This window comes from Ziziphus jujuba, chromosome 12 (genome assembly GCF_031755915.1).
Source record: "Ziziphus jujuba cultivar Dongzao chromosome 12, ASM3175591v1".
NCBI lineage: Eukaryota > Viridiplantae > Streptophyta > Magnoliopsida > Rosales > Rhamnaceae > Ziziphus > Ziziphus jujuba.
Genome location: NC_083390.1, coordinates 6037746 through 6154308, shown reverse-complemented (window position 1 = coordinate 6154308; position 116563 = coordinate 6037746). Strand labels below are relative to the sequence as shown.

The 116563-nt window shown below is 32.8% G+C and overlaps 11 protein-coding genes and 1 pseudogene across 15 annotated transcripts; 9 read left to right on the top strand and 3 right to left on the bottom strand.

Annotated features, from left to right (window-relative positions):
• Nucleotides 1–9854: 9854 nt before the first annotated feature.
• On the top strand, nucleotides 9855–12952 carry LOC107428717 (probable nucleoredoxin 1). Its single transcript, XM_016039298.4, has 4 exons — nucleotides 9855–10173; nucleotides 10896–11366; nucleotides 11490–11969; nucleotides 12065–12952. Exons 1-4 carry the CDS (start codon nucleotides 10090–10092, stop codon nucleotides 12686–12688), a joined length of 1659 nt encoding a protein of 552 aa, XP_015894784.3. The 5' UTR covers nucleotides 9855–10089; the 3' UTR covers nucleotides 12689–12952.
• Nucleotides 12953–24145: 11193 nt separating this feature from the next.
• On the top strand, nucleotides 24146–27116 carry LOC125418346 (probable nucleoredoxin 1). Its single transcript, XM_048466887.2, is given in 5 exon segments — nucleotides 24146–24401; nucleotides 25111–25581; nucleotides 25704–26183; nucleotides 26279–26535; nucleotides 26537–27116. Coding segments are annotated over 5 exon segments (1650 nt in total). The 5' UTR covers nucleotides 24146–24317; the 3' UTR covers nucleotides 26895–27116.
• A 6641-nt stretch (nucleotides 27117–33757) lies between these two features.
• Nucleotides 33758–36192, bottom strand: LOC112493124 (uncharacterized). Of its 4 annotated transcripts, none has more exons than XM_048466921.2 (3): nucleotides 35352–36191; nucleotides 34388–34820; nucleotides 33852–34220 (listed from the first exon to the last, which is right to left on the bottom strand). In XM_048466921.2, exons 1-2 carry the CDS (start codon nucleotides 35541–35543, stop codon nucleotides 34404–34406), a joined length of 609 nt encoding a protein of 202 aa, XP_048322878.2. In that variant the 5' UTR covers nucleotides 35544–36191; the 3' UTR covers nucleotides 33852–34220; nucleotides 34388–34403. The 4 variants fall into 4 exon arrangements, with proteins under 4 accessions (XP_060669715.1, XP_048322878.2, XP_048322879.2 ...); XM_048466922.2 differs by having other exon boundaries at nucleotides 33852–34211; XM_060813732.1 differs by lacking the exon at nucleotides 34388–34820 and having other exon boundaries at nucleotides 33758–34220; nucleotides 35352–36192.
• Nucleotides 36193–50474: 14282 nt separating this feature from the next.
• LOC132799154 (probable nucleoredoxin 1) lies at nucleotides 50475–58704 on the top strand. Its single transcript, XM_060813076.1, has 5 exons — nucleotides 50475–50614; nucleotides 55784–55964; nucleotides 56664–57143; nucleotides 57263–57736; nucleotides 57820–58704. Exons 2-5 carry the CDS (start codon nucleotides 55881–55883, stop codon nucleotides 58441–58443), a joined length of 1662 nt encoding a protein of 553 aa, XP_060669059.1. The 5' UTR covers nucleotides 50475–50614; nucleotides 55784–55880; the 3' UTR covers nucleotides 58444–58704.
• Nucleotides 54439–55865, top strand: LOC132800128 (secreted RxLR effector protein 161-like). Its single transcript, XM_060813126.1, has 2 exons — nucleotides 54439–55012; nucleotides 55780–55865. The coding sequence occupies exons 1-2, from the start codon at nucleotides 54439–54441 to the stop codon at nucleotides 55863–55865; spliced, it is 660 nt and encodes a 219-aa protein (XP_060669109.1).
• Nucleotides 58705–60218: 1514 nt separating the features above from the next.
• Nucleotides 60219–61904, top strand: LOC132800127 (probable nucleoredoxin 1; annotated as a pseudogene).
• A 9822-nt stretch (nucleotides 61905–71726) lies between these two features.
• LOC125420309 (probable nucleoredoxin 1) lies at nucleotides 71727–74754 on the top strand. The gene is made up of 4 exons (XM_048466549.2): nucleotides 71727–72022; nucleotides 72712–73191; nucleotides 73311–73790; nucleotides 73873–74754. Exons 1-4 carry the CDS (start codon nucleotides 71939–71941, stop codon nucleotides 74464–74466), a joined length of 1638 nt encoding a protein of 545 aa, XP_048322506.2. The 5' UTR covers nucleotides 71727–71938; the 3' UTR covers nucleotides 74467–74754.
• Nucleotides 74755–79965: 5211 nt separating this feature from the next.
• Nucleotides 79966–83018, top strand: LOC125418274 (probable nucleoredoxin 1). The gene is made up of 4 exons (XM_048466545.2): nucleotides 79966–80227; nucleotides 80944–81423; nucleotides 81548–82027; nucleotides 82134–83018. Exons 1-4 carry the CDS (start codon nucleotides 80135–80137, stop codon nucleotides 82782–82784), a joined length of 1704 nt encoding a protein of 567 aa, XP_048322502.2. The 5' UTR covers nucleotides 79966–80134; the 3' UTR covers nucleotides 82785–83018.
• A 4427-nt stretch (nucleotides 83019–87445) lies between these two features.
• Nucleotides 87446–90569, top strand: LOC125420002 (uncharacterized). The gene is made up of 6 exons (XM_016039265.4): nucleotides 87446–87688; nucleotides 88381–88520; nucleotides 88606–88767; nucleotides 88918–89040; nucleotides 89267–89410; nucleotides 89925–90569. The coding sequence occupies exons 2-6, from the start codon at nucleotides 88386–88388 to the stop codon at nucleotides 90369–90371; spliced, it is 1011 nt and encodes a 336-aa protein (XP_015894751.3). The 5' UTR covers nucleotides 87446–87688; nucleotides 88381–88385; the 3' UTR covers nucleotides 90372–90569.
• Nucleotides 90570–90789: 220 nt separating this feature from the next.
• On the bottom strand, nucleotides 90790–95630 carry LOC125420001 (pantothenate kinase 1). 2 transcript variants are annotated; one of them, XM_048466529.2, is made up of 10 exons: nucleotides 95155–95628; nucleotides 94598–94807; nucleotides 94043–94089; nucleotides 93549–93665; nucleotides 92793–92912; nucleotides 92607–92701; nucleotides 92391–92484; nucleotides 92073–92204; nucleotides 91563–91675; nucleotides 90790–91332 (listed from the first exon to the last, which is right to left on the bottom strand). In XM_048466529.2, the coding sequence occupies exons 1-10, from the start codon at nucleotides 95240–95242 to the stop codon at nucleotides 91107–91109; spliced, it is 1242 nt and encodes a 413-aa protein (XP_048322486.2). In that variant the 5' UTR covers nucleotides 95243–95628; the 3' UTR covers nucleotides 90790–91106. The 2 variants fall into 2 exon arrangements, with proteins under 2 accessions (XP_048322486.2, XP_048322488.2); XM_048466531.2 differs by lacking the exon at nucleotides 94598–94807 and having other exon boundaries at nucleotides 95155–95630.
• A 3326-nt stretch (nucleotides 95631–98956) lies between these two features.
• On the top strand, nucleotides 98957–105668 carry LOC125420329 (type 2 DNA topoisomerase 6 subunit B-like). Its single transcript, XM_060813684.1, has 13 exons — nucleotides 98957–99097; nucleotides 99215–99326; nucleotides 99431–99517; nucleotides 99640–99666; nucleotides 99952–100060; nucleotides 100147–100222; nucleotides 100403–100423; nucleotides 100561–100757; nucleotides 101593–101737; nucleotides 102617–102820; nucleotides 102930–103058; nucleotides 103892–104617; nucleotides 104946–105668. Exons 1-12 carry the CDS (start codon nucleotides 99062–99064, stop codon nucleotides 104198–104200), a joined length of 1452 nt encoding a protein of 483 aa, XP_060669667.1. The 5' UTR covers nucleotides 98957–99061; the 3' UTR covers nucleotides 104201–104617; nucleotides 104946–105668.
• Nucleotides 105445–108064, bottom strand: LOC107428635 (galactinol synthase 1). Its single transcript, XM_016039205.4, has 4 exons — nucleotides 107569–108064; nucleotides 106962–107282; nucleotides 106103–106237; nucleotides 105445–105972 (listed from the first exon to the last, which is right to left on the bottom strand). Exons 1-4 carry the CDS (start codon nucleotides 107899–107901, stop codon nucleotides 105754–105756), a joined length of 1008 nt encoding a protein of 335 aa, XP_015894691.1. The 5' UTR covers nucleotides 107902–108064; the 3' UTR covers nucleotides 105445–105753.
• Nucleotides 108065–116563: the final 8499 nt, after the last annotated feature.

Genomic DNA, 116563 nt, shown 5'->3' with positions numbered 1-116563 from the left:
AAGTAGAATGAAATTGTTATTAATAGATTTTTGAAGCTGACAAGGAAAGAAAAGACTCTCGAGTGTTGCACATGTGCATCACGTGCTAGTCTTCTCTAGTGTTGCACATGAGCTTTTATACTCACTCGTCACTTCGAATATAGATGCTATAGGTGTGAAGACACTGGATATACTTGATATCTCTACTGTAAAGAGGTGTAATTTTGATCTCCACCCAAAGAGTGCGCTCTGAAGAAGGATCAAGAAACATACAAATCCAAATTCAAAAGACTACGGCAAAAGAGCATTTGCAGGAACATGTGGAAGAAATAGCAGGGTGACTTGAGAAAGTGAAGCATGAGTCCCACATCGAAGATGATGAGCTTATAAACAAACTTGTTAGTAATTGTTTGTAAAGATAATGAGAGACTCAAATAATGAATGATGGATTCCCAAAGGTACTTGAACTTAATCAGCCAAAGGTGGTGGCTAATATAGGCATATCAATTTAAAGAAAAGATTAATATTCTTCATTTACTTCATATTTAGATAAATATTTTAGCATATATGGGAACCATAATTCAAGTAGAGAAGACGCTGGAAGTAAAATTTATATTGTGGAAAAAACATAAAAGAGAAACGCAACTAGCAAAGGTACCATTGTTCTTGGACAACATGAAAAATTTGATATTTATGGATATTATAATTACTTTTATATGATTTTTACCATTGTTCTCAAATTTTTTTTTTTTAACGACTATAGTTTTTATATTTATCAATTTTTTAATTTCTTATAGTACCACATTTTTATGGTTCGACCAACTAATATAAAATAAAATAAGTTAGTTTTATAGAATATTATAACATAAGAAATCTGCTACTGCTCTTCAGCAATCTAGCCACGTCATTGCCTTTCAACGACCAACAAGAACCTTTCTTTTTTCTGATTGCCAAAAAAAATGCAAGAAACGAAGGATAACAAGTGCAAGATACGAAGTAATTGGCTTTCACAAGCTCTAAAGTCTAAACCATCAAAAAGCTCTTGAAAGGAGAGACAGAGAACTGTGGTTGCTGCTGAATATAACATTAATTGCTCTGTAAACGAGAGAGACTTTCTTATTGGCAACAATATTGGTGATCATGTAAGTTTCCAACCTTTAACTGCTTAACCATCTTTCAGGGCTCTACTTCTCTCTTCTAATAGACTTTCTTTTTTCTAAGCTATACGAGGTTCAGACATGGAAAAGGTTCCCTCTTTAGAACAAAAATTTTGATCATTTTGCTTGAAACTTCTCTTAGTTTATTTTCTCGGGATATTATGGGTTTTGGGTTTGATTGAGCAGTTTGTGAAGTTATGTTTTTTTTGCCGTTTCTTTTGTCACAAAGTTACACTAGGGATTGGGGCTTTAGAAAATGGTCGATTTTTGTTCAAGGGAATCAGAAAAAAGCAACAGTAGGAAAATCTTTTAGTGCTAATTGGTGTAAATAGCAGTTGGATTGGCTGATTGATGGGATTTGGTAATATATATTTTTGAGGAACTGATTATTGATATAGTTAAGTAGAGAAGAGAATTTTCTTGTGATTATCCTTCTTTTTATAATTTGCTTTACTAATTTCAAAGGGGGAGCTTTCAAGCAATATTTGAATATAGGCTTTAGTGCAGGAATTAGGATCACGAACACAAAAGGAAGCCCTTATCTTTAGGAAAAAAGAAAACAGCATTTAGATTTCACTAGACATGATTGAATTGAGAAATAGATCCTTGTAGATATTCACAAGTTATAGATACCTTGGAAGGGAAGAATTTTATGTGGAGTCTGTGGACCATGTGGTCAATTTGTCTCTACTTTAATGGATATTGTGTACAATGAAGTTTTAGTGGAAATTGTGTAAAATGAAGTTGCCACAAAAGGTGATTTTGAGGTTATCTTTGTCTCAACCGATGATGATGATGATGAGGAATCACTTAAAGGGTATTTTGCCAACATGCCATGGCTTGTAGCCTTCTGATTCAGAGACATGAAATCACTTGAATGAATTTTTCAAGGCCTATGGAATACCACACCTATTGATCATGTTGTGATCCTTTGATCATGAAAAACACACAAAACCAACACAAAAAACAAATAGAGACAAAAGCATGAAAATTGAAGAGAAAAATATGTATTATTTACTATAAAATTTATACAAAAACTTCTCTAAAACTCTCTCTCAAAACCAGTGTTGTCTCTAAAGTGTGTTACGATATAAGAATGAAAAATTAAGCATCTATTTATAATGCTCTCTAGAGTTAAAACCCTAGTGTTGAAACCCTAATGGGCGGGCTTTAGGAGAAAATGCTGGACCTCCACAATTCTCCCCTTTTAGCCATATTTCAAAACTTAATGGTCACCCACCAACTAAATCAGCTATATCTCTACACAGCTTCAACTTCTTTGGCATAACAACCTTTGTAAACATATCTGCTGGATTCTCTTTTGTATGAATCTTTACCAATCTGAACAATTTATGTTCAATCACATCGCATATCCAATGATAACGGATATCAATATACTTTGTCCGGGAATGATACATTGAATTCTTGCTCAAATCCATAGTACTCTGGCTGTCACAATGTATCTTATAATCATTTTACTTGATGCCCAATTCATGGAGTAAACGCTTTAACCACATCATCTCCTTACTAGCTTCCACTATAGCAATGTACTCTACTTCTATCTTGGATAAAGCTACACACTTTTGCAATCTTAACTGCTATGACACAGCTCCTCCAGAAAAATTGTAAATATAACCTAAAGTAGATTTCTTACTATCAAGATCTCCGACCATATCTACATCTGTATAGCCATGTAGAACTGGATCACCTCCCATGTAACATAAGCATACTTTGGATGTACCCTTAAGATACCTGAGAATCCACTTAACTACTTCCCAGTGTTCCTTCCTAAGATTTGAAATAAATCTGCTCACGGTACCAACTGCATGAGCCATATTCAGTCTGGTACACACCATTGCTTACATCAGACTTCCCACCGCTGAAGAATAAGGCTCTGAAGTCATCTCCTCTATCTCAACTTTGGATAAGGGGCACGATCTCTTGCTCAACTTGAAATGGTTTGCTAATGGAATGCTAACTGGTTTGGCCTTCTCCATGCCAAATCTCTTTATCACTCGTTTGACATACTTCTCATGAGATAGCGATAACGTGTGATTCTTCCTATCTCGAGCTATTTGCATTCCTAAAATTTATTGAGCTGGTTCCAAGTCCTACATATCAAATGACTTGGAAAGTTCTTTATTCAGCTGACTAATTTTCATTGTATCTTGTCCAACGATCAATATGTCATCGACATACAGGAAAAGTGCAATGAATTTTTCATCTGGAAATCTCTTAATATAAACACATCGGTCTGTGTCCATCTTCTTGTATCCTTGATTCACCATAAAAGAGTCAAATTTCTTGTACCACTGCCTAGGTACTTGCTTAAGGCCATACAAGCTCTTCCTTACCTTGTAAATGAGATCTCCTTCCCTGAACCTCGAAAGCTTCTAGCTGCTCCATATAAATCTCCTCATATAGATCACCATGAAGGAATGTTGTTTTCACATCCATCTGCTCAAGCTATAGGTCTAAACAGGCTACGAAACCAAGAATAACTCGTATCGAAGTCATCTTCAACACTGGTGAGAAAATCTAACAAAATCAGTTCATTTCTTCTAAAGGAAACCTTTGACGACCAATCAGGCTTTATGCTTCACCACACATCCATTGCCATCTTTCTTGAGCTTGAATACCCATTTGTTCTTTAGTGCCTTCTTTCCTTTTGGAAGCTCAACCAACTCATAGGTATGGTTCTTTTACAAAGATTTCATCTCATCTTGCATTGTATGCAGCCACTTTTCTCTGTCTTAATGGTAATTAGCTTCCTGGAAACTCTCTGGCTCCCCCTCTTTAGTAAGCAGAATATATTAAGATTCTGGATATCTCTTTGATGGAATACGGCTTCGTTCAGATCTTCAAAGAGGTGTACCATCATTTAACTGCTGTGATGGTCCTGCAGCTTGAGCATCTCCCTACTTAACTTCATCTTCTCTCTCCTATTCTGCTTCTGGTAATTCTTTATGCACCTCGTCATCATCCATAGCGAATTGAGCTGATGTTGGATCAGGAACAAAATCATGGGCACTAGTACTAGAAGACTTCATTGGCTTCTCAATGTCTTCTATAGTTTGGTTTTCTTGGGATACTACATCCCTACTTCTGATAACCTTCTTTGCTTTTGGATCCCATAATCTATATCCAAATTCTTTATCTCCATATCCTATAAAGATGCATGGAATAGTTCTTGCATCAAGCTTCTGACTAAGCTCCTTGAATACATATGCAAAGGCTAAACATCCAAATACTCTTAAATGAGAGTATGAAGGATTCTTACCAAACCACACTTTCTCCAGAATTTCAAAATTTAATAGTACTGATGGCGATCTGTTAATTAAATAGCAGGTGGCATGAACAGCTTCCCATCAGAATGATTTTTGTCAGCTTAGCCATACTGATCATACTTCTGACCTTCTCCATAATTGTTCGATTCATTCTCTCGGCTACACCATTATGTTATGGGATACAAGGGATCATCTTCTCATGTCGAATGCCCTATCCTCTACAGTAGGCATCAAACGCTTGGGAAGTATACTCACCTCCATTGCTTGAGCGAAGACACTTCAGCTTTTTTCCTGTCTCATGCTCTACCATGGCATGGAACTCTTTGAAGTGATCTAAAACTTTATCCTTTGTCTTTAAGAAATAAACCCACAACTTTTGAGAAGTATCATCTATAAAAGGTCAGGAAATATTTGTTGCCACCTAGAGATTCCTCTTCCAAAGAATCACAAACGTCAGCGTGTATCAAACTAAGCAACTCTGATCTTCTCGTTGAAGAGGATTTAAATGAGACTCTGTGTTACTTATCATACAAACAATGATTACAAAGATCTAGCACAGCATTCTTGAAAATAGTGATAAGTTTCATTTTTGTCAAGGTAGACAATCATTTCTCACTCATGTGACCAAGTCTCTGGTGCCACAAATTTTGAGATACCTCTCCTTCTGTAATGTTGAGGCTATCTGCACAAATCTTCACATGAGTCTTGTAAAGTATTCCACAAATATATCCTCGAACGACAACCATAGCATCTTTTGTGATTTTTCATATGCCGTTGTAAAAATGGTTGCCAAAGCCTTATTTGTCAAAGGTTATTTCTAAGAGCAGATTGAGCCGAAGCTCTGGAACATGTCGACCATCCTTCAAAATAATTATGTGTCCAATGTTAGTCTTTATCTGAACATCTCCAGATCCAACAATCTTGGCAAAACTATTATTTCCCATCTTCACTGTGTCAAAGTCTTTTGCTTTGTATGTTTTGAAAAACTCTATATGAGGAGTAACATGGTAGGATGCTGCAGTATCTACTACCCATTCGACTTCTTGGCTTGAAGTGTGAAGAGATGATTTTTCATGTGTGGAATAATATACCGCTTCTCCTTTAACAGTGACTAAAGTTTCACCATCTTTCTTCGGTTGATTGCTTTTCTGCCCTTGCTCTCGCAATATCTTCCTGCAGTACTTCTTTAAGTGTCATTCTCGTCCACAATAATGACACTTATATGTTGGTCTCCTTCCATCTGTGGATCTGCTTCTACTCTAGCTCCTGCCTCTCCCCCTGGAATGACTACATTCTTACTGTCTTTCCTGTTTTTCTGTAACAAAGGCATGTGTTTGATCATTGCCAATGTTCTTTCGCCTGGCCTTCTCATCATTAAATATGGCATCCATCACCATAGCCATGGTAAATTTGCCATTAGAGGTCGAATTGCTGAGAGAGACTGCTAGTGTCTCCCGACTGTCTGGAAGAAAGCTAAGAAGTAAAAGTGCATGCTCCTCATCCCCTAATTGTAACTCCAACGCAGAAAATTGGTTTACTAAGTTCTAAAACACACTGATGTGCTCGGTTACAGAAGTTCCATTCTTCAACTTCAAATTCACCAAACGCCTCATCAATAAGGCTTTATTCTGAGTAGTCTTGACTTGGTACATGTCCTCCAACTTCTGCCAGAGGGTGTGTGCGTCTATCTCCTGCACAACATGATGGAAGACATTGTGGTCGATTCATTATCGGATTTGACCAATCGTTTTCCTGTTCATCTTCTTCCATTCTACTTCTTTGATGGGATCAGGATTCCTTCCTTCAGCATCCAAAGGGTCAAACAAGTCCTTTGCAATTTAGAAGATCTTCCATTCGAGGTTTCCAAAGTGCATAGTTGGTGGCAGTAAGCTTGATCATAGCTCCCGCATATGACTCATCCGTTGACATCTTCTCCTGCAAAAATTGGAGTTGAATTTGGCAAAATATAGTCCACCAATGCTTCCAAAATGGTCAAAAATGTTAGATTTGACTCTTCTCATGTCAAAATCTAAATCTCCAAAATTTAGTACCAAAGTGCAATTTCCAAAAGTTTCGGATCAAACTGTAAATATCAAAACTTCTGGAAAACCCTACAAATACCAAAAATACAAGGGTATTTTGCAATTTTAGAAAAGTCTTGGACCGATGCTGATGTGGTAGATGATGTGGCACCACATGGCACAAGCTGATAGATGATGTGTCGGAACACGTGTCACGGCTCGGCTCAGCTCGGTTGAAGACTCGGCTCGCTGCTTGATACTGTGAAGCATGGCATGTGAAAACCTGCAAAGTTTGACTGGCACGTGGGGCGCATATCCATTGACTGATGCATGGAAAAACCTGCAGAAAACTTTAACTAGCGCGTGGAGGCACGTGCGGTGGCGGATGGAGGTCCAGACGAGATCTACCTCTTAGTATGCTCAAATCTTTTGTTTGATCTTTTGGACAGCAAACCCTATATCTGGATTTTGTCTCTGATACCATTAGTTGTGATACTTTGATCATGAAAAACACATAAAAGCAACACAAAAAGCAAAGAGGGACAAAAAACATGAAAATTGAGAAGAAAAAGATGTATTATTTACTATGAAATTTATACACAAAAACTTCTCTAAAACCTCTCTTAAAAGCAATGTTGCCTCTAAAGTGTGTTATGATACAAGAATGAAAAATTAAGCATCTATTTATAATGCTCTCTAGGTTGAATCCCTAGTGTTTGAGACCCTAATGGGCCAAGCTTTAAGAGAAAAGGCTGGATCCCCATAGATTATTGGTGAAAATGGGAAGTTTTGAGTGACAATGTATATGACATTATTAAGTATTATGGAGTTGAAGGATAGCCTTTTACCACAGAAAGGATAAAAGAATTACAAGACCGAGAAGAAGCAGCCAATAAAGAAAAGTCCTTGAGATCAATCTTGATCTCAGATTCAAGTGACTTTGTAATCTCACCTGATGGAAACAATGTATATTAAATGCAACATTCTGTAATTAGAGAGTTTAATGTAGTTAAATCTCAAAAATTTCTTCAACTTATAAGAGCAAAAAAAATAAAAAATAAAAAATAAAAAGCTTGACAGCTTGACATCCTTCTAATGTGCATAAATAGGTACCGTATCTGATCTTTGTGGGAAAGAATATTCTGGTTTACTTCTCAACTCCTCGGTGTTCCCCCCCATGCTGTGCCTTCCTGCGTAAGCTTATAAAAACATGTCAATGCCAAAAAACGAAGCATTCGAAGAGATCTTCATGTCAAGTGATCGTGATTAATCCTCCTTCGATAAATTCTTTTCAAAGATGCCTTGGTTAGCCCTTCCTTTTGTTGATAAGAGGAAGAAAATCCTTCAAAAGAAATTCAAAATCAACTATACCCCTGCAGCTTATTGGACAGTTAACAGGTAAGCTGTGGATATCATAACCTAACGGAAAATACACAAAAGAACTAATGAGGTACCATTATTGAAATTTTAATGATTAAAATGAGAAAATAAAATAGTTTAGGACTAACATAAAAATCACTTTTATAGTTTAGGGACCAACAACATTGGTAAAAATCCTAAAAAAAAAATATATACTTATAAATAGACTTAAGTCGTCAATTTGACCGAGCTTGAATAAAATCTATCTCCCCCTTTATTTAAAATATAATATAATCCCAATAAAATAAAATAAAATAAAATAAAACTTAAAAATACATAGCTAATGCACAGAGTGGGAGATTTGAAAAGTTACTGAATCGATTAATTGCCAAAGGCACTTGAATTAAAAGTGTAAATTGTTCCCCAAAAAACAAAAAAACACAATTGGCAAAGTTGCTTCCTCTGATTTTTCGTTTTGCAAAACATTAAAGCTGCAATACTTACTGATATTATAGTTTACTTTTATATGACTTTTTACTATTGTTCTGAAGATTTTCAAGGTTTTCTTTTTTATGTTTTATGTTTATGATTATTCTTTAATTTTTTTCATTTTTTTTATTTTTAATTTCTCATATCACTACATTTCTTTTACTATTTCTCCTAATCATTTTCAGTAATTCTAACACAAGACAAGTTTATTTTCAGAGAATAACTGAAATATATATTTTGAGTACAATATTATTATTATTATTATTATTTTTTGGTAATAGAGTACAAAATCATATTAATTATACATTCAGATATTATATTTAAAGCTAAATATATATACAGATAATATTCAAACATATTTAGTAATTTTATCTTAAAGAAAATGTGTATATCTCTTTCAAGCAGTAAAACGCTTTTTCACTTTAACGGAAGAGTTGTCTTTTCCTTTTTCTTTTTTTTCTTTTTTTATCGAAGGAATTTAAATAAAAATATAGTTTCTGAAAAAGAAAATTAAGAGCAAAGTTAGTACTTTATCATGGTGGAAACTTGTTTGGCGATTAGAAGTACCAAATAAGGTTAAAATGTTACTGTGGCGGGCCTGTCATGATGCAATTCCTTGTTTGCATTCCTTAGCCTCAAGACATGTTATTGACAATAGTAAGTCTAAGTGTTTGATCTGTAACACTATCGATGAGACTTCTTAACATGCGCTATGGGGTTGCCCGAATGTGATAAAAGTTTGGAAACAATTTGATTTCTATCCATGTTTAAAACGTGGGATGTATGATTCTTTTGCTACTTTGTGCTCCTCTGTTTTCTCTCTTTTATCTGCTTACCATCGTGAATATTTTGCGTGGACTGTGTGGTGTTTATGGCATAATAGAAATGCATTTATGCATGGACATTTTGTCAAATCAAATGCTCTGCTTTTGGGTACAGTAGCACGTCTGCATGTTGAATATAAGGAGGCAATTGGGCGTTCAGCAGTAAGAACAGAACAAATGGCTACGCACCAGTGGTTACCACCGCGGGGGGATAATTTGAAAATTAATGTTGATGATTCTGTGAAATCGTGTACTCAGAGAATTGGAGTTGGTGTTGTTGTTAGGAATAATGCTGGGGAACCGATGGGGGCTCTAGCTAAACCTTTTGAGGGTTCATGGTCGGTTCTTTATGCGGAGCTGATTGCAGTCCGTGGCGCAATCTTTTTCTGTTTGGAAGCAGGGCTTTAGCTGTGGAGAGATTGTGAGCGGCTGCCTTGGTGCTGTCCGTTTAGTAAATGACGGTGGTATTGGACACCAGCTGGGTCCTTTTTGTTTTTTGGTAGACAATATAAGGACTCTGCTCTCATAATAAGTCCTTGTTTTGTTCCTTTAACTGTAGGGAACAAATATTGTGGCTCATTCTATTGCTAATTATGCTACTGGTCTGTATAACTGAGACTTGGCTTGAGTTTAGCCCACAGTGGCTTCACAGTGCTCTTCAAGCTGACCATTGTACTCCATGTTATTAATTTATAAAGATGTTTTTTTTTAAAAAAAAAAAAAAAAAAAAAAAAGAAAATGAAAATTAAGAAAACTGCTCTTGAGCAATCATGCCACGTTTTTCCCTTTCTTTCTGGCCAGTAAAAAAAGAGTAAAGCTTCTTTTTCTTGTTCCCTAACAAAATGCAAGATATGCAAAAGTGTTATGGAGGACCCAAAGTCTTCGTCCGTTGGCTTTCACAAGCTTTTTACCATTGAAAAGCTCCGGAAACGTAGAGAAAAGAATTTTGGTTGCTGAAGATTACATTGCTCAGATGACCGAGACTACCACCCCCGACTATCTCTCTCTCCTCTCTTCTACAGAGAGAGACTTTCTCGTTCGCAACAACGGTGATCAGGTAAAAGTTTTCAACTTTATTCCTTTTTTATTATTTTTTATTATTATCTAGTTCCTTCAATTTTTTTCTGTTTATTTTGTAGGGAAAGTATGGGTTATGGGTTTGATTGAGTTGTATGAGAAAAGTGATGCTTTTTTCTCGTTTCTGTGGTTGTGAAAATGAAGTGCTTAAAAAATTGGGCTTTAATTTGGTTGCCTGATATTTAGAAGATTTTGAAAAGGAAAAAAGAGGCTGAGGTTTATTGAAAGGAAAACGAAATCAAAATAACACTTGAGGTTGTACAGGCTGATTGATGGGATTTGCATTATGTTTTTGAGGAATAGACTATTCATATAGTTCAATAGAAACGAGAAATGTCCTGGTATAATACTTCTTTCTATGTTCTTGTAATTTGCTTCAATGATTTCAATGGTGGAGATTTTAATCAAGATGTGAATTTAAACTTAGCAAACTGATAAATGATATGTTGGATAAATTAATTGGGACATGAAAATGCACTAAGTAATCGTGAACTCTGCTATTCATGACAAGGCATCTGCAGTTTTTTCTTAATCATAACTGATTATGATAGCAATGGCCATTGCATGAACTAGGATCACGAATACAGAAATTCCTTTTTTTTTTTTTTTTTTTTTTTTTGGGAAATAAAAATGACATTGTAGGTTTCTGTCTACATGATTGAGAACTGAGAAATGAATACTTGTTAAATTCTTAATTTACAGGTTAAGGTAGACAGCTTGAGGGGGAAGAAGTTTGGGTTGTATTTCTCAGCATCATGGTGTCGACGATGTCATCGTTTCAACCCATACTTAGTGGAGGTGTACAATGAAGTTGCCTCAAAAGGTGATTTTGAGGTTGTCTTTGTCTCAGCCGATAAAGATGAGGAGCCATTTAACGGGTATTTCTCCAAAATGCCATGGCTTGCAGTCCCGTTTTCTGATTCAGAGACACGTTACCAGTTAGATGTATTGTTCAAGGTCAGTGAAATACCATACCTTGTGATCATTGGTGAAAATGGAAAAATCTTGGGTGACCATGGAGTCGAAACTATTCAGAAGTATGGAGTTGAAGGATATCCTTTTACGGCAGAAAGAAGAAGAGAACTAGATGAAGCGGCAAAAGAGGAACAGTCCCTGAGATCAATCTTGGTCTCACCTTTCCGTGACTTCGTAATCTCACCTGATGGAAATATGGTCATTTTTCTGTTGCATTGTGTTATTTGAGAGTTTTGTGTAGTTACATCTCAAATTTTTTGAACTTATATGTTGGACTGAAAAATATATTAACCTGATGAGTATTCTTCTTAATGTGCATAGGTGCCTGTCTCTGAACTTGAAGGGAAAACAGTTGGTCTGTATTTCTCAGCTTCTTCACACCAGTCATGCGTTGAATTTACGCCAAAACTAGTGGAGGTTTATGAGAAACTCAAAGCTAAGGGAGAAAGCTTTGAGATTGTATTGATTCCACTTGACAATGTTGAAGAATCATTTGAGCAAGATTTTAAAAATATGCCTTGGTTTTCATTTCCATTCGAGGACAATAGCTGGGGAAATGTTTTCCCTTTTTCTGAGTCGTTAGACCTTCCCACTTTGGTTGTTATTGGCCCAGATGGCAAAATTCTCCATGCAAAAGTTGCTAATGCCATTGAAGAGCATGGAGTTCTGGCATATCCATTCACCCCAGAGAAGTTCAAAGAGCTCCTTGAGATTGAGAAGGCAAAAGAGGAAGCTCAAACCCTTGAGTCATTATTGGTTCTTGGAGATCTGAATTTTGTCATTGGAAAAGATGGGGCCAAGGTAAAATGAAAAATAAAATAAGCAACTCTTCAATCAATACCTCTCTTGCTTGAGTCTTGTTTTCGTTAACCAAATTGTATATTGTCTGTGGATAGGTACCGGTATCTGAACTTGTTGGAAAGAACATCATACTTCATCACTCAACTCATGGGTGTCGCTCATGTCGTGGATTCCTGCCTAAGCTTATTAAAACATACCACGACATAAAGGCAAAAGACCATTCATTTGAAGTGATATTCATCTCAAGTGATCGTAATCAGGCTTCCTTCGATGAATTCTTTTCAAGCATGCCTTGGTTAGCTCTTCCTTTCAGAGAGGAGAGGAAGAAAAACCTGGTGAAAAAATTCAAAAACCAAGGCACTCATCCAGCCATAGCCATTGGCCTCTCTGGCCGGACAGTGAGCAAGAAATTACGGCAGTTCATAGCCTACTTTGGGCCTGATGCCTATCCATTCACAGAAGAGAAGTTTAAGCATTTGGATGAACAGTTGGAGGAAATGGCAAAGCAGTGGCCCGAGAAAGTCAAGCATAACTTGCATGCTGAACATGAGCTTTTGCTCACTCGCCGCGATTCATACAACTGTGATGGGTGTAGGGAGACGGGATATGCTTGGTCCTACTTGTGTAAGAATTGTGACTTTGATCTCCATCCGAATTGTGCCTTGAAGAACGATGAAGAAACAGACAGTGATCCAACAGACAAGCGTGAATTCGTATGATAATGATGTTTGCCGTAGAGTTTAAGAAACTTGTGAATTATACAATATATCTGCGTGCCTTTATGAGCATGGTTTTCTAGTTATATCTCAAGTGCTTGTAGTTATGTTTTCTACGTGAGTGGATGCTCGTAAGCACAATGTACTGGAGTTGCTGTGATATAAAATATTGTGCTACTGCTATGCAGTTGAGGTTGAAAGAAGAAGAAAATCGACTTCTTGTATCTTGTATAATTTTATACTTTTATAGCTATTATCTCTTACATATCTTACACTTAAAACAAGCCAATATAAACCATATAATAAAAATAAAAATTCACCAAAGAGAAATTGGTTTATTTTGCAACATTTTACTATTTTATCAAATTTTCTTCTTGCTTTATCTTCCCATGTTTTATTCATTTTTAGGCAATTTGAAACCAAAGCTATGTTCTTAGTGAATTTAGAAGTAAAAGAAAGATTTTTTTCAATTTGGTTAGGGATGTAATTATAATGAAAAATCTCACATTAAACATAAGGCCTGAATGTATTACCTTTTTTTTAAAAAATTTTTTTTTTTTTAATGCCGTGGACAATGAAATCAAAGCCCATAATCTTTGACTGAATATCTGATTTTGACCCATATTGTATTCATTGAAAGGGTACGATGCCCAAAGAGAAAGGGATGTAGTAAGCTAAGAGAACGAGAGGTCTACTATGTGTGTTGTGTCAGTTGACCCAGTTGGTATGCGGTTCACATCCACATTTATAAATCATGAGAGTTTAGGATATCGAAGTAGAATGAAATTGTTATTAATAGATTTTTTAAGCTGAAAAGGAAAGAAAAGACTCTCGAGTGTCGCACATGTGCATCACGTGCTAGTCTTCTCAAGTGTTGCACATGAGCTTATACTCACTCGTCACTTCGAATATAGATGCTATAGGTGTGAAGACACTGGATATACTTGATCTTTCTACTGTAAAGAGGTGTGATTTTGATCTCCACCCAAAGAGGAAGCTCTGAAGAAGGATCAAGAAACAAACATCCAAATTCCAAAGACTAAGGCAAAGGAGCATTTGGATGAACATGTGGAAGCAATAGCAAAAGGGTGACTTGAGAAAGTAAAGCATAAGTCCCACACCGAACATAATGAGTTTATAAACAAACTTGGTAGTAATTGTTTGTAACGATAATGAGAGACTCAAATAATGAATGGTGGACTCCCAAAGGTACTTGAACTCAATCAGCCAAAGGTGCTGGCTAATGTAGGCATATCAACTTAAAGAAAAGGGATAATATTCTTCATTTACTTTTTCCATATTTAGATAAATATTTTAGCATATATGGGAACCATAATTCAAGTAGATAAGACGCTGGAAGTAAAATTTGTATTGTTAAAAAAAAACATAAAAGAAAAACACAACTGGCAAAGGTACCAATGTTCTTGGACAGCATGAAAGATTTGATATTTATAGATATTATAATTACTTTTATATGACTTTTACCATTGTTCTCAAGTAGATAATTACTATAGTTTTTTTATTCATCAGTTTTTTAATTTCTTATATTACCACATTCTTATGGTTCGACCAACTAATATAAAATAAAATAAGTTAGTTTATAGAATATTATATCGTAAGAAATCTGCTGCTGCTCTTCAGCAATCTAGCCACGTCATTGCCTTTCAACGACCAAAAACGAACCTTTCTTTTTTCTGATTGCCAAAAAAAATGCAAGAAACGAAGGACAACAAGTGCAAGATACGAAGTAATTGGCTTTCACAAGCTCTAAAGTCTAAACCATCGAAAAGCTTTTGAAAGGAGAGACAGAGAACTGTGGTTGCTGCTGAATATAACATTAATTGCTGTTCAACGGAGAGAGACTTTCTTATTGGCAACAATATTGTTGATCATGTAAGTTTTCAACCTTTAACTGCTTAACCATCTTTCAGTGCTCTACTTCTCTCTTCTAATAGACCTTCTTTTTTCTAAGCTCAACGAGGTTCAGACATGGAAAAGGTTCCCTCTTTGGAGCAAAAATTTTGATCATTTTGATTGAAACTTCTCTTAGTTTATTTTCTCGGGATATTATGGATTTTGGGTTTGATTGAGTAGTTTGTGAAGTTATGTTTTTTTCGCCGTTTCTTTTGTCACCAAGTGACACTAAGAATTGGGGCTTTAGAAAAAGGTTGACTTTTGTTCAAGGGAATCAGAAAAAAGCAACAGTAGGAAAATCTTTTTGTGCTGATTGGTGTAAATAGGAGTTGGATTGGCTGAATGATGGGATTTGGCAATTGATATAGTTCAGTAGAGGAGAGAATTTTCCTGTGATTATCCTTCTTTTTATAATTTGATATTCATAATTTGCTTTACTAATTTCAAAGGGGGAACTTTCAAGCAATATTTGTATAGAGGTTTAGTGCAGGAATTAGGATCTCGAACACAGAAGGAAGCCCTTATGTTTAGGAAAGAAGGAAATGTTGAATTAAATTAATATTTGTGGACTTGGCATAATCAATTACTCACTTACAGGGCCTATTTATGCCATTAATGGAACTGACTTATTTTATTATTTTGTAGTAGGGCCCTTGGTCACACACTCTCTATAAGACTCCAGTTGGCCCATTGGACTGGAGGACCAACTTTCTTTATAAGTCCATTGATTTATCCATATTTTTCCTAGTATAATTATATTATCAAATTATTATTATTTTATGTGTGTCAAAATTAATGGATAAGTGTGACTTGCAGAGACTATAAAAGGTCTAGGGCAAGCAAACAAACATATGCTATACGGTATTTTGATATTAGGGTTTTCAGAAAGCTGAGAGTGGTTTGAGAGTAGTGTGTCCATAGGCACTACTTTACGTTGTTTCTATTTTGCAGGATTAAAGATCTAATTTATCAATGGCTGCGTTTGGAGGTTAATAATTTATGATTTATGGAATTTATTATGTATATTTAGATCCATAAAATTTCTAACAATTGGTATCAGAGCATGGTTAATATACATAATAAATTATTTTGAAATTTATTGTTATATTGATATGCGGCTTGTTTGGAGATCCAAATTTTAAGGATGGAATTTTATTGATTAATTTCTCTTCTTTGTGCAATAACGGGTTTATATTGAGTTTGTGCAAATTATGTGAATTTTTTGTTTTTAGTTTGAATTAAGACCTGGTATGGTGAAAAATTCTTCTTTATTGTGTTTTATATTGTTTATTATTTCTAATTGGATCTGAAAATCTTAAATTCCAAAAAAAAAAAAAAATTGTGATGCGAAACTGATGGTAATCGGGTTTTGAATCAAATTTGTGCAAAGTATATAAACCTTGTTTTTTCAGTTCGAATTTTGACCTGGGTTCTTTGTGGAATTTCTTTTTGGATCGAATGGAATATTTTTGAGTTAATTTGGGTTATTAAAAAAAAAAAAAAAACGAGGAGTTCGACGGCCGAATTTCATGATGACTGGGTGTTAAAATTTCTGGGTATTTAGGCCAAATTGATCCATGAATAATATTCTCCACATTGAAAGGAATCTATAGACACCAGAATTGAAGAAAACGGTGGGCATTTTGTGGTTTTCAGGCCGGGTTGGGGAAGCGGGTCGTGCGACCAGTTAACCAGGAGGTGCGACCCGGCTCAGTGAAGAAGACGCTGACATCAGCGTCCCTCTTGCTGACGTCAGCAACCTAAATTACAAAAAAAAAAAAAAAAACTTATTTATTTTTATTCTATTTTATTTTCTTTTATATTTTATTTTTATTATTATTGATTTATTTGTTGTTTATTTATTAATTAATTTAATGATTCAATTGTTCAATTTATTTATTTATTGTTTATTTATTTGTTTAATTATCACATTCCCAATTTTATTAAAATAAATTAAATATTTGTGATTGGAAAATTGGATTGTGTGAGCTTACCCAAAGAGGCTTTGTGCCTAATTGGTATAGTAGTGTGTGATTTTAGGTACTCACCTGTCGTGAGACTTATTTTATCTGCATTATGTGTACCAATGTAATGTATATTGGCATAGTGGATGGGATGTTTTATATTTGCCTATTTTATGAAATTGCCAATATATTATTTTTCTCCCACTTATTAACCAGGGTCTATACGGGTAATTAAGCTACCCTGTCGGTAGTTCTAGTTGCTTTATATGACGACTGGAATGGCAGTGGAAGTTAATTAAATGTCATGTATTGCAGGTTCTGAGTTGCCCTGTCGGGGATTCAGTTTAATGCATTTGATTGTGGTTATTTGATTGACTGTCCCTGGCCCGCGTAAGGGTATCTTTAGTGCTACAAAGACCCTAAGCGATATTTATGTTTGTGTTTTTTTGTGTTGAGGGGCTGGAAAATAGTAATTGAATTGTCTTAAATTTTTTGAATGTCTTGTTGTTTACTATTTTTACAGCTAGTAGTACCCCAAATATTATGCCCATGACTGCCATGATGAAATTGGATGGGACAAATTATCAGAAATGGAAGAAAACCTTAGTTATGAATTTGACTTTCATAAAATTGGATTTGGCTTTGGAGATAGATCCACCAGAGATACCGACTGATGAGAGTACTGCAGCCGCTAAGAAACTTTATGAGGATTGGAAACACTCTAATAAGTGTTGTATGATGATGATGGAGAATTACATGGATGAGGCCATATATGCTAGTATTCCTAAAGTGGATACTGCAAAGGGACTTCTTGAAGAGATAGGAAAGAAGTTTATCAAGTTTGATATGAATGAGAAGCATCATTATTTGGACCTATTGAATAATACCAAGTATGATGGTATTAAAGGAGTAAGGGACCATATTATGCTACTTTCTTCCTATTATAATAAGCTGAAGGATCTTAAGATGGACATTGGAGAGGAGTTCTTGACCTATTCTATAATGAGGAGTCTTCCATCACAGTTTGATAATATAAGGTCGAGTTTGAATACTAAGAAAGAAGGTTGTAGTTTGGAGGAATTGACTACTATCCTTGTCAAGGAAGAGGATGATATTAAATTAAGTAAGTCTAGGTCTGTTGCTATGGTTTCACATCAGGTAGATAAGTCCAAGAAGTTTTTCCAAAAGAAGGGACAAGGATTCAAGCCAGGACAAGGTTTCAAGCCTGGGCAGGGTTTTAACCCCAATAGGAAGAAGTTTTCTGGTATGAAGCCTAAAGGGCCGAGGGATGGTGGTTTTCAGATTAGAGAAAGGAAAGAGTACTTCAATGGAAGGTGTGGATACTGCAATAAAGTTGGGCATAAGAAGATAAATTGTTGGACCTTAAAGGGAAAGCAAGAGAAGAAAGGTAATATTTTAATGATTGAGACCAATATTATCGATGTGCCTATGAATTCTTGGTGGTTAGATACTGGAGCTACAATTCATGTTACTAATTCATTGCAGGGGATGATAAGCCGAAGGGGCCCAACCAATCTTGAGCAGCATGTTTATATGGGAGATAGCTCAAGAGTGAAGGTGGACATTGTGGGAACAATCAAGTTGAAGCTTGCCACTGGATATGCTTTGGAGTTGTAAGAAGTTTCTTATGTACCTTCAATAAGAAGGAACTTGTTATCTATTTCTGTTTTGGATAGTTAAGGTTATAGTTTTTTGTTTGGAAATAACAAAGTTGAATTATTTAAGGATGGTAAAGTTGTTGGTTTTGGAATTTTATGTGGCAATTTATATAAGCTTGATTTATTTAATAATGGTCTCAATTTCTCTGTTAATTCTATTGTTGCTTCCAAACGCCCAAGAGTTAATGACAATTCCTCAATATTATGGCATAAACATTTGGGACATATTTCTAGGCACAGAATGGAAAGGTTAGTGAAGGATGGGACACTTCCTAATCTTGATTTCTCTGATCTGTTGACTTGTGTTGAATGTGTGAAAGGGAAGTTAACTGCCAAGGTAAGAAAGGATAAGTTAGCTAGGTGTGGAGATGTTTTGGAGTTAATCCACACTGACATATGTGGACCTTTTACACCAACTACTTTAGGTGGTTATAGATATTTTATTACCTTCATTGACGATTACTCTCATTATGGATATGTTGAGCTTATTCGTGAGAAGTCAAATTCTTTGGTTGCCTTTAAAGAGTTTAAGGTAAAGATGGAGCTTCAAAAGAATAAGAAAATAAAAGCTGTAAGGTCTGATAGAGGTGGTGAGTTTTATGATAGATATGATGAGACTGGAAGGAACCCAGGGCCTTTTGCTATTTATTTGCGTGAGTGTGGCATTGATGCGCAATATACGATGCTTGGTACACCTCAGCAAAATGGGATAGCTGAGAGAAGGAATAGAACTTTGTTAGATATGGTGCGGTCTATGTTGGCAAATTTTAATTTGCCAGATTATTTGTGGGGAGAGGCTTTAAGGATGGCAGCTTATATTTTGAATCAAGTTCCAAGTAAGTCCGTTCCTAAGACACCTTTTGAGTTGTGGTCAGGAAGAAAACCTAATTTGCACCATTTTCGAATATGGGGTTGCAAAGCTGAAGTAAGGATTTATAATCCCCAAATTAAGAAGTTGGATCCTAAAACCATTAGTGGATATTTTGTTGGCTATTGTATAGGATCTAGGGGTTCAAGATTCTTTTGTCCTTCTCACACCACCAGGATTGTGGAATCAGACAGGGCCATTTATTTTGAAGATGATTTTGGGTTTGGTGATAGTAATAGTCCAAGGGAATCTCAATTTAGAGAAGAAAGTGTTTTCATTCCCAGTATAGTTGTTCCTGATAGAGATATTGTTGATCCAGTAGTTGATGAACCAGTAGTTGGTCAGAATGAGCTCATTGTTGAAGAGCAGGATATTCCAGCTATTGCAGATGCTGATGTACCTTTGAGGAGGTCACAAAAGACTAGGAGATCAGCTATTCCTGATGACTATGAGGTTTATTTGCAGGAGCATGAGTTTGACATAAGTGATGATTCAGATCCAGTCACTTATGAGGAAGCCATAAGCAGTTCAAATTCAAATTTTTGGTTGGATGCAATGGAAGATGAAATGAAATCCATGGCATCAAATGGAGTTTGGGATTTGGTTGAGTTACCAGAGGGTAGCAAGCCTATTGGGGGCAAATGGGTCTTTAAGACTAAAAAGGACTCCAATGGTCAAGTGGAGAGGTATAAGGCTAGACTTGTAGCTAAAGGGTTTAGCCAGAAGGAAGGAATTAATTATACAGAGACTTTCTCTCCTGTATCCACAAAGGATTCTTTTAAAATCATTATGGCGATTGTGGCGCATTATGACCTGGAGTTGCATCAGATGGATGTCAGAACTGCCTTTCTGAATGGTGATTTATATGAGGATGTATATATGGTTCAACCAGTTGGTTTCCAACAAACGGGGAATGGTAATTTGGTTTGTAAGCTTAAGAAATCTATTTATGGTCTTAAGCAAGCTTCAAGACAATGGTATCTTAAGTTTGATGAGGTTGTCACCCAAAATGGCTTTAAGGAGAATGTTGTTGATAGATGCATATATATGAAGGTCAGTGGGAGCAGTTTTATATTTCTGGTGTTGTATGTTGATGACATACTTTTGGCTACTAATGACACTGACCTATTAGTTGAGACAAAGCAGATGTTGTGCAGCCATTTTGATATGAAAGATCTTGGTGAGGCTTCTTTTGTTTTGGGCATCAAGATTGTTCGAGATAGGACTAATTATGTAGTGCAATTGTCTCAGAGAGCTTATATTGATAGAATTCTTAAGAGATTTGATATGCATAATTGTTCTCCTGGAAGTGTACCGGTTACAAAAGGTGAAAAGTTTTCTAAAGATCAGTGTCCCAAGAATGATAAAGAAAGGATGGCAATAAAGAATGTTCGCTATTCTTCAGCAGTAGGTAGTTTGATGTATGCTCAAGTATGTACACGGCCTGATATAGCTTTTGCTGTGGGTGTGCTTGGTAGATTTATGAGCAATCCTGGTCCTATTCATTACCAAGCAGTTAAGAAGGTCTTTAGGTATCTTCAGGGTACTAAAGATCATATGTTGATATATCGTCGCACCAACTCTCTTGAAGTAGTGGGTTATAGTGATGCAGACTATAAAGGTTGTGTGAATAATAAGAAATCTACCACTGGTTATATATTTATCATGGCAGGAGGTGTTGTGTCTTGGCGAAGTGCCAAGTAGTCAGTAACAGCATCCTCGACTATGGAGGCAGAATATGTGGCGTGTTATGAGGCTACCCGTCATGCAGTTTGGCTACGGAATTTTATCCGTGATTTAGGAGTGGTTGACTCCATTGAGAGGCCTATTATGATGTATTGTGATAATACTGCAGCAGTGTCTTTCTCCAATAATTTAAAAGGTACTCCTGGTGCGAAGTACATTGATGTGAAATATTTTGTGGTAAAGGAGAAAGTTGAAGAGAGCCTCATTACTGTTGTTCACACGCCAACTTATAGCATGGTGGCAGATCCACTGACCAAAGCTTTACCGGTAGGCATATTTGAGGAGCATGTGTCCCATATGGGATTGTTAGGAAGTTGAGACTGCTGTGGGTCAGTGGGAGTTTGTTATGTTTTCTGTAGTAATATCCATGTTGAGTATTATTTATTTCTTTGAATATTTTAATACATTGATGTATGTGGATCATTATTTATTTATGAGATGATTTATTACACATATTATTGCTCCTTATATTTACAGGCCTGTTGAGACTATTAGTCTATGTATATGTGTATGTTGATCCACAGGTGCCATGGTGAATCCCTACTATCTAGTTTGGGTATATTGTTGTATCCTGTCGATACGCAATGTGCTTGAATGAAATGGTTTTGTGTGTTGGGGGATTGCACATGGTTAGGTAAATCTCTACTACCTAGACTGAGTTTATGGCATGCAAAGTACTCGGTTGAAATGGTATAATGTTTTGGGAGATTTACTGAGAGAATCTCTACTGCCTAGTCTAGTATATTGTTGTGCCCTGTCGGTATACTATATATTTGGATGAAATGGCATTATGGTTCGAGAGATTCTATAGTAAGTGAGTTTGGATTTTATATGATGATGATTATGCAGTCCAAGTGGGAGAATGTTGAATTAAATTAATATTTGTGGACTTGGCATAATCAATTACTCACTTACAGGGCCTATTTATGCCATTAATGGGACTGACTTATTTTATTATTTTGTAGTAGGGCCCTTGGTCACACACTCTCTATAAGACTCCAGTTGGCCCATTGGACTGGAGGACCAACTCTCTTTATAAGCCCATTGACTTATCCATATTTTTCCTAGTATAATTATATTATCAAATTATTATTATTTTATATGTGTCAAAATTAATGGATAAGTGTGACTTGCAGAGACTATAAAAGGTCTAAGGCAAGCAAACAAACATATGCCATACGGTATTTTGATATTAGGGTTTTCAGAAAGCTGAGAGTGGTTTGAGAGTAGTGTGTCCATAGGCACTACTTTACGTTGTTTCTATTTTACAAGATTAAAGATCTAATTTATCAATGGCTGCGTTTGGAGGTTAGTAATTTATGATCTATGGAATTTATTATATATATTTAGATCCATAAAATTTCTAACAGGAAATAGTATTTAGATTTTACTGAACATGATTGAATTGAGAAATAGACACTTGTAAATATTTACAGGTTATAATAGATAGCTTGGAAGGGAAGAAATTTGGGTCGTATGTTTTAGCATCATGATGTGGAGTCTGTTGATCATGTGGTCAATTTATCTCTACTTTAGTGGATATTGTGGACAATGAAGTTTTAATGGATATTGTGTACAATGAAGTTGGCACTAAAGGTGATTTTGAGGTTGTCTTTGTCTCAGCCGATGATGATGATGATGAGGAATCACTCAAAGGGTATTTTTCCAACATGCCATGGCTTGCAGGATTCTGATTCAGAGACATGAAATCAGTTGAATGAATTTTTCAAGGACTGTGGAATACCACACCTTGTGATCATTGGTGAAATGGGAAGTTTTGAGTGACAATGTATATGACATTATTAAGTATTATGGAGTTGAAGGATAGCCTTTTGCCACATAAAGGATAAAAGAATTACAGTACCGTGAAGAAGCAGCCAATAAAGAAAAGTCCTTGAGATGTCCTTGAGATCAATCTTGATCTCAGATTCAAGTGACTTTGTAATCTCATATGATGGAAACAATGTATATCAAATGCAACATTCTGTAATTAGAGAGTTTAATGTAGTTAAATCTCAAAAATTTCTTCAACTTATAAGAGCAAAAAAATAAAAAATAAAAGATAGAAAGCTTGACATCCTTCTAATGTGCATAAATAGGTACCAGTATCTGATCTTTGTGGGAAAGAATATTCTACTTTACTTCTCAGCTCATTGGTGTTCCCCATGCCGTGCCTTCATGCCTAAGCTTATCAAAACATATAATGACATCAATGCCAAAAAACGAATCATTCCAAGAGATCTTCATGTCAAGTGATCGTGATCGTGATCAATCCTCCTTCGATAAGAGGAAGAAAACCCTTCAAAAGAAATTCAAAATCAACTATATCCCTGCAGCTTATTGGACAGTTAACAGGTAAGCTGTGGATATCATAACCTAACGGAAAATACACAAAAGAACTAATGAGGTACCTTTATTGAAATTTTAATGATTAAAATGAGAAAACAAAATAGTTTAGGACTAACATAAAAATCACTTTTATAGTTTAGCGACCAACAATATTAATAAAAATCCTAAATTAATATATACTTATAGATAAACTTGATCAAGCGGTAAAAATCACCGTAAATACACCTAAACCCTAAATTTGACCGGGCTTGATTAAAATCTCTCTCCCCTTTTATTTAAAATATATTATAATCCCAATTAAAAAAAAAAAACTTAAAATACATAACTAATGCATGACGAAGAGGGAGATTTGAAAAGTTACTGAAATTGATTAATTGCCAAAGGCACTTGATATAAAAGTGTAAATTGTTCCAAGAAAAAAATACTATTGGCAAAGTTGCATCCTCTTATTTTTTGTTTTGCAAAATATTAAAGCTGCAATACTTACTGGTATTATAATTTAATTTTACATAACTTTTTGCCATTGTTCTAAAGATTTTCAAAGTTTTTTTATTTATTTTATAATCTTGTATGTTTATGATTATTCTTTAATTTTTTTTTTTTTAAATTTCTCATATCACTACATTTCTCTTACTATTCTCCTAGTCATTTTCAGTAATTCTAACATAAAATAAGTTTATTTTCTGAGAATAACTGAAATTATATATTTTAAGTACAATATCATTTTTTTTATTAGGTAATAGAGTACAAAATCATATTAATTATACATTCAGATAATATATTTAAAGCTAAATGTGTATACAGATAATATTCAAACATATTTAGTAATTTTATTTTAAAGAAAATTTGCATACCTCTGTCAAGTAGTAAAACGCTTTTTCACTTTAACGAGAGAGTAAAAATATAGTTTCTGAGAAAAAAAAAAATTAAGAAAACTGATAAAAAAAAAGAGTAAAGCTTCTTTTTCTTATTTCCTAAGAAAATGCTGGAGATGCTAAAGTATCATGGAGGATCCGAAGTCTTCGTCCATTGGCTTTCACAAGCTCTTTACCATGAAAATCTCTGGTAACGGAGAGAAAAAGAATTGTGGTTGCTGAAGATACATTGCTCACATGACCGAGACTACCACCCCCGACTATGTCTCTCTCCTCTCTTCTACAGAGAGAGACTTTCTTGTTCGCAACAACGGTGATCAGGTAAAAGTTTTCAACTTTGTTCTTTTTTTTATTATTTTTTATTATTATCTAGTTGCTTCAATTTTTTTCTGTTTATTTTGTAGGGAAAATATGGGTTATGGGTTTGTTGGAGTTGTATGAGAAAAGTGATGTTTTTTTCTCGTTTCTTTGGTTCTGAAAATGAAGTGCTTAAAAAATTGGGCTTTAATTTGGTTGTCTGATTTTTAAAAGATTTTGAAATGAAAAATGGAGGCTGAGGTTTATTGAAAGGAAAACGAAATCAAAGTAACACTTAGAGGTTGTATAGGCTGATTGATGGGATTGGCATTATATTTTTTAGGAATAGATTATTGATATAGTTCAGTAGAGAAGAGAAATGTTGTGGTATTATACTTCTTTCTATGTGCTTGCAATTTGTTTTAATGATTTCAACGGTGGAACTTTTAAACAAGATGTGAATTTAGGCTTAGCAAACTGATAAATAATATGCTGGATAGATTAATTGGGGCATGAAAATCCAAGTGATAATGAGCTCAGCTGTACCTGACAAGGCATCCGCAGTTTTTTCTTAATCGTAACTAACAATGAAAGCAATGGTCGTTACAGGAATTAGGATCACCAATACGGAAGCCCCTTTGTTTGTAGGGGGGTGGGGGGAGTGACATTGTAGGTTTCCACCAACATGATTGAGAATTGAGAAACGAATACTTGTTAAATTCTTAATTTACAGGTTAAGATAGACAGCTTGAAGGGGAAGAAGTTTGGCTTGTATTTTTCAGCATCATGGTGTCGACCATGTCGTCGTTTCACCCCAAACTTAGTTGAGGTGTACAATGAAGCTGCCTCAAAAGGTGATTTTGAGGTTGTCTTTGTTTCAGCTGATAAAGATGAGGAGTCATTTAATGGGTATTTCTCCAAAATGCCATGGCTTGCAGTTCCATTTTCTGATTCAGAGACACGTTATCAGTTAGATGTATTCTTCAGGGTTAGTGAAGTACCATACCTTATGATCATTGGTGAAAATGGGAAAGTCTTGACTGACAATGGAGTTGAAACTATTGGGAAGTATGGAGTTGAAGGATATCCTTTTACGGCAGAAAGAATAAGAGAACTAGAAGAAGCGGCTAAACGGGAACAGTCTTTGAGATCAATCTTGGTCTCACCTTTCTGTGACTTCATAATCTCACCTGATGGAAATAAGGTAATAATCTGTTGCATTGTGTTATTTGAGAGTTTTGTGTAGTTACATCCCAAATTTTTTCAACTTCTACATTGGACTAAAAAATATATTAACCTGATGAGTATTTTTCTTAATGTGCATAGGTACCTGTCTCTGAACTTGAAGGGAAAACAGTTGGTCTGTATTTCTCAGATTCTTCATATGAGTCATGCGTTGAATTCACGCCAAAACTAGTGGAGGTTTATGAGAAACTCAAAGCTAAGGGAGAGAGCTTTGAGATTGTATTGATTTCACTTGATGATGATGAAGAATCATTTGAGCGAGATTTTAAAAATGTGCCTTGGTTTGCTTTGCCATTCAAGGACAAGAACTGTGAAAAGCTTGTCCGTTATTTTGAGCTCTCAACCCTTCCAACTTTGGTTGTTATTGGCCCAGATGGTAAAACTATCCATACAAATGTTGCAGAAGCCGTTGAAGAGCATGGGGTTCTGGCATATCCATTCACCCCAGAGAAGTTCAAAGAGCTCCTTGAGATTGAGAAGGCAAAAGAGGAAGCTCAAACCCTTGAGTCATTATTGGTTCTTGGAGATCTAAATTTTGTCATTGGAAATGATGGGGCCAAGGTAAAATAAAAAATAAAATAAGCAACTCTCCAATGAATACTATCTTGCTTGAGTCTTGTTTTTTGTTAACCAAAATGTATATTGTCTTGGGATAGGTACCGGTATCTGAACTTGCTGGAAAGAACATTCTACTTCATCACACATCTCATTCTTGTTCGGCATGTCGTTCATTCCTGCCTAAGCTTATTAAAACCTACCATGACATAAAGGCAAAAGACAATGCATTTGAGGTGATCTTCATCTCAAGTGATCGTGATCAGTCTTCCTTTGATGAATTCTTTTCAAGCATGCCTTGGTTAGCCCTTCCTTTTGGTGATGAGAGGAAGAAAAACCTTAAAAAAAAATTCAAAATATTCACTCATCATAGCCATCAGCCCCTCTGGCCGGGCAGTGAGCAGGAAATTACGAGAGTTCATATTCTACTTTGGGTCTGATGCCTATCCATTCACAGAAGTGAAGTTTAAGCATTTGGATGAACAGTTCAGGGAAATGGTAAAGCAGTGGCCTAAGAAAGTCAAGCATAACTTGCATGCTGAACATGAGCTTTTGCTCACTCGTCGCAATGCATACAATTGTAATGGGTGTAAGGAGGTGGGATATACTTGGTCCTACTTGTGTAAGAATTGTGACTTTGATCTCCATCCGAATTGTGCCTTGAAGAACGATGAAGAAACAGACAATGATCCAACAGACACGCATGAATTTGTATGATGATGATGTGTGCCGTAGAGTTTAAGAAACTTGTAAATTATAAAATACATCTATGTGGCTTTATGAGCATGGTTTTCCAGTTATATGTCAAGTGCTTGTATCTATGTTTTCTATGTGAGTGGATGGTGGTAAGCACAATGTACTGGAGTTGTTGTGGATATAAAATACTGTGCTACTGCTGTGCATTTGAGGTTGAAATAAGAAGAAAATAGACTTCTTGTATCTTGTATAATTTTATACTTCTATTGCTATTTGCTCTTAAATATCTTACACTTCAAACAAGCCAATATAAACCATATAATAAAAATAAAAATTCACCGGAGGGAAATTGGTTTATTATACAACATTTGACTATTTTATCAAATTTTCTTCTTTCTTTTTCTTCCCATGTTTTATTCACTTTTAGGCAATTTGAAACCAAAGCTATGTTCTTAGTGAATTTAGAAGTAAAAGAAAGATTTTTTTCAATTTGGTTAGGGACGTAATTAGGGACGTAATTATAATGAAAAATCTAACATTAAACATAAGGCCGGAATATATTACACTTATTTTTGTTTTATTTTTATTTTTTAAATGTTGTGGACAATGAAATCAAAGTCCATAACCTTTGGCCAAATATCTGATTTTGACCCATATTGTATTCATTGAAAGAGTACGATGCCCAAAGAGTACGCGATGTAGTAATCTAAGAGCACGAGGGGTCTACTATATGCGTTGTCTCAGTTGACTCGGTATGCGGCTCATATCCACATTTATAAATCGTAAGTTTAGGATATCGAAGTAGAATGAAATTGTTATTAATATATGTTTTTAAGCTGATAAGGAAAGAAAAGTCTCTCGAGTGTTGCACATGTGCATCACGTGCTAATCTTCTCTAGTGTTGCACATGAGCTTATACTCTCTCGTCACTTCAAATATAGATGCTATAGGTGTGAAGACACCGGATATACTTGATCTTTCTACTGTAAAGAGGTGTGATTTTGATCTCCACCCAAAGAGTACGATCTGAAGAAGGATCAAGAAACATACAAATCCAAATTCCAAAGTCTAAAGCAAAAAAGCATTTGGAGGAACATGTGGAAGAAATAGCAAAAGGGTGACTGGTGAAAGTGAAGCATGAGTCCCACACCGAACATGATGAGCTTATAAACAACCTTGGTTGTAATTGTTTGTGAAGATAATGAAAGACTCAAGATAATGAATGATCGATTCCCCAAGGTACTTGAATTAGATCGGCCAAACGTGCTTGCCAAAGTAGGCATATCAATTCGAAGAGAAGGGATAAATATTCTTTTACTTTTTTATTTTAGATAAATATTTTAGCATATGAACTTTAATTCAAGTAGAGAAGACGCTGAAAGCAGAATTTAAAATGTAGAAAAAATATGAAAGAAAAACACAATTGGCAAAGATACTACCTGACTTAATTTTTCCTTTTGGAGAACATGAAAAATTTAATATTTATGGATAATTATAATTACTTTTATATGATTTTTACCAATGTTCTCAATTTTTTTTTTTATGACTATTTATCAATATTATTTAATTTCTTATATTACCACATTGTTACATTTCGATCAACTAATATAAAATAAATAAGTTAGTTTTTTTAGAATATTATAACATAGGAAAATTTGCTCTTCTGCAATCAAGCCACCCCATTGCCTTTCAACAACCAAAAAGAAGCTTCCTTTTTCTTATTCCCTAAGAAAAAAGCAAGAAATGAAGGACTACAAGTGCAAGACTCGAAATAATTGGCTTTCACAAGCTTTAAAGTCTAAACGACCGAAAAGCTCTTGAAAGGAGAGACAAAGAACTGTGGTTATCCCTGAGACGACGAAGACTAACATTGCTATGGTTATAAAGTGGTACTTAAGAAATGGAGCTTTAGAAAGAGATTCACTTTTGTTGAAGGGAATAAGAAAAAGAGCAACACTTGGAAAATTTGTTAGTTCTATAATTGGGGTGACTAGGAGTTGGATTGGTTGATTGATTGAATTTGGTTAATTTATATTTTTGAGTAAAAGATTATTGATATGGTTCAGTACAAAAGAGAACTTTCCTGGGATTATCCTTCTTTTCACAATTAATTTGTTTTACTCATTTCAAAGGTTGAGATTTCAAGAAACATGTGAAACTAGGTTTAGTGTAGGAATTATGGTAATGAGTACAGAAGGAAGCCCTTTTGTTTAGGAAAACGAAAATAGTATTTTAGATTTTTCTCGTCATGGTTGAAATGAGAAATATATACTTGTAAATATACATGTTAAATAGATTGCTTGGAGGGGAAGAAATTGGTGATGTAGTTTTTTAGCATCATGGTGTGGAGTTTGTGGACAGTGTTGTCAATTTACCCCTATTCTAGACTGTGTACAATGAAGTTGCCTCAAAAGGTGATTTTGAGGTTGTCTTTTTCTCAGCTAATGATGATGAGGAATCATTCAATGGGTATTTTGTCCAAAATGCCGTCCCATTTTCTGATTCAGAGATACAAAAATTGATTGAATGAATTGTTCGAGGCCTATGGATTACCACAGTTTGTGATCGTTGGTGAAAATGGGAAAGTCCTGAGTGACAATGGATATGACATTATCTAAATATTACGGAGTTGAAGGCTCTCTTTTACCACAGAAAGGATAAAAGAACTAAAAGATCAAGAAGAAGTAGTTGATAGGGAACAGTCCTTGAGATCAATCTTGGTCTCAGGTTCAAGTGTCTATGTAATCTCATCTAGTGGAAACAAGGTAATTTTCTGTTGCATTAGGCAATATGAGGTTTTTGTATGGTTAAAATTGAAAATTTTCTCAAAACTTATTAAACCAAAGAATAATAAAACCTATACATACTTTGGAACTAAATTTATGCATAAATAGGCACCAGTATCTGAAGTTGTGTGGGAAAGAACATTCTGCTATATTTCTTTACTCATTGGTGTTCCTCATGCCTTGCCTTCCTGCCTAAGCTTATCAAAACATATCACAGCATCAAGGCTAACGCCTAAGTATTCATAGTGATCTTCAACTCTAGTGATCATGATCAGTCATCCTTCGATAAATTCTTTTAAAAAATGCCTTGGTCAGAGCTTCCTTTTGTCGGGATGAGAGGAAGAAGAACATTCAAAAGAAATTCAAAACCAAATACATTCATGCAGCCATAGCCATTGCTTCCTCTGGCCTGACAGTGAACGAAGGAAGCTGTGGAGATCATAATCATTCGCGTAGCAGATGCTTGTCCATTCATAAAAGAGAATTTGGTGGAACAATTGGAGGAAATGGCAAAAGGGGTGACCTGAGAAAGTGAAGCATGAGTCCCACATTGAACTTGAGCTTGTACTTACTCGCCGCATATGAATATGAATGTGTGATGGTTGTGAGGATATTGGATATACTTGGTCTTTCTACTGTGAAAAGTTTGAGTTTGATCTCCACACAATATGTGCTCTGAAGAAGGATGAAGGAATAAACAATGATCCGGAGGCAAAGCAGGGATCCATCTGTAATGGTGATGTGTGCCGTAGAGTTCATGAAACTCAGAAATATACAATATATCTATATGGTTCTATGATCATGGTTTTTATTTATCTTTTAAGTGATTTGAATTAAGTTTTCTAGAGTTGTGGTGTGGTTTGAAATTGTGATTGTGTTTCTCATTCAAGATTTTGTGGTTTGTGCTATATATGACGTTGAGGTTGAAACAAGAGACAGTTGTGTTTCTCTATTTTGTATACATTGCTAAGTTTTGAGGTTTATTGTGTTTGGCACGGAAGAAAACAGAGAAGAGAAAATAGAGAAGAGAAACTAGAGAGGAGTAACAAAGAAGTTTTCTAATTCTGTTATTAACCACTAACTGATATTGTTTACACTGTTATTTATACTAACATAATACAAAGAACTTTACTACAATACAGCCAGTCACATTTTAGTTTTGTTACAACTAAAACATAACAGCAATCATACTCTGCCACATGTCTAAAACAATATAAAAATCCGACAATCCCCCTCAAATTGAAGTTTGTCAATTGAAAAACAAACTATAGTTTGCTAAAAAAAAAAATTTCTCAAATGATAGTATAGTTTCTTCAAACAATCATTATAACAACCTAACTCAAAACATTTGTGATTTTGAGCCTTGAACGCAGGTAAAGAAACCTTGAGGTTCTTACTGCTTTTGTAAACAATCTGCTACTTGTTCTTCTGTGGGAACATATCTAATCTCCATAAATTTCTCCAAGACTTTATCTCGGACAAAATGCAAGTCTAGCTCAATAGCTTTGTCCTTTGATGTAATACTAGATTACATGCCAAGGCTACAGCACTCAAACTGTCTATCCAAATGATTGGAGCTAAAAACTGTAGCTTCAACTCAGAAGCTAGATTTCTCAACCAACATAATTCTGCAGTAACATGAGCAATAGATCGATACTCTGCTTCTGTACTGGATCTGGCCACAACAGCTTGCTTCTTTGAGCACCAAGAAATAAGATTTGAACCCAGAAAAATTGAATAGCCACTAGTTGACCTCCTGTCATCTCTATCACTGGCCCAATCCGAATCTTCAAAGGCATAAACACATAATTTTGTTGAAGCTTGTATCTTCAAACCATGACAAATTGTACCATTCAAATATCTTAACAATCTTTTGCAACTTTCCCAATGTATTATTGTTGGTGCTCTAACAAATTGACTCAACTTTTTTACTGCAAAGGAGATGTCTGGTCGAGTTATGATGAGGTATTGTAGAGCACCAACAGTACTTCTGTAAAGCTTAGGATTGGCTAAAATATCACCATGCTTTAGAGATAATGGTTTGTTAGCCATCATAGAGGATGGAAAACTCTTGGCACCCTCCATCTTTGTCTTTTTGAGCAGGTCTTTTATGTATTTGGACTGGGTCAATAGCATACTGTTATGACTTCTTAATACTTCAATGCCCAAAAAGAAATTAATTTGCCTAAGTCTTTTAGAGAAAATGAACATTTAAACTAGCATTGAGCTATTGTATGGCCTCTAAACTTGGTCCAGTCACTATAACATCATCCACATAGACAAGGACAAAAAGATATTCTTTTTGTGTCTTCAAACAAAGAAAGAGGAATCAGCTACCGAATTAACAAATCCTTTTTGTAGTAACACTCCTTTCAACTTGTCAAACCAAGCTTTTGGAGCTTGTTTTAAATCATACAAAGCTTTGTGCAACTTACAGACATGGAAAGGTGCTTCTTTGCTTTCATAGCCTTGAGGCTGAGACATATAAACCAACTCTTGCAAATCTCCATTTAGAAAGGCATTATTAAAACCTAACTGCTTCACAGGCCAATTAAGAGAAACAGAAAGACTCAAAACTAACCTTATTATTGCTGGTTTAACTACAAAACTAAAGGTCGTGAAAATCCTTGACTACCAGACGAGCTTTATATCTTTGTATCAAGCCATCTGCATTTTTCTTTACTCGAAAAACCCACTTATGACCAACAACATTCATGTGAGGTGAGTATGGTACAAAGGCCAGGTGCCATCACCATGGATGTTTTAAAGCTTCTTGAACACTTGTAAGTTCAGAATCAGTACTATCATTAAAAACTTGACTTTAAGCAGTAACCAGATACATAGGTTTGAAGATACCACTTTTTGATCGTGTTTGCATTGGATGATTTAAGCAGCCTTTTTGAGTTGCTCGTGTCATGGTGTTAGCGATTGGAGGAAACATCTTGTTTGTTTCAGCTTCAAGTTGTAAATCCAAGGGAACAACTTGACAATCTATTTGAGTGTTTGAACTGTTGACAATCTGCATATTGGAAACATTATTAGGATTGGTAAAGACATCTGGAGAGTTAGAAACACTAGGGAACTGTTGAGCTGACTGAGGACTAGTGGAGCTCAAAGAGATAGTGACACCATTATTTTGAGTAGTTTGAGCAGTAGGACTTGTCAAAATATTGTCATTGTTATGAGTAGTATAACCAATAGGACTTAGAAAAGTAGTTTCAGTAGGCTCTAAATCAGATTAAGATTGTCCAACAGAAGTAGCAGCAGGTGTTGATGCAACTGAAACATAGTAAAACAAGTGGAGCATGAGAATAATCAGCTGCATCATTTTTATTGATAGGTTTAGACGAGAAGAAACCATGTTGAAAGGGAAACTCAGTTTTATTAAAATTAACACTCCTTGAAATATAAACACTTCCACATCTGTCCAAACATTTATAGCCCTTGTGACTATCACTGTTACCAAGGAAAATAGACTTCGAAGTATTATAAGCTCTGAGTAGTGGAAAACATGCACAACCAAACACCTTAAGAAATCCATAATCTGGTACTTTATTAAACAACACCTGATATGGACTTTTGTAATCCAAAACCCAAGTAGGTAATCTGTTAATAAGATATATGGCTGTACTAAAAGCTTCCCAACAAGATGTCAAAGGCATATGAGCTTGAGAAAGTAAACACAAGCCTACCTCAACGATGTGTTTGTGCTTTCTTTTAGCTTTTCCATTTTGCTGATGTGTATGAGGATATGAGTGTTTAAACTGAATTCCAAGACTTTGCAAGTAAGGTAGAAAGCTTCTATATTCTCCTCCACAATCAGAAAATAAGTATTTTAGCTTTGCATTGAACATTCTTTCAGTCATAACTTAAAACTGTTTGAAAGCCCTAAAAGCTTCAGATTTCAATTTCAAAGGATACACCCAAGTAAATCTTGAGAAATCATCAACAAAATGTATATAATATCGAAAGCCTTCTTTTGATAATGTGGGAGCTGGTCCCTAAATATCAGTATGAACCAATTCAAGTGGAAACTTGGCCCGAGTATCAGATTAAGGAAAAGTACATATATGACTTTTTCCATACTGACAGGCTTCACAAAAAAAAATGAAGTTTTATTGATATGTAATGTTGGTATGTATAAAGAAATCACCTTCTTTATGATAGAAGAAGATGCATGACCTAACCTCTAATGCAACACTTCCATATGAACATCAGCTTTATTAGTAACTGGTACAATTCCACTGCTACCAGCAACAGTATGAGGAATACAATCAATATTGTTTTTACTAGTAATAGAAACATGTTCACTGTTACATACAGTTGTATCAGAACCACTTACTACATGATTATGACTATCAGAATCTAAAACCCCATACAAAACACAAAAAGAATTATTGCTATCAGAGAATAGTTGGTCACGAACTTGAGCTTCAGGAATTGTATTTGCTTCTGAGACTACACTCAGAATCCACCTTGCTGAATGATGATATGGAATCTGCAGCTTATATAAGCCACCTTCAAGAATTCCTTTGAGAATTGTTATCCGAATCTGCTTATCCTTTATCAAACACTCAGCATAATTAAATTCAGCTACAACATTGTTATCTGAAGGTAACTTTGAAATAATAAGCAAATTTTTTGCAATTTTGGGAACTACCAATACACCTTTTAGTAAAAGGACATAACAAGGATGATATAAGGAAATAAGCACTGTATTACCTATACCTTTGATATCAAGACCTTAGCCATTGCCAACAAGTAATTTATTGGTGCCACTATACTCATCTTGTGAAGACAGATTTTGACCACTTGAGACAACATGATTTGTTCCTTCACTGTCAAGATACCAGTTAGGGTCCCCAACTAAGAATGGTGTGGCAACAAAATGTGCTGAAGCTGGACCAATACCAGAAATTCCATTATTAACAACATTGTTGGAACTCTCATTGACACCAGTTTGAGGAAAAGACAATGTGCTAGGAAGCATAGGCAAAGCACAATGAATATTTGATGAGCCAAGACTAGTAGGAACATTACTTCTGAACCCTTGTTGATTCATGTAACCGATTCCTCCTTGACAACCAAAAGCAAAACCACCATAATTTCCTTGTGATAAATTCCCATTCAAAAGTGTACCAGGAAAATTAGAAGTCTGAACCTGAGATGAGTGAGTAGACACACGACCAGAATTGAAAACAGGTCTACCAAAATGAGAACCAAAAATATCATTGTTTGCATTGAAGACTTGCTAAACCATATTGCCCTGAGTTAGTCCATAGATATTATGAAAACCAACATTACTTGGCAAACCAGCATGATGAAAAACAGAACTTCTAGAATTATAGTAGCAAACATTGGCATTGTGTCCTATTTGGCCACAAATTTGACACCTTGGTCTAAAATTCCTTCCACCTCTGTCTCGACCACGACCTCTAGCATAAAACCTCCCTCTATTATCATTGTAATAAGTTCTTTTATAACCCCCATCATCAAACAAGTGATCACTCAAAGCGGGTTCAGAATTTTGCACATTAGAACTTACAATAGAGGAAGAATGAGGCATTTTAGGAGCAGAATGAACCAATTGCATTTAAGTATTGAAGGCAGAGGCTAAGTTTGCAGAATTAAACATTGTGACAGAATTATTTTGTTCAAGTTTAAACTCACAATGCACAAGATAGCTATTTACCTCTTGCAAACTAGGGAGAGGAGGTCGACTGGTATAATTTGTATACACTGTCTCATACTCAGGTCCAAGTCTAGTCAAGATACACATCACTAGCTCTTTTTCTAAAATAGCAAATCCAGCAACAGTTATCTTATCAGCAATTCTTTTCATTTTCTTACAGTAATCAAGGGTTTTCATTGATCCCTTCTTCATTGTTTGTAGCTAATTTCTGAGCTGAAGAATAGTAATTTCAAATTTTGGTGCATAGGTTTCTGCAATTGTAGTCCAGATCCTTCTTGATGTACGAAGACCAACAATGTCTCCAAGTTCACTCACATTAATAGCAAGAAGTAACCATCCTTGTAGGAATTGATCTTGTAAAATCCAAATTTGTTGCTTAAACATGTATGGAATTAGGTTTTCTTCAGTGGCTTCCTTATCAGAATCAACAAATTCTCGCAGAAAACTTGGTTCATGTCTCAAAACAAACTTATCAAGTTTATGACCTCTAAGAATTGGTAGGATTTGAGATTTCCAGATTAAGTAATTTTCATCATCTAACTTGATAAGATTGCTAGGAAATGGAGAAACAGTGATTAAAGACCCATAAATTTTGTCTGAGAAAATTTTCGCACCTTGACTTGCCAAAGACGTAGCTTCGTTGGCCATGACAGATCCTGAATATTCTGCCATTATCGAGCCCTCAGAATCCTGTTATCTTTGCTCTGATACCATGCTAAGTTTTGAGGTTTACTGCGTTTGGCACGAAGGAAAACAGAGAAGAGAAAATAGAAAGGAGTAACAAAGAAGTTTCAAGAACTTTTCTAATTCTGTTATTAACCACTAACTGATACTGTTTACACTGTTATTTATACTAACACAATACAAAAAACTCTAATACAATATAGCCAGTCACATATTAGTTTTGTTACAACTAAAACATAACAGCAATCCTAGTTTGTCACATGTCTAAAACAATATAAAACTCCAACATGCATTCTTATTTGTACAAGCCAATGAAATCCTTTTCTATATAAAAAAAAAAAAAAAAGGCCAATGAAATCCTTGTCAAAAAAATAAAGTAAAAAATTCCGATGAGAGAGTGATTCATTATGCATTATTTAACTCTTTATCATATTCTCTTATTCTTCATGATTTGATATCAAAGATATAAATTCTTTAGTGTAGACTAAAAGGAGATTTTATAATAACTTCTAAAAAAATAGAAATGTCAGTTTTTGCAAAAGTTTCCAAGTAATTTTTGAAAATATGTTTGACAAGAAACTTCTTTTATATATACATATACATATAAAAGCTATAAAAGCACTCCAGAAATATTTGAATGTTTGGCTTAAAAATAAAAAATAATAAATAATAATAAAAAATCCTAAAGTGATTCCTCGGGAATGATTTCCAAACCAGTCAATGTGGTTGCCTAATGTTCTTTTTAATTATTTTCTTCTTCTTTTTAATTAGGATGGGTGCTATGAATAGAAATACTAAAAAATAATTTTTATCATTAACTAAGTAAATATTTTTTAATACATTTTGTTAGTTGTAGAAATAGAAATACAAAACCATAATCCTTTTAAAGTATATTGTAATATCAATAACCCTAAGAAACTCATGACGTTGACGCCCAGATTTGTTCTTACACCAGTTAAAATATTAGTTATATATTAAAATATTAGTTATATATATTCTTCATTTTCTTTTTTAATTTTATTTGTTTCTTTTGCAAGTTTTTTAGCATAAGAAAAATTTAAGTAGTGGATGCGCTGAAAATGAAATTTGTACTTTGGAAAGAACATAAAAGAAAAAGCAACAATTGGTAAACCCACTTCCCCTTGTTTTTTTCTTTTTTTTTTCTTTTTTTTGCTTTTTTTTTTTTAATTTTGGTGAAAACAAAGCTACTTCCTCATCTTGTTCTTTTTGGGTACGAGAACATGAAAGATGCTATATCTGTGAAAATTATAATTACTTATATACGATTTTTTACCATTTATTTATTTTGAAATATTTTTTTTTTTTCTACCGTTGTTATAAAGATTTTCAGTTTTTTTTTTAATCTTTTTTTAAGCGCTATATGTTTTATTTTTTATGATTATTCATTAAATTCATTATTATTATTCTAATTTCTCATGTTATACCATTCTCCTAATCATTTTCATTTTCAGTAGTTCAACCCATTAATGTAAAATAAAATAATTCATTTTTATTGAATACAGATGAAATTATATATTTTGACTACAATATCATATTACTTATACATTAGAGAGGCTTTTATCTAGGATTTCTGAATTTTACTAATATCCATAATTACAATATTGACTGTTAGATCTTATCAACAATCAAGATCTGATTGGGTTTTAAAATATTACTTTAGGTTTTTTTTTTTCTTTTTTTTTTTTGGTTTCCCTTACTCTCACTCCACCTGAACCCTTTCTACCTTTTCTTCCTCCTTCGGCTTAAACTCCATAGATTTGAATTGTAGATGAAATCAAAAGCTCCATAGATTTGGGTTGTAGACGAATCTAAAATTCAATTCTTTTTCTTCCCTATTTTGCACAAACATAAATTTTTCTATCTTCCCATCCCATCGCTATTTGAGGTATGCATTTTATTTGATTTTGATCTTCTTTTTTTAATAGTTTATTAAAAATGTTCCTCTGGAATATAAATTGTCTTCTTGAGGTATGTATTTTATTTGACTTTGATTTTTTTTTAATAGTTTATTAAGAGGGTTTTTTTGGAATATAAATTGTCTTTCTTTAATTTTAATACAAATCAATTATCAAGCACTAGCGATCTCTAAAAATGTGGAAAACTTTACAAGTGAATTATGATTTTTTTTTTTTTTTTTTTTTGTATTTCATGTATTCGATTTTGATCAAAACACAGTTTCTATGTCTGGTTGTAGAATAACGGAAGAGGAAAATGAAAGGAGAAAGCCAGAGTTTCTATGCATGGTTGTAGAATAACAAAAGGAGAAAGCCACCTAATATTTTTACATGGGCACAGGAAGAGGAAGACGAAAAGATGGAAAGGGTTAAGGTGGAGGGAAAGGGAGGGGAAAAAAAATTCATGTGATATTTTAAAGCCCAATTAGATCTTAACCATTGGTAAAATCTAACGGTCAATATTATAATTCTAAAAGTTAGTAAAATTCAAGAATCCTGGATAAGAGCCTTTCTACATATAACATTATAAAATCTTAAGAATTTCAGAAAAAAAAAATTTCTATTACTCTTCATGTGGTAAAACTTTTTTCAATGAAAAAGTTTGTCAAAATGAAACTTAAATAAATTATTTATATTTTCTGAAAAGAAAAGTAAAAAGAAAAGGTTACAAAAATGAAAATTCAAAGAAAACCTATCCTCTGCGATGAAGCCATGTTTCTCCCCTTCCTGACGAGGAAAGAAGCTTCTTTCAATTCTTTTCTTATTCACCAAGTGAATGCAATAAATGTAAAGTGTTATTATATATAAATGCGACGATCCCCTTTCAAGCTTTCATAGTGATTGACTTCACAAGCTCTTGACCATGTGAGAAGCTCTGCAAGGGGGAGAGAAAGAGAAACAAAGATCTTTTGTGTTTGCTGAAGATATAACATCTTTGACATGAGCGAGACAACCACCCATGACTTTCAGTGCCTTTTCTCTGCTGCTGAATATAACATTACTCTGCAATGGAGAGAGACTTTCTTATTCATAACAATATTGGTGATCATGTAAGTTATCAACTGTTACAATTTCAGCAACACTAACATTCAAGAAATTAACTAATGAAATAGATAAAAAAACAACACAAAATTTACAAGGTTCGATTCAAGATTGAATCTACGTCCTCGGAGCTCCATAAGGAGTTCAATGCACATTAATTGAATGTGTTTTACAGATTATATAGTACACTTTCTTTGTTTTACAAGCTAATCTAAACCCATATACCATACCTAAGAATCCCCTTTTACAACCTTTCTCACCTCACAACTCTCACCCAAGAAAATTCTAAAGAGAAAACCTAAAGAGAAAGAGAAAGAGAACTTAGATGATATTACACCAAAGAGAATCTTCCTTTTATCAAAAAATGGTTACTGCAGAACTGTTGCTGCAGAACTCTATTACTGTTAGGATTCTTGGAAAGCCTTTACGTGACTATACCAGCTTCTCTTTAAACCACCAAGCCAAAACCCATAGTTTTGTTTAATGATATAAGGTGAAACGATATAGTTTTGATGATAGCAACTGTCTAACAAAAAATAAGCCTCAAGCTTAGCTTCTCTGAATCATATAACCAACAATCTCCACCTTAATTCAAATAAGTTAAGCAATATAAAGGGCATTGAACTTCCTTTGCTTCTTAGCTCACTTTCTTCATTATCAATTTGTATCAATCTTGAGCAAACTTTTTCAAAACTCAAGCTTGCTCACAGGTAACACCTTAGTTCCCATATCCATAGGATTATTTGCTGTGGATATCTTTTACAATTTTATTAACCACATCTCTATTAAAATGATATTAAATATCAATATGCTTAATCTTTTCATGAAAAACTAGATTATTACAAAGTCGAATAGAACTCTGACTATCTGAATAAACCACTGCCTTTTTTTCTAAACAACTTTAACTCTTCTAACGTGCCTTTCAACCAAAGTGTTTTCTTTATAGCTGCTGTTGTTGCAACATATTTAGCCTTATCTTTGGAGAGAGCTACCCAAGACTATAATTGTGATTTCCAACTAACACAATTGTCACACACTGTAAATATATAAGTTGAAGTAGATCTTCTTCTATCTCTATCTCCGCCATAGTCAGCATCTACTAGCATTTAAGTACCACACCATCTTTGCAATGATTAAATACTAAACCAAAACTTGAAGTTCCTTTTAGATACCTTAACAACCACATCATAGCTTCCCAACATTCTCTTCCTGGATTAGCCATATACCCACTTAAAACACTAATCACATGAGCCAAATCCAGTTTACAATAAATCATGGTGTACATGACAGAACCAACTACACTGGAGTATGGAACATCAGCCATTTCCTCTTTTTCTTCTTTAGTGGTAGGCAAAACTTTGCCGATAACTTGTAGTTATTTGCCAATGGAACACTTGTTGATCTCGATTCTAAAATTGAAAATTTAGAAAGGATTTTTAGAATATAATCTTCTTGGTTCAAGAATAATCAATTCTTTCCTCTGTTTCTTTTAATACTTTTCCCCAAAATCTTCTTTGCGAGTCCAAGCTTCTTCATATCAAATTCAACTTTCAAAACTTCCTTAACTTGATTGATATTCTCTAAACTTTGACTGGCAAACAACATATCATCCACATATAGAAGTACATAAACTGAAAAATTAATATTTTCACCTTTGTAATACAAGCACCTATCATAACCATTTCTCTTAAAACCAATTCTAATTACGTAGGTGTCAAACCTCTTATACCATTGCCTAGGAGATTGTTTTAGCCCATATAATGACCTTTTTAATAGGCAAACCAGCTCCTATTTTGAATTCTTCACCTTAAAACCCTCAGGTTGTTTCATATAAATTGTCTCATTTAACTTTCCATTAAAAAAGTTGTCTTAACATCTAGCTGCTCAAATTCCCAATTAAAATGAGCTACCAAAGATAGTATTACTCTAATATTTGTATTCTTTATAATAGGAGAAAAGATTTCCTTTAAATCTATACCTTCTACTTGTATGAATCCCTTGGCCACAAGTCAAGCTTTAAATCTTATAGGTTCTAAATCTGTCATACCTTCTTTAACCTTGAATATCCATTTACAGTCTACCAACTTCTGACTTTTTGGTTTAAGAACTAAAATCCATGTCTGATTCTTATGTAGAGATTCTAACTCCTCTAACATGGCATTTTGCCACTGCTCAGGTTGTTTACCTTTTATTGCCTTGGTATATGACTGTTTTTTCTGAAAGATCCTGATATGAAACCAAAGCAAACATATTATAATCAGAAGGATTAAATTTGGTTGGGATTCTTACCGCCCTTCGTTCTTTATCTTTGGCAAGTTGGTAATGCTATAGTGGATTATACTGCTATGAGATGACAAATTTTTGATTTTGTTGAGGTGTTGTCTCCCCCTGAGGTACATCTACTTCTTTCAGTGGTTGTACTTACTGAAATTCACCTATTTCACCTACTGGCTGTTGAGTTTCTTTACTACTTGGCTAGTTATAAGGCTCCACCTCAAACTGTACAGTATTTCTAGTAGTTGTTTTAGTAGGATCTGCAACTTGATCACTCAAACAAGGCATTATATCTTCATTGAACAAAACATCTCTACTAATAATTGTTGTATAACTTTTGAGTCTCTAACCCATAGTCTATAATAACCTCATCCTAAAAAAGCTTTGGCAAACCAGAATTAGTATGCATACATCTAACCTTTTCTAATAAGATTCTATTCATCTTCTCAGTAGTGCCATTTTGTTGAGGGGAATATGGAACTATTTTGTGTCTCAATATGTCATTTTTCTTTACAAAAATTATCAAATTCATAATTGCAAAACTCAAGAACATTATCAGTTCTTAAAACTTTGAGTTTCTTACTGGTTTGGCTTTGTACTAGAGCATGACAAATTTTAAATTTTGTAACAGCTTATTTTTATGCTTTAAAAGAAAAACCCAAACCTTTCTAAAGAAATCATCAACAATAGATAAAAATACATATTACCTCCACTAATTAGTGTTGTTGAAGGTCCCCATAAATCTACATGTGCATAATCCAAGATTGAGGTTGATTTGTGTGATCCTAGCTTGAAACTCAACTTATGTTACTTCTCCAAAATGCAATACTCATGGAATTCTACTTTACGGATCTTATTTGTTCCAAAAAAATCTTGTTTGTTCAGTACTTGAAGTCCTTTTTCACTAACGTGCCCCAATCTTCTATGCCATAGTTGCGTTTTATCATGATTTGCTAAACTTGCAGCTGTAGTAGAGCCTATTACTGTTTGCCCTTGAAGAACATATAGTCCATTCCTTTTGATACCTTTCATAATTGTCAAAGATCCCTTTGAAATATTCATTTGTCCATTTTCAAATTTGCAAGAGTATCCAGTCTCATCCAATACCCCAACAGAAACCAAATTTCTTTGTAAATATGGTACATGCCACACATTGCTCGATATTCTAACCACTCCATCTGCCATTTTGATTGAAATATTACCTATCCCAACCACATTGCATGCCATATTGTTTCCCAATAGAACTTGTCCACCACTGATCCTTTTGTAGTTTCTAAACCAATCCTCTCTTGGACACATGTGAAAAGTGCAGCCTGAGTCTAAAATCAATTCTTGACTTACTTGATTAGTTGATATAGCAAGAACATCACCAATTTCACTCTCATTGCTGGCCAGAGTAGCATCTCCATCTTCCTCAAATCTTTCTCTATTTTCTCTGCTTTCTTTGTTCTTCCTTTGTAACAATCTTTGATAAAAGTGTCTTCTTTTTTATAATAGAAGCATCTTTTTTCTCATGTTCTGGACTTAGATCTACTCTTCCCTCTAGTTTTGATTCTCCAATTATTATTATACTTTACAAAATCTCTGCTACCTTTCCTACCTATAGTAATAAGTCCTTCTCCATGTATATTTTCTTGTTTTTCAATTTTCATCTTTAATTCCATGGATCTTAAAGAACTTATTACAACTTTAGTAGTTAGAACCTCTCTTCTATATTCAATTACATTCTTTACTTCCTTGTAGCTGTCAAAAATTGAATTTAGCAAAATCACAACCTGGTGCTCATCTAAAAACTTCTCATTACAGTTTGCAAAATCTAAGCATAACCTATTGAACTCATCTAGATTTTCATCTAAATCCTTAGAAGGATTCATCTTGAATCCAAAGAATTTTTCTAAAAGATATATTTTGTTAAGAAGAGATTTTATAGAATATAATTGTTCTAATTTTTTTTCCAAAGAGCAAAGGTAGTATCTGAAACATTTACCTTTCATAGAACACCATCTGCAAGATGGAGGATTACGGTGCTATAAGCTATCTCATCCATATCATTCTTTTGTGATTCAGTCAGTTCTGGAGGGAAAGAATTGTCAAGTGCTTTTGCAACTCTCTACTATACTAGAATAGCCTTCATCTTTTGCCTCCAAAGAAGAAAATCCCCTTTGCCTTTGAATACTTCAAGTTCCACCTTTCAACCCATAAAGTTGCTTCTTAGGAATTTTATCAAACACTTTGCAGGCAGGAGTTAATTCCTCTAATCCTTGAATGTGTTGAAAAGCTCTGATACCACTGTTACAATTTCAGCAACACTAACATTCAAGAAATTAACTAATAAAACAGATAAAAAAATAAAACAGAATTTACGAGGTTCGATTCAAGATTGAATCTACGTCCTTAGAGCTCCACAAAGAGTTCAATGCACTATAACTAAATGTGTTTTACAGATTATATAGTTCTCTTTTTTTGTTTTACAAGCTAATCTAAGCCCATATACTGTCAGGACCCATCCAAGATCCCTTCCCAAAACTCTAGACAAGCCTTAATCTCAAGGAGACCCTACCAAACCATCTTATGGAAAATTTGACAGCACCTTCCCTAAGGATAGGATATGCCCCAAATTTTACCTGCATGAAAACGCACTCCTATATTGTACCACCTTATTCCTCCCTCCTTAGTACAATAATACCCACAGTTTTAGCACTTCGATAACAAGTCATATGAAATATGCATACATATATACAATAGAAATAATTTAGTAGATAACCAACCGAAATATACCACCACAGGTTCACGTCTGCCTGCACCACCCACTTAGTACTGCAAATATCAAATACATTTCAAATATCGTTTTACGAATATACCGATGTGTAATATAGAAAGAATGGTACAAAACAATCACCACATCAACAATAATAATAGTAAACATTTTAATGATAATAATGATATTAATATAAATTGCCCAAGGGCTGCCATATAACTATACATATCCGAGTGCTATCATACTCGCCCAGAGGCTATCATCTGTCCATGGCTATTACATAACCACACCTGTCCAAGAGCTATTATATTTGTCCAAAGGCTACCACTTACTCAAGATCTATTATACTTGCCGATGGCCATCTTTCTTGCCCATAGATTATGATACTTATATGAAGATACTGTATGATAATCATAATGATGATGATGGTGATAATAATAAATGATAGTAACAAAAAAAATTATAATAATAGTAATAATGAGAAAAGCAATTACGTATAATATTTAGAAAATCAGATTACGAATAGATAAGATAATATGACGTAAAATAATATTTTAAAATCTGTAACACATAATAAAATATGCACACTCGTAACGGAGATATATACGATACCATCTAACATACTATGCGATCCATGGTTCCAGCTGTCACCGGCACTCTGCTACCAATACAGACTAGGGTGATTGCCCATATTGGCCATCCGATCTCCTGAACTCGTAGGCAACATAGTTATGGGGCTATCTTTACATGGATCACATTGAATCGTTGGCTCCATACGGTGTGGTATATACAACATAATATCAAATAATATAATCTACAAATATATATATATAATCTACAAATATATATATATATATATATATACGTACATATAAAAGATACTTGATGCACCATACTATATATCAGTGGTGCCCTATGATACCCAGCGTCCCGAGTACCATCTGGTGGGAGGTTAAAGAGAAAAACTTGCATACGGTCGCTTCGACGTCCCGACAACGCCGCTGCTTATAACCGTCATCCCGGCCATAGAGAGGGGTGGCTTATGGCCACTATATCAAACTTGTCTGCCCTCAAGTCCATAGTAAATCACGAGAGACATTACAACTTGCACGCTTATCATAATCACATATACAGTACAGAACATTGGTACGTGTATGGGTGCATCTTAAAAACTATAACTTTGTAATATTACAAAATATTAAATTTAGATAAAATATAATCGAATTCATATGCTTTTATCAAATACATAAACAATAATAATAAATAATAAATAATTAAATATACAGATATATTCTTGATCACAATAATTTGATATAATTATTTTTCTTAAATCTTCAATTCAATTTATATCAAACATATCATTAAAACCAAGTAAAATTTACACATAATTAATTCCACAATTTTAAATATTATCCAATAATTCATATATTCTCAAGTATCAAAATCTCATAAATACCGCTGGATTAAATACTTCCTTTCAAATCTATATACATCACATTTTCTTTAGACCATCATCATAATCCCATCAGCTTAAATTCATCACTGTACATCCATTAATAGATAAATAAATAATAAATAAATGCATAAATACAATTTTTTGAGCTCAATAATTAATAGAAATATTTTCATAAATCTTCTTGAAATTTACTTGCACACAACCTCATTTAAATCGTATTATAAAATACATGCACATATTTGAATTCATAAATAACATTCTAATTTACATAACATTTCAACAATGATTTAATTATTATTAACAAAATTCCATATCCATGAATAAATAAATATCTAAAGACATAAATATATTTACAGCCATATAAAAATACACTTTTTTATCGAATCCATAGAATTTCATATTTTCTTTTAAACAATCGTATAATTGAATATAACAAAAATTTCAATAATATATATATATATATATATATATGTATATTTATATGTTCACTTACACTTATTCATATATGCATACACATTATTTTAACAATTAAGTAAATACATACACATGCTCAAAAATTCCCAAAATATATATATATATACATATATATATATATATGTGCATACATATCAATCTAATGCACATCAACATTATATACCCACACTTATGCACATGCACATATATATACATGAAACACATTTATATTTACAAATATACACATACACATAAACAGGTATATACACAATACAACTATATTTTCAATTTCATATTTATTATACTAATTTATTCAAAAATGACATCTTTTAAAATACTACACTATAATTTGCAATTAACATATCAATTGAAAGCTAAAGAGATAAGGAATCCATTACTAACCTCCATTGGCCTCAATGTCGCCGGTGGTGGCCAAATTTTCCATCGAAAGCTGCTGCCAAGCTCACCTTCTTCGTACGCCACAAATGATCTCAAATCGAGACAAACGGAGCCCACCATCAGCTTCAGGATGCTCGAATTTGGGGAAGAGGACCGAAACTTTGGCTGGAAACGGCCAAAATCTTGCAAATTGAAATGGAGCTCACCACCGGCTTTTATGGTGAGCACCACAACATTGCCGGTGTCATGGGTTGTCGGTTAAACATAGTGGTGAGGCTCAAGCCGGCCGGATTTATGGCAATTTCCCAAGATGAGCAACGACAACGCAAGGAGAGGAAGGGAGAGTGACCACAGGGAGGAAGAGAGGGAGAAGAAGAAGAAGCTTCGCGAGAGAGAGGGGGTATTTTCCCACGTGAGGGAGAAGAAAGAAAAAGAAAAAGAAAAAGAAAAGGAAAATAAATAAACAAATATATAAAATAATATTAAAATAATAATATAATATAAAATAATAAAATGATAATAAGAAAATAATGTAATATTTAATTATTGCTGACATATGGCATTTTCTTATCGTGACACATGGCACCCTTTATAATATTACACGTGATGTTGCTGTCCACGCACACTAATAGATTGATGAATAGTAACAACTGTCTCGGAAAAACTTTACAGATCCGTAATTTTCAAACCACATGTCCGAATCAAGCATGCTGCTAGTATACGAACTCGTATCGACAAGTACTTCACAACCATATATGAGTCAAAACTTAATTTTTCAAGGATAAAAAGTCAACTCCGACACTCTCGGACAATTTGAACCTCAACTTGTCTTGCTCGTAACTTTCTAACTGTAGCTTCATTTTCGACATGCTACTAGTCTACGGACTCGGATTGATGTGTAATTTGCAATGGTACCTTGGTCAGTGCAAAATTCCCTTTGAAGCAAAAAGTCAACATTTTTGACCCATTTGGTCAATGGTCAAACTTGATCAACCCTCAGTCAACGTGAAAATTTCTAACGTATTTCGGGATGGGGTGTTACATATACCATACCCAAGAATCCCCTTTTACAACCTTTATCACCTCATAACTCTCACCCAAGAGAATTCTAAAGAGAAAACCTAAAGAGAAAGAGAAAGAGAACTTCGATGATATTACACCAAAGAGAATCTTCCTTTTACCAAAGAACTATTGCTGCATAACTCTATTGCTGTTAGGATTCTTTTAAAGCCTTTATGTGACTATACCAGCTTCTTTCTAAACCACCAAGCCAAAACTCCTGGTTTTGTTTAATGATATAAGGTGAAACGACGTAGTTTTGATTATAGCAACTGTGCAACAAAAAATAAGCCTGAAGCTTGACTTCTTTGAATCATATAACCAATATCAACCTTTAACTGCTTAACCATCTTTTAGTGCTCTAGTTCTCTCTTTCTAATAGACCTTCTTTTTTCTAAGCACTACGAGGTTCAGACAATGGAAAAGGTTCCCTCTGTGGAAAAAACATTTTGATCATTTTTGATTGAAACTTCTTTTAGTTTATTTTCTCAAGATATTATGGGTTTTGGTTTTGATTGAGTAGTTTGTGAAGTTATGTCTTTTGTCATTTCTTTTGTCACCAAGTGACACTAAGAATTGGGGCTTTAGAAAAAGATTGACTTTTGTTTAAGGGAATCAGAAAAAAGCAACACTAGGAAAATCTTTTAATGCTGATTGGTGTAAATAAGAGTTGGATTAGCTGATTGATAGGATTTGGTAATTTATATTTTTGAGGAGCTGATTATTGATATAGTTCAGTAGAGAAGAGAATTTTCCTTGGACTATCCTTGTTTTTGTAATTTGGTATTCATAATTTTCTTTACTCATTTCAAAGGTGGAGCTTTCAAGCAATACTTGAATGCATGCTTAGTGCAGGAATTAGGATCATGAATACAGAAGGAAGCCTTATGTTTAGGAAAAAAAGAAAAAAGCATTTTAGATTTTGCTGGACATGGTTGAATCGAGAAATACATACTTGTAAATATTAACAGGTTAAAATATATAGCTTGGAAGGAAAGAAATTTGGGTTGTATTTTTCAGCATCATGGCGTGGAGTTTGTGGACCATGTGGTAAATTTACCTCTACTTTAGTGGAAATTGTGTACAATGAAATTGCCACAAAAGGTGATTTTGGGGTTGTTTTTGTCTCAGCTGATGATGAGGAGGAGGAATCACTCAAAGGGTATTTTTCCAAAATGCCACGGCTTGCAGTCTCATTTTCTGATTAGTGGTAGCATCAGTACCGGCATAACCTTTTTTTTACAATAAAGAAAGGACTGGTACTGAACTAGTAGATACGGTTGAGTTAGTTTTGGCTTACTTTGCTTTCTAGCTTACCCGAGAACTCTTCCCTTCCCCCTTAGTTTTTTTTTACGGTAAAAAACCTTTGAGTAATCATCGAAGTCAAGAAGAGATACATGAAATCAGTTGAAAGAATTGTTCAAGGCCTATGGAATACTACACCTTGTGATCATTGGTGAAAATGAAAATTTTGAGTGACAATTTATATGACATAATAAAGTATTATGGAGTTGAAGGATAGCTTTTACGACAGAAAGGATAAAAGAATTACAAGACCGAGAAGAAGCAGCCAATAAGGAAAAGTCTATGAGATCCATCTTGGTCTCAGATTCAAGTGACTTTGTAATCTCACATGACGGAAACAATGTATATTAAATGCAACATTCTGTAATTAGAGAGTTTAATGTAGTTAAATCTCAAAAATTTCTTCAACTTATAAGAGCAAAAAAATAAAAAGCTTGACATTCTTCCAATGTGCATAAATAGGTACCAGTATCTGATCTTTGTGGGAAAGAATATTCTGCTTTACTTCTCAACTTATTGGTGTTCCCCGCCATGCCGCGCCTTCCTGCCTAAGCTTATCAAAACATATCAATGCCAAAAAACAAAGCATTCGAAGCGAGCTTCATGTCAAGTGATTGTGATTAATCCTCCTTCGATAAATTCTTTTCGAAGATGCCTTGGTTAGCCCTTCCTTTTGTTGATAAGAGGAAGAAAATCCTTCAAAAGAAATTCGAAATCTGCAGCTTATCGGACAGTTAACAGGGTAAGCTGTGGATATCATAACCTAAAGGAAAATACACAAAAGAACTAACAAGGTACATTTATTGCAATTTTAATGATTAAAATGAGAAAAAAAAATAGTTGAGGACTAAAATAAAAATCACTTTTATAGTTTAGGGACCAACAATATTGATAGAAATTCTAAAAAAAACATATACTTATAGATAAACTTGATCAAGTGGTAAAAATCACTGTAAATACATCTAAGTCTTAAATTTGATCGGCTTGACTAAAATCTGTCCCTCTTTTATTTAAAATATATTATAATCCCAATTAAAAAAATAAATAAAAATAAATAAATAAAAAAAACCTTAAAATACATAACTAATGCATAACAAAGAGGGAGGTTTGAAAAGTTACTGAAATCGAATAATTTCCAAAGGCACTTGATATAAAAGTGTAAATTGTTCCATGAAAAAATACAATTGGCAAAGTTGCTTCCTCTTATTTTTCGTTTTGCAAAACATTAAAGCTGCAATACTTATTGGTATTATAATTTATTTTTATATGAATTTTTACCATTTTTCTAAAGATTTTCAAAGTTTTTTTTTTTTTTATCTTTTATGTTTATGATTATTCTTTAATTTTTTTCATTTTCTTTTAATTTTTAATTTCTCGTATCACTAAATTTCTCTTACTATTCTGCTAGTCACTTTTCAATAATTCTAACATAAAATAAGTTTATTTTCTGCGAATAATTGAAATTATATATTTTGAGTACAATATCATTCTTTTTTTTTAGGTAATAACGTACAAAATCATTTTTTTTCAGGTAATAGAGTACAAATCATATTAATTATACATTCAGATAATATATTTAAAGCTAAATGTACATACAGATAATATTCAAACATATTTAGTAATTTTATTTTAAGGAAAATTTGTGTGCCTCTTTCAAGTAGTAAAAAGCTTTTTCACTTTAATGAAAGAGTAAAAATATAGTTTCTGAGGAAAAAATAAAAATAAAAATTAGGAAAACTGCTCCTAGGCAATCAAGCCATGATTTTCCCTTTCTTTCCGACCAGGAAAAAAGGAATAAAGCTTCTTATGCTTATTCCCTAAGAAAATGCTGGAGATGCTAAAGTATCATGGAGGATCCTGATAAATATCAATGCCGACTTAGCTCCCTAGAAGAATCTAGAGTTATCTTGTTTTCTCTTTAAAAATGAAGAACAACTAGTGCCTTGGAAGTGGTGAGAAAAATATCTATAATTAAATATTTCTAGAAGTATCCACAACCGACTTTCTCTTCTATAAATAGGTGATGATGTATGAGTTAAGTGTCATGTCCAAAAGCAATAGAAAAAAGAGAGAGTGCTTATGTGTGAGTGTGAGTGTGTGTCCTTTGAGTGAGAAGAGTGTGAAAAGGTGTTTTGTGTCCTAGTGTAAGTCAAAAATCAAGTGAGTGTGAGTGTGTTAGTGTGTGTTGCTCATTTGTGTGAGTGAGTGTGTTGCTCTCTTTATACGTGAGAGTGTACCAATTGTTTTATATTAATAAAAATCAATTTTCTTGGTTTCTCCTTTAGTCCTCTGTCTCCAACATTTTTGGTATCAGAGCGTGGTTGGTCCAAGTTCAACTTTGTGGGAGCTTCTTGTTCGTGGTCACGCAGTCAAGACTAAGTTTACGTAGTGCTGCGGGAATTTCCAGCAACCATAATGGGAGACCTTCAAGTTGGTGGAGGTATTAAGAAGCTCAACAGTCAGAATTACGGCACGTGGTCAACGTGCATGAAGTCATATTTGAAGGGCCAAGATCTCTGGGAGATCATAGCTGGCAGTGAAGTTGAGCAACCACAGGATGCTGAGGCTTTGAAGAAGTGGAATATCAAAGCTGGTAAGGCAATGTTTGCCCTTAAATCTACAGTTGAAGAAGAGATGTTGGAGTACATACGGGATACTGAAGTGCCAAAAGAGGCCTGGGACACGTTTGCAAGACTCTTCTCAAGGAAGAACGACACAAGGTTGCAGCTTCTCGAGAGTCAATTACTGTCAACAACACAGCACGACATGACAATCCAGAAATATTTCAACAAGGTAAAAACTCTTAGCCGCGAAATTACTGAGTTAGATCCTAGTTCTCCTATTACAGAATCTAAAATGAGGAGAATAATTTTACATGGGTTGAGACCCGAATTTAAAGGATTTATTTCAGCCATTCAAGGTTGGCCAGTCCAACCTTCATTGATTGAATTAGAAAATTTACTTATTGATCAAGAAAATATGATCAAACAAATGGCTGGGGTCTCACTAAAGAGCGATGAAGAAGCGCTCTTTAGCGGCAGAAGAAAAGGTCGAGCCAAACAACAAAAATTTAATAAGGTAAATCAACATGGAGAAGATTTTAGAGGAGAACAAAGGAATAATAAAAATAGACAACAATTTTTAGAAAATAAAAGAAATAATGGACGATTTTTTGAAAATAAAAGAGATGATGGAAGATGCTTCAACTGTGGAAGAAAAGGACATTATATTAAAAACTGTAGACTAAGGAAGAAATTTACAGAAAGTAATATAGTTATCCCAGAGCCTCAAAATAATATAAGTGAAGATGAATGGGATGTTGAAGCATCTTTAGCTACTGCTGAGCTCATGGATGGCTCAAGTTCAATGCAAGAAAGGGAAACGGCACTCACAGTGGTTATCCCTAGACGCATTGATTATAAAAATGATTGGATTATAGACTCTGGAAGTTCAAATCATATGACGGGAGATAAAGAGAAGCTGCAAAGCATGACAGAGTATAAAGGAGGGCGTATGGTGGTGACGGCAAATGACTCAAGATTGCCGATAGCTCACGTTGGTAAGGCAGCAATCATGCCTCGTTTTAGTTGCCATCAAGTTCAACTGCAAGATGTCTATCATGTGCCAGGAATGAAGAAGAATTTGCTGTCAGTAGCTCAACTAACATCTTCAGGAAATTATGTATTGTTTGGACCTGAGGATGTTAAGGTGTATCGAGACCTTAAAATCTCTGGTACACCAACAATGAAGGGGCGGCGATTGGAATCTATCTATGTGATGTTAGCAGAGTCTGCCTACGTAAACAAGACAAGAAGGAACGAGACATCATACCTTTGGCACGCACGGTTAGGACATGTCAGCTACAAAAAGTTGAAGGTGATGATGAAAAAGTCAATGCTCAAGGGTCTTCCCCAACTCGATGTCGGTGTCGACACAATCTGTGCAGGGTGTCAATACGGCAAAGCACATCAACTACCATTTGAAGATTCAAAGTTCCAAGCAAAAGAGCCTCTGCAACTCATTCACTCTGATGTCTTCGGGCGTATCAAGCAGTCATCAGTTGGAGGCATGCATTATATGGTGACATTCATTGACGATTTTTCAAGGTACGTCTGGGTTTTCTTTATGAAAGAAAAATCTGAGACCTTTTCAAAATTTAAGCAATTTAAGGAAAAGGTAGAAAGAGAATTAGGCAAAAGGATACAATGCCTACGCACAGATAATGGGGGAGAATATACCTCAAGAGAATTTATACAATATTTAAGAGAATACAAAATAAGACATCAATTGACGTGTCCAAATACTCCGCAACAAAATGGTATTGCGGAAAGAAAGAACCGACATCTTGCAGAAACATGTTGGAGCATGCTACATGCAAAAAATGTTCCAGGAAGATTTTGGGCTGAGTGCATGAATACAGCAGCTTATGTGATTAATAGGCTCCCTCAAGCAAAGTTAGGATTCCTCTCACCCTTTGAAAAACTGTGGAACATAAAACCCACAGTAAGCCACTTTCGAATCTTTGGCTGTGTTTGCTATGTGTTTGTGCCTTCTCACTTACGCATGAAGTTTGATAAGAAGGCAATAAGATGCATTTTTGTCGGATATGATAGCCAAAGAAAAGGGTGGAGATGTTGTGACCCTAATACTGGACGATGTTATACCTCACGAAATGTGGTGTTCGATGAAGCATCTTCTTGGTGGGCACCTCAAAATACAGAGTTGCCAAATTCAAAGGAGATTGAGGTCAAGCTGCAACAAAATAAGGGGGAACAAGAATATGAAGCATGCCAGCCAACAAATGAAGGAGAAGACGAGCCGACTGTAGCAGACGAGCCTACGATATCATCTCAAAGTCCCTGGCGGTCTGGTGTACATCAAGGAATATCAAAGAACATCGGGTCGAATCTTCAACAAAATGACAAAGAGACAACTCCACAACCAAGAAGATCGAGCAGACAACGAAGACCAAATCCCAGGTACGCTAATGTAGTAATAACAGAAATGGAGGATATAAAAGAACCTACATCATATGAAGAAGCATCTAAATATCATGAATGGAGAAAGGCTATGGAAGAAGAAATTTCTGCATTAAATCAATCTCAAACTTGGGATTTGGTGCCTAAACCTAAAACTGTAAAACCCATATCCTGTAAATGGGTTTACAAGATAAAAACTCATCATGATGGATCAATTGAAAGATATAAAGCTCGTTTAGTCGCACGAGGATTCTCACAGCAATATGGACTAGACTATGATGAGACGTTTAGTCCAGTAGCAAAGATCACTACCGTACGTGTTCTACTAGCACTTGCAGCAAGTAAAGACTGGAAGCTGTGGCAGATGGACGTGAAGAATGCCTTCTTGAATGGAGATCTAGACAGAGAAATTTATATGATACAGCCAAAGGGTTTTGAAAGCAAAACTAATCCAGAATACGTGTGCAAGCTAAGGAAGGCACTTTATGGTCTAAAACAAGCTCCGCGGGCATGGTACGGTAAGATTGCAGAGGTCCTTCTTCAAAGTGGATATATAGTATCTTCTGCAGATTCTAGTTTATTTGTGAAGACTGAAGGAACAAAACTAGCAGTAGTGCTAGTATATGTGGATGATTTAATTATCACAGGAGATCATGAAGATGAAATCTCTCAAACAAAGAGAAATTTATCAGTTCGCTTCCAGATGAAGGAACTTGGGGAGCTCAAGCACTTCCTTGGACTCGAAGTTGACCGAACAGAGAAAGGTTTATTTCTTGGTCAACAAAAGTATGCAAAGAATCTATTACAAAAATTTGGAATGTTGGATTGCAAGCCAATATCAACTCCAATGGAGGTGAATGCTAAGCTATCTGCATATGAAGGAAAAGACTTGGAGGATGCTACTATGTACCAACAATTGGTAGGAAGTCTTATCTATTTAACACTGACGCGGCCAGATATTTCATTTGCAGTTGGAGTTGTAAGTCGGTATATGCAAAGTCCAAAGAAACCTCACTTGGAAGCAGTCCGACGAATATTAAGGTACGTTAAAGGCACTATAAACTTGGGGCTTCTATATAAAAGAGGAGAGGAATGCAAGTTGGTTGGTTACTGTGATGCCGACTATGCTGGAGATCATGATACACGACGATCGACTACTGGATATATATTCAGCCTTGGTTCAGGAGCAGTATCTTGGTGCAGTAAAAGACAACCAACTGTATCTCTGTCAACTACAGAAGCAGAATATAGAGCAGCTGCTATGGCAGGCCAAGAAGGTATGTGGTTAAGACAACTACTTAAAGATTTACATCAACAAGTTGACTATGCAGTTTCTCTCCATTGTGATAACCAATCAGCAATACAATTGGCGGAGAATCCAGTATTTCATGCAAGGACAAAACATGTGGAGATACATTATCATTTTATCAGAGAAAAAGTATTGCTAGAAGAAATTAAAATGCAACACGTTAAAACAGAAGATCAAGCGGCAGACTTATTCACTAAAGCACTCAATATTACCAAGCTTACAAAGTTAAGAGAAATGCTCAACATGGTGAATAGAGAATCAATCAAGAGAGTCGACATTGAGGGGGAGTATTGATAAATATCAATGCCGACTTAGCTCCCTAGAAGAATCTAGAGTTATCTTGTTTTCTCTTTAAAAATGAAGAACAACTAGTGCCTTGGAAGTGGTGAGAAAAATATCTATAATTAAATATTTCTAGAAGTATCCACAACCGACTTTCTCTTCTATAAATAGGTGATGATGTATGAGTTAAGTGTCATGTCCAAAAGCAATAGAAAAAAGAGAGAGTGCTTATGTGTGAGTGTGAGTGTGTGTCCTTTGAGTGAGAAGAGTGTGAAAAGGTGTTTTGTGTCCTAGTGTAAGTCAAAAATCAAGTAAATGTGAGTGTATTAGTGTGTGTTGCTCATTTGTGTGAGTGAGTGTGTTGCTCTCTTTATACGTGAGAGTGTACCAATTGTTTTATATTAATAAAAATCAATTTTCTTGGTTTCTCCTTTAGTCCTCTGTCTCCAACAGATCCGATGTCTTCGTCCATTGGCTTTCACAAGCTCTTTATCATTGGAAAGCACTGGAAACGGAGAGAAAAGAATTGTGGTTGCTGAAGATACATTGCTCAGATGACCGAGACTACCACCCCCGACTATGTCTCTCTCCTCTCTTCTACAGAGAGAGACTTTCTTGTTCGCAACAACGGTGATCAGGTAAAAGTTTTCAACTTTGTTCTTTTTTAATTATTTTTCATTATTATCTAGTTGCTTCAATTTTTTTTTCTCTTTATTTTGTAGGGAAAATATGGGTTATGGGTTTGATTGAGTTGTATGAGAAAAGTGATGTTTTGTTCTCGTTTCTTTGGTTGTGAAAATGAAGTGGTTAAAAAATTGGGCTTTAATTTGGTTGCCTGATTTTTATAAGATTTTGAAAAGGAACAAAAGAGGCTGAGGTTTATTGAAAGGAAAACGAAATCAAAATAACACTTGAGTTTGTACAGGCTGATTGATGGGATTTGCGTTATATTTTTTAGGAATAGATTATTCATATAGTTCAGTAGAGAAGAGAAATGCCCTGGTATTCTACTTCTTTCTATGTTCTTGTAATTTGCTTTAATGATTTCAGTGGCGGAGCTTTTAAGTGAGATGTGAATTTAGGCTTAGCAAACTGATAAATAATATGTTGGATAAATTAATTGGGACATGAAAATGCACTAAGTGATCGTGAACTCTGCTATTCATGACAAGGCATCTGCTGTCTGATAATGAAAGCAATGGTCATTACAGGAATTAGGATCACGAATACAGAAGTTCTTTTTTTTTCTTTTTAAGGAAATAAAAATGACATTGTAGGTTTCTATCGACATGATTGAGAACTGAGAAATGAATACTTGTTAAATACTTAATTTACAGGTTAAGATAGACAGCTTGAAGGGGAAGAAGTTTGGGTTGTATTTTTCGGCATCATGGTGTGGACCATGTCGTCGTTTCACCCCAAACTTAGTGAAGGTTTACTATAAAGTTGCCTCAAAAGGTGATTTTGAGGTTGTCTTTATCTCAGCTGATAAAGATGAGGAGTCATTTAATGGGTATTTCTCCAAAATGCCATGGCTTGCGGTTCCATTTTCTGATTCAGAGACGCGTTATCAGTTAGATGTATTGTTCAGGGTCAGTGAAGTACCATACCTTATGATCATTGGTGAAAATGGGAATGTCTTGACTGACAGTGGAGTTGAAATTATTGGGGAGTATGGAGCTGAAGGATATCCTTTTACCGTAGAAAGAATAAAAGAACTAAAAGACCAAGAAGACGCAGCTAAACAGGGACAGTCCTTGAGATCAATCTTGGTCTCACCTTCCCGTGACTTTGTAATCTCACCCAATGGAAATAAGGTAATTTTCTGTTGCATTTTGTTATTTGAGATTTTTGTGCAGTTGCATCTCAAATTTTTTGAACGTATATATTGGACCAAAAAATATATAAACCTGAGTATTCTTCTTAATGTGCATAGGTACCTGTCTCTGAACTTGAAGGGAAAACAGTTGGTCTGTATTTCTCAGATTCTTCATACAAGTCATGTGTTGAATTTACGCTAGAACTCGTGGAGGTTTATGAGAAACTCAAAGCTAAGGGAGAAAGCTTTGAGATTGTGTTGATTCCACTTCATGATGATAAAGAATCATTTGAGCAAGATTTCAAAAATATGCCTTGGTTTGCATTTCCAGACAAGAGCCATCAAAAGCTTGTCCGTTATTGTGAGATCTCAGTCCTTCCCGCTTTGTTTGTTATTGGCCCAGATGGTAAAACTCTCACTAAAAGTGGTGTTCTAGCGGTTGCTAAATTTGGGGATCTAGCATACCCATTCACCCCAGAGAAGTTCAAAGAGCTCCTTGAGATTGAAAAGGCAAAGGAGGAAGCTCAAACCCTTGAGTCAATATTGGTTCTCGGAGATCTAAATTTTGTAATTGGAAAAGATGGGGCCAAGGTAAAAAAAAGTAACTCTTCAATGAATACTATCTTGCTTGAGTCGTGTTTTTTGTTAACCACATGTATATTGTCTTTGGATAGGAACCAGTATCTGAACTCGTTGGAAAGAACATTCTACTTTATTTCTCAGCTCATTGGCTTGACTCATGTCGTAAATTCCTGCCTAAGCTTATTAAAACATACCATGACATAAAGGCGAAAGACAGTGCATTCGAAGTGATCTTCATCTCAAGTGATCGTGATCAGCCTTCCTTTGATGAATTCTTTTCAAGCATGCCTTGGTTAGCCCTTCCTTTCAGTGATGAGAGGAAGAAAAACCTTCAAAAAAAATTCAAAAGCCAGGGCACTCACGCAGCCATAGCCATTGGCCCCTCTGGCCGGACAGTGAGCAAGAAATTAGGACACTTCATAGCCTACTTTGGGCCTGATGCCTATCCATTCACAGAAGAGAAGTTTAAGCATTTGGATGAATACTTGGAGGAAATGGCAAAGCAGTGGCCTGAGAAAGTCACGCATAAGTTGCATGCTGAACATGAGCTTTTGCTCACTCGCCGCAATTCATACTACTGTAATGGGTGTAGGGATTTGGGATATGCTTGGTCCTACTTGTGTGAGAATTGTGACTTTGATCTCCATCCGAATTGTGCCTTGAAGAACGATGAAGAAACAGACAGTGGTCCAACAGACAAGCGTGAATTCGTATGATGATGATGTGTGCCAGTGTTTAAGAAACTTCTAAATTGTACAATATATCTATGTGGCTTTATGAGCATGGTTTTCTAGTTGTATCTCAAGTGCTTGTAATTATGTTTTCTATGTGAGTGGATGGTGGTAAGCACAATGTACTGGAGTTGCTGTGGATATAAAATATTGTGCTACTGCTCTGCAGTTGAGGTTGAAATAAGAAGAAAATATACTTCTTGATTGTTGTATAATTTTATACTTTTATAGCTATTAGCTTTTAGATATCTTACACTTAAAATCAGCCAGTATAAACCATATAATAAAAATAAAAATTCACCAAAGAGAAAACGGTTTATTATGCAACATTTTACTCTTTTATCAAACTTTCTTCTTGCTTATTCTTCCCATGTTTTATTCACTTTTAGGTAATTTGAAATTAAAGCTATATTCTTAGTGAATTTAGAAGTAAAAGAAAGATTTTTTAAAATTTGGTTATGGATGTAATTATAACGAAACATCTCACATTAAACATAAGGCATGAATTATATTACGCTATTTTTTTGTTTTTTTATGCCGTGGACAATGAAATCAAAGCCCATAATCTCTAACCAAATGTTTGATTTTGACCCATATTGTATTCATAGAAAGAGTACGAGGCCCAAAAATAAGTTTGTCGTATCTGGTCACCATATAAGAGCTAGTGGGTCACGATGTGTCATGGCAATTGGTCTGGTTGGTATGCTCCTACACCTATAAGATCATAGGAGGAAATTGTTGTTAATAGATTTTTTACTCTGGCAGGGAGAGAAAGTCTCTCGAGTGTTGCACATGTGCATCACGTGTTAGTCTTCTCGAGCATTGCACATGAGCTTATACTCCCTCGTCGCTTTGAATGTGCATGCTATATGTGTGAGGACAATGGATATTCTTGGTCTTTCTACTGTAAAGAGTGTGATTTTGATCTCCACCCAAAGAGTGTGCTATGAAGAAGGATGAAGAAACCAAACAAATCCATAGGCAAAGGCAAAAGAGCATTTGGAGGAACATGTGGAAGAAATAGTAAAAGGGTGACTTGTGAAAGTGAAGCATGAGTCCCACACCGAACATGATAAGCTTATAAACAACCTTGGTAATAATTGTTTGTAAAGATAATGAGAGACTCAAGATAATGAATGATGGATTCCCAAAGGTACCTGAAGTAAATCAGCCAAAGGTGCTTGCCAAAGTAGGCATATCAATTTGAAGAGAAGGGATAAATATTCTTCATTTACTTTTTGATTTTAGAGAAATATTTTAGTATACGAACTTTAATTCAAGTAGAGAAGAAGCTGAAAGTAAAATTGAAATGTGGAAAAAATATAAAAGAAAAACACAATTGGCAAAGGTACTACCTATCTTATTTTTTCTTTTTGGACAAAATGAAAAATTTAATATTTATGGATAATTATAATTACTTTTATATGATTTTTACCAATGTTCTATATTTTTTTTACGACTATAGTTTTTAAATTTATCAATGTTTTTTAATTTCTTATATTACCACATTGTTATGGTTCAACTAATATAAAATAAAATAAGTTAGTTTTTTCGAATATTATAACATAAGAAAATTTGCTCTTCTGCAGTCAAGCACCCCATTGCCTTTCAACAAAAAGAAGCTTCCTTTTTCTTATTCCCTAAGAAAAATGCAAGAAATGAAGGACTACAAGTGCAAGACCCGAAGTAATTGGCTTTCACAAGCTCTCAAGTCTAAACCACCGAAAAGCTCTTGAAAAAAAATTGTGGTTATCCCTGAGATGACGGAGACTAACATTGCTGTGGTTACAAAGTGGTTGTTAAGAACTGGGGCTTTAGAAAAAGATTCACTTTTGTTGAAGGGAATAAGAAAAAGAGCAACATTTGGAAAATCTGTTAGTTCTATAATTGGCGTGACTAAGAGTTGGATTGGTTGATTGATTAGATTTGGTTAATTTATATTTTTGAGGAAAAGATTATTGATATGGTTCGGTAGAAATGAGAACTTTCCTGTGATTATCCTTCTTTTTATAATTAATTTGTTTTACTCATTTCAAAGGTTGAGATTTCAAGAAACACCTGAAACTAGGGTTAGTGCAGGAATTATGATAACGAGTACAGAAGGAAGCCCTAAACGAAAATAGTATTTTAGATTTTTCTGGTTGAATTGAGAAATAGATACTAGTAAATATACATGTTAAAATAGATTGCTTGGAGGGGAAGAAATTTGTGTTGTATTTTTCAGCATCATGGTGTGGAGTCTGTGGACAATGTTGTCAATTTACCCCTATTTTATTAGACTATGTGTACAATGAAGTTGCCTCGAAAGGTGATTTTGAGGATGTCTTTTTCTCAGCTGATGATGATGAGGAATCATTCAATCGGTATTTTGTCCAAAAAGCCATGGCTTGCAGTCCCATTTTCTGATTCAGAGACACGAAAATCGCTTGAATGAATTGTTCAAGGTCTGTGGATTACCACACTTTGTGATCATTAGTGAAAATGGGAAAGTCCTGAGTGACAATGGATATGACATTATTTAAATATTACGGAGTTGAAGGCTTCCTTTTACCACAGAAAGGATAAAAGAACTAAAAGACCAAGAAGAAGCAGCTGATAGGGAACAGTCCTTGAGATCAATCTTGGTCTCAGATTCAAGTGTCTTTGTAATCTCACCTGATGGAAACAAGGTAACTTTCTGTTGCATTGTGCAATATGAGGTTTTTGTATGGTTAAACTTGAAAATTTTCTTAAACATAATTAGACCAAAGACTAATAAAAACCTGGACATACTTCGGAACTAAATTTATGCATAAATAGGTACCATTATCTGAAGTTGTGTGGGAAAGAACATTCTGCTAATTTCTTCACTCATTGGTGTTCCTCATGCCTTGCCTTCCTGCCTAAGCTTATCAAAACATATCATGGCCATCAAGGATAACGCCTAAGCATTCACAGTGACCTTCAACTCGATTGATCATGATCAGTCATCATTCGATCAATTCTTTTCAAAGATGCCTTGGTTGGCCCTTCCTTTTGTTGGGATGAGAGGAAGAAGAACATTCAAAAGAAATTCAAAATCAAATACATTCGTACAGCCATAGCCATTGGTTTCTCTGGCCTGACAGTGAACGAAGGAAGCTGTGGAGATCATAATCATTCTTATCCATTCAAAGAAGAGAATTTGGTGGAACAGTTGGAGGAAATGGCAAAAGGGGTGACCTGAGAAAGTGAAGCATGAGTCCCACATTGAACTTGAGCTTGTACTTACTTGCCGCATATGAATATGAATGTCTGATGGTTGTGAGGATACTGGATATACTTAGTCTTTCTACTGTGAAGACTGTGAGTTTGATCTCCACACAATATGTGCTCTGAAGAAGGATGAAGGAACAAACAATGATCCAGAGGCAAAGCAGGGATCCATCTGTAATGGTGATGTGTGCCGTAGAGTTCAAGAAACTTAGAAATATACAATATATCTATCTGGTTCTATGATCATGGTTTTTAGTTATCTTTTAAGTGATTTGAATTAAGTTTTCTAGAGTTGTGGTGTGGTTTGAAATTGTGATTGTGTTTCGCCTTCAAGATTTAGTGGTTTGTGCTATAAATGCAGTTGAGGTTGAAACAAGAGACAGTTGAGGTTGAAATGTCGGTTTTTGCAAAAAAAATCCTAAAGTGATTCCTCGGGAATGATTTCCAAACCAGCCAATGTGGTTGCCTAATGTTCTTTTTAATTATTTTATATATTTTTTTTAATCGGGATGGATGCTATAAATATAAATACTAATAAATATTTTTTATCATTAACAAAATAAATATTTTTTTAATACATTTTTTTAGTTGTAGAAATAGAAATACAAAACCATAATCCTTTTAAAATATATTGTAATATCAATAACCCTAAGCAACTCATGACGATGGCGCCCAGATTTGTTCTTACACCAGGTAAAATATTAGTTATATATATTCTTCATTTTCTTTTTTAATTTTATTTGTTTCTTTTGCAAGTTTTTTAGCATAAGAAAAATTTAAATAGTAGATGCGCTGAAAATGAAATTTGTACTTTGGAAAGAACATAAAAGAAAAAGAACAACCGTAAACCCACTTCTCCTTGTTTTTTCTTTTTTATTTTTTTCTTTTTTTCTTTTTTTTTTTTGCTTTTTTATTTTATTTTTTTAAAAATTTTGGTGAAAACAGAGCTACTTCCTCTTCTTTTTCTTTTTGGGCACGGGAACATGAAAGATGCTATATCTATGAAAATTATAATTACATATATACGATTTTTTACCATTTATTTATTTTGAAATATGATTTTTCTTTTTTCTTTTCTTTTTTTTTTTTTTTACCGTTGTTATAAAGATTTTCAGGGTTTTTTTTAATTCTTTTTTTAAGCGCTATATGTTTTATTTTTTAGGATTATTCATTAAATTAATTATTATTATTTTAATTTATCATGTTACTACATTTCTTTTACCATTCGCCTAATCATTTTCATGTTCAGTAGTTCAACCAATTAATATAAAATAAAATATTTCATTTTTATTGTATATAGATGAAATTATATATTTTGACTACAATATCATATTCTCTTATTTAGGATTCCTGAATTTTACTAACATTCAGGATTATAATATTAACTGTTAGATTTTACCAACGGTCAAGATCTCATTGGGCTTTAAAATATCACATCAGGTATTTTTTTTGTTTCCCTTCCTCTCACTCTACCTTAACCCATCTTTTCTTCCTCCTTTGGTTTAAACTCCATAGATTTGAATTGTAGATGGAATCAAAAGTTCCATAAATTTGGATTGTAAACGAAATCTAAAATCGAATTTTTGTCTTTCCTATTTTGCACAAACATAAATTTCTCTATCTTCCCATCGTTGTTTGTTTGAGGCATGCATTTTATTTGATTTTTATCTTCTTCTTTTTTAATAGTTTATTAAGAATATTCCTCTGGAATATAAATTGTCTCTTTGAGGTATGCATTTTATTTGATTTTGATCTTTTTTTTTTTAATAGTTTATTAAGAGTGTTCCTTTGGAATATACATTGTTTTTCTTTAATTTTAACACAAATTGATTACCAAGCACTAGCAATCTCCGAAAAATGTGGAAAACTTTACAAGTGAATTATGTTTTTTTTTTTCTTTTTTTTCTTTTTTTTTGTGTTTAATGTATTCGAGTTTGATCAAAACACAATTTCTATGTATGGTTGTAGAATAACGGAAAAGGAAAATGAAGGAGAAATCCAGAGTTTCTATTTATGGTTGTAGAATAACGAATGAGGAAAACAAAAGGAGAAAGCAACCTGATATTTTAACATGGCCACGGGAAGAGGAAAATGAAAAGATGGAAAGGGTTAAGGTGGAGTGAAAAGGTAGGGGGAAAAAAAACTCCCGTGATATTTTAAAGTCCAATTAGATCTTGGCCATTAATAAAATCTAACGGTCAATATTATAATCCTGAATGTTAGTAAAATCCAGGAATCCTGGATAAGAGCCTTTCTGCATATAACATTACAAAATCTTAAAAAAAATTTAAAAAAAATTCTATTACTCTTCATGTGGTAAAACTTTTTTCAATGAAAAAGTTTGTCAAAATGAAACTTAAATAAATTATTTATATTTTCTGAAAAAGAAAAGTAAAAAGAAAAAGTTACAAAAATGAAAATTCAAAGAAAACTGATCTCTACGATGAAGCCATGTTTCTTCCCTTCCTGACCAGGAAAGAAGCTTCTTTCAATTCTTTTATGATTCACCAAGTGAATGCAATAAATGTAAAGTGTTATTATATATAAATGTGACAATCCCCTTTCAAGTTTTCATAGTGATTGACTTTCACAAGCTTTTGACCATGTGAGAGGTTCTGCAAGGGGGAGAGAGGGAGAGAGAGTGAGAGAGAAACAAAGAACTTCTATGGTTGCTGAAGATATGACATCTTTGAGATAACATTGCTCTGCAATGGAGAGAGACTTTCTTATCCGCAACAATATTGGTGATCATGTAAGTTTTCAATTGTTACAATTGCAGCAACACTAACACTTAAAAATTAACTAATAAAACAGATCAAAAACAACATAGAATTTACAAGGTTCGATTCAAGATTGAATCTATGTCCTCGGAGCTCCATAAAGAGTTCAATGCACTATAATTGAATGTGTTTTACAAATTATATAGTTCTCTTTCTTTGTTTTACAAGCTAATCTAAACCTATACACCATACCCAAAATCCTCTTTTACAACCTTTTTCACCTCACAACTCTCACCCAAGAGAATTCTAAAGAGAAAACCTAAAGAGAAAAAGAAAGAGAACTTAGATGATATTACACTAAAGAAAATCTTCCTTTTATTATAAAACGGTTACTGCAGAATTGTTGCTGCAGAACTCTATTGCTGTTAGGATTCTTGGAAAGCCTTTACGTGACTATATCAGCTTCTCTCTAAACCACCAAACCAAAACTCACAGTTTGTTTAATGATATAAGGTGAAACGACGTAGTTTTGATGACAGCAACCGTGTAGCAAAAAATAAGCCTCAAGCTTGACTTTTTTGAATCATATAACCAACAATCTCCACCTTGACTCAAATAAGTCAAGCAATATAAAGCACACTGAACTTCTTTTGCTTCTTCAATCACTTTCTTCATTATCAACTTGTATCAATCTCGAGCAAACTTTTTCAAAACTCAAGCTTGCTCACAGGTAACACCTTAGTTCCCATATCTGCAAGATTATTTCTTGTGGATATCTTTTCCAATTTTACCAAATCTTCCTCAACCACATCTCTATTAAAATGATATTTAATAGCAATATGTTTAGTCTTCTCATGAAAAACTGGATTATCACAAAGTTGAATAGAACTCTAATTATTTGAATAAACCACTACCTTTTGTTCCAACAATTTTAACTCTTCTAACATGCCTTTCAACCAAAGTGCTTCCTTCATAGCTGCTGTTGTTGCAACATATTCGACCCAACTGTGGAGAGAGCTACCCGAGACTGTAATTATGATTTTCAGCTAACACAATTGTCACACACAGTAAATATATAAGCTGAAGTAGATCTTCTTCTATCTCTATCTCCTCCACAATCAGCATCAATATAGCCTTTAAGTACCACACCATCTTTGCAATGATTAAATACTAAACCAAAATTTGAAGTTCCTTTTAGATACCTTAACAACCACTTCATAACTTCCCAATGTTCTCTTCCTGGGTTAGCCATATACCTACTTAAAACATTAATCGCATGAGCCAAATCTGGTCTACAACAAATCATGTTGTACATAACAAAACCAACTGTACTTGGTATGGAACATCAGCCATTTCCTCTTTTTCTTCTTCAGTGGTAGGACAAAACTTTGCAGATAACTTGTAGTGATTTGCCAAAGGAACACTTGCTGATCTTGATTCTAAAATTGAAAATTTAGAAAGGATTTTCATAATATAATCTTCCTAGTTCAAGAATAACCAATTCTTTCCTCTGTTTCTTTTAATACTCATCCCTAAAATCTTCCTTGTGAGTTCAAGCTCCTTCATATCAAATTCAGCTTTCAAAACTTCCTTAACTTAATTGATATTCTCTAAACTTTGACAGGCAAGCAGCATGTCATCCATATATAGAAGTATATAAACTGAAAAATTAATATTTTCACCTTTGTAATACAAGCAGCTAGCATAACTACTTCTCTTAAAACTAATTCTAATTACATATGTGTCAAACCTCTTGTACCATTTCCTAGGGGATTTTTTTAGCCCATATAATAACCTTTTTAATAGGCAAACTAGCTCCTGTTTTGAATTCTTCACCTCAAAATCCTCAGGTTATTTCATATAAATTGTCTCATCTAATTCTCCATGTAAAAAAGCTATCTTAACATCTAGCTGCTCCAATTCTTAATTGAAATGAGCTACTAAAGATAGTATTACTCTAATAATTGCATACTTTACCATAAGAGAAAAGATTTCCTTATAATCTATACCTTCTACTTGTATGAATCTCTTGGCCACAAGTCTATCTTTGAATCTTATAGGTTTTGAATCTGTTATACCTTCTTTCACCTTGAATATCCATTTGCCATCTACCAACTTCTAACCTTTTGGTTTGAGAACTAAAATCCATGTCCAATTCTTATGTAGAGATTCTAACTCCTCTAACATGGCATTTTGCCACTGCTTAGCTTGTTTGCCTTTTATTGCCTCAGTATATGACTATGGTTCATTTTCTGAAAGATCCTGATATGAAACCAAAGCAAACATATTATAATCAGAAGAATTAAATTTGGTTGGGGTTCTTACCACCCTTCGTTCTCTATCTCTAGCAAGTTGGTGATGTTGTAATGGATTATACTGATGTGAGATGATAGATCTTTGATTTTGTTGAGATGTTGTCTCCCCTGAGGTGCATCTACTTCTTCCAATGGTTTGGTTTCTTGCCGAAATTTAAATTTTGTAAAAACTTCATTTTATGCTTTAAAAGAAAAACCCAAACCGTTCTAGGGAAATAATCAACAATAGATAATAAATAAAAAAAAAATACCTATTACCTTCATTAATTGGTGATGTTGAAGGCCCCCACAAATCTACATGTGCATAATTCATGATTGAGGTTGACTTATATGAGCCTAGCTTGAAACTCAACTTGTGTTGCTTCCCCAAAATGCAATACTTACAGAATTTTACTTTACTGATCTAATTTATTCCAAAGAAACCTTGTTTGTTCAATACTTGTAACCCTTTTTCACTAATATACCCCAATCTTCTATGCCATAGTTGATTTTCATTGATTTTCTGAACTTGTAGTTGCAGTAGAGCCTATTACTGTTTGCCCTTGAAGAACTTATAGTCCATTCTTCTTGATACCTTTCATAACTATCAAAGCTCCCTTTGAAATCTTCATTTGTCCACTTTCAGATTTGCAAGAGTATCTAGCTTCATCCAGTACCCCAATAGAAATCAAATTTCTTTGTAAATCTGGTACATGCCTCACATTACTCAATATTCTAACCACTCCATCTGCCATTTCGATTGAGATATTGCCTATGCCAACCACATTGCAAGCCATATTGTTTCCCAATAGAACCTATCCACCACTGATCCTTTCGTAGTTCCTAAACCAATCCTCTCTTGGACACATGTGAAAAGTATAGCTTGAGTTTAGAATCCATTCTTGACTTGCTTGATAAGTTGATATAGCAAGAACATTACCAATTTCACTCTCATTACTGGCTGGAGCAACATCTCCATCTTCCTCAGATCTTTCTCTATTTTCTTTTTTCTTCCTTTGTAACAATCTTTGATAAAATGACCTTCTTTTTGGCAATAGAAATATCTTTTTCCTCCTGTTCTGGACTTAGATCTGCTCTTCCCTCTAGTTTTGCTTCTCTAATTATTATTTTACTTTCCAAAATCTCTGCTACCTTTCCTGCCTACTAAAGTCCTTCTCCATGTATATTTTCTTGTTTTTCAATTTTTATCTCTAATTCCTTAGATCTTAAAGAACTTATTACAATTTCAGTAGCTAGAACCTCTCTCTCATATTTAATTACATTCTTCCTTGTAGTTGTCAGAAATTGAATTTAGCAAAATCACAACTTAGGCTCATCTGAAAACTTCTCATTACAGATTGCTAAATCTAAGCACAACCTATTGAACTCATCTAGATTTTCATCTAGATCCTTACACGGATTCATCTTGAATCCAAATAATTTTTCTAGAAGATATATTTTGTTGGGAAGAGATTTTACAGAATATAATTGTTCTAATTTTTTTCCAAAGAGCAAAGGTAGTATTTGAAACATTTACCTTTTTTAGAACACTATCTGCAAGATGGAGGATTATGGTGCTATAAGCTATCTCATTCATATCCTTCTTCTGTGATTCAATCAATTCTGAAAGGAAAGAATTGTCAAGTGCTTTTGCAACTCTCTACTAGACTAGAGTAGCCTTCATCTTTTGCCTCCAAAGAAGAAAATCCCCTTTGCCATTGAATACTTCAAGTTCCACCTTTGAACCCTTAAAATTGCTTCTTAGGAATTTTATCAAACACTTTGCAGGCAATAGTTAATTCCGCTAATCCTTGAATGTGCTGAAAAGCTCTTATACCACTATTACAATTTCAGCAACACTAACATTCAAGAAATTAACTAATAAAACATATCAAAAAACAATACAAAATTTACGAGGTTCAATTCAAGATTGAATCTACATACTCAAAGCTCCACAAGGAGTTCAATGCACTACAATTGAATGTGTTTTACAGATTATATAGTTCTTTTTCTTTGTTTTACAAGCTAACCTAAACCCATATACCATACCCAAGAATCCCCTTTTACAACCTTGCTCACCTCACAACTCTCATCAAAGAGAATTCTAAAGAGAAAACCTAAAGAGAAAGAGAACTTAGATGATATTACACCAAAGAGAATCTTCCTTTTATATAAAAAAATGGTTGCTGCAGAACTGTATTGCTGTTAGGATTCTTGGAAAGCCTTTATGTGACTATACCAGCTTCTCTCTAAACCACCAAGCCAAAACTCACAGTTTTGTTTAATGATATAAGGTGAAATGACGTAGTTTTTATGACAGCAACTGTGCAATAAAAAATAAGCCTTAAGCTTGACCTTTTTGAATCATATAACCAACATCAACCTTTAACTGCTTAACCATCTTTCAATGCTCTAGTTCTTTATTTCTAATAGTCCTTCTTTTTTCTAAGTACTATGAGGTTCAAACAATGGAAAAGGTTCCCTCTGTGGAACAAACATTTTGATCATTTTCCTTGAAACTTCTCTTAGTTTATTTTCCCAAGATATTATGGGTTTTGGGTTTGATTGAGTAGTTTGTGAAGTTATGTCTTTTGTTGTTTCTTTTGTCACCAAGTGACACTAAGAATTGGGGCTTTAGAAAAAGGTTGACTTTTGTTTAAGGGAATCAGAAAAAAGCAACACTAGGAAAATCTTTTAATGTTGATTGGTGTAAATAGGAGTTGGATTAACTGATTGATAGGATTTGGTAATTTATATTTTTGAGGAGCTGATTATTGATATAGTTCAGTAGAGAAGAGAATTGTCCATGGATTATCCTTGTTTTTGTAATTTGGTATTCATAGTTTGCTTTACTCATTTCAAAGGTGGATCTTTCAAGCAATATTTGAATATAGGCTTAGTGCAGGAATTAGGATCATGAATACAGAAGGAAGCCTTATGTTTAGGAAAAAAGAAAAATGTATTTTAGATTTTTCTGGACATGGTTGAATCGAGAAATAGATACTTGTAAATATTAACAGGTTAAAATAGATAGCTTGGAAGGGAAGAAAATTGGTTTGTATTTTTCAGCATCATGGCTTGGAGTCTGTGGACCATGTGGTCAATTTACCTCTACTTTAGTGGATATTGTGTACAATGAAATTGCCACAAAAGGTGATTTTGGGGTTGTCTTTGTCTTAGCTAATGTTGAGGAGGAGGAATCGCTCAAAGGGTATTTTTCCAAAATGCCACGGCTTGCAGTCTCATTTTCCGATTCAGAGACATGAAATCAGTTGAATGAATTGTTCAAGGCCTGTGGAATACCACACCTTGTGATCATTGGTGAACATGGAAATTTTGAGTGACAATTTATATGACATTATGAAGTATTATGGAGTTGAAGGATAGCCTTTTATCACGGAAAGGATAAAAGAATTACAAGACCAAGAAGAAGCAGCCAATAAGGAAAAGTCCGTGAGATCCATCTTGGTCTCAGATTCAAGTGACTTTGTGATCTCACCTAATGGAAACAGTGTAATTTAATGCAACATTCTGCAACTAGAGAGTTTAATGCAGTTAAATCTCAAAAATTTCTTGAACTTATAAGAGCAAAAAAATGAAAAATAAAAACCTTGACATCTTTCTAATGTGCATAAATAGGTACCAGTATCCGATCTTTCTGGGAAAGAACATTTTCCTTTACTTCTCAGCTCAATGGTGTTACCCATGCTGTGCCTTCCTGTTTAAGCTTAGCAAGGCATATTATGACATCAATGCCAAAATACGAAGCATTCGAAGAGACCTTCATGTCAAGTGATCGTGATTAATCCTTGTTCGACAAATTATTTTTAAAGCTGCCTTGGTTAGCCCTTCCTTTTGGTGATAAGAGGAAGAAAACCTTCAAAAGAAATTCAAAATCAAATACATTACTGCAGCTTATTGGACAGTTAACAAGTAAGCTGTGGATGTCATAACCCAACGGAAAAATACACAAAAGAAGTAACGATATAAATTTATTGAAATTTTACTGATTAAAGTGAGAAAAAATAAAAAAGATTAAGACCAAAGTAAAAATCACTTTATAGTTTAGGGACTAATAATATTGATAAAAATCCTAAAAAAAAAAAATTATACCTATTGATAGACTTGATCAAGTGATAAAATTCACTGTAAATACAACTAAGTCCTGAATTTGACGGGTTAGACTAAAATCTCTCTCCTTTTATTTAAAATATATTATAATCCAGATTTATACAAATTGACCCAAAAAAAAAAAAAAAAAACACCTTAAAAGTACATAACTAATGCATAACAAAGTGGGAGGTTTGAAAAGTTACTGAAATCGATTAATTGCCAAAGGCACTTGAATTAAAAGTGTAAATTGTTCCAAGAAAAAACACAATTGGTAAAGTTGCTTGCTCTTATTTTTCGTTTTGCAAAACAGTAAAGCTGCAATACTTACTGAAATTATATTTACTTTTATATGACTTTTTATCATTGTTCTAAACATTTTCAAGGTTTTTTTTTTCTTAATGTTTATGTTTATGATTATTTTTTAATTTTTTAAATTTTTTAATTTTTAATTTCTTATATCACTACATTTCTTTTACTATTCTCCTATTCATTTTCAGTAATTCTAACATAAAATAAGTTTATTTTCTGCGAATAACTGAAATTATATATTTTGAGTACAATATCACTTCTTTCTTTTTCTTTTTTTTTTTTTTTCAGGTAATAGAGTACAGAATCATATTAATTATACATTCAAATATTATATTTAAAGCTCAATGTATATACAGATAATATTCAAACATATTTAGTAATTTTATTTTAAAGAAAATTTGTATATCTCTTTTTTTTTTTTTTTTTTTTTGCTAGGAAAAATTTGTATATCTCTTGTAGTAAAACGCTTTTTCACGTTAACGAAAGAGTTATCTTTTTTTTTTTTTTTTTTTTGGTCAAATGAATTTTTAAAAAAAATATAGTTTCTGGAAAAATATATATATATATATATATATATTAAGAAAACTGCTCTTGAGCAATCAAGCCACGCTTTTCCCTTTCTTTCCGACAACAAAAAAAAAAAAAGAGTAAAGCTTCTTTTTCTTACTCCCTAAGAAACTGCAAGAGATGCTAAAGTGTTATGGAGGACCCGAAGTCTTCGTCCATTGGCTTTCACAAGCTCTTTACCATTGAAAAGCTCTGGAAACGGAGAGAAAAAGAACTGTGGTTGCTGAAGATTACATTGCTCAGATGACCGAGACTACCTCCCACGACTATCTCTCTCTCCTCTCTTCTACAGAGAGAGACTTTCTTGTTCGCAACAACGGTGATCAGGTAAAAGTTTTCAACTTTATTCTTTTTTATTATTTTTTATTATTATACTTCTGTTATTTTGTAGGGAAAATAAGGGTTATGGGTTTGATTGAGTTGTATGAGAAAAGTGATGTTTTGTTCTCGTTTCTTTGGTTGTGAAAATGAAGTGGTTAAAAAATTGGGCTTTAATTTGGTTGTTTGATTTTTAGAAGATTTTGAAAAGGAAAAAAAGGCTGAGGTTTATTGAAAGGAAAACGAAATCAAAGTAACACTTGAGGTTGTACAGGCTGATTTGCATTATATTTTTTAGGAATAGATTATTCATATAGTTCAGTAGAGAAGAGAAATGTCCTGGTATTATACTTCTTTCTATGTTCGTGTAATTTGCTTTAATGATTTCAATGGTGGACCTTTTAAGCAAGATATAAATTTAGGCTTAGCAAACTGATAAATAATATGTTGGATAAATTAATTGGGCATAAAAAGCCGCTTAAGTGATCATGAACTCTGCCATACATGACAAGGCATCTGCAGTTTTTTCTTAGTCATAACTGATAATGAAAGCAATGGTCGTTACAGGAAAAAGGATCACGAATACAGAAGTTTTTTTTTTTTTTTTTTTTTTTAAGGAAATAAAAATGACATTGTAGGTTGCTATCGACATGATTGAGAACTGAGAAATGAATACTTGTTAAATTATTAATTTACAGGTTAAGATAGATAGCTTGAAGGGGAAGAAGTTTGGGTTGTATTTTTCGGCATCATGGTGTCGACCATGTCATCGTTTCACCCCAAGCTTACTGAAGGTGTACTATAAAGTTGCCTCAAAAGGTGATTTTGAGGTTGTCTTTGTCTCAGCGGATAAAGATGAGAAGTCATTTAATGGGTATTTCTCCAAAATGCCATGGCTTGCAGTCCCATTTTCTGATTCAGAGACGCGTTATCAGTTAGATGTATTGTTCAGGGTCAGTGAAGTACCATACCTTATGATCATTGGTGAAAATGGCAAAGTCTTGACTGACAGTGGAGTTGAAATTATTGGGGAGTATGGAGCTGAAGGATATCCTTTTACCGTAGAAAGAATTAAAGAACTAAAAGACCAAGAAGAAGCAGCTAAACAGGGACAGTCCCTCAGATCAATCTTGGTCTCACCTTCCCATGACTTTGTGATCTCACCTGATGGAAATAAGGTAATTTTCTGTTGCATTTTGTTATTTGAGACTTTTGTGGAGTTGCATCTCAAATTTTTTGAACTTATATGTTGGACCAAAGAATATATAAACCTGAGTATTCTTCTTAATGTGCATAGGTACCTGTCTCTGAACTTGAAGGGAAAACAGTTGGTCTGTATTTCTCAGATTCTTCATACAAGTCATGTGTTGAATTTACGCCAAAACTAGTGGAGGTTTATGAGAAACTCAAAGCTAAGGGAGAAAGCTTTGAGATTGTGTTGATTCCACTTCATGATGATAAAGAATCATTTGAGCAAGATTTTAAAAATATGCCTTGGTTTGCATTTCCAAGCAAGGACAAGAGCTGTGCAAACCTTGTCCGTTATTGTGAGATCTCAGCCCTTCCCACTTTGTTTGTTATTGGCCCAGATGGTAAAACTCTCACTAAAAGTGGTGTTCTAGCGGTTGCTAATCTTGGGGATTTAGCATACCCATTCACCCCAGAGAAGTTCAAAGAGCTCCTTGAGATTGAAAAGGCAAAGAAGGAAGCTCAAACCCTTGACTCAATATTGGTTCTCGGAGATCTAAATTTTGTAATTGGAAAAGATGGGGCCAAGGTAAAAAAAAGCAACTCTTCAATGAATTCTATCTTGCTTAAGTCGTGTTTCTTGTTAACCACATTGTATTGTCTTTGGATAGGTACCAGTATCTGAACTTGTTGGAAAGAACATTCTACTTTATTTCTCAGCTCATTGGCTTGACTTACATCTTAAATTCCTGTCTAAGCTTATCAAAACGTACCATGACATAAAGGCGAAAGACAGTGCATTCGAAGTGATCTTCGTCTCAAGTGATCGTGATCAGCCTTCCTTTGATGAATTCTTTTCAACCATGCCTTGGTTAGCCCTTCCTTTCAGTGATGAGAGGAAGAAAAACCTTCAAAAAAAATTCAAAAGCCAACGCACTGATGCAGCCATAGCCATTGGCCCCTCTGGCCGGACAGTGAGCAAGAAATTCCTACAATTCATAGCCTACTTTGGGCCTGATGCCTATCCATTCACAGAAGAGAAGTTGAAGCATTTGAAAGAACAGTTGGAGGCAATGGCAGAGCAGTGGCCAGAGAAAGTCAAGCATAAGTTGCATGCCGAACATGAGCTTTTGCTCACTCGTCGCGATGTATACAACTGTGATGGGTGTGAGGAGACAGGTTATACTTGGTCCTACTTGTGTAAGAATTGTGACTTTGATCTCCATCCAAATTGTGCCTTGAAGAACGATGAAGAAACAGAATGATCCAACAGACAAGCGTGAATTCGTGTGATGATGATGTGTGCCAGTGTTTAAGAAACTTGTAAATTATACAATATATCTATGTGGCTTTATGAGCATGGTTTTCTAGTGTTATCTCAAGTGCTTGTAATTATGTTTTCTACGTGAGTGGATGGTGGTAAGCACAATGTACTGGAGTTGCTGTGGATATAAAATATTGTGCTACTGTTCCGCACTTGAGATTGAAATAAGAACATGTACTTCTTGATTCTTGTATAATTTTATACTTTTATAGCTATTAGCTCTTAGATATCTTACACTTAAAATAAGCCAATATAAACCATATAATAAAAATAAAAACTCACCAAAGAGAAAACGGTTTATTATGCAACATTTTACTCTTTTATCAAATTTTCTTCTTGCTTATTCTTCCCATGTTTTATTCACTTCTAGGTAATTTGAAATTAAAGCTATATTCTTGGTCTTTCTACTGTAAAGAGTGTGATTTTGATCTCCATCCAAAGAATGTGCTATGAAGAAGGGTCAACAAAACAAATCCATAGGCAAAGGCAAAAGAGCATTTGGAGGAACATGTGGAAGAAATAGCAAAAGGGTGACTTGTGAAAGTGAAGCATGAGTCCCACACCGAACATGATGAGCTTATAAACAACCTTGATAGTAATTGTTTGTAAAGATAATGAGAGACTCAAGATAATGAATGATTGATTCCCAAAGGTACGTGAATTAAACCAGCCAAAGGTGCTTGCCAAAGTAGGCATATCAATTTGAAGAGAAGGGATAAATATTCTTCCTTTACTTTTTGATTTTAGATAAAAATTTTAGCATAGGAACTTTAATTCAGACGACGTGAAAGTAAAATTTGAAATGTGGAAAAAATTTGAAAGAAAAACACAATTGGCAAAGGTGCTACCTAACTTATTTCTTCTTTTTGGATAACATGAAAAATTTAATATTTATGGATAGCTGTAATTACTTTTATATGATTTTTGCCAATGTTCTCAATTTTGTTTTTACGACTATAGTTTTAAATTTATCAATATTTTTAATTTCCTATATTACCACATTGTTATGGTTTCGAACAACTAATATAAAATAAAATAAGTTAGTTTTTTAGAATATTATAACATAAGAAAATTTGCTCTTCTGCAATCAAGCACCCCATTGCCTTTCAACAACAGAAAAGAAGCTTCATTTTTCCTATTCCCTAAGAAAAATGCAAGAAATGAAGGACTACAGGTGCAAGACCCGAAGTGATTGGTTTTCACAAGCTCTAAAGTCTAAACCACCGAAAAGCTCTTGAAAGGAGAGACAGAGAACTGTGGTTATCCCTGAGATGACGGAGACTAACATTGCTGTGGTTACAAAGTGGTAGTTAAGAACTGGGGCTTTAGAAAACGATTCACTTTTGTTGAAGGGAATAAAGAAAAAGAGCAACACGTGGAAAATCTGTTAGTTCTATAATTGGTGTGACTAGGAGTTGGATTGGTTGATTGATTGGATTTGGTTAATTTATATTTTTGAGGAAAAGATTACTGATATGGTTCGGTAGAAACGAGAACTTTCATGGGATTATCCTTCTTTTTATAGTTAATTTGTTTTACTCATTTCAAAGGTTGAGATAGAAACATGTGAAGCTAAGGCTAGTGCAGGAATTATGATAACGAGTACAGAAGGAAGCCCTTTTGTTTAGGAAAACGAAAATAGTATTTTAGATTTTTCTTGACATGGTTGAATTGAGAAATAGATACTTGTAAATATACAATTTAAAATAGATTGCTTGGAGGGGAAGAAATTTGTGTTGTATTTTTCAGCATCATCGTGTGGAGTCTTTGGACAATGTAGTCAATTTACCCCTTTTTTAGACTGTGTACAATGAAGTTGTCCCAAAAGGTGATTTTGAGGTTGTCTTTTTTCTCAGCTGATGATGATGAGGAATAATTCTTTTAAATCTTCGGGGTTGCTTTTTCCAATAAACGTTGGTTACATTTCTTTATGTTATTTGTACCAGTAACCGGTTTATGGATGAGTGCTCTTGGAGTAGTCGGTCTAGCCCTGAATCTACGTGCCTATGACTTCGTTTCTATTTTGTCCAAAATGCCATGGCTTGCAGTCCCATTTTCTGATTCAGAGACAAGAAAGCCGCTTGAATGAATTTTTCAAGGCCTGTAGATTACCACACTTTGTGATCATTGGTGAAAATGGGAACGTCCTGAGTGACAATGGATATGACATTATTTGAATATTACGGAGTTGAAGGCTTTCTTTTACCACAAAAAGGATAAAAGAACTAAAAGACCAAGAAGAAGCAGCTGATGGGAACAGTCCTTGAGATTAATCTTGGTCTCAGATTCAAGTGTCTTTGTAATCTCACCTGATGGAAACAAGGTAATTTTCTGTGCATTGTGCAATATGGGGTTTTTGTATGGTTAAACTTGAAAATTTTCTTAAATTTATTAGACCAAAGAATAATAAAAACCTGGACATACTTTGGAACTAAATTTATGCATAAATAGGCACCAGTATCTGAAGTTGTGTGGGAAAGAATATTCTGCTATATTTCTTTACTCGTTGGTGTTCCTCATGCCTTGCCTTTCTGCCTAAGCTTATCAAAACGTATCATGGCATCAAGGCTAACGCCTAAGCATTCATAGTGATCTTCAACTCGAGTGATCATGATCAGTCATCCTTCGATAAATTCTTTTCAAAACTGCCTTGGTTAGCGCTTCCTTTTGTTGGGATGAGAGGAAGAAGAACATTCAAAAGAAATTCAAAATCAAATACATTCGTGCATCCATTGCCATTGGTTCCTCTAGCCTGACAGTGAACGAAGGAAGCTGTGGAGATCATAATCATTCACGGAGCGGATGCTTATCCATTCACAGAAGAGAATTTGGTGGAACAGTTGGAGGAAATGGCAAAAGGGGTGGCCTGAGAAAGTGAAGCATGAGTCCCACATTGAACTTGAGCTTATACTTACTCATCGCATATGAATATGATCTTAGATAAATTAATAATTTGTGGACTTAGCATAATTAATTATTTACTTACAGTGTCTATTTATGTTATTAATGTAATTGGCTTATTTTATTATTTTGTAGTAAGATCTTTGGTCATACACTTTCTATAAAATTCTAGTTGACCCATTGGATTAGAAGACAAATTCTTTTTATAAGCTCATTAACTTATCTATATTTTACTATATTATTATATTATTATTTTGATATGCGTTAAAAATTAATGGATAAATTTAATTTGCAGAGACTATAAAAGGTCTAGAATAAGTAAACAAATACATGTCATATGGTATTTTTTATTATGGTTTACAAGATTAAAGATTTAATTTATCAATAACATCATTTGGAGGGTAATATATTTATGTTTTATCAAAATTTATTATCTATATTTAGATTCGTAAATTCTAACATATGAATGTGTGATGGTGGTGAGGATATTGGATATACTTGGTGTTTATACTGTAAAGAGTGTGAGTTGATCTCCACATAATATGTGTTCTGAAGAAGGATGAAGGAACAAATAATGATCCAGAGGCAAAGCAGTAATGATGATGTGTGCCGTAGAGTTTAAGAAACTTAGAAATATACAATATACTATCGGGTTTTATGATCATGGTTTTTAGTTATCTTTTTAGTGCTTTAAATTAAGTTTTCTAGAGCTGATGTGGGGTTTGAAATTGTGGTTGTGTTTTGCATTCAAAATTTTGTGGTTCGTGCAATATATGCAGTTGAGGTTGAAACAAGAGACAGTTGTGTTTCTCCGTTTTGTATGCATTCATATTTGTACAAGCCAATGAAATCCTTGTCAAAAAAATAAAGTAAAAAATTCCAATGAGAGAGTGATTCATTATGCATTATTTAACTCTTTATCATATTCTCTTATCCTTGACGATTTGATACCAAAGCTATAAATTCCTTAGCGTAGACTAAAAAAGACTAAAAAAAAGATTTTATAATAACATTTTAAAAAAAATAGAAATGTCAGTTTTTGCAAAAGTTTCCAAGTAATTTTTGAAAATATCTTTGACAAGAAAATTCTTTTATATATACATATACATATAAAAGCTTTAAAAGCGCTACAGAAATATTAGAATGTTTGGTTGGGAAAAAAAAAAAAAAATTCCTAAAGTGATTCCTCGTGAATGATTTCCAAACCAGCCAATGTGGTTGCCTAATGTTCTTTTTAATTATTTTCTATTTTTTTTGTTTTTTTAATTGAGATGGGTGCTATAAATATAAATAGTAATAAATATTTTTTTAATACACTTTGTTAGCTGTGGAAATAGAAATACAAAACCATAATCCTTTTTAAAAAATATTGTCATATCAATACCCCTAAGAAACTCATGACGATGACGCCCAGATTTGTTCTTACACCAGGTAAAATATTAGCTATATATATTCTTCATTTTCTTTTTTAATTTTATTTGTTTCTTTTGCAGGTTTTTTAGAATACGAAAAATTTAAGTAGTGGATGCGCTAAAAATGAAATTTATACCTTGGAAAGAACATAAAAGAAAAAGCAACAATTGTTCAACCTACTTCCTCTTGTTTTTTCTTTTTTCTTTTTTTTTTCTTTTTTTTTTTATTCTTTTTTGGTGAAAACAAAGCTACTTCCTCTTTTTTTTCTTTTGTTTTTTTTATGCTTTTTGGTGAAAACAAAGCTACTTCCTCTTGTTTTTCTTTTTGGATACGGGAAACATGAAAGATTCTATATTGATGAAAATTATATTTTTTTTTTGAATAATTTATCTAAATTATAATTTATTTAAAATCTCTTCTTTTTTATAATTCAAATTCGTATTCTCGTGAATACAAATAAAGGTACTTAACCACTAAAACTAAACTTCTTTATCAAAATTATAATTACTTATATATATGATTTTTTATCATTTATTTATTTTGAAATATTATTTTTTACCATTGTTATAAAGATTTTCAAGTTTTTTTTTTTTTAGTATTTCTTTAAGCGCTATACGTTTTATTTTTATGATTATTCATTAAATTCATTATTATTATTTTAATTTCTCAAGTTACTACATTTCTTTTACCATTCTCCTAATCAGTTTCATTTTCAGTAGTTCAACCAATTAATATGAAATAAGATAATTCATTTTTATTGAATATAGATGAAATTATATATTTTGAGTACAATATCATATTATTTATACATTCAGATATTATATATTTAAAGCTAAATGCATATACATATAACATTATAAAAATCTTATGAATTTCAAAAAAAGAAAAAATTCTATTACTCTTAAACTTTTTTTAATGAAAAAGTTTGTCAAAATGAAATTTAAATAAATTATTTATATTTTCTGAAAAAGAAAAGAAAAAAGGAAAAAATATATATATATAAAAATGAAAATTTCGAAGAAAACTGGTCCTCTGCGATGACGCCACGTTTTTCCCGTTCCTGACCAGCGAAGAAGCTTCTTGAGATTCTTTTCTTATTCACCAAGTGAATGCACTAAATGCAAAGTGTTATTATATATAAATGCGACGATCCCGTTTCGAGTTTTCATAGTGATTGACTTGCACTAGCTCTTGACCACGTGAGAAGCTCTGCAAGGGGTAGAGAGAGAGAGAGAGTGAGAGTGAGAGAGAAAGAGAGAGTGACAAAGAATTCTTGTGGTTGCTGAAGATAAAACATGGCTGATATGAGCGAGACGACTACCCACGACTTTCAGTCCCTTTTCTCTTCTGTGGAGAGAGATTTTCTTGTCCGAAACAACGGTGATCAGGTAAAACTTTTCTTACCTTTTTTTTTTTTTTTTTTTTTTTTCCTCCCTCGGTTTATTTTCTCGGGAAAATATGGGTTATGGGTTTGATTGAGTTATTTGAGAATTTATGTTTTTTTCTTTTTTTCTCATTTCTTTGGTTGTGATTTGTGAAAATGAAGTGATTAAAAAAATGGGCTTTACTTAGTTGTCTGATTTCGGAAGATGTTAAAAAGGAAAAAAGAGGTGAGGTTTAGAGAAGGAGAACGAAATCAAACTAAGACTTGAGGTTATTAGGCTGATTGATGGGATTTGGTTTATATTTCTAAAGAATAGATTATTGATATAGTTCAGTAGAGAAGAGAAATTTCCTGGAAAGAGAAATTTCCTGGAATTATTCCTCTTTTTATGTTGCTTGTAATTTGCTTTAATCATTCGAGTGTTGAAGCATTTAAGCAAGATGTGAATTTAGGCATAGCAAAATGATAATAATATGTTGGATAACTTAATTGGGGCATGAAAACCCACTGAGTCATCATGAACTATTTATATGACAAGGCATCTGCAGTTTTTTTCTTAATCATAACTGATAATAAAAGCGATGGTCATAACGGGAATTAGGATCTTGAATATCGAAGCCCCTGTTTTTTGTAAGGAAAAAGAAAATGATACTGTCTAATTTTTATCAACATGGTTGAGAATTTGAGAAATGAATACTTGTTTTAATTCTTAATTTACAGGTTAAAATAGACAGCTTGAAGGGGAAGAAGTTTGGGTTGTATTTTTCAGCATCATGGTGTGGACCATGTCGTCGATTCACCCCAAACTTAGTGGAGGTGTACAATGAAGTTGCCTCAAAAGGTGATTTTGAGGTTGTCTTTGTCTCAGCTGATGAAGATGAGGAGTCATTCAGAGGGTATTTCTCTAAAATGCCATGGCTTGCAGTCCCATTTTCTGATTCAGAGACACGTGATCGGTTGGATGAACTGTTCAAGGTCAGTGGGATACCACACCTTGTGATCATTGATGAAAATGGGAAAGTCGTGACTGACAGTGGTGTTGAAATTATTGGGGAATATGGAGTTGAAGGATATCCTTTCACCACAGAAAGGATAAAAGAACTAAAAGACCAAGAAGAAGCAGCTAAACGGGAACAGACCTTGAAATCAATCTTGGTCTCACCTTCCCGTGACTTTGTAATCTCACCTGATGGAAGGAAGGTAATTTTCTGTTGCATTGTGTTTTTTGAGATTTTTGTGTAGTTAAGTCTCAAATTTGTTGAACTTATATATTGGACCGGACCAGCAAATATGTAAACCGTAATATTCTTCTTAATGTGCACAGGTACCTGTTTCAGAACTTGAAGGGAAAACAGTCGGTCTGTATTTCTCATATTCTTCGTACAAGTTATGTGTTGAATTTACACCAATATTAGTTGAGGTTTATGAGAAGCTCAAAGCTAAAGGAGAGAGCTTTGAGATTGTGTTGATTCCACTTGATGGTGATGAAGAATCATTTGAGCAAGATTTTAAAAGTATGCCTTGGTTTGCTTTGCCTGTCAAGGACAAGAGCTGTGAAAAGCTTGTCCGTTATTTTGAGCTCTCAACCCTTCCAACTTTGGTTGTTATTGGCCCAGATGGTAAAACTGTCCATCCAAATGTTGCTGAAGCTGTTAAAGAGCATGGGGTTCTAGCATACCCATTCACCCCAGAGAAGTTCAAAGAGCTCCTTGAGATTGAGAAGGCAAAAGAGGAAGCTCAAACCCTTGAGTCAATATTGGTTCTTGGAGATCTAAATTATGTCATTGGAAAAGATGGGGCCAAGGTAAAAAAAAAAAAAAAAAAAAAAAAAAAGGCAAACTCTTCAATGATTACTCTCTTGCTTTAGTCTTGATTTTTTGTTAACTAACATTTATATTGTCTTTGGATAGGTACCGGTATCTGAACTTGTTGGAAAGAACATTCTACTTTATTTCTCTGCTCATTGGTGTCCACCATGTCGTGCATTCCTGCCTAAGCTTATTAAAACATACCACGACATCAAGGCAAAAGACGATGCATTTGAAGTGATATTCATTTCAAGTGATCGTGATCAGTCCTCCTTCGATGAATTCTTTTCAAGTATGCCTTGGTTAGCCCTTCCTTTTGGTGATGAGAGGAAGAAAACCCTCCAAAAAAAATTCAAAATCCAAGGCATTCCTGCAGCGATAGCCATTGGCCCCTCTGGCCGGACAGTGAACAAGGAAGTGCGACAGATCATAGCCATCCATGGGGCCGATGCCTATCCATTTACCGAAGAGAAGTTGAAGCAGCTGAATCAACAGTTGGAGGAAATGGCAAAGGAGTGGCCTGAGAAACTGAAGCATGAGTCGCATGCAGAACATGAGCTTTTGCTCACTCGTCGCAATCAATACAACTGTGATGGGTGTGATGAGATGGGATATACATGGTCTTACTACTGTGAGAATTGTGACTTTGATCTCCATCCAAAGTGTGCTTTGAAGAACGATGAAGAAACAGGCAATGGTCCAACAGAGAAGCAGGAATTCGTTTGTGATGGTGATGTGTGCCGGAGAGTTTAAGAAACTTTATAACTTATGCACCATATATATCTATGTGGTTTTATGATCATGGTTTCTAGTTTTATGTCTAGTGCTTGTAACTGTGTTGTGCTTGTAACTATGTTTACTCTGGTGACTGGATAATGAAAACCACAATGCCGCTGTGGGTATGGAATGCTGTGCTATGCAGTCGGAGTTGAAATAAGAACATGTATATCTTCTATTTTGTGTAATTTTATATTTTTATTACTATTAGTTCTTAGATATCTTACACTTATAGAAGCCTACATAAACCATATGGTACAAAAATGAAAATAAAACAAAAATTCCTCGAAGAGGAAATGGCATATTATGCAACATTATACTCTTTCATCAAATTTTCTTCTGACCTGTTACCTCCCTGGCTTGTATTCGCTTTTAGGTAATTTGCAATCAAAGCTATGTTCTTGGTAAATTTAGAACCAAAAGAAAGGTTTTGTTTTTTTTTTTTTTTTTTTTTTTGGGGTAAATATTTGGACATGTTGTGGACAATGAGATCAAATCCCGTGATGTTTGACTTTGACACAACAATGTTATTTGGCTCATATCGTATTAATTGGAAGAGTCCGGGGCGCAGTGACAGGTTTGTCATATGTCGTAAGGGATGTCCAAATATAAGAGCAGTAGGGTGTCCACTCATGTATTGTTGACACCTATAATGTGTACCGTCTCTTGTTTGAATTGTACGCACTTTGTTTCAAGTTTAAACGGTGTTGTGGTGGTCCTGTACAAGTGGTTAGGTCTGTGGCGGAGAGAAAACTCTCTCTCTCTCTCTCTCTCTCTCTCTGTAAGTGTTGCACATGTGCATCACGTGCTAGTCTTCTTCAGAGTCAAGATTATTATTATTATTATTATCATTATTATTATTTCATTTTCTAACACCAAACCTTGGATCAGCTTCACCAAAATCTAACCATCGAATCATCAAATGAAATAATATTCCTCTTTACTACAACACTTCCGTAAGGTTCTTTTCTTTTCTTTCTTTTCTTTTTTAAAAAAAAAAAAAAAGCTTTTGTCTCCTGCTTGAAAATGAGTGAAATTGTGATGCATTCTTTGTTACATTCGTTTACATTGTCTTTGAATGAAGTGTTTTTTTTTTTTTTTTCTAAAATAATTTTTTGCTGGAGTCTCTTCCTTTAGTTATTCACATTTACATCTTCTTTGAATATAGATATCAGTATCTGAACTTGTGGGAAAGAACATACTGCTTTGTTTCTCAGCTAATCTTCATCTCGAATGATCGTGATTAATCCTCCTTCAACGAATTCTTTTTAATCATGCCTTGGTTAGCCCAAAATGATCAAAAGGTGTGTGACTTTGTGCTCCACCCAACATATGCTCTCAAGAAGGATGAAGAAACAAATATTATTATTAATGATCCAAAGGCAAATCATGAGGAATTCGTCTGTGATGGTGATGTGTGCCATAGTGTTTAACAAACTTATTTTTTAGAAACTGTTTCGATCTGTTTTAGAAAACAGAAATTTGTTTCCTAAATAACAATCTACCTGGTTTTATGATCATATTGGTTTTCGGTTATCTAAAAGTGCTTGTAATTATTAAGGTTTTCTATGTAATTGGAGAATAAATGCTAATTACATAGTACTCTAGAGAGTTGTTGGGGTTTGAAAATTGTGATTCTGTTGTGCATTTAAGATATTGTGCTATGCATTTTGAGTGAGGTTGAAATAAAAGGAACGTGTGTTTCTTCTCCATGGTGTACTTTTTTCTAACTATATTATATTGTAAATATGTAGTGTATATTTGGTGGTACAATTTTAAATAAATAAATAAGCTAAAAGCACTTATTTGATAGCTAAAAGCATTTCACAATGTGTTTTGGGGGGGGGGGGGGGGAAAGTGTTTATTGATTTTTTTTTTCTTTCTTTTTGGTAAATGAGTGTTTATTGAATTAGTAAAAACAATTAGTAAAATAAGCATTTGACAATGTGTTTGGAAAAAAAAAAAGTGTTTATTGATATTTTGGTTTTTTTTTTTTTTTTTTTTTTTTTTTTTTTTTTTTTTTTTTGGTTTGGTGAATGAGTGTTTATTGAATCAGTAAAAACATTTTAGGTGCTCTTAAGATAAGACGGAAAATTCAAAGTTGGGTTCTTTTGTGAAAAATAAATAAATAATTTTCATGTTTTAATTAAAACATTAAAATTCTTAAAGGTTTATAATTTTTAATTTTTAATTTTTTTTTATTTTTAATCCAAAAACCTAATTGTTTTTTATGATGTGATATTCTACAAAAATGCTATAGAATAAAAGTAGTGCCCGTTGAGGAGTGTGATTTTTTAATTGCAAAATCACTTTCAAATAGACTATTTAAAAAAAAAAAAAAAAAAACACTTCCTCTAATGTTGGCAGAAAAATATGTATAATTAGTTTTTTTATATATATATATATTGAAAAATCACTTAAAGAATTACCAAATAGATGATTCTTGAAAAATCATTTTCCAAAATGAAATTGATTCTTATGAATTAGTACCAAATGAGCCCATACTACTATTCAAAAGTACTTCCAAACACATTACGCTTAACAAGCTAGTGGAAACCTTATAAAAATAAAAGAAATAATAAAAATAGAAATGTCAAAGAGAGAATGGTTGATTTTGCATCATTTTAGGGTAAATTTGATACTATACCTATTAAAATTGGAAGAGCCATTTATTGAATAAAATATAAAAACAATTATCATTCATATTTTAGCCTCTAAAAATATTTTCTTAAAAAAATTCAAAATCTGATCAAAATTAATAAAATGTTAGTTGTATTTTTACCTTATCATAATTCATCTAAATTCAAATCTATTGCACATAAGACAAGTGTATTTGAATTAAAATAAATATTTGGAATATCGGCATCAATACAATTTAAATTATACATGGTTTAATATTTTATATCCTAAACTTTTTTTTTTTTTTTTTTGCATTATGCACCTTAAATTTTTATTTTATTTTTATTTTTATTTTTATTTTTTTGCATTGTTGCACTTTTTTGGTTTACTAGCTTTTTAACTTACTTGTCATATTGCTATTACCTGCTAGTACAAAGGTAAAAAATGAAGATGCAAAGTACAATTTGTATAGTTTAGGATATATAATGTAAAAATTTTAAAATAAAAAAAATAATTAAAATATAAAAAAGTTATATAGCGCTATTATTTTTTTAAAAAGAAGTTTGTAAAAAAAGCTAAAAAAAAATTTTTAAATGTAATTTTTCAAAACTAAAAATAAAAATCTTTACATATAATTGGTATCTTAAAAAAATTAAATAAATAAATATCAATAAAAAATTTGAACATGCATTAATTTTTTTTCTTGGAAAAGTAAAAATTTTAGAAAAAATACATATTAGGAAATCTTGTAAGTATTTTTTTTTTTTGCAAATAATAAATATAAACGTAAATAATATATCTAATAAATAATATAATATATTTTATGATTATAATTTTCTATTTTTTACAATTTTATAAATACCTTATTGTTTTTTTTATGGGTCTTTATCTTTTTTTATTTAAAACTTTATAATATGTGCAAATTATTATTTAAATTCTATAAAAATAAAATAAATATTCAAGAAGACATAAAGACCAATAAAAAATTTGAACAAGCATTAAGAATTTTTAATTTTTTTTTTTGGAAAAGTAAAAGTTTATTAAAAAAATACATATTAGAAAATATTAAAAGTATTTTTATAAAAAATATATGGAATAAATAAAATAACATATTTTATAAAAAATAATATTTTAAAGTTTTATTTTTGATTTTATAAATACTTGGTTTTTTTCTTAGAAGTCATTTTTTTTTCTTGAACCTCTATTATATTTACATATTATTATTATTTTATTTTTTCAAAAATTACATTTTCATCCTTTAAAACATTGTTAATTAATTTATTAAAAGAATATTAATCCTCTTTAATAAAAAAAAAGTTTATTGATTTTTCATTGATATTTTTATTTGGAAATTTTTGCATTTTACATTTTAAATTTTAGAAAATTATACTTCGAACTCTTATTTGTTGCTTCATATCCGAACCATATAACAAGTCTACCAAAAAAGTTAACAGGAAAAAAAAAAAAAGTGTGTAATAGTGCAAAGAAAAGTAAAATTGAGAGTGCACAATATTAGAGAAAAAAGAAAAAAAAAGAGATGCAAAATGCAAGACCATATATAATTTAGGATATATTAATATCAACATCTTTAAATATTTTTACAATTACCATTAAATATTATAAAATGGTGAAATCCATTTCAATCATAAGGAAATGGAAAATCTAAGCATAAAACACAATGCATTTTTTTTTTCTTTCGCTTTTTTTATTTAATTATTTTCTCAGTTTTCAAAATGATATAAAAATGGTGTCATATATTTCATTTAAATATTTGATATTTAACTTATTTAATATTAAAATTCTATATTAAAAAAATAAATCTGCCACGTTATATGCATGATGGCTGAATAGCCCAATTACTTAAGGCTACACTCATTATTTTATTATTAAAAATTAAATTAAATTAAAAAAAAATAAAAATAAAAAATACACCCACCTACTTCACCCCAGTGCTTATGACCGTAGGATTAACTCCTTCAGTTCCATGTGGATACACTTTTAACGGTGTTTTTGGCAATGCCGCCACAAGACCCAGTGGTCGGTCTCGGAGGATAAAATTAGAACACTTTTGCGTGTTGAATGTGCATCACGTGCCACTGCTCTTCTCTTCTGTTTCTCCAAGAATTAAAAAAATCAATTAACATTAAATTCCATTTCTAACATCAAATCCGGCATCATCATCAGCTTCACCACCAAAAATCTACCGTTGGAATCAATAACATGGAATGAATACTCTTTCAACGAGAATCCTTTTGTAAATTGTAAGCGGAATTTATTCTTATTTATTTTATTTTTTTTTATATTTTTTTTTTGGCTGGGCGTAAGTAATTTAATTATTGCATTTCAATTCCCGCTTGAAAATTTAGTGAATTTTCGTTCCACTTGCTGTTTCATTTTTGGGATTTTTTTTTTTTTTTTTTTAAGAGCTATGGAGGTTTCTGTGTTGCAGTTTATTTCCATTTTCTGCTTAATTTCACTGCAATTGGTGATGGGTCATGGTTCTTTACGATTTTTTTCATATAGATTTATTTCCTAAATAGTAAATTCGTTGCAAATAGCTTTGTTATTTGATCAAACTAAGTCCGGTTATATCGTTTTGGGATGTATGATGGTATTTTGACTTTTGTTTTTTTGATGTTATTTTGTTTGCGGTTTTCTCGGTTAAAACAAGAAGAAAGGGATGAACAAAGAATTACTTTAGGCCTGTAAGGTCTCTGTTAAACTCGTCCAAAGTCCCAACCAGAAAGAACCAAGTTCAACTATGCTTCCCTAATTTAGTAACTGTTGAATGTGACCAAAAATGGCTAGCATTTCTTCTTCTTAAACTGTAGTATTGTTTTAAGAATTCATAGACGTATGTTTTCTATTAAGATAGTAGGTAGTAAATATATATATATATATATATATAGACATATAATGCCTTCGTTAGACTGAAATTGGCATACAATACCAGTTTCAATGGCTGATTCAGAGGTGAACAAAATGAAAGGAGAAATTTACAAGAAGGAAAGTAATGGACGCTCCAAGGCATTTGATGGGGAGTTTCCTAAATTTTTTGTGCACCTCTCCAACAATCTTCAAAATCATCTTAAGGCAAGCCGTTTCACAGTTGCACTAAAAGCTATTGACCAGCTGTTTTTGTTTAAGGTGGAAAATGAAATCCCTTTACTTGTCTCAGTCACAGCTGAAGCGATTAGCAAAAGGCGATGGATCAAAGTCGGGCAGATTTGATAATAAAGTGGTTAAAGGTACATCTACTACATTGGGTGTTGATCTGGAGAAGCAATTGCAAGCATGGGGAGAAAATCCTTCATGGGTTGATCAAACTCCAGAAATAAAGGTGGGGAGAGAGTTTATAAAGAGAGTAGTTTTAGTTCTAAAGATCCTTTGTATTGCATTTTATTGCTAGAATATGATATGGAATTTTTAGCTTATCAGGTTAGGTATCCATTCCAAACTCACAGTCACAACATATTGTAATTCTTGGCAGGTAACTGTACCAAAAGGTTCTCTTTGCAACCTCAATGTAAATGTCAATATTGGGTTGCCCCCAGATGCAGTGTACAATATTGTGACCGACCCTGATAATAAGAGGGTTTTCAAGAATATTAAGGTAAACCATACACTATTGTATCGACTTTTATTTCACATTGACAAGAAATGGCTTTATTAATAATTAACTGAAGAGGCTTAAGTTGACAGACCTCCTTTCCCTTTCAACTTATATTTGCCATTTTCTTTATCTAACATTTTGTATTATTAAACCATGATTGTTCTCCCATATTTTAAGCTTTAGCATATAAAAATGAAAACAAATGACAAGTTATTTTTCTGCCCAGGAAGTCATATCCAGAAAGGTTTTGGTTGACGAAGGTCTTAGGCAGGTGGTTGAGCTGGAGCAAGCAGCTATATGGAAATTTCTTTGGTGGTCAGGGACCATTTCAGTTCATGTTTTAGTGGATCAAAACAGAGAAGATTACTCGGTATGAATGTACACCTTTCATTATTGATTTTCTAAAACAATATATAAATTATATTGCTCAGCCAATCTTTGACTTCTTCTTCAGTGAATACAATGTGAAAACTCTCTTCAGGGTTTTATTAAATTGAGTTTTCAAAGAAGTGAGACAGGGAAGGGTGGGGCTGGACATTAAACAGAAATTAGAAGCCTCTGGTTTGGAGTTGCATTACATAAATCAGAAAAGTTAAACTTTATGATGGTGTTGCATCTAGCAAACAGGATTTCCTGGACGTTTGTTGTGTCACGTGTGCCCTGGATGTTTGTTGTGTCACATGTGCATTCTGATCCTTCAGAAACTCATAATCTTAAAAATCCTTCAGTTTAGATTACTTCTTCTTGTCATTTTGATTCCATTTGTAGCCTGATAGCTTAAGGGTTAAATCATTTTTCTGTTGCATTTATCAAAATGATGTAAAGGGAAAAGGAAAAGGAAAAAGAAAAGCGGTCTTTTGTTACTGATATTGATTGTTTGCCAGATGAAATTCAAGCAAGTGAAAACAGGATTTATGAAAAAATTTGAAGGCTGCTGGAAAGTGGAACCTCTATTTGTTGATGAGCAATCGTGCTTCCCCTTCAAACCTAAGACTTGGAAAGAATATTACTCGTGTACTGGAGGCAAAGGAAGAATTGGATCAAAGGTGAGCTTGGACCAGCTGCTCCAGCCTTCCATTATTCCACCCCCACCCATTTCCTGGTATCTTAGAGGTATTACCTCTAGAACTACAGAGATGCTAATAAATGATCTGGTTGCTGAAGCTGTCAGAATTAGAGGCGAGTGTAGTCCTGAAAATTTGGATAAAGAATTTCAAGTACCTCTGGGATTACATACTCAAGTTGAAAATATACATGATATTAAAGAAAGATGGGCCCTGCGTAGGAGACATGCAAAGCAATGTCATCGAAGGCGAATATCAGCTGAATGATTAGTGGTTTAGTAGCTTGAGCATCTCTATTTCACGGATGTAAATTAACCTTAGAAAAGTAAAGTCTCAGCAGTACTTGCTGTATCCTTCTTTACTCTGCGTCTCTTCTGTCTTGATTGATTTTGAAAGATGGAATTACACAAATTTTCTCTTTAGGTCAAGATCAATACCAAAAGAACATTAACTCTGCTTGTTTGCGTCTGTGTTTGAGTTGTCTGTGAACCTCTCCTGAAAGATGGTTTGGTACTTAAGGTAACAAAGAAATCTTGCAATATTTTACAACTTTGATTTGGTGATTTTAACAATTTGAATTATACACACTGAAATCGACAGGAACAATCCCTTCATAATTTTGTTAGTGGCACAGTTTAAGGAAATGGCAGAAGCTTAAAAGTCATAAATTGAAACAAACATGCAATAATGCTAAAAGGTTGTACTTATTGGTAAAATGTAGACCGGTTACAATATCTGGAACTAAAATAAGAGTTACAAAATCTAGACATACATGTCATACAAACAATCAGCCAAAGTTATTGTCTACTTTATATGAGTTCTTTCCTTTCCTCTTGATCTCTTAAGTATCACTGTGTCCTAAACTGTTTTTCACTATGTTACAACTTACAAATGCTAACCCAGGGTTTGAAACTTGGACTTGAACAGAATGCACAAAGGCAACCAAGAATTGCCTCTCAGTGCCTCGTGTCAAAAAACCCAAGAAGAAACCTTCCGCAGATTCTAGGAAACGTAAACACTACATTCTATACTTTCGTTGTCTTTCAATTCACCATTCTGGGAACCATGAATCTTATATCCTCCATCCTGTGCACTTACTGGGGATTGGTGCACCAACTGGCGAACCATCAAGTCATCAAAACCATGCTTTTCATAGCTCACGAAAGCACCCAATGCTCCAAGAAATCCTTCATGTCTCAAAAACAAAGCTTTTGCTTCACCTTTAGACCTGTAAAGGTTAAACCAAAAGTGATATTTTAGAGAAAATGCCATAGATGGAAATGGACTAGGAAAAAGCAAAACCAAAATATAGTGCCATAAATTTGGTACAGCCAAAAGTGTTAACTAGGAAAAAGCAAAACCAAAATATAGTGCCATAAATTTGGTACAGGCAAAAGTGTTAAATCACACCCCATGTTGGTCAAGTTCGAAAAAGAAAGAAAATTCTTCATCGTTTACCAGAAATTAACTGCAACAGAAATTGTGTCCATTGTGTAAGCATGACCCCGTATGAAAAATCCTCCAAAAAATATCCGCTTGAGCCCAAATCGGAGTGCATTCAAATAAGAGATCTGTGGAGAGATTTTTAGACGTAACAAATATGAGACAAATTTGGTATTTCCCTATATTGGGAATACTTCATGGAATTCATTACTCAATCTTGATAATAGTAAATTACTAACAAGGCTTTTTCATTATACAGTTGCTACAGTATAACCATGTAAATCACTGAGGGAATGAAAAACAGGATTCTAACTACGCATTTATAGGCACGGACAAAATAATTTTGCAATGAATTTACATGGTTATCACGGAAAGATACAAGTAAAAGTCGATCTGCAAAAGCTTGCTTTAAAGATCCTACATTACATTAACTAGCAAAAAAATTAGTGTAGAACTTAGATTATCCCCATAATGCAAAATGAAAACAAAAGGGAAAACATATATAGTCCACAGAATTTAGATGACCTGTCCAATATTATTAGAAATCATTCTTAAGAGGGACCGAGAAATATCCTCAGGTTTGTAGTCTTCAAGTTCTTTATTATCAGAAATTGCCTTGCCAAAGCTAGAAGCAATAGTCATTGATGACAGACCAATCTGTAACCATTGGAAAAACATTACAGGTACCAACATAAAATGAGAAACAAATAGGGAAACAGAAAACCAATCATTTTAAGTTCAGGATCTATTTACATAAAACTTCATGGAGTGCAAATAAACAGAATTCAGTCAGGTATCCATCTAAAATTAAAACAAATATTTATCTATCAAGAAGTTGCATACCTTAGCATAGTCCATTCCACCATAGATGTCCCCAACAAGCATATCTATCACTCTGTTATTACCTTGATGACTTAACTCCAGCAACTCATCAAAACTAAGGTAGAAATTACAGCGGTCTTTGTTAGATGAACAGCCATATCACTTTCCTTTAAGAAAAAAGAAACGATACAACAAGAATTTTTTGTTCGGCATAACTATGAAGAAGAAAGGATTTACGTCTTGCACTTTGTTAAAAGCCTTCCCAAACCCCAAAAGGTGCCACCACCAACATTAGTTCCACTAACTCGCTCAAACTTGCTATCTCCATCTACCTATATAAACGAAAGACAGAGACCAATCTAAGTCCTCAAAAGGATGAGATATGTGTAATTTATAAATAAGTAACCAATATAATGAGAATACCTTAATCATACTAACACCAGAACCAATATTAACGAGAAGATAAGGGTAGAGATCATCATGGTCAATCTGCAGAAACTCCTTCTGACCATTAATGTAAGTAAATGCTTCTTCGTGGACTGCCTGCTCAAAGAATAATCAGATATCCAAATCAAAATATCAAACAAACAAGACAAAGAAATATGAAAAAATATCTACTAGAAAATATAGAGAAATTTTCAAATTAATAACACTACTATTCTCATGCCAGACACACGTTACACAGTACATTTCACACCCCCCACCCAAAAAATAAACAAATAAATTAGTAGGGCGTGTGCAAACAAAGTCTCATAATGGCTAAACTTGGGGATCCTGAAGGATTTATGACAGACTGGTTACTCCCTCAATGGGTTGACCCTTTGGAGTGGAACCCCAGGCCTCAACATAAACAATTTTGGACAGGGAATTTATTGTGATTATCCACACAACACAAAACTCTTCAGCTAAATTATCCAAAATTTATCTGAAACGGCTTTTAAATCTCAAAAATCCATGTTAAACACCACCTAACCAATTTACACTTTCACTTTCTCCTTCATTCATCTTCATTTTCCATTTGAATGAGTATTAAATATTAACATTCTTCAAGACCGAGCGTCTTATCACATTTCATAACACATGAATTTCCTGTGTATTTATATGAGAGGACTTCATTTCATAGTTCTTAAAAAGGTACCAACTTGGACATACCAATAGTATGTGGTATTAGGATCCCACCTTAAGTAGAAAATTCGCTCCAGCTACAAGACAATCCATTTCATCTTCCTTGTCAAGACAAATCCCAAGCTTTTCTTTAAAGAGATCTCCATACTTATGTGCACCCCCACCTGTGGCCTTCAAACCAAAGTTCACTATTAATTTGCATTCTAGTACATTCCAGAGACTCATGTTACCAAGTAGCCAAGTGTCCAAAAGTAATAAGCACTAATTCCAACGTATTGGTAACATAGTTTTAGGCTTATTTTAATTTTGATAAATTAAATATAAAATATACAAACATATATGTTGAGAACGCAAGCACAAAGAAATATGTGGTAAGGCCTCGTGATAGGCATGGACATATGAGAATGTGAAAAATGTCAAAATGGATTAGAACAGCAGTTCCATGCTGTAAGAAGGAGAAATCAAAGGGGTTTTATTTAGATAATAGAACAGGAATCAGGGAACCAAACTCAAATTCATAGGATGGTACAGTGCAATAAATTTTTTACCTTAATAATGCATTTGTCATTGGTAGGGTCCCCATGATGCTTGCAGCCTGAAAATCATCTATCAACCATGTAAGCAAATGACGAAAATGAGCTGGTTTATTAGGCAAGTTGAATAGAACAAGATATTTAAATTGAGTATCGGCCATATTCGTGCTTGTACATTGTCTTCGTATTTAATTTTTAGGAACCAACACTTAAAAACTAAATTTCTGACATTAAGCAAATCCACACTCTGATGAACAGTTTATTAGTTCATTTACCAGATACAACAGCTTCAATTAAGCAACAGCAATCAGTAATCAGTTTGAATAGCTTCGATAGTAATAATCAAGCTCCTTAATAACTTATCCAATAAGAAGTAGGTGTGACTGAGACACTAATGACGTATTAGAATATTTAATCAACTTGGTCAGGTTCGTGGGTCATGAAGAAGCCTCAAGCTTATTTAAGCATATATGCAGCACACATACATTAATACTTTATAAACATACACATAGAAAGACAGGTTTTGGAGAAGGGAAACAAAGTTGAAATTTAACGGCTCCACACACTCACCACTAAAGTGAAGTTGGTTGCATTGAATAAACTCTAAGCAATCATTTATCTTGCTGGTTTCAAATTTTGCAAAATGAAAACTCCCTTTGAGAAGTTGAAACTTCTTGTGATCGTTGGAAACCAAAAGACTGTCATTTGAGGGTTTATCCTCCTTATCTTCCACGGAACATTCACAGTTCCTTGAAAAATAAACCAACTTGATCAAAGTGCCTGCCAACAAACGCAAATGTTGAACAATTAAAAGCTAGGGACTTTCACTAGCATTAGTTTTCCTGATTCTATCTCAATCACTGTACCAAAAAAACCATATAACACAAAAAATGAAAGCAAACCCAAAAGAAAAATCAAACAGTAAAAAATTAAAAATTTAAAAAAAAAATCAGAAAAAGTACCCAAAAGTTGGAAATAACCAAGGAATGTAACAGTGACATAAAAATGACAAAATCCATCAAATTAAACACAAAAAGAGGCACGAAACAAAATCACAAAATAAATAAAAGAAAACCGAAGAAAACGAATTTCATAGAAATTGAATAAAAAAGATGAAGAAAAACTACCTCCAATATCCAGAGCCATATGGGAAACATGATCTTTGGATCCATTTGGGTCAGAGTTGGGTTGAATTCCGAGGTTTCCGAGATCCATATTTTCGGTAAGGCTCTGATTTGAAGAGGGTGTTTTGCAATGGAAAGTTTTATGTACTGGGATTAGAGCAGGAATTAATTCTGCACCTGCTCACCTAACCCATCTCTGCCTTCCAAAGCATTATATAAACGTTTTTTTATTTTTTTATTAGTGATCCTCATCTAAATTCGACAAAATTTAAAATAAAAAATAAAAAATATTAAAACACATCATCAATAATAATAAAGAAGACGAATAATAGCGATGCTGACGTGCATTGAGCGTGGCTGCTGAGTTTTCTGATGCACCGTACTCGCTCAGGAATATTTCTTCGTATTGTGCGTCTTTGAGTTCTGTTTTTTACCGTTTGACTTTCTGAAGCTTCTGTGTTCAATCATTGGCCATCTTTCATCAAAGCTATTCGTATCGATTGGTAACCAAAGTAAAGGAAATTGGTTTGTACTGCTTGTTTCTATGCAATTATTTTTTCTTTTAAATAAAATTTTATTAAATATTTTTTTTTTAACAAATTTTTACAAACTATTCAAAATTTATTTATGAATGGACCAATATGAGGATAAGGATGTTCAGAGCTATTTTCTTATTAAATATTATCCTTACGGGTTCTATTTGACAAAATACGAGTTGGCCTAAGCCTTGTGGCCTTACATACCTATGCCACTCACATTGATATTGCTGGAGTGTCCATTGATGTTATTTTATTTTATTTTATTTTATTTTTTTGTCCGCAAAAAATGCTAGGTGGGTTTTATATTTTGATAATATATATGGATATTGTAAATTAATGGATATTTGTTATGAAAAAAATTTATATGATTTGTCTCCACTTTAACAATAAAAATAAACACATATAGATGTTGTATAATTTTGTTTTTTAAATATAGATGTTAGAAGTACTCTTCAGAGATCAAACTAATTAATTCCTATAAAAACAGTTTAATGAAAAAAGCTGCTAATTTTTTTTTCCTAGTAAATGTTCAAAAGTTGAATTCCACTTGCAATATCAAAAAAATAAAGAGCATATTTGAAAAAATAATAATAATAAAGAGCATAAACCAATTACTTTAAACCAAAAAAAAAAAAAAGGCTACTAAGATCGAAAAACAACATAAGCTTATGTTTTAAAAAGTCATTTATAATAAGAAGTCTTTTTTTTTTTTTTTAATGAAACATATAAGAAGAAGTAATGTCCACAAAAAAACATTTTATTGATCATATTGTTGGTAAAATTATTGTGTATAAAACTATTTATTATGCCTAAATAAAACAATATAAATGTAGAATTTTATTCAATAAACATAATATAAAAGTGATGATACTCTTTAAAAAAAAAAAATACAGGTAGAGGCTAGAGTTATATTCTACATTATCAAAACAAATTATTTGCTTCAATGGATATGTATTTTGTAATTACTTTATTCAAGTTTAGTATAGAATTTCTATAGATTATTAAAGTATCAGTAAAAGTTCCACCTAGCTTTATTAAAAGTTACAGAATTAAAATTTTAGTATTTAGTAAATAACTTGTTTAACTATAATAAAAATATATAACAATCAAAATAGAGATGAATAATTATTTTTCTTGTATAGATTATTATTTGAAGGTTATAATATTAATTTCAATTTTAAAATCCTAATTATACTAAAAGAAAGAATCTAAAAAGCTATCAATTACCATTAGCTTTTGTTTACCGAAAACCCCAGTACTTTATGGAAATTTATTTCATCATCTAATTTAGAAGTATTAAAAGCCATCCCAAATATACTCTCTTATATTTCTGATTGTAGATTTATAAAATGATGTGTTTGGGTTTTTCCTATTAAAACCAATAATTTTTTTTTAAATTTTGCAACATTGATGTTCATTATGAAGCTTTGATGAAAACCAAAAGGTCAAATTTTGATGAATACCAGAAAGTCAATAATCAATTAGTTGCTTTGATCTTTGCGTTACATTGACTGGAGTGCGTGATACACTTCCCACTAAGGCAAGCTAGTTGTCCATTGTCTTGTCGTAATTATCCTTTTTTTTTCTTTTTCTTTTTTTTTTTTTTTTGTTTTGTGGACCAACATTTTGTCTTAATATTTATTTTGCAAACACTTTTAAGTTACAATCATTTTTGTCAAAATAATTGTTCTTAATTAAAAAACTACCATTATGTACTTATTTTTATTTTTATTTTTAGATGTCATTTGCAAATGGGAATTAGTTATTGATAAGTGTTAAAGGAAAGGTGAAAGAAGATGATGTTTCTATCAGTGTTTTTGCGTTGCATCCTGTTGTGGAAATATAAGAATTTTTGGAAAATTATTAACACTCTTTTATTTTTGGCAACATAAATTATTTTTTATCGAATAAAATAAATAAGCACACGTTAATTAGTGAGGCACCGCTCTAAAATTCATAAATAAAAGCATTATTGTTTAATTAATCAGTTAATTTAGTGATAGTAGTGGCTTATCGTCAAATATATTTCTCAATTTTAGAATGAAGATATTCACATTAGATGTAAACTTTGAAGCGGAATTCAGCAAATAATGTTAAGTATAACACAATACAAGTAGCGAAATTAATTAATAGGGCATCGAAATTTTTGTTTTTATAAACAAATTACTAAGATGCACATCAAAAAATTTTGATTAAAAAAAATGTAAAATAAATAAAATGATCTCATATAATTGGTATTCAAAATTTGACAAAAATTTATCAAAAAAAATTTTGATAAAAGTTTTTATTTAATGAACTCTTAAGATTATGGATAAGGCTATATTGTCCTTTAAGTAAGCAAACCAAAATTGACCTTAACCTTGTTTGAGGGGTGAGGTGTGAAGCAAATTGTTTTGAGGGGTGAGGTCCACAATCCAATGGCAATAGCATCTCTGACCAGTCAATTGTCACAACTCTTGGTCATTTTGGTTTTGAAAGTAGCCGGCCTATTGGTGCATGTGGGTAGCGCTGGTTGACTTGCATAAAGTTTAAAATTTCATTATTTATGAATTTAAAAAAAAATACAAAATATTAAAGAAAGAATTAAAAATTTTGTATTTACAATCACGTGTGTTCAACGTGCCATGATTTTTAAATAGAATATCGGACTTCGTAATTTATTGAATATATGTATATATATATATATATATATACCTTTTAATGCTAAGATTGAATTTAAAATATAAAATTAAAATAAAAGGTGATCCCTCATAAACTAAACATTGATGATAATAACATTTTGTAAAAATTTTGGAAAGGCTAATAGAATATTAGAGTTCTTTTGAACATGAAACTATTTTTTCTTTTCTTTTTAAAAATAGATGAACGGTTCTCTAAAACACGCATATATTATGTTTAGCTATGAGTTTTGAAAACAAAAACAAAGAAAACAACTAAAAAAAAAAATGTATGGAATAACAATTTCTCGGTATCCCTCGACCTTGCTTGTGTTGGAAACTAGGTATCCAATCTTATAAAGTTTTCGTCATTTTTTTTTTTATATTAAAACGAAATAATTTGTAAAATTCTTATTAATTTATATAAAACAAAATTTATATTCTTCAGTTCAACTATATATATATATTTTAAAAAAAATAGTTTTTTTTTTTAAAAAAGAAACATTGCTGACAATGCCCTTGCATTATGCTTTGATGGGCCACATATAAATCAGGCCGCTTCCTAGTGATGCCGCCCAACCCAATTCCAAAATTTTCAAGCCCATTCCTCGACAAACCATTCTGAAATACGCAACAAACAGAATTTGTTATTTGTATCTTTCAGCTGCGCGCGGGAGTTTTTGCTCTCATTTTTCCGGGAAAATTCTCTAGAAAATGAATTTCGCTTCGGCTCGAGAGCTTTGTCTATATGTGAGTTTCAATCTTCAGAAAATAATAAAATAATAATAATAAGGACTCTGATTTCAGTTCGTATTTATATTTGTAGTTAATTTTCTAGTTCCTATATTTGAAATTTGAAAACCGCAGCTAATTTCATCTGCGTTTCAAAGATGCCGATTGTCCGATGATCTTTGCAGACTATCCGTCATTCTCAAACAAAGCTCTCCAGCGTCCGATCATCCTGTCGTTCAAATTTCAAGTAAATCTCGTTTTCCCAATCTGTTTTGGCTTTTTGATTTTGAATATTTCGGTATTAAATCTAATTACAATGACGGAATTATTGACTGTTTCGAATTCGAGAAGTATCGGACACAGGAATCGGAAGCTGCTTGGACGATTTTCGGACCTTGAAGTTTTCCGGTGAATCCGTCGGGAATGATGAACAATGGGGTAAGAAGACAGCCTTCTACTGACGGCATTGCTTTCTGTAATCCATTTTCCATGGTTGAATTCAAAGACAAGCTTATATGAAATTTGCATGATAATGTTTGATCCGCACCGTTTTGATGCAGATGGAGTGATTTCTGTCACAAATACCAGTGAGTACTATTCTTCGGCCATAATTCATTTTCAGCTTTATTTAGTCGAATTTCCGAGAATGTTGTAGACTTCCTAGGTTTCATATCATGATTGGCGATTGTCATTGTAAAATATGTAATATTGTTTGTGAAACTATGAGTCTTCAATCGAGGATTTTTTGTTTTTTTTGCTTTCTGTTGTTTTGTTTTTGGGATTGTGGCATTTAATGTATGTCTTATTGTTAAGTTTTTGGTTTATCTTGTGCTACATTTGGTGTCACTTCTCTTATTATGTGGAAATTTCAGGTGTTAGTGATAATGAGATTTATCATTACCAGTTAAATCTAAAAGAAAGAGATTCTGCGAGAAGGCTGACCATGCTACCTTCAAACTCCAAGAACGGTGTGAAATTCAGGCATGAAAGTGACTTGAACTTTTTTGTTTTAAAAATTTTTTAGGATGATAATATTAATTGATCCATAGATGAAATTTATTTTTCAGTGGGACTGAAGTATGTTTGTCAATTTTCATAAGCATCAATGTCTTGCGGGGAGAGATAAATCGCTTCTTTCAAAAGGTTTAATAACTGTTCTGTAGCATGGTGCAACTTCTTCTCTCAAATAATTCTGTAAAAAAATTTGACAATGTATTAATGGAAAAGGTTAAAACTTAAAAGCACAATGACTTAAAAAAAATTTGATATTGAGCCCTACTTTTTTCTTTGTCGACTCAAGTTTGTTCTCTATTGGTTGTGCAGATTCTAATTTTGAAGATCCCTGTAAGTTGTACTTGCAACTGTTATATTTTTCCATAGACTAATATATATTGATTGAAAATTTCTGAAGAAGTTGAAGCTGAAAGGGGCACTCCAATTATGCTTCTTTTTTATTTTATTTTATTTTATTTTCCTTGCAGAGTGTTGCTATTGAGTTGGTTACTGAATATGGAAGTCTTCTGGGATCAAAAGTCGAGAACCTTTTCCTGGCAAATTCGTTCAATCCTTTACCTTTCTCAGCTTCAAATCTTGAACGTTTAAAGTCTGGCCTTGAAGATTATGTTTTGAAGCATGGAAATGTACTGAACAAACAATGTGACTTGTGCTTCCAAAGTTTGTAAGTTTATAACAGATTCCTGTCAGCTTTCTCTTTATCATCTTGACTCAACTTTCATTGATTTAGGTGATACTGGTGTGGATCAGAATGTTGTAGCTGTAGTTGCATAACTGTTTGAAACTTCCTGCCATCAGAATCTGAAGTATTTATATTCCATATAAACATCTTACCATGTTTCTTGCCAACTTAACAACTTGAGGTTGGCTGTACTTTCATTACGTTGCTCTTGTATGCCTTATTAGTTGCTGCTCGTCGCTTTTTGACCATTTCCTTTTTGGTCATAACTTCCAATGCAAAATTCTTGTGGTCGTTGCTTCTATAGCTAATTGTATTGTTCAGTTTAACATGTGTATTCCACCATTAGCTACATATTTGTTTATATTACTGTATGCACTGTTTCACATTACTTGCATTTCTTTTGGACAGTCTTCATTAGAACAGGTTCTCTCATTAAATATTTTCACTTTTTCATGAAGCTTATGCGAATCAGAATCATCGGTTATTGGATACTAGCATGTTCGTTTCTTCAAGATTTGATGAAGGATATTGTTTAACAGTTTGAAATGGCTACCTTGCTTTGCATTTTCACATCCCATGTATGCCATATTCATTTATCTCCTCCAGAACTGAGGCCATTTCTTATGTGAAACAGTGAAAGCATACAGCATCTTCAATTCTACTGGAGCTTAAAACGAGTCTTTGTTAATGTAGCATGACCCAGACACACGGTGGAACTGTGGATGTTTAATATTATGTGCTTAGCATTCTGTGAATTTAAAGATTGTAGATAAAATTCCTCAGATGACTCTTAACTAGTTTTTAACCTCTTATTCAGGGAGAATCTGAAGATTGGGAGTGGAACAGCATCCCATGCAGAAAGAAATGGCAATGGTGGACTAGTGATGGAAGTGGTGATTATATTAAGTGAAATATCAGAAAGAACCAGTACTTGTTTCACATCATGCAGTGCTAGAACAGAGGTTTTTTTTTTTTTTTTTACAGCCTTATTATACTTCTAATCATTTTTTTCCACTTAACAATATTAATATACAATTATCAAGTCAACCGCTCGTCCTTGAGGGAAATGGTCTAATTCTCTTAGTAAAAACTCTTGACTAGAGATATTTATTTAACAGTGTGTACTTGTTCCTTTATTCAGACGGTTGCAAATTTCATTTTATATGTTATAAATTGTTTTCTAATCAAATAAGCATAGAGGAAGTTCTATATGCATTGACCAGAGCTCTCCTTGATATACAGAGTTTATGAATTTTTCCCTCAATTTGCAACTGTCTATTTTACTAAAATGTTTTGTGCCTACAAATCATATATATGCAGTAAAATACCAATTATACTCTGTTGTTTTTGTGAAAATATTATTTATGTACATATGTACGAAATGCAAAGGGAAATTTGTAAACCAACTAATCAATTTATTTGCCAACTTAAGATTTTCTACACGGATTGGGTGGGATCTCTATTTTATGTATGCAGTATGTTATGCAACTTGCTAGTAGTTAATGGTTGAGTAACTGGTAAATAGAGGCCAAACCATGTGCAGATGACTATAGAGTAACGTTACTGATGTGGTATGTGATTCATAAGGGAACAAAAAACTTTTAAGAAACAATCAGTACCGTTCACGAAGACACATTATGGTGCCATACTAACCCACACCTTTGAGGAGTTTGTCTTCTGAAATTTTCATCTGGTAGACAATTCATCATCCAGCTCACCAAAACACGACTCATGGTCACAGAGACTGAAATTAGCATTTTATATCAATTATTAATGCTTGTACTACTTTGTTCTATGTGTTTGTGTAATTGGATGATCTAAGAAAAAAATTTCATTTTCAGGTTTTGTATTTTAGAGATTTCTCAACTTGTTCAATCTCACAATCATCTCTGAAGGCATTGACAAGCATTGACTGGAGAAGCTATGGATTGACCTTGGAAAGTGTCAAGGATCAAGGTGGCTACGTAGAAATAGAGTGGGAAAATTTGCCACCACATACTCGCATTGATATCGTCCTGCACGCATACCCGAAGCAATATCCAACAGTGTCATGATTAATTTTGTGTTGGTTAATTTTACCTTTAGTCTTTTGTGGCTCCTACTACGTATTTTATATCTAATATGCATGTATCTATTCCTTGACTTTCTGCCAAGGTCATTATACCATCAAGAAGGCCAAAGGTTCAAACTGATGGTAATCTTATAAAAAAAGCTGTTAAACTTGCATTGGATGATTTGAGGAATAAACACGCAGGAGTTCTCTTAAGTGCACATTCCCTGAAGGTACATTTCTCAAACTCCAGATGCCTGACGAATAAGAAATTTATAACGTAGTGGGTTGAAATAAAATTAATGCTGGCAAACAGTCATGATAATTACTTGGTATATTAATATATCGGTATATTCTTACACGCAAATTATCTTTTGTTTTTCCATATTTATTATCTGAATTTTCTCACTTGAAATTGATTTTTCAAACAACTTCTAATTCCTTAAAATAAAGGCCTGCTCCATGTTCAATGTTAGAAGGTAGGTTTTTCATTTCCAATCCGGTGTACTTTTGGTTTTCCTATTAGAATGCTCAGAATGAGGTTGGTTTCCCTAGTTATTCTGTCCCTGAGATATTTCTTTGTCATATGTAACCAAACTTCTCTGGTCAGTAGTTCTTCCTTGTCAAACACCTGAGTAACTGGCTAGTTTATGTTTCACCTGACGGAATAAAAAAGTAGCGAGGCTGTATGCTCATGCTTATGGTGTATCCCCAGAGGGTATGGATTTACTAAATAAAGCAGGAGAACTATACTAATAGAATATTCAGACAAATTAATCTTTTCAGGGAAGTTATTTGGATTAACCATATTACCTTTTCTGGTTGGGTTTACAAGCAATCATCTACTGCGTGAATCAGAAATATTGTGTCTGTCATGAGACAAGCTGGGATTTATTCTGCTTTCCTTTCCTATTGCAAGGCATTTTATCAACCAATAGTAATGTCCTGAGGACTAATCGGGCATTTTAATGTCCTTTTTTTTTTTCTTTTCTTTGTTTTGGTTGTATTTTTCATGAAACTTCACGTCTTTATAGTGGCTGTTTAAATTTGTTTGCCTCATTCTCAGATTCGCAGTTATGCCCCTGATCTTGCCAAAACAATTTCTGGCCTAATCTTGTGCTCCAACGACCCAGACTTCCAACATGAATGTTTTTCTCTTCTTGGATTGCAATCTCAAGGAGTTGAAAGTGAAATAGTTGAAGCCAGTATCAAGGAAAAGCTTCTTGTAGTCATAGATATGAACAATAGGAAGCCCCAGAAAAGCAAAGAAGTGGCACCTTTTCTTTTCGAGGATGACCACTTTAATGAACCAGGGTTTCAAGATGAAGAATGTGAAGGTGAGGATGCTTTTAGCGCTACGCCTATGGATATATGATTGATTCTCCACATCATGGGTTAAAACAGTTTCTAAGATTGCCTCTGTATGCTTGGAGAAATTTAAGCCATTGTTAGACCACCCCCCTTTTAAGGATAATCAATACATGATAAAATAAAAGTGAAAGCGTTTCTCAAAGCCTTTTAGTAAATCTAAAGTGAGATTGTGAAAAAGTTACTAGGTCAAACTGTTTCGTTATTCTGGTAGTCGGTACTTTCCAGCCAGTTTTGCAGGATTATTTTTACCTACACGATTGAATATCATGATCGCACTGTCTTGGATATTTGGCCCTGGGGCTTGCTGTGGCTTAATGGGTGTCCATTTGGGAATATGTAAACTGTACAAAATTCCAATGCAGGTCGATTCTACGATGTTTTTGAAAGAATGGTCCAGACCCAAAAAGCTGTCACGTGTAAGGTAAGACACTTGTTAGCCATACGTTTAAAAAAGGAAATAATTGTTTTTAACAATTAGCTCAATGGATTTTTCTTCAGACAATTGCTGATAAAATCCATTAACAAGACATTTTTAAGTGGTGGTGAATGCAGTATAAAGTTTTTAAGACTTATTATAAGTATCGTGCTAATATTAGAGTGTCAATTTCGATGTTGAATTTAGCATTTAACAAGATAGTTCCTTTTTTGGTGGCAAAAGATTATTAATTTGGGTTGTAAATTATCTCTTTTATTTTGTTTCAATTATTTTAATTTAATTAAATTACTTTTTTCTTTTTTGGCTTTTGCAGGTTTAAAAATGAAAGCGAAAAGATTTTTGATCGTCATAGAAATCATATTAGAAAAAGTTGATATGTAGGAAAAGCATACGTGATGCTACATTGTGAAAAGACTCAACAAAATGATTTTTTTTTTTTTTTTTTTTGTTGATTGACTTAACAAAATGAATTTAAATCACATACTAGATCCATGCGCATAGAACTGTTACTTTAGAAGAGAGTGGCAAGAATTCATATGTACCATTTTTCTTTTATAGTCTCAATCAATTTCTATACAACTTCATCCCTTATGAATAAAATATTAATTGAAGTTTGGCACTTTGTAAAACAAATTGCTTTGTTATTTTGTTTCGATCTATAATTCTCTTGATATATAATTATAAACTGAAAATATTCAGCATCAGAAAAAAAAAAGAAAAAAAGTTGGAGATAATCGGAGTTTGAAAGAGATTGAAAGCGTGCAATCTTTCCCATATATATATATATATATATATAACCAAATTGTGGAAAATATCACAACAAAAACAAAAGTTCTTTTATATATATATATATATATATAGTGGACAAGAGTTTGTGCTTTCTTTTACCGGTAGAGATTCATATAATTGGTAAACACCAAATACAGTGAAGATTTATAGTATCTTTTAAGATCTCCCATAACTAAGAAAAACAAGGACAAGAAGCCTTGAAAAGTATATATTAAAAGATCAAAAAAGAAAAAAAGTTTTTTTTATTTTTTATTTTTTTTATTTTTTATTTTTTATTTTTTACAAAAAAGGGATAGAAGCACACCAACTTTGAACAGTCTCTTCTAAGTAATTCAAGCAGCAGAGGGTGCAGGAATGTAAGATATGGCAGGCTCAGGCATGGAAGCCATGATCGACGACCTTGTGAAAGTTTCTCCGGCTTCCAGGGATTCATCGTTCTTGAAGTCGAGGGATTCATCGTTGTATATGTCCCACCATTTTGTCACCAACTTCTTGATGTCTTCTCTGTCCATGTGAACTTCCTGGCCGGTATACCTCCATGGCTTTGATCCCTATTAGTTGGTCAAGAGAATAGAGGTTTTAGCAAAATTAAGGGTAGCTATAACTAATCGTTAAATCGGCTTGGATTAATTTATTCAATTTCCAGTAACTGGTGAATTGGAAAGAGGTAATAGAACTTACAGCAGCACAGTAGTGAACCACCTTTACTTCATCAAGGTTGACCTTCTCTGGGTGTTGCCATAGCATAGCAAGAACCAGGTTATATACAGGAGGAATGGGCTTATATATTTCATGGAAGAACATGTTCAAGAAATCCTGTCATATATATGCACAAAATTAAACATAGAAAAAATGAGAAGTTAACACAATTTGTCCCAAAATAAAACATCAAATATACACTTAATTTGTTTTCATTGTTCTTTTTTCTCCTATAAGTTTTTATATATTCTACAGCCAAAGAGAACTAATACATTCAAATATAAAATAAAGATAGAAATAAAAAGTTGCTTTATTAATTTCTAATTATACTTTTCTTCTTAATTCTATGTCTACCCTTGATGTGATATATCATGTATTGATATATATGGTCGTAAATATGGCTTCATAAATAATTTTTATTACTTTAAAATATATATATATATATATATATATATTGTCACATTGATAATATAGTTTTTATTTTTGCTAAAGCAAATGAAAGCATGGTGCTGACAAGTATTTCACAACATAACTAATTCTATAAATTGTACTTTATGTTTCTAAGCAACCCTACTAGATTGTTGATGAAGGACATGGCCCTTTATGTGAAAGTCTATCATTTTTAAAACTCTTATGTTTCAATTTTCATTTTAAAAGCTCACCTAACCTGAAAACAGAATTAAATTAAATAGTTAAAATGGGTTATCAGTATAATTGATGCTTGGATCACAAACATAAATAACTGAAGAGAAAAAGTAAAAACAAAAAAAAAAAAAATCAACTTAATGGTCAAAATAGACAGCAAATAAAATATCTACAAAAAATAAAAAAGGGGCCTAACCTGCTCTGCAAAGAGTGTTGGTGGAGTTATTTTGAGAGTCTGAAGAAGGTTTTCATAAGTTAATCGGCTTGGCTCAAACACAAACATTCCTGCGTTAAAGTAGATAGAAGGAGGAGAACCCAACTCAGCAGGCCAAGTCACCCTATCAGGGCATTGCTGGCAATACCCAATTTTGTACTGAGTTGAGTCACTCCATATTTTCTCACAGAAGCAGTCCATCACTGCGTAGAAACTCCCATCTGGTTTGTCGAAAAGATGATCTATGTTTTCAAACACTTGGATATCAGCATCCAAATATATCATCTTGCTGTACTCCTCAAACTGCACATGTACACAACAAACAAAACAAAAATACAAAAACTCGATCAAACTGCATAATATACATCAACATGTATTTCACAGAAAACCTATTCTAGATTTTCATGTCTCTCTGAAACCTTAGTTTCATATTATCCGGTTGTTCTGATAAAAGATTGATTAGTGATAATATATAATACTCTATTATCATATTTGTCAAAAGCTTAAGCAGATAGGAAGCGTCTGTATTATGTGTATCATTACTTGTTTTCTTTTCTTTTTTTCTTTTTTTTTTTCCAAGGTTACTTACATTCCAAATACGGAGTTTAGAGTAGTTGATGACAAAATAAGCCATTGCATACTGGATATTGTCGTCAGGAGGATAAACGGGTTCAATCTCATGGACAATACAACCCTGAGACCTAAGAATCTCTCGGTGTTCGTCGGGGACATCGGGAAGCATCGCAACCACAAGAGGGTAAGCACTCTTCGCTTTACGCAGACCCTTAGCCAATCCTACAACCCCTTTAATGTAATCACCATCACCGGCTAAAAATGTTACGTAAGCCCTTCTGGAGCAGCCGGTGTTATGCGTAGAAACTTTTCTGGTGAAGATGTCGACTGGCACTTCCGGAGGCGCCATTAATATGGAGATTTTGTGTGCGTTTGTTGGGGGGTGGTTTGGAAAAAAGTTGGACAGAGAGGCTCGAAATGAAGATTGGTGTTGAGGAGGGTGGGGAAAGTAAACTAGCAACGCTGAGGAAGCCACTCTACTTACCTTTGTTCCTGAGTTTTGTATGGGACATTTTGTAGACTTAAATAGACCTCAAATGAGGACCAAATGCAGAAAAAATGAACACCAAATTAAATGAAACTCAAATGCAAAATAAAATGCCTTGTTTTATTATAATTTCTTCGTTTTTTTTTTCTCATTTTTTGAATATTATATTATTCAAGTGTATGGTGGTAGTAAAGACTAAAAAAAAACAAAGAAAACGAATGAACAATGTTTCTCCTTCAACCCATCATTCATCTACAAGCTTATCGTAATATGGATGGCCAAGATTCATTGGATGGCAGTAAGGTCAAAGCCGATAGGAAATTGATCATATATATTATTTCATATTATAAGTATTTTGGATGAAAAAAAAAAATATATATATATATATATATAAATATTAATTGCATTGTGATATTTTCAATTTTAAAGTTTTACACTTTAAAATTTTAATTTATAAGGTTAATTATATTATGATATTTTTAACTTTTAAAGTTTTACAATATAAATTTTTAATTTTTTAACTCAGTAATTTAAATCTTTAATTTTTTTAATTTGTTATAATTTAAGCTTTTTTTGACATTTTTAACTGACAATATTTAATAGTTATTTCTTATCAAATTTTAAAATATAAGATATTAAAATATAAAATTTTAAAACTAGTTATAAAATTTGAAATTTCAAATAGTTTAATAGTAGTTAGGTTACCTGATCAATTTTTTTTGAAAAAGAAAGAGTATCAAAGTGCAAAAATTTATTTATTATTTTGTAATTTAGAAAAGTAATACAATTTAATATCAGTTATGTGAAACGATGGTTAAATTCTATAGTCAAAAATTAAAAAAAAAAACCTAAATTAAAATGAAATTGATAAATCAAAAATTTAAATTGTAAAATTTTAAAAATTAGAAGGTATAAATATATAATTATCCCTCTCTGTATATATATGGAGTCTTATTGTTTGGGTGACGAAGTGCAGAATATTCTGAACAATTGTGTTGCGAAAACGCAACATATTACAGAGTATGTAAAATCAAAATTAACGTTCCATAACACGTTGTGTTGTCTCGCTGTTTTGGCTAGCATATGATAGGCTCCATTCCTATATATAAATTAAAGAAAGGAAGTCATTTTCCTTTGCGGTGAAAATTCAAAAGCACCTATATGGATTTTTTTGTTGGTCGGCAGTAGGCGAACGTGGGGCCTCGATTTGAAAGTAAATTAAATTACAGGTTGATGCCTAAATCAACGGAGGGTAAAAATTAAATTAAGGGAGGGTCATAATTACTTCTAAGCTCAAAACCAAGTTATAATCAATTGGCAAAGAGACATATATAATTCAATCCCTACGTAATCTATATATACAGTCATTTTCTTATCTTTTAACAATTTTTATAGGATGAACATATATATATATATATATTCAGTAATAAGAGAAATAAATGACTTATAGACCTTGAAATAAGTTGATTATGGACAAAATCATCATAAATAAATGATTTATATCCAAAAATAAGATGATCCTATACAATTTTGTCAAGGATCAAAGATAAATGAAAAGTTTATATATATATATATATACACATATACATATAAATCAGTATCTTATTAGGATGTCTGGATGAGAAAAGCATAAAATTTTTTATTATTAACTTTTGGATTTTTTTTAAAAATTGAAATTTAAAAATATTTTTATAGTTTAAAATGAGTTGAGTAAAGTACTCAAATTTTAGGGCATTTTCAATTGGAGCATCTCCAATAGAAATGTGGATTCTAAAAATATACATGTAAGTAATATGGACAATTTTTTTTAAAAAAAATGGTCTCCAATTATATAGTCTAAAATGAATGTCAAGCTAATGTGGAGTAGATATTGTCAAACTGAATGTCAATTTTAGACACTCTTGTTAGATATTTTGAAATTTTCTAAGAAAAATAATTTTCATTAAAAAGTTAATTATTCCAAGAAAGAAAAAAAATTAATAAAATATATATAATTAATTAATAATCATAAATAGTCTATATGCATATTATCATTGGAGAACAATTTTAAAATTGATTGTGTATTTTTACCACATAGATTTAAATATTATCAATTCTTATGCCACATTAAGAGTAATCCACATCCATTATTGGAGATGTTCAGCATATCTAATGACTCTGATTATTATTAGATTCTTTTTTTGTAATATCAAAAAAATATAGAGCTATTATAAAAATAAAAATAAAATAAAAAACTCTCCTATAAGTTTGTTTAAACCCCTTGTCAAGCTAATGTGGCAAGAAAAAAATAGATACTATCAAGGTTATCTTTTGCTTTTGAAAGCACTATCAAATATTGTGAAGTTTTTTTAAAAGCAAAGTTTTTCTTAAAAAGTTTTTTTTTAAAAAAAATTGATAAAATAAATGTAATAATTAATTAATAGTCATAAATAACTTTCTGCATATTATCATTAAAGAATAATTTTAAAATTAATTATATATTTGCTACATAAATTTAAACAATATTAATTTTTGGGTAACGTAAACAGCAATATACATTTATTATGGGAGGTACTTTTAGGAAATGCCAAATTAACCATGTTTGGGCCCATTTAAATCTTAAAAATAATTTTATATTTTAATCCTTAAAACAATTTAAAAGCTAAGAAGTGAAATCCTAATAGAAAAATCAGAATATTTTCATATGTATATATAAATATATATATATATATATATATATCTCTCTCTCTATATATATATATATATATATATGCATCTTCCTCTAAGTAGCTCTCAAAAGGTACTTTTGAATGATAATAGATTGACATTTAGAAAAAAAATAAGAAACTAAAAAACTAAAAAAAGAACTGTCCTGTATTTTTGTTTTTGATGTGGATACATATGGATGTTTTTTTTATTAAGACTTGAAGAAAAAAAAAATCCCATGAAATAATTAAAATCTCATGCACATAATTAGTCCCTGAATATGATGATATTTATTTTAAAAAGAAACAGAATAATGATGATATTGAATGAGTATTGCTACATATAGTGATTGGCAAAAATAACGATATCCTAAATTCATGAAAAATAAGTCCGATAATACTATGTCATATTATTTGGTTTACATAATTTGATGAACCTATAGCATTAGTTATTGTATATTTATATCCCATCGAGATTATAAAGTCCCAATAACAAAGTCTAATGTCTCATCTTTGCCAAATAATTAATTATTGGAGTTGACAAAATTAACTTTTATTGTGGGGATCTAACCAGGATTGAAGATTAACACTGACATCGTTGTCCTTTAAAATTTTCCAATCGTTGTCGTTCAATTCTTACGAAACAATGGAGGGAAAATGAATAAAAAATAAGAATATGGTTGAGTTGATTTAATCATATGTGCATTATCTAGCGTTAAGACAAGTACAAATTGCTTGGAAATGTGTTGGGTGTGGTGGAATTTGAGATAACTGTTTCCTCAAGCAAAGTTGAACTTGATTGAATCTTTAAGAAGAAACAAGTACTAATCCATTATTTGTCTTAGCAAATAAATAAAATAACCATTTTGCTTTTATTATGTTGTTCATATATTCTCCTTCTTCCTTTTTTGCTTTTTATAATGTTGATTTTTTTGTAATCCATACCCTCTTGGACTGAAATTAGTGTCTGTCGGCTTCAATAACATTCATTTTTATATGAAAAATATAATTTGTTAATCTCGTTTATGACTATCAATGTCCTTTATGAATTTCAATGTTCTACCTATTTACATGATAAATTATTGGGTAAATGTGCACTTTTCCATATTGGTTTCTAATTTTATTAATTAATAATTATCCTCCAATAATTGAATATTTCAGTAACAATCATCACTTATAATATTTACGAACAAGATTTTAAAAGGCATGAAGCATGCTAGAGCGATGGGCTTCAAGCTTTATAAAAACATTGAGGTAAAATAGAATTTTTCTATTTCAAAATTTTATTATATTTTAAAGCATTAAATAAATAACATAATGCATGCTTTGGAAGTTAATTTCTATATAAGTTTATATCACCTACAATTAAAATAAATTAGTAATAATTAATCATAATAAATTAATATAAAAAAACTAATCATAAAAAATTCATAAAAACTTTATATTTGTCAAGTTTCCAACAAAAAATAAATCTTAAAATCATAAATATTACTATTATTTAATAATTTATGGAAACATTTAAGCTTAAAAGATAGTAATGTTTATTTCAACTTTATTGGTTTATTTAATCTTAAAAAATTAAAAATTAAAAAATAAAAAAGCATGTCTTATGGCACCTAAGACCCGCACTTTTCATGATTTAAGAGGTCAAAATAGAATTGACCACCTTTTCCATACTTTTCCTATATACGGGGCAATTTCCCAAGCCTCGCGCCTAAATCTATCAAATTCCTGATTTTTAAAACACTGAATATTATATATATATATATATATATATATATATATATATATATATATATATATATATATATATATTTTTTTTTTTTTTTTTTTTATTTTGAAACACAGAACATTGAATATTTAGAAGGTTAAAATTAGTAGATGAATCGCTAAAAAAAATGAGAAGAGTGATAGTAGTCCATGTTTATCATAAATGATTATATATATATATATATATCATTATCATAAATGACTTCACCAGTCATTATGATCCTTTATATAAAATACATTGATAAATCCTAAGAAAATTATGGAAAGAAGTATTTAAAACTTGTTACGTAATCCAATAACTAGTTTGAGATAAGGTAATAATGTTAATTTTGTTGTGGTTACAAACAAAAATATGATACTTAAGTAATTAACTTTTGTCTAATTAGTTAATTAATTGAAATAAAGTTAGGTTGCACATTTAAATCGGAACAAAGAAGGAGAAAAGGTATATATTATAATTACTTTTAATTTGGTAGGATCATGGTCATCATATGTGTATGATGTTTAATTTGGTGGGCAGGACAAGTTGAGCGCCTAAACCAAACTTCATTGTCACGTACATTTTGTGTACATATTTAAATAACAAAAGCAATTAATGCAATTTAATATTGTTTCCTTAATTGAATAATAAGGCCTACCATATCAAATCAAAAAGTCCTTTAATATCTGACACAAAATAAACAAAGAGGTTCAAAAAATAAAATAAAATAAACTTCAACATCATCTAAAGAATGAAAAAAAATAATACGTGATAAATAAAATAGGGAAGGTAAAATTACCTTTGTCAAAATATCTACTCTTCTTCTTTTGCTATGAATTGCCAAACTATGCCTCTATCTTATAGATTACAATATCATTTCAAATATAAGCTTTTCTAAGGGAAAAGACAAATGAAGAATCAAATAAAATCTCAAAGGAAAACTAACATGATTTATTTTATTTATTGAAATAAAATTTGGTACCACTTTAACTTCACTTTTGTCTGACAGTGGACTAAAATGACTGTGAAACACGATCATATATACCTATAGGAATACATTCTCACCAACAATTGGTCATAGTCCTTTATTTAAAAAACTCTAAAATTGGTCATTTTCTTCTTAGAAAAATAACACATAATTCAAGTCACTTTGAGGATGACGTCCTAGTAATTTGATCAACAATGTTGTTTATCCGGAGGATAAGAATTTAGGCTTTCAATTGAACAACTATATATATATATATATATATATATAGTTGTTGAATTAAAAGCCTAAATTGTTATGTCTTAAAAGATAGCAAACATTCCTTTATATTTAACTCATACATGAAATCATATTAGCAGGAAAAAAAAAATACTCACACCCTTTTTGATAAATAATAAAGTTAGTATAATTTAATTTTCTTGGAAAAGTAATAATATTTTTGTATTTGAATTGTTATTTAGAGATGAAAAAAATGTAAACTTAAGGAACTACAGAGATAGATCCAGAAATTTTGACAAAGGAGGGCCAGATTAGAATTCTAATTTTATTTAGTGAAGTTTGCTTTTATGGACCCCATTAGCAATTAGGCAGATTTGGAATATCTTAACTTGAAAAGAATAATATTTTCCTAATAGAAAATGGATATTATACTCCATACATTATTTTTTTTATTGAAAATGGGAGATTCAAATTTGAGATTAATGTTTAAGAAAATTACAATGACTTTGTCACTAATTGTCCATGTTAGGGCCCCACATATCAAATTTAAAATTTGAATTCTCAACTCGTTTGCATATAATAAGCTATAAGTTTTTTCTCTAATATATATATTTTTTGAATAAAACAAAAGAAAAAAAATAACATGTTACAATATCAATTCAGATAAACATTTGATGTTAACAGCAAAACTAAAAAAATAGATAAATAGAATAAAATAAGGACAAATTAAATTTTTATTAAGGTAAAATAATAATGTTAAGTGTAAATTTAAAAACTCAAATAAATATATATATGAATGGATTGTCAAAAATTTAATATATTTAATATATATTAAAATTAAAATTAAATATAATACAAAACTACAATATTGATTAACTATTCCATTGCAAAATATTAAATATCATATTTTACATTATCTTCATGATAAATAGGATTCAAAAGGCTAAATGTTAAATTTAGATTGTATTGAGAATTTATTGTTATATTTTGGGAGGGTAAAATATAATATATATATATATATATTTTAAACAATTTTTGCCAAAAAAAAAATTATACTCCAAAATTTCTTCGAGGAACCATGGCCCTGTCCACCTTCTAGCTAGAATGGATCCTGAAAATTAGATTCTCAAATTAAAAAAAAAAAAAAAAGTATATGGAAAAATTATTTTTATTTATAAACGAGAGTTCTTCGAAATCAACTATAAAATTTCAAAAAATACAAATTTGCCTTTGATTTGTAATAGAAAATTTAATATAATTATTTTTCAATCATAATATTTTTGTTTCTAACAAAACATTATATGAAAAAAATTGATTCTTAAAAAATTAATTTAAAAAATATGAATCGTGAAAATCAATTTGAAAAAATTTAATATTTCTCAAATGGGAACACATGAAAATATTATGGCATAAAGAGTATGATATAATTACAGTATATGACGCTCCTTATGGAAAATTAGAAAGGTTTAGAAATGTGTAACGAGTACTTGTAGATTTATGGAAACTTCTACAATTACGTCACAGCCTTTTACCTTGCACTTTTTCATTCACGGTTTGTATAGGAGAGGAAGGTGCTCTTCTACCAACATTAATGTTCTCATTAATTTGTGAAAAGTTCCAAATAGAAATAATAACAATAATATTAAATAAATAAGTAAACAAATAAGTTAACAAATAACATGGGAAACATTGGGTTAATTCAAGCCAAAATGTATGTTATTCCCGTGAAACAGTAGCTGAGGAAGAGAGAGATATTACCTTGTACTTTATATTTTGTCATATTATAGGGGGGGCAAAAAAAAAAACAAAAACAATTTCCTATGGTATAAAAATAAATAAATAAAAGTCATAAGAAGGAGCACGTAGGGTTTCGCATCACATAAGACCCTCCTTCAACGACCATCAAAAGTCATGCCTAACAGCCCTGTAGTTTTATTATTACCAAAAAAAAAAAAAAAAAAAAAAAAAGCATGTAGTTTTATTGCTTTTAAATATGCTTTAGCCCTTATTTAAATAACCCTTAGATAATAAAATCAACCTTACACAGAAAGAAATACAAAGTTTAATTCGGCTTATGGGATGTGATCAGGATATGTATTCTTAGTTGGTGGTTAATAAGAATAGTAGTTGATTTTTCCACTTTAAATTGAATTCACAAATGTTGGAAAATTGATAGGAATGGACAACAAGATATGGCCTACACCATGTTTTATTATTATTATTATTTTTAAGAAAAGAAGAAAATGAAATATGCTAGGATCATTCTTGTGCAGATGCTAATCAAAGGGTTCCATCAAAGTGTAAAGAACAAATTTTGCTGAAAACCATACCTCTAAAAAGCTGACAGTACTAGTAGACCTCAAATCTCTAGATGTGGCAAATTTTTGTTTTGATTGATTTTTTTTTTTTTTTTTTTTTTTTTTTTTTTTTTTTGTTTCCAAATGAATTTTTGTTTCGATTGATAGTAATAGACCTATCTTCCACTGTCATTTTCCTGCCATGTATACATATTCAGACAAACTACAATATACATTAGGCAATTCATACACCCAACCTTCATCTAGTTTTTTCACATTCCACAATGAAGATGAGTATTATTTATTTTTGTAGCTTCATGCCAAAACAGTTTTTTTTTTTGGTTAAGTTTTTAACCAATCGGTGCCTCTTCACTTGAGCTCTGGTTTCCTTCTGGCCTTATAGGGAACTTAATTGGTAAAAGATATGCAACAAGTACTTTTGGTCCTAGAGCAACAATTAAAAGAGGCACTCTTATTTCTTTGATTGTTTGTAATATTGTTTGGAATAGCCAGAACTTGGGAACTGACATTTTTGACGGCTTCTAATTGGTCAGCAACCAATCAAATTCTTAAAGCTTTGAGCTTCATA

Excerpts from the sequence above, each read along its gene's own strand:
- LOC107428717 (XM_016039298.4), top strand. The coding sequence starts at position 10,090 with ATGACCGAGACTACCACCCCCGACTATCTCTCTCTCCTCTCTTCTACA. Across the intron at positions 10,174-10,895 it reads TTCGCAACAACGGTGATCAG|GTTAAGGTAGACAGCTTGAG; the intron begins GTAAAAGTTTTC and ends CTTAATTTACAG. Across the intron at positions 11,367-11,489 it reads TCTCACCTGATGGAAATATG|GTGCCTGTCTCTGAACTTGA; the intron begins GTCATTTTTCTG and ends TAATGTGCATAG.
- LOC112493124 (XM_048466921.2), bottom strand. The coding sequence starts at position 35,543 with ATGAAGAAGGGATCAATGAAAACCCTTGATTACTGTAAGAAAATGAAA. Across the intron at positions 34,821-35,351 it reads CTCTCCCTAGTTTGCAAGAG|GTTCAGACTTCTAATTTTCC; the intron begins GTAAATAGCTAT and ends CACTCATCTCAG.
- LOC132800128 (XM_060813126.1), top strand. The coding sequence starts at position 54,439 with ATGAAGGAACTTGGGGAGCTCAAGCACTTCCTTGGACTCGAAGTTGAC. Across the intron at positions 55,013-55,779 it reads TGCTATGGCAGGCCAAGAAG|ATCCGATGTCTTCGTCCATT; the intron begins GTATGTGGTTAA and ends TGTCTCCAACAG.
- LOC132799154 (XM_060813076.1), top strand. The coding sequence starts at position 55,881 with ATGACCGAGACTACCACCCCCGACTATGTCTCTCTCCTCTCTTCTACA. Across the intron at positions 55,965-56,663 it reads TTCGCAACAACGGTGATCAG|GTTAAGATAGACAGCTTGAA; the intron begins GTAAAAGTTTTC and ends CTTAATTTACAG. Across the intron at positions 57,144-57,262 it reads TCTCACCCAATGGAAATAAG|GTACCTGTCTCTGAACTTGA; the intron begins GTAATTTTCTGT and ends TAATGTGCATAG.
- LOC125420309 (XM_048466549.2), top strand. The coding sequence starts at position 71,939 with ATGACCGAGACTACCTCCCACGACTATCTCTCTCTCCTCTCTTCTACA. Across the intron at positions 72,023-72,711 it reads TTCGCAACAACGGTGATCAG|GTTAAGATAGATAGCTTGAA; the intron begins GTAAAAGTTTTC and ends ATTAATTTACAG. Across the intron at positions 73,791-73,872 it reads TTGGAAAAGATGGGGCCAAG|GTACCAGTATCTGAACTTGT; the intron begins GTAAAAAAAAGC and ends GTCTTTGGATAG.
- LOC125418274 (XM_048466545.2), top strand. The coding sequence starts at position 80,135 with ATGGCTGATATGAGCGAGACGACTACCCACGACTTTCAGTCCCTTTTC. Across the intron at positions 80,228-80,943 it reads TCCGAAACAACGGTGATCAG|GTTAAAATAGACAGCTTGAA; the intron begins GTAAAACTTTTC and ends CTTAATTTACAG. Across the intron at positions 82,028-82,133 it reads TTGGAAAAGATGGGGCCAAG|GTACCGGTATCTGAACTTGT; the intron begins GTAAAAAAAAAA and ends GTCTTTGGATAG.
- LOC125420002 (XM_016039265.4), top strand. The coding sequence starts at position 88,386 with ATGGCTGATTCAGAGGTGAACAAAATGAAAGGAGAAATTTACAAGAAG. Across the intron at positions 88,768-88,917 it reads ATCAAACTCCAGAAATAAAG|GTAACTGTACCAAAAGGTTC; the intron begins GTGGGGAGAGAG and ends AATTCTTGGCAG. Across the intron at positions 89,041-89,266 it reads GGGTTTTCAAGAATATTAAG|GAAGTCATATCCAGAAAGGT; the intron begins GTAAACCATACA and ends TTTTCTGCCCAG.
- LOC125420001 (XM_048466529.2), bottom strand. The coding sequence starts at position 95,242 with ATGGATCTCGGAAACCTCGGAATTCAACCCAACTCTGACCCAAATGGA. Across the intron at positions 92,913-93,548 it reads GAGCGAATTTTCTACTTAAG|GCAGTCCACGAAGAAGCATT; the intron begins GTGGGATCCTAA and ends TTCTTTGAGCAG. Across the intron at positions 92,205-92,390 it reads GTGGAATGGACTATGCTAAG|ATTGGTCTGTCATCAATGAC; the intron begins GTATGCAACTTC and ends CAATGGTTACAG.
- LOC125420329 (XM_060813684.1), top strand. The coding sequence starts at position 99,062 with ATGAATTTCGCTTCGGCTCGAGAGCTTTGTCTATAT. Across the intron at positions 99,327-99,430 it reads TCCTGTCGTTCAAATTTCAA|TATCGGACACAGGAATCGGA; the intron begins GTAAATCTCGTT and ends GAATTCGAGAAG. Across the intron at positions 101,738-102,616 it reads CATGCAGTGCTAGAACAGAG|GTTTTGTATTTTAGAGATTT; the intron begins GTTTTTTTTTTT and ends TTTCATTTTCAG.
- LOC107428635 (XM_016039205.4), bottom strand. The coding sequence starts at position 107,901 with ATGGCGCCTCCGGAAGTGCCAGTCGACATCTTCACCAGAAAAGTTTCT. Across the intron at positions 106,238-106,961 it reads CAACACTCTTTGCAGAGCAG|GATTTCTTGAACATGTTCTT; the intron begins GTTAGGCCCCTT and ends TATATATGACAG. Across the intron at positions 105,973-106,102 it reads TGGTTCACTACTGTGCTGCT|GGATCAAAGCCATGGAGGTA; the intron begins GTAAGTTCTATT and ends ACCAACTAATAG.